Below are 106,478 nucleotides of genomic sequence, written 5' to 3' on the forward strand. Positions count from 1 at the left end.
TGAGGGCCAGAAGCAGTGTCTCCTGCACTCTCTTGGCCCTGGGCACGCAGATGGACCTGGGCAGCCAGAGCCCTTCGTGGGAGCTCAGCCCTGCCCAGCTCCTCTCTCACAGCTGCCTTGGTGCTGTCCTGACCGTGCTGTATGGGCTGCCACAGCCTGGCTGCCCTGAGAGCTCAGAGTGTGCCTGTGACCTGCCTTCCCTCCTTCCCCCTTGCTGAGGCTGGGGGCAGCCCACATGGACACCCTTCCCAAAAGTCCTTCGAGATTTGATTCATGCAGCCAGCATCTGTTTAAATCCTGTGGTAGGAATGTTACAGTTTGTATTTTGAGTTAGGTGAATCTGGGCAAAATACTACATCTTATCAATTACCAGAAGCAAAGCTGCCTTTATTGTTGCTAGCAAGACATGTTTTTGTTCTTGGCCTGTCTTTTGTTTTGTGTGGCATCTACATTTTGATGTGGAGATCTTTTACCAAATACATACAAATACTTTTATCCTCATCAGAATGGTTCATGTTGGATGCAGTATGTTTGTGCATTGGTGTTCTGGAAGAAAGCAGATTTTCTCCATGATATATAGTTGGATTCACCTTAACCCCAGCAATGGATGCCACTGTTGTTGCTTTTCTCTGCACACTCTAGAAGAAACACAGGGGAAGAGCAGACATAAACCAGATTTTTCAAACAAAGTCTTGACAGAACAATGGATGAGATGAGTCTCTTCAAGGTTTCTGTGTCATCAAATGTTACTGTTGACACTCTGAATGTAGCAATAGTTGTTACGCTAATTAGAGTGGTGTAGTTCTGGAAACAGGAACTGTGAAAAGACTGTGTCTAGAAGGTACTAATAATCTTTTGATACCTGTATTTTTGCCATTCTTTATTATTATAATGAGAGTGTTAATGTGCGAGGGAGAAATCATGTATGTCCTTAATAAGAATGAAGCTGCACAGTTGTTATCATCTTAAGTACCATATTCATTTAAAATCAAGTAGGCAACTCAAAGGTTAAGAGGTTTAATGTTCCTGAACTGTACAATTGAAGTACTATAGTCCAGGTTATTGTTAGCAATTACTCAAAGTGCTTGGGGTTTTTTAATAGAAACTTTATTTTACAGAAGAAAGTCCCCCTTAACTTTAGCCAGCATTGCAGTGTGACCATTTAACTGCACAAAGTACATCACAAGATGCTGTCATGACATAATTTGCTCCCAAATTATGTCACAGCTATTTATATGCTGTTCAATAACCTCCTCAAACATTCTTCAGTCTCTCTAAAGTTTTCATGCCCCATATATTTCCAGTGAATATGGGAAACTTGAGAAGTTCTGTACTTAGCGATTAATGTAATATTCCACATTCATTCTTCCCAACATAAGAAATATGCCATTTATTTGCAGCTTTTCTAAGCAAAGAAACAGACTTTACTAAAACAGAGAGTGTACCATAAGCCTACTACACTGTGTGAGAAGAAAACAACAAGCACAGAATAAATGTTATGGTGAAGGAAATTGCGGGAAGAGAGGAAGCTTAGAGAGGGGTTGCAGATAGTTTTAGGAATGTGTTAAATGCAAAGCTGAACTCCACATATTAAGCACAGGCAGCCATAAAAGCTAATTGATGTAGATGCAGATGATTATAACGTGGCATTTGCAGTTAACCTTTCAAATTGGGCCCCCATAGTGAACCAAGAGAGTGGCCTACTGCTGCAAAAAATGTGTATGAGCCTGAATCTGCCCAAAGAACGTGAGAAAATGTTTTCAGGAATACTGCAAAAATAAGGAATTGCACCAGCAGAAGGATGAATATTTACCAAAAGGCAAGATTCAGACTCTCTTGCTTACTTTTCACGTCTTGACTCTCTCCAGGATATTCCAGAAGCAACAAAACCGTGGTGGGTGTTTTGTATTACTTCTCTTCCACTTGATCAGTCACGGCTGTGCTGTTTTCTTTGGTCCCTTAATGGAGGCGTATTGCCAAATACATGTAATATACGATGGGTGTTCCCAGTCAGGTTCTTAAATTCACAGCCCTCTACTTCAGTAGCTAATTTACAGTCTGGTGCCTACAAATCAAGACCTTTCAATTGTAACTTTAATCTGCTAACATGATTTATGGAAGCTACAGCTTAGATTCAATTTAAGCAGCATCGGTTTGGGTCAGCCCTTGCTGAGTTTCTTTTTAAACTCTAACAAAACCCAGCTAGAGAGTGAATTCATTCCTGTTTAAGGATTCGCACAGAAAGACCACTAAGCCAAGCCATATGGGCATAGTTTCTTGCCTTTATTGATATGCACATCATTCCAGTTTTACTTTATTAGTTCAGAAGTTTGACGTTTCTTTAAACTTTGCTGTGATACGTGTTTGTGTTCAAAGCAGTCTCTTCATGTCAGTATGCAGCAGTCTTTCCAGATCCTTTCAAACCCATGCAAGAGAAGAAGCCACGAGTACTTCTTGCACATTGTGCCCTGTGGGGAGAGTCAACAGGGTTCATGACATCATTTGCTGGTCAACAAATCGTGGAGTTTACTGAACTGAGACAAAAATTTATCTCCATAATACAGTTCCCTCACTATTCAACAGAGCACCATGTCTCAAAGTCAGCAGTTGAAGCCTCTTTGCTATTACACAAGGACACTATCGGATGAGGCTGAGACACTGTTCCTTCAGGAGGGTTAAAATAAAAGGCAAAGAAGAAAATAGGGCAGAGCCAGAATATGGAATGACAGACATCACCTTTACCAGCGTTTTCACTGATTTTCAGTTGCTTCAGTAATGGAGCCATGTAAGAATCCCTTAAAATGAGGTCCTGGCCTGTCTGCTCAAGTAACCTAGGAAACCAGGGTGGCTCCCCAAGCTTTGGCTGTCTCTTGCAAAGAGATCTTTCAGATCCTTGCATTGGTCCTGCTAAAGATGAGGGTTGGAGGTGCTGGACTGCAACAGCATCACTCCAAGTAACAGGGGTCCATGATGATGAAGACTGTGCTGGGGACACTTTCTTCATTCTGTAAGTGTGACAAATCACCAGCGTTAAAATAGGAAAACCTGAAGGAGAAAAGACCTGCCTGTGCTTCTGTAAGTAGCTGGTTCCCCTGACCTCTGGCATGATCCCATCCTAGTCAGATTGAGTCATAACCAGTCCTGCTCATCCAAGCCACAGCTGCGTCAAGGCACGGTGAGAGCCAATTGATCCCACCAACTTCATCTCTGTTTCATGACAGTTTAATCACCAAAGACTGTCTCTTTGTTGAAATATTTTCCCTTGGGGTTTTGGATAGCAGAATTATGTCAAGGCAAACAGAACCAAAAAGTGAAAAAGGCATTTGCTCTCACCTAAATTCTTTGGAGTTGATACAAAAACACCTCTTCTGTAGTGTTCGCAGCAAGCATGCATACATGTCATGAGCCCTTAACCTCATGCAGTCATAGCTCACAACTCAGCTGAAATGGCTGTATTTTACATTCTTCATTTTATTGCCGTCAGTGGTGACATAAGTTAGAGGATACAGCCTAGAAAATAGTCAGTTTCATCAGACACATCAGCTGAAGTAAAGAAAAGGTAACAGTGAGTGTGAACTGATGGCAAATATATTATTCCCATATTCACTCTGGTGAAAATCAGGAATTACTACTGAGGTATTCAGAGTTAAATTGCTCTGTAACCAGGCTGAGTGGGAACAAGGTCAGAGAAACAATTTCTATTCCATTGGTGCCTTTTTCAGGTTATAATTCTGAGTGTCCACTGTCATATTTTTGTCATCATCATATTTTTGTACCATTTGATAATATATTACTGATGTGGCTCTGGGTGCTCTGTTAAGATTCACATAAAAAACCAAAATGGTGAGATAATAGAATCAAGTACAGAACACTGCTAATGTGGGACCTGAGTGTTTTCACCCTTCACTGAAGGGTGCTTTTTTCACTGAAAAAAGCATCCAGAGGTGCTTGTTTGCAATTCACAGGTTTTTTGTTAAAAATAGCTAATCAAACCAATATTATTAATATACTCCAAAAAATCTATCCTGTACACAATTAGCACTACTGTAAGGAAAGCACTTTTTTCAGTGGTGTTACAAAAATTATAGGTCGTTGTGCCCACCAAAGTTATTTTAGCAGAGCGATGTTGTTAGCACTGGAACTAAGCCATGTTTTCATAGTCAAACGATAGGCCTTTTCTAAGGTCATGCCCACGCAGTACAAAGCCCACTAAGTGCTTCTTTGTAAAGGCTAAATGGAATTCACACTTCTGCAGGCAATCATTTTATTATGATCATATGAGTATTCACAATGTAATTTTTAACATCTTGTAAATAAAGCAGGCCAATATCTAAGGGCAATCATTATGTGTCAAATTGAAAAGCTTCTGATTTCTGGCTTTCACTTACAACATATAACATACCATACAAGAAAATTAACATTTGTTACCTTACTCTGGCCTTTCAATCATATTTCTGGCTTACAGTTTTGCAGAAAAGAAAAATCCACTTAAACATAATAGAAATCAAGGTATGACCTTTTCATAGCAAGAACTACCAACTCGCACATAACATTATATATTATATAAATGGTGTGGAACCTTTAAAGAAGGGACAGCGAAATGTCAATGCCTGAATTGAGGATACTGCTCAGACTTCACTGGCTGTTTGGTTTTCAGCACCTTAGATAAATCTAGACCAAAGGATGGCCACTTTCATTATCTACCACAAGTGGATATTAACCCAAGTAATAGATGACCCATGAAAATGTATCTTTAGGTAAAGCTAGGCACAGTCTCTGCTCTACCCCTCAGCCTCTAGCCATCACCAGGATCTCTCTGCAGCAGGTGGCTTTCAAGGCATTATGAACAACCACCAACATCCTCCAAAAGTTTGTTTAAACCTCTTCCGAGTCATGAGTGCCTCAGACCTCTGTGGCAGCCTGGGTGATGCCTTCCCTGCTGCAGCCACACAGGTATGGCAAAGGGCAGAGAGCTGCCAGCAGGCTGCTCTGTTTACATGGTCTAGCAGGACTGTCCAGCTTGATCTCAGTGACTTTTTTGTCCTCTCCTTGTAAGGAGCCCTGCTATGGAGAAATACTGTTAGACAGGTGCCTAACTAGCTGGCTACCATACCAAGGGGAAACTTCAGTCCTTCAACATTAAAGTCCAAATACAAAACTCACTCCTGACAGGTTCTGTCTTATACACATTGCGGGTTTTTTTTTTTTTTCCATTTAGTGAGCTGGGTGATGAAATATAAAATATGCTTACTACAGCTACAGATTCTATGATACTGCAGAGATTGCTTTCAAATTGGAGGACAGGCTGGAATCCAGATTGATCTGGCAAGCTGAAGAAATTGGCTGAAAAAAAAGAAAAAGAGAAGATTTAATAGAGTCATATGCAAAGTATTAAATTTAGGTAACCATGATCAAGCAAAAGCACAAGATGGAATAAAATTGATTAGGGAGCAGTTCAGAAGTCAAGGCAGGCATTAAAATGGAGCACAGGCTGAGTAAGTCAACCCTGTCACATAGTGGCAAAGAAGTCTGACTTTGTGTTGGGTGTCTGAAGAATGCTCCTCTTGGGGAGCACAGCTTGCTGGGCATCTGCAGGCATCCTTCTGCTTTACAAAGCACAAGTCCTGCTTCAGGTGCAGCAATGCACTTAAGTTTGGCTACTGCACATCAGGGAAAGTGAGGACCTCTCAGAGACATCCCAGAGGTAAGCAATCCAAAGAATCCTTTGAGGAGCGACTGAAGAAATGTCAAGAGGTAGGTTAGGGACTCCAAAGGGGAAACACCATCAAATATGTAAAAGGGCTTTGCCAAGAAGCAAAACATCTGATCACTGTTTCTGTGGTGACAAAAAGCAGCAACACATTCTAATTGTAGCCAGAAAGACTCAGGCTAAGCACTTTCAGAAAAATCTTTCTAACACTGCAGGTAGTGGAGCACTGAGGTTGGTTGGCAAAGCAGTGAAGTAGCTGCTGCAATAAATCTTATGGACCAATTGGACAAGTGTGTCTCAAGGACAGCATGGAAATGTTGAGTTGGCCTTCTGGACTTCAAAGCCTTCTCTTTTAATTAAAAAAAAAAAAATAAGCCTTCCAACCTTTTCTTTTTATTAGCTTGGATGTGAATCTTGTCCATGGGGACTTACTCATATAGAGTGCCTTTGCAGGACAGCTTCTCAAACTATCCTGGGAAAGCAGATCCAACAAATAGGCAGCAGGGTTATTTCCAGTATGTCTAACAGGGATGAGAAGCATCTCTGAAGGACAGGAGCCTTGTCCTTAAATGGACCTCTGGATTGGTTCATTCTTCAGTTTTAGCGCATCACTGGAATTAAAGGCCAGCTTTTTAAAGGACTTTTGAGGTATCACAAATGAGAAAAAAACCCCTTTGCTTTCCTTTTTTTTTTTCTGAACACCATAATTCATTAATCTTGCTACCACAGTCCACTGGCTCAAACCACATTGCATATATTAGTGGCATCTTTGCATAAAAATTTTTATTATTTTGTGACACAAAATAGCGTGACACAATCATTCCTGTTTGTTACAGAGCATGCCAGGGAAAGTGGGGAGACAGAATTTGTAGTGTCTCCATTACAAATCTCATGTTTCATGGCTGGGAAATACAGAATTTATACAGATAAATGGCAATGAACCATAACTAAAAGATGAAAACATAGGTCCAGAGTCCCCAGCACCATTAAGTGTCAATAGTACATTAAGTCTGACCCAAGAAGGGAAAAGTATGGCCTGCCTTCTCAAAAGGGCTTACCATTTTAAAAGAATCTCACCATCTAAAAGAGATCTTCACAACTATATATGCCATTTTTCATTTTTGTGCACATACAGATCAAGGGAAGGCTGTGAGTCCATGGCTTATAAATACTTCTTAATCTCATTTTCTTTAGGAAGTGCTAAGATCTGGTCTCCTTTACTTCGCCTTCTATTATTTATTTTTGAATCCAAAGCCTCTGTTCTTTAGAAGATGGGAAAAGTTGCTTTGAAGTTAATTTTATATGTAGAAGCAAATCCTGACCATAAAAATGCTTTCAGAGGGTCACATCACTGTCAAGAGATTGAGCTGTGCTGCCATTTCCTAATACTGGGGATAAGGCAAACTCCTTCCACCTTGATGTGAGATGTTAAACTTACTCAGGTTTTATGGGTTAAAAATTGTAGAATGCAAATTAAAATTTGGAAGGACTTTTTCCTTTGTTATTATCAGCATTCCTGCACCCAAATTCTCCAAGGGTGCCTCTGAACTTGCATTTTCCATGAATATGGCTTTGTATTTGTGGTGTTACAGCTGACATCACACAGATGGTTTTATCACAACATCCTATATCTCTTTCCCAAAGAGATCCCTCTATATAGGACGTTGTGATAAATGGTCCCAATGGACCACCAAGTCCATTGCAATCTCAGCTCTGTTTTCTCACAAACCTCTCCCTTTTGCTGTGCTCTCCTTGCAGCAGTGACCTCCAGGAGCACTTTGGTTGTGCCAGAGCAGTGACAGCATCTCTGCCCCGACACTGCCAGCAGGAGAGCTGGATGTAACCAGGAGCTGTTTGGTTTCCTGAGGAAAAGAGAACACTTCCAGGAAAAAGAAAGCTGAAGGCAAAACCAGGCAGAGGGGAACATGTGAGCCCTAGCAACCACCACAGCAGGCATGCTTTGGCACTGCAGGAAGGGCAGGTGAGAAAAGCAAATGGGCTGCTGTCTGGATGATGTCACACAAACCATGGAGGATATACTCTTCAAAATGGACAAAAATAGCATCCAAAGTCAGGGCAATAGTAAGCGTTTTGGTACAGAAAGTTAAAAAATGCTTTGGCAATATGATCAAAATAGGCCAGTCTGTGGCTGGCATATTCTATCACAGCTAGCATATGCGTGCATATGTGGGTGGATATGTGATACTACACTCCAAAAGTGAGTTACTTGCACAAGTATTGATGTCTTTTCATTACAGGCAACAAATGCCCTTGCAGAATCAGACCCAAAATCACTCATAGCTGCTTCTATAAGGTTTGATCACTATGACTTATTCTTATATACTTTTTCTTTTATTTTAAAAATGTACACTTGTCTGCTTCGTGATGCATTTTTCACCAATTCAGTTTCCATCTTTTTTGAACATCCTCAGTGGATCAGTAGAGATGCCACCAAAATTAAACTGTGTCATATTTCTTAGCACAGTTTATAAAGAAAATGTTTAATCTTACATAGCACACCTCAGAGCCTAACTAAAGAACAGCTTCAAACATTGGTCTTTTGGTAAAGTTTTAAAAACAGCAATTTAACACAGTTACAACGCAAACACATTTCTTAAATCTCTCTAATTTTCCGCTATTTCTCTGAGTTCAGTGAATACACATAAAGTGCTTGCACCCAGATCAGTGGCATGCCAGAAATGAAGCATCTCCAGTCCTATCTGGGCCAAGTCCCCTGTCCACCTTTCCTTGGGAGTGCCAGTCTGAAAGTATTTCCCTAAAACTCTCACTTCTGCCTTCAAGTCGCCTTTTCCAACTAACCTAATGCAGTGAGGAGAAGGGGGGGTTTCTCTCCCTTATAGAGAAAGAAAACCTCTCAAAGCTCTCCAAAATAATGTTCATAGCTTCCAAAGACCGTCTTCACATTTTACTGCCAAAGAAGTGGCTATGAAAAAGCAATGTTATCCACACACTCTATTCCCCCCACAGCTCCCCACTGGCATCTCTCTGTTGGCTGGGTACCGTGCTCAGCCACAGCCACACCACAAGCTCTTTTCCAAAGCTATGGTCCAGATATTTATCCCTAAATGTGTCATTCATAGAAAGCTTTTACATTCCTTGTCTGGCTACAACAAGGTTAAAAGGATGGTACAGAAGGGATGAGGTGAAAAAGGACATCCAAGATGGCTCAGACCAGGAGACAGGGAAGATATTGGCACGTTCCCAATTTAAAGAGTCTCTTACAGGGATAAGAGACTCTCTTCCTCCTGAGACTGTCCAGGTGCTCTATCAGTGATGCAGCCAAAAAAGCATCACAATTTAAATTCAATCAGTAAGTGAGAGTAGCAGGATTGTGTCAAGGTGAGGGGATTGACACCTACTTTGGGGTGAGAAATGTCATGTGTTGTGTCTGTGTCCACATGGAGAAGGGCTGTGGTTTCTGAAGTTTCAGGTGGGCACCCAGAGGTAGTATGACTTGCATTAGAAAATACTTTGATGTGTTGTAATTTGGTTGCCTTCAGCATGGAAATCCTTGTTATGGTGGTTCTGTATTTTCATTTGAAGGTGCATTAAACCATTTTATTTTTCAGATCTATCAGATAAATGGTAGAACATACCTTTGAGCAAGCTGGTAATGCATGCTTTAGGTTACTTTATCTCTGGGAATGGGCCAAAGTGGTTTCTGTCTGTGTGCGTGTGCCTGTGTAATTAGCCCGCAAAATCAGACTCAGATAAAAATAACCAGGCAATGAATGTAAATAATCAGGGCCATGATACACATCACTCCCAAAACATGATTCCCATGCACTGACAAAACAGGGACTGTAAAAAGTTAGAGAAATCTCAACTTTCATTTCAATCCCTGGAAAACACTCTGGGGGAACATAGATACTCTCTCACTTTAGTACCTTTCTAAAAAGGGCAGCAAAGCAGAAAAGCTGGACCAATTTCCATGCACAAAGAAGTGTCTAGGATACTAAAACCAGTGGCAGAGTCTAGGCAGATGTTGAGAAGGGAGGCCATGGGTTGCAGAAGTTGCAGGTTTGGAAGCAAGTTGTTGCCATGGAGGACCCCAGAGGGCATGTGGCAGCTCACATCACCTATCCCAGGTTCATCAGCAAGGAGTTCAAGTAAAGCCAAGCTCAGGTCATCTGCTGACAAAGAAAACTTTTATATCCAACCTGTCTGGACTGCACAGCTGAGTCTGGGCACACTCAGGCATTTGGCCATCCCTCCCAAGCACTCAAGGTACATCTTTGCCCCACGGGCAGCGTCATGGCTTGCACCTCAGGTAGTGCCTACAACATGTGGACATTCCTGCCAGCAACCAGGCAGTCTTGTGCATGCAGAGTAGCCTCTAGGAACCTCCACCCAACATTTTTTTTCCTTCCCTGCAACATGGCATGGCTGTGGCCAGAGGTGCCTCCACAGAGCTGATAGAAGGCTTGTGGAAACAGATCTTCAGCCGTCCTGCTCTTTTGTCACCTCACAGGATCCAGGACATATTGTGGCAGTGCAGACTCCTGCTGCCACTGGAGTTGTATTGCCATTTGTAATGATGGAAAAATTCAAGGGCAAACTCTGGAGGGCAGTCTCCCAAGATACTTTCTACAGATACATTCCTGGGATGAGGTCAGAGAAGCTGTAAGCAGCCGCTGTTGGCACACCTGGGCAATGTCACATGCTGTAGGGAGATGCAAGGGAATGGAAATGCATGGAAACATGATGCTATCAGAAGGAACTATAGAAAGAACTATAGCTGTAAAATTTATTAGTGTGATTTGTGAAGCTGACAACACCTGCCATAAGTCGCTAAACAAAACAGAAATGTGTCGAAACTGTAAATCTTTCTGAGCACAATTAGTAAAAACCCTTGTTAAGTTTTATCATAAAGAAGGACAAACATCGCAGAAATTCCAAATATTGTTTTACTGTTCTTAGCCTTGTCTCTTCTCCAAACAGTAGTCTGGAGACCACCAGAGAAAGGACACTTTATCTTTCCCCACTGCTTCTCACTCCATTATTTTTATCCTCTTCTTATTTTTTTGCACAGGAAGGTAACCCTTCTTTTTCAATCCCAAGAGGAAAGGCACAAACACTTTCAAAACAAATAACTGTTAATACAGTAAGAGGTAGGAGACAGGGAGTTATAAAACCCAATGCCTTATCCCATGATGGGGAGCATAAGATGGTGAGATGGGCTGTGGTGAGTCTGCAGCTCTACATTTCCATGTACTTTGACACTGCCCAGCCTGTGGTACAGGTTCATTTGCTTCTCATAGGAAGAGAGGCTGAGTTCCAGACCAGCTGGGTGAATCCCTGACCAAGCTGATTTTCCACTTGTCCTGTGTTTCCACAGCAGAGTGATTGCTGACATCAGGAACATCAGAGAAGGCGCAGCAGAGCAGCCTGGTTCTGCTGACTGGAGAAAAGCCAAGCACAGAGAGGCTGACCTGGCCTTTCCAAGTCAAACCTCTCCATTACCTCCTGTGGGTCACAGCCCATGTCACACTGGCTAGCGGAGTACAGCAGATCTTGTGGGAGGATGGGACTGTGCATGACCTATGGGCTATTCAAGGGTTGCTTCAGCCCCAGAGAGTGGATGGGAACAGTGCTGACATCCTCTTGCATCATTTGGCCTGTAACAGCCCAGCTATATTTCATTTTCCTGTAGGAGAAGAATAAATAGATGGCACTACTCAAAAACTTCCCTTTTTCCTCTGGAATAGGTCAGTCCAGTAGTTCTTGAGGTTTACGCTCACCTGTAGTTTTGCTTGGAATCTGAACATCTCTAATAATAGAATGGACATCCCCAGCTAATTTTTGAAAGGGAAAAAATTGCTTGGTTTTTCCTCTAATGAATACCTCTGAGCTCCTGCACTGAAGGGGAAGGCAGGTTGTAAAAAAGAAATTAATTCTCTTCCTCCTTTTCTCCCTGCCATCTCCAACATTCTCACTCCCCAGTGCCAAAACCATGCCACAGCATTTTTATACTCAGTCACCTGCTTCAAGACAGAGACATATTTTGAAGCAGCCACTGCACGTCCCCCTGCTCAGCGCTGTACACCTTCATTAATGAGGTGTGACATGGGATGTGGATTTGTATCCCGACACAATCGTGTTGAGGGTCTCCATGTGTACTTAACACTTACCATCCACTTAGCACTCATTCAGGTGAGCAGGGTATAGAGTCATTTGATTGCCAGTATGACCAGCCCTGCCAGGCAATGCTGGAGCACTTCTGATCACTTGTTTGCACAGCCTTGTGCTCAGGACCCCGGGCAGGGCCATGGAGCAGCAGCCCCCTGTGTGCAGGGTGATGGGATGTGCTGCATGTGCAATGTTGAGTGCTCTGCAGCCAGGCCCACAGACACAGTGGGACAGAGGGACACAGGAGCTGCTGGCCAGGGAGGGTCTCTCACGAGGGGGTGCCTGAACAGCACCCCTGGACTCACACCCCAACACGCCACTGACTGCCCATGAGAAAGCAGCTTGCCACCTTCTCTCACTATCAGGTGTTCTGCTGGCATGCAATATAGTGATGCTAGCTAAGCCAAGGTTTCAGCATGGCTGTTTATGGACACAAGTTTTATCTCATGTTCTTAGGTTATTATTGGTGTCACTAGATTTGCTGACTATAGATTGTTCAAGAAGCTTTATTGATTTAATAATTGTTATTGACCATTTTAAATGCTAAATATGATCAAGGCTTAATATCAGAATTATGACAGAGATATGTTATTGTTCAATGCATTGTAATTTAAGTAACAAGATTTCATCTGCCCATCTTATGAGTACTTTTGAAGTAGAAATATTAACAGAAAGCTAAGTATTCTCAAATGCAACAGATTTACCCAAAATATTTATGTATAATTTACACTTAATTTCACAGTAAATTGCAAGCTGACTCCAAATCAATGATCTGATTTGTTTTCTACCTGTGTTTGCAGATGCCATATGAACTAGTGGCTAAAGGAGACAAGGATGTATTAATGACATTTTACAAGTCCCTGGTGAGAATTTATCTCAAATGCTGTGTATCACTTTGATGTTCCCCTTTCATGAAGGAACTTGAATTAGTGCCCACGACCAAGCAGTTAGAATCAGTGACCCTGGAATTATCTTTCCAGTCCTGTTGTCCTGTGTGCCAACTGGCATATGAGAATGAGCTGAATCGATTTATTTTTCACAACTATTCAAATAATTGCAAGAGCACAACCTCACTTCAAAGCATTCGCTAGATTTAGCTGCAACTACAGGGCATCTCATTTGGGTTGAAATTACTGGCTGGGATGTAGACAAGGACACAGCTGTGTTTCTGGCATTTCAAAATGCATTGCACTTGGGTCTTGGTGAGGTGATTTCTCAGTTCCACTGAATCATGGGTAGTTTTACCACTAGTTTTAATGTAAGGTCATCACTTCTAGAATTAGCTGAAATCAGTGCTATTATCCATATTTACAATGACATTGTTGAGATCAGAATCTGGTCCTTGTTTTCCTTTTTGGTGAACTAATATATTTAGAAGGAGAATCTTAAATTCCTCTTTGTAAAACTCACATCTCCAGGCCCTTCTACAACATCAAATTCTCTGTTTAGCATCCTAGCTCTCCCAGTGAAGATTTCACTTCCAAGCCTTCTGCTCGAGGTCTTTCCCTGAAAGGTTTATTCCCGTTCAGGATGGAGTGCATGGAATCACCCAGGGTGGAGCAATCTGCCCTGTGCTGTCTGGTCTGTGGAAATCTCCATCCCTGCATATCAAAGGTACTGGTTCCTGTCAGTGTGCTGAGGGAGGAGGCAGCTTTTGCAAAGCAGCTACTGGGAGGGAGCCTGCCAGGAGGGATGCAAGGCACAGAAGACACAGGCTCCCAAGGATGCCAGAAGCATAGGACCCAAAATAACCATCTGGAGTTGCTTATGCCTGTGTCTGGCCTTGCTGGTTTTACTCTTTCAAGGGCTCTTGGGCACGAGGCGTGTTTGTAGCATATAGCCCTAAGCATCCCACCTAGTGACCAATGTGTGGTGGCAGCTGTCATGGCCATTTTGGCAATGTGTGCCCAGAGCACCTGCAGCAGGCAGCCTTCCCTCCTGGGCATGGTGCAGCAGAGCTGCCTGCCTTGCTTCACCCCCTGCACTGCATGCCCTGGATTGCTCTGCGCGTACCCACGCACACACACACGTCCCTTCTCCCCTTTCACCTCCTCCCCTCGGCTCCAAATGGATCCATGAGTCACTGAGGGAAGTGCCCCTGATGACCTCACAGCCATAGAACCAAACATGAAGCATCAAAAAGCAACCTCATGTGGGAGCTGGGGACCAAGCGAGCTGAAGCCCAACTGGTCAGATGTTCACGTCGGGGGTTTTATCACTTTCACAGCATTTTCTAAGCAATAGTAGTTCTTCACTGGAAGAGTTTGACAGATATTCAGACTTCGATGAGATACATAAAAATTTTCATCTGGGATATTATGTGATATGTCAGACTGAACAAAATGCAAGTAACTGAATCATCATAAGAGAAATAGAAATGTTATTTAAAGCTTAAAGGTTGTTTTTAGTCTACAAACATATCTGGCATTGATTGTAATAGAGAAGTTTAATATGACCATAAAGCAGAAGTGTGAATTTTTGCTATTGGTGCTGTTTGTACATCATTAAAAGGGGTGGAGAAAGTCATTAGGGAAAAATTAAATTGTCATAAATACCAGCAATATTTCAGTGTCCATGTGAGGATGCATGTTGGTGTATTTAAATTGGTCAAGATTTTCTTCAACGTTTTCTGAGGCAGGAAAAACATTTCTTTCCATTTACATGACTTTTAAAGTAATGCTAGAAATTATTTTCAATAACACAAATACTACCCTGAATGGGAGCAGAGCTCTTGTGGTGCATTTGAGGGCAGTAAATCCTATTTTCTACCAAGATTAACAGGTTTTGCAGGCTAAACGTGCCCGAAGGCAGTTGTACTCTACACACCCAATTTTTTACAAAACACAGCAGGACAGGTTCATGTCTGGTATAATCCCTTTGCCTCCAGAACATTTCAGTCTTGGCAAATTGGTCTCAGAAGCAAGCATATACTCCAGGTTTCCAGTCAGGGCCAGTTTTTCTTCTATTCCCCCTAAACCAGCTCCACTTCCTGGGCTTGGACCTTTTCTTTACAGGGGCAGGACACTTGTGACACTTGACACAAGACAAGGTCAGCTCTGTGCAGTCCAAGCAAGAAAAATAATACTGCTCATTTTTCAGTGGAGAAATGGTGCAAAAATCAGATATTGACAGGATATCATGGTACAGACCTCATTCACAGGCCCTGTATGGAAGTGATTTGGGCTGCAATCTCACCAAACAATCCTTTTCCTTCCTTGGAAAGTCCTCAGAGATCCAACACCTTTCCACTTGTGCAGGTGATCTCTTGTGCATCACAGGATGGTGTGAGCCAGACAGGAGCTTCACACTACTTTAATGTGGTGGCCTCAGGTTTGGGTTCAGTTTGGGATTTGGAGCAATAGCTGTCAGCTATCCACATGAAAATGTGGCCAGGTTCGCTGCTGTTTCCCTGGGTTGCGGCAGCCATCGTTCGTGGCTATGCATCCACCTCACTACTGCTACACCCATGCAAACTGTGCCTCACCATGGGAAACGAGCTGATCCAGTTCAAATTCTCCTCTCTCCCTGTCAACACACAGAAATGAAGATAGAAACTGCTGCCTCCGTGTTGCTCAACACGCCGGGCATTTGAAAGGGCTTTTAGGTGAATGTGGAGCCAAAGTGTCTGTCTCCGCCCACTCTCCTTTTGCCAAAGAGGTAAGAGGGAAAAAAACCCCATAAATATAGTCTCTGTCATTGTTCTCTGATTTCAGTGGGTTGCTGGAAGTGTGTGTGTTCTGCAGAGTTTCTGCAATAAAGCACCTCCCTATTTTGGAGGGGAAGAAGTTCTTTTCTGCGCTTGCAATTGACTCAGAGACTTGTTTGTCCTGCAGGAAGAGTTGTAGGATTAACTTTGAATACTTTGATATTCAGTAATGAAAAGGACACACCAACATGAGGATTTGGGGAGGCTCAGTATGTCCTTCCTTCTTGTTTTTTACACACCTAGAAGCTGGGCATGAATGACATATTGCAGCTTCAGTCCTGGAAACTGTCTCTTGAGGCTTAATCCAAAGACCAACAATGACATCATGAAAGCTGGTCCTGCTCCACTGAAAAACCAAGCAGCTGGCTGCAGGTGTGACTGCAGTCAGACTCTAATGGCCAAATTCACAGCAGAGAGAGGCTTCAGTGAGGTCAGCTGAAGCTGCCAAAGACAGAAGCACTGTAAAGCCGTGCCCTTCTCCAAGGCAGCAGCTCACCCTCCTGTACCAGTGCATGATTCAGAAATGAGGCAGTGACTTGGACAGTGCACATGTCTCTTTTTGGTGACAAGGAAGGAAGAGGAAATGCTGACAGCATCAGCCTAGCATTCTCTCAGGAAAGACCTAAACACTGGAGTTTCCTCACCTTGAGAAGATTTATAGCTCAAACCCAGCGTAAGCTCTCCAGAGCATCTAAAGCATCTCAGGACAATATCACCTGAACACTAATTAAGCTCCATAGTGTGCTAACTTGGATATTATCCCTAACCTCCATTTTGTGACCTATAAGTACTTATTCATTCATTCTGCACACATTCAGAAATCACAGATCAAAGCCATGTTTCTCAGACTGCTCAGCAGCAAACCAAATCTTTTTGGGAGGGATGATAAGAGATGGAGTTGTAATGGGACAAAGGATCCAGTGGTACAGGGTGTATTTCTTTCACTCAAGAAGCTGATAAAAACATTTGTCTCTAAGTCTTATTCACAATGGCATTTCTGATACAAATAAGTTAGAGTAATAGCAAGAGAAAATATTTCACAGTGGAACCAGAGAAAGAAACAAATCTGAAAGGCAGCTGTTGCTCTGCAAGATCAGTGTGATTGCTACAGAATTTCTCCTCTAAACCTTCCAGTAGAACATCCACACCTACACATATGCTTGGCATGAAACACTCCTGTGAAAGCATTACCTCTGTAGAGGAGAAGAGGTAGGTATGACTTTCTCTTTCAGAGTCTCAAACAAAGAGCAATATATACTAATCACAGAACTCTTCGTTAATTCTGTCAGCTTGGCTTTTGAAGTCAAGTATCTTACACCCCATCCTTAGGAAGCGTCTTTCTGTTCTTCAAGTCATTGGAAGAAAATCATTTTCCACCAGCTACCAAATCTGTGGAAAATATAGAACTCATCATATCTCAAAATGAGTTTCATTTCGAGGAAAGTAATCAGTGCAATTGCAAAAAAATTAAAAAGCAAATCCTGAAGTTTTTTATAAGTTGCATTAGACGTAGTTAAGAGTAATGGTATAATTACGTGCAATGAAGTAGGTATGCTGCAGCGCCTTGCATTTCTTGAGCAGACTGGGGTTCCTAACCTTCTGCAAGGTCCCCACAGCTGTCACATGTGAAGGACTGTGTCACAAATCTATGGCTGCAGTGCTGTCCTTCCAAGGTCCTGTGGCACCAGCAGGTCTTTATGGGCAATGGGAAACCAAATGTCTTGAGCAAAACTTGGGTGACATCAGCAGGGTTTACCTGTCTCACTTTAGAATATGAAACATTTTCAATGACCTTGCACTGACAGAAAACTGCCACATGACTTTAGACTCTAGTGTGAGTTGCATCATTCCCACAGCATCAATGCAATGTCAGTAGCTCACGGTGCAGGATGGCTCATCTTGGGTTTGGACTTATTTAGAGGCCTCTTCTGCTGAGGGCTGTGTTCCTCCTAAGGAGAGCTTTGCATTTGCCTTCAAAATATAAATTCCATTGGGAAAAGAAAGGAATGGCATCTGATTTATGAAATTGTGGACCACTTAGAATGGGCAATATTTTTTCACCAGGACTCTGCTAGATGAAAAATGCATATTTGTCAACACCAAAACTTTCCAGGAATGTCCCACTTCACCAACTTATTTTCACATATAAAACTGGGAAGAAATTCCCTCAAAATTAAAATCTTTTGTTCTAATATTTTCAAAAATAAAAACTTGATGTTTCTTCACAAAAACAACTTTTTGTTTTGAGATTCATTTCAGCATACTTTGAAATAAAATTGAAAACATTTTTTAAAATCTCAGTTTCAAAATAAAACAGTTCATTTGGGGATCAAACAGAATATTTCATTTAAGTGGTCAGAAAGGCTTTTTATTCTTTGGAGCTGATGATGAATCAGAAAAATTCTTTCTTTCCATGACTCCGGTATATGCTGTTTTGAAGCTGCTTTGATATCTGATATTTATTACCTTAATCTCATTTGTGCCTTAGCATTACTGGCTATAATGGCTCCATGCTTGCCTGATGTTAGATGTTTAAATGCTGTGGCCCTAAATAGTGCTGGAATGGAAGACCACTTAGGGATCATGAGTACTGTTGACATAAACCAAGCAATTATGATGGGGCTGTTGACCTGGTAATCCTATTGATCACTGAGAGACAAATAAATAACATGTCCAAGTCACATAAGTTTATGTCCAAATAACATGGACATAAATAGAGGATATAAAACCAGTGAATTTTAATTATAAAATAATTTGAATGTATGAGAAAAATCAACTCAAAAGAAATTGAGATCTCATGGCATTCAGATTTACTTTGAATCTTTTTTTAAGTTGGATCTGAGAGCTGATGAAGAAGTTGCCATATTTTCAATCACTAATAAAAGTAATCTTGAGACAAAACTGATCTGAATATAGGTATTTACTTTTACAAAATAACATATGTTAGTGCTTGAATGCACTGACTTGTGACTACAGGAAAGCTGCCCGTCATCTGCATTTTATGAGTACATCTCTTTTTTTTATGCAAACTCTAGGGAATGTTGTTTTTTGTGTGGCTGGTTTTCAATATGTTAAGAAAAATACCTTTTTTTGGAAAAGAAAAGGGACTTTTTACCACCAGAAACCCAGAATTATCCCATTAGGACCACCCTGGCTGGTTTCTCTGTGGAGTTCTAACTTCAAGGAAGTAGTATGGACACAGAAAGTTGTTTAAACTGAGAAGACTATATAGGTTTGTACTGGAGGTTTTGTTTCTCTATTTGGTTTTAATAGAGCAGTCATTATAAATTAATGAAGTATCATACAGACTTTATTCCTACTGTTTAGAGAACTATTATCTCCCATTTTCAGAGACAAAAATGAGAGTATCCTGAGGATAAAGCAACTTCCCAAAGTTCAAATATTAGGAAAGGTAACCAAGGTCTTTGAGCCACAAGCCTGCTCTTTCTGGCAAGGCCTGGAACAGGCATCAGAGCTGGAAATTTGCCTTTTTATTCTAATTTTTTTTCTGTGAGCAGGGCAACCCACAGGAGTGACCAGCTATGAAATTCCTAGGCAGTTCTAGGTTTGGATCCTGAAACTACCCTCAACTAAGTTTCACAATTTTGATTCAAGCATTTATTATAATGTTATTTACACTTAGACAATGAAATCTGAGCATGTACCAGCTGAGCCTTTGAACTGTATCCCTTCTTCTTAGTGGTCTAGTCATCTTTCCACAGTAAATATGTTAGGTACAGTGATCACTGATAGAATGGGTTCAGCCAATTCCACATGGAAAATACTTTATGTTGAGACATCGAGAAGTGTAGCACTTTTAACTGCAGCAGACACATGTTTGGAAACAGGCTTTAATCCTAGCTATGATGACAAGATGAGTCTGTGTTTCAAGTGGTACAAAGAGTGGTTTCAGGTCCTCAGGCCAAATTTTCAAGGTCAGATGTGTATACAGGCAGCTGAACAAATGGTCTCAGAGAAAACATGACAGAGATGACATGTAAGAAGAAAAATTTTCTTCAGTTTACTCCTACTTGTGTTTGTTTTCCCTACTCAGATGGCTCTAGCAACCTCCCCTCCATCTCTCCATCTTGTGAGGATATAAGTTTATGCTCTGAAAGTCTGCCAAAATGCTTTGGTGTGCCAATGGGGTCCTACAAGATGGTCAGCTTATTCTGGAAAAGAAGTCATATTTTGGATCCATCTTCATCCCACATCTCCAAACTGCTCCATCCAAATGCAGACCCCACATTGCTCTGCCTGTGCTTTTAGCAGTGCTGCAGCATGCCCAGGTGTGTGCTTCAGAGTGACCAAACACACAAGGGAAGAAGACTGGAGGGTCATCCACTGACAACACTGGAGTTTTCCCTGATACCTTGTCCCTGTAGGTTAGGCAGCACCGATCAGATGCTGTGGGAAACCAGGAGGTCAGACAAAATACTCACAATTTGGAAATCGTAATGGATACCTCTGCACTGCTGTGAATACTGCCTGTTTCAAGGTATCTGGTAAATGTTTTTGTCATTGTAAGTAACAACCTGCGAGAAGAAAAGGAAATAGACAAACAAAAGGGAACCTCATCCAGAACTAGGTGGCCATGTCCTGCCCCTCCTGTCCTTCACAGGCAAATTGTGATGGCTCTCCTTTGTGAAGAGATTCTTTGAAACTTCAATCCAAAATCTGATGGTTTCCTTACACTACTGCTCATACCATGATCAACTGGAAATGCTCTGAAATTTTAGTTGTGCTCCCCCAAAAAACACCAACCAGGATTTATTCTCAAATGTATCTTTTGATTAAGAAAGCAACCGTTACCACTGGCAGAAAAGCAATTCAGTTAGATGGTAGCTATTTGAAAAAACAAATCAGTTTTTCCCAGACAAAATCAGATCATACAAACAGGAATCTCTACACCTGGCACAGCTTTCCCACATAGAGAATTCAAAGTCTTTACAGAGGATACAGCTACTGGACTTGTCCATGCTGAAAATGAATCCCAGCCCTTCTGTGAGCCAGACCACCAAGCAATTTGCTGTCCTTCATCTGCAAGAGGGAGGAAGGTGGGGAAATAGTAATTTTCCCTCTCTCACATTCAAGAGTTAAGTTCTGCTCTCTCTGATCACTGGACTCACTCATATCTATGTAGAGTCACTGCTTATCTTGCAGGGCTTCATGGCTTGGTTGTCCCTTTGGAACAGTCCACCTGCGCTATGCTTTTGACTCTTATTTTTTTAAACTTTCTTCTTTTTTCCTCTTAGATTTAGCAGCAATAATTGAGCCCCTTTGGTTTGTCTCTGAGGAGAGGAAACTCAATGACTCATAATTACCTTGCATGCCATTTAATGAAATTGAAGGAGCACAGTAACATCCATAATCTAACTCTTTGAGCTTGTTAAGCCCTAGTTCTGCATATTTCCAAGTGCTAATATTCAGACATAAATGGAAAAAGGTTAAAAGGATTCAGTGAATTTGTAACAAATGTGCCCTTTGTGTATATGAATTTTGAGTTGTCTCTACTGGACATGGTGTGTTGGTTAATCTTGCTATGAATACCAAAATTACCTCCTTGTTAGCAGGGCTCATTGCTGTTATTACTGTAGCCCAGTGAAAAGGGCATTGACTTAGGTGCTAAGAGACTCAGTTTCTCATCACATCACTGCTACTGTCCTGCCATTTGTCATAGGACAAATTCCTGCATCCATTTATTTCTGTTCCCGTTCCCAGCTGGTGCTGTCTTGTGTACCTAGAGTTGAAGCTCTTTGGGACAGAGACCTCCTTACATACTCAGTGTCAGATCTCAGTTAATTTCTTAATGAAGTAGTAACAAATGACAAGCAGGTAAATGTTAAATGAAGAGAAGTTCCATCTAAAATTAATGAACAACTTAAAAATTGAGCATACTTGGTATGAAATTTACACCAGCTTTATCAACTACAGTTTCAGCAGCCTTAGATTATCTGGTGCAGGAGGTGATGCGTTCTGCAGAAGCTTCTTCTACGTTTTAAATACAAGGCCTTTTAATAAATAAGCACTGAACAAAAGCAAGATAGCTGATCCCATGCCTTTTCAGCTTTACCTTGCTTCCAGTTGGCCTGCTTTTGTCGTGTCACTTTCCACATAGATTTTTGCACTGAAAATGAAGAACTCAAAGGGAGAAGTTATTACAGAGGAAGATTGAGAGGTGATCAGAGATTACCTGGAGTGAAGGTGTATGAGTTCTGCAGCTGAACTGAGAGCAAATGATCAACAAGAAAAGAAAAAATAAAGAAGCAGGGACCAGAAGAGAAGAGAGGCAGCACTTTATTTATTAAGTGCCATCAATGTTTAAGGCATAAGGTAGAAATTCCCAAACAAAGTAATTCACAGTTTAAGAGTAAAATTGTACCTTTAAGAGGGGTAAAAAAGCCCACACTGAGGCCAAGAAACCACTTAGATTTCTCAGAATGTTTTCCAGCAACACTGGGGTCTGCTTTCCTCCCACCACTCTGGCAGGAAAGGAGGTTGTCTCCATAAATCACACCTCCCTTAGAGACCCCCGTCACCCTCATGGATATCCTATGTTTCCCCTGTGGCTGCTGTTCAACCACCAGAGCTGTGCCTCTGCAGCACTACATGCTCAGGAAAGAATAAACAGAAAGAAAAATGTAAAGAACAAAACTGCCAACTTAGTGAAGGAGTGAGTTGTGGTTTAAAAGCAGCTAAACTCCACACAGCTTCTCACTCTCTCCCCCTCACTTCATCCCTCAATGGGATGGGAAATAGGATGAGAAGGGTAAAAGTGAGAAATCTCCTGGGCTGAGATGGAAATAGTTTGATGAGTAAAGCATAAAGCTGCACATGCAAGCAGAACAAAACAAAACAAGGAATTCATTCACTGCTTCCTATGGGCAGGCAGGGGTTCAGCTATTCCCAGGAAAGCAGGACTCCAGCACGTGTAATGATGACTTGGGAAGACAAACACCATCACTCCAAACATTCCCTTCTTCTTCCCCCCAGCTTTATATGCTGAGCATGACACCATATGTTAGGGTTTCCCTTGGGTCAGCTGTTCTGGCCATGTCTCCTCCCAGTTCCTGATGCTTGCTGGTGCAGTGGGGTGAGAAGCAGAAAAGGCCTCAACTCTGTGCAAGCCCTGCTCAGCAATAGTTAAAATATCCTTGAATTATCAACACTGTTTTCCAGCACAAATCCAAAACACAGCCCTATACTAGCTACTATGTAGAAAATTAACTCTATCCCAGCCAAAAGCAGCACATTCTCCATCCCTTATTCCATACCATTTACATCATGATCCCACACCTTCAAATTCACCCTCACTGACCACCACCCCCTTCCCATCCTTTGGTGGAATACACAGATATCATTCCCTTAGTCTATGGACAATCCCTGTATTATATGTTCATAAAACACCCATAAAATATCCACAAAATGTCCATTGAGTTAATTTCATCCATAACTTTGAGTTCCACCTGTCAGGGGAGTCATTTAGGACAGAAGAGGCTGTGTTTAGTTAACATGTGTCATTGGGCACCAAAACCAGCTCGGGTCAGCTCACTGTTGCACTTGCTTCTCCCAAGACTTGTCCTCCACTTCTTTATGTGATTCTTCCTATAGTAATTCCTATAAAGCATAATTCAAATCATGGGTGACAGAGATTTAGAGTATTTCCATTACAGCTTTCATCCCTGATTCCCTGGTGCCTGTTTGTAGGTTTTAACATGATGAACTCTTCCCCTTTCTTTCAGCCTGGCTAGTAACCTTAAAAGCTTCCTCAAGAAGAGGACCAAGGCTAGTAAGTAGCAGGGTGTGCAAGCATAAGGACTATTGAAGAATCCCCATCATCTCTAGCTAAGCAGTCAGGCCTCTCTCCAATTGGGTCTGTCATGTTTTCATCAGAAATATCTACTGTTTTATCCAGTGTTACTTTTGGTTGTCTTGGATTTTTTTTTTCATGTTTATGTGTCTATAGCTGATGAAGTATGGTCATTGATGAGCTCCCCTCAAGTATCTATGGCAAATTACAACGGGCTGATTTGGCTGTTGCCTTTACATCATTTGAATGGCCTTTACATCATTTGAACACTTCATGATCCCATCTTAGCATGGCTCAATACCTAAGGGTTTTTCTGAAGTACAACAATTTATGTGATGGGACAAAGTATAAGACAGACATTGTATTCCAGCAAGCTGCTCTGTACTAATACCTTGACATCTACAACCAGAAACAACAACAACAAACAGGGTAGCCCTCTTTTTTGGATGTAGGGTGGAAATAAAAAGAAGTAAAAACTGTCTGAATTCCCAGTGTCATTCTTGAGCATGGACCTCATGTAAGGCACAGGATCCTAGCCTCTCCTTCACTCCCAGCATGTGCTGGTGGTGAGGAACTGATTTTTGTTGTCATCTAAAAGCACTATCATGTGTTGGAAACAGGAGGAGGAAATAATAGAAAACCACAGCTCCATAAGTGAGAAAGCTGCAGAAAGGTAGTGAGCCCTCCAGACAGAGTTCTTGGAAGCCTGTTCTCCTACCACTGAAAGGAGATAAAATCTAGCTGAGGACAATCATGTTTGGCCTAACATGACCCCTGCTTTTAAAGTAAGAATCAGAAAGAAGTATGTGGCCTTGCAAGCACAGAAAGGTATTAAAGTCATCCACCTTGGAAAGAGCCATTAGGTTAAAAGGCCACTGATTAGAGGTGTTTGTTTCCTGTACCCATAATTTTCATACCAGGAAATGTAATACTTTTTGTTGCCTTTTCAGAAAATACCAAGGCTCTAATATCTACCATGCCAGAGTATGAAACAAAAAAGAAAATAAGAATTCACTTCTGGTTTACAGCTGTTGTCCCAATAGTTATATATGCTCCAATAAAATATTACAATGGTCCAGGGAGACTTATTTGCCAAGCCACAAGCACATCAGGCTGCAGAAATAAACAAGGGCCAAGAGAAAAAAGTCAGTCCTGTTGGAAACCAAGTATGCTATTGCCAATCTTGTGATACTGTAAAATGCTGCTCTCCCACCTCCAAACCATGAAACTAAACATATATATATACTAGATATTTTTATTTGCCTTCTACAATCCCCAAAGATTCAAACGTACAATCTTCTCCCCACCATCGCGAGGGCTTAGCACATTTCTTTTCAAACAAAAGCTGAGATTATCATGCAATTAAGTAGCTCTAGGCACTGAGCCTTAAAAAAATACCCTTTAGAGGTTCTCTTTCAAACAACGAAAGATGGTGAGCCTGCAGTGAGAGAGCTGGCAGAGGAAAGGAGACCATGGCAAAGGCTAAGGTGAGAGTGGCCAAGCAGGGTTAGTGACAGTCTCAGCTAACCCACGAGTGGGGTCTGACCCAGGAGTCCATGGAAGAAAGCAGCAAACACACGAACCTCCAGCCTTGGTGTTTGGCTGCAGCTCTGCTGCGCTTGATCTGCAATTCCTCCGGGAAATCCCACTGAGATTTTTGGCTGGGACTTTGGAACAACTGGAGAGGAAACTTCATCGAGCCCTCTGCCTGTTTGGAGAGCACTTTATAAGTTTGTGCTGTGCTGACTGAACACTTCTGCAGTGCAAACACCAGCCTTGAGACTCATAGCTCATGCACATGGCAGTGAAGGTTCACAGGGGCTGCCAGAAGAGGACAGTCCAGTGAGCAGGGGCACAAGGCAGCTCCTCCTGGCACAAGCTCCAGCAGATCTTATTCTTTCACTCCGCAGCTGCAAGTTGTCGTAGTTTCCCGATGGGTAAATGGAATCTGTTGTTTTCTCTCAGGAGAGTTACTAATCTTTTCAGCTACATAAATACACTTCTATTATTGTCTGAGTAAATTGCCTTAGAAAAATGTTTCTTCAGGAAAAAAGTTGAAATTTCTTAAAAGGAAAATGTCAGTATATTTTTCAGAATTATTCCACTACTTTTTTCTACCATTGTTTATGGTAAAAAACTTCATAGTTAGGAATTAGCATATCCACTCACCTTATCATATCTGCTTAAGAATCTGAGTTTACTCAATCCCAAATAAAAAGTGTGACTCATGCATCCCAGTCTCCCTTGCTCCTGTTCAAATCTCACCTAGATTTCTTCCCAAATCATTGCCTGCCTGCATTTGTTTGTTATTACAACAATTTCAATTCTTGGATGACGAAGAGCTCTGAAAAGAAAAAGATTATACAACCCCAGCATCAGCCTCGCACTTTGGTTCTCACATCCAGCCCTTCCCAGAAAGATTCCAGTTCAGCAGGACATTTTTCCAAATGCTTTATTCTGCACTCAGCAGTCTGCACTCACTCTGCCTGCTCCAGCATTAAGATGAAGGGGGTGCTATGGGAGTCAGGGCAGCGAGGCAATGTGTAGCAGATTCAGATTTCAGGTGGTCTGAGTCCCCTGAAAATGAGGGCAATGACAGAGGAGGGATCTGCTCTATTTTATACACAGTGTTAGTTGTTTGTAATGATACTACTGAAATGAAGAACTATTTCAGTACGTAAAACTAGACAGCCTTTTGAATAATTTCTTTTGTAAAAACAAAAGAAACTATGCAACAGACACTATCTAGGTGTAATTTCCAAATAAATCTGCTCTGTGGTTTTACCAGGATGTCTGTAAGTGGAATGCAGGCAAGTCCACAGCAGATTCGTTGAGATGCGTATGAATGCTTGTCAAATCTAACTTTATATTTTAATAAAAGATTCTGTTAGAAAAGAAGCCATGCCTAAGCAGAGTGCACTGGAGAAACTGTAGGCAAATCTGTACCTTATTCATGTAATTCATTTCAGTGTCTGATCCTACAGCTGAGGAGCACTTAATGAATACAGTGAGCAGATGCAGTTTGGCTGTGTCTTCAGCAGGTGTGTTTATTTGTTATCAGAAGGCTAACAATATCCCAATAGCAACTTGCATGGAATGTGCAGTTATTAAAACCAGAACAGTGGAAGAGATTGTAATAATTTTTGAGTCTGGCCCTGAAATTACCTGCTTAACCAGCAATTTTACTGTTGCAGCTACATGTGAATGTTTTGACTGGTCTGGGCCTTCTTATGCTGTAGCTCTGGAGATTTTGTCACAAGTCTTGGACTATTTTGCCCTGCAGAAACCCCAGCTCCTGGCAGAAGCAATCTGGCAGAATATCATCTTTCCTTTGTTTACTTTTTGAAGCCTCAAATCTTCTTGGTTACACAGCAAAGCTCAGCCATGTAATCTTCTAGAGGCTTAAAAATCAAAACTCTGTTTCTAGACCTAAAATTCTCCTGATTTTTAAACTGAGCTTATTACCCCAGGGTTCTCAGCACTGCTTTTTTACAAAACTGGGACTGCAATACTGATTGAGGGGCTCCCAACATCATCAGCAGCACATCTCTCCTGGCTTTCAGTGGCAGCAGATCTGACCTGATGTGATTTATTAATCACAGAGTTTGTCAAAAATACGTTTCACCTGGCAGTGTTAGGGAAGAGGTGAGGAGAGGACAAGCAGGTGCTATGTTTTAACAGAAAGGACTGTGCCTGTTTACCTCATAATCTAATTTTTTTACTTTATGGTTTTAAATTTCACAAAAAGCTGTGGCAAAGCCACTTAGTAAACAAGGGAGGGAGCAGTGGCTCTGAGGGAGGTGGCAGCTGCTATCAAAACTGCAGCTTCTGACAGAGGCCACTGTGCCCAGCTGCACGTTCAGCTTCAGAGCCACAGCCTAGGGAAACCACTGCTGTCCTGATGAACTAATGAATAGAAAAGGTTACAAAATAAAAGCAATGTTTACATTCCCCACTCAGCATTTCATTGCAGTAAAAGCTGTCCTGGAGGGCCAGGGGTGTCTGAGCTTTGCTGATCCCATGCATCCCAGTTTTCTCTCCAGGCTATACTAGGCACCCCAGGAGCAGCTGGAGGGGCCTGACACCTTTTCATTACAAATTCTGCACCCTAGCACTTGGCAGCCTACAGCAGTTGCTGACCCACCATGCCTTGGGAGCTGTGACCCCTCAGAAACATGGGTTTTGCAGAGGGGACCCAGTTTAGCAGGAAGTGCAAGCCCCAAATAAACATTGTCACAGAAGAATTGCAGGGGGATAGGGACCCTTCCATGGGTATGGTCTCAGCACTTTCTGTGTGCTTCCTCCTGATCCCAAAATGAATATATAACTTTTGCCATGATCACGAGGATTTTTACCTCCTGGGCCAATTATTGCACCTTTTTAGTCAGGGTTTAAGACAACTGAGTGACACCAAGGTGCACCGTGAGAGGAGGGGGCCCCAGTTCCCTCCATGGGAAGGGCACGGGAGGCAGGACCAGCAAAAGCAGCACAAGATTGAGTCCTTCTGACTTTCTTCCAAAAAAAATACTTGCAGAGAAACCTGGAATTATATATAAGTAAAGTTGCCTTTTGATATTACCACGTAATTTCCACTTCTGGCAAAGAGATTTTTGCCCAGGCTAATTTGGAGACATTTCCCTTCACCACATTGGCACTGCCGTGTCATTTTTGATAGAAGCCTCATTCATGGGGAGAGCCAAGGCAACCCGTTCCCCTCTCACTTCTGCAAACAGGCCTGGTTGTTGAGTCTCTTGAAAGGCTGTGTGAGCAGATAAACATGCTACACATGAACTACCTTAGGTGGAGGTGAAATACAGATGATTATATTTAAGGGCTTACAATAGTCGTTAAGAGCTTCTAACCACAGGCCCTGGCAGAGCTGGTCCTCAGCTTGCAGTGCATGTCTTGGCTACATCCTCAATGACTTGCTGTTTGTACCCCTTGAAACAGGGCCAATCTTGTCAGTCTGGTGGCAATGGGAACAAAAAAAAAAAAACAAAAAAAAAACAAAAAAAAAACCAAAAAGAATTAAATAAAAGAAGAAGAAAAAAGAAAAAAAATTCCAACTCTGTTAATAGGATTATAAGATTTGGGGAATATAATGTTGCTGCAGATCGTTTATTTTGAAAGCTGATTTCATTTTAGTGAAAACAAGCTCAGCCCTGCACACTGGGGGTTTGCAGCCATGATGCCAAACACAATCATTGCTGGTTTGAAAGATGTGATTGCTTTTTAATGTGGAAATTTCACAAGGTTACAAAAGAGGAAAAAATTAAACTCCTTTCTTATAACAAAGTCACCCTGGGATATGAGCTACAATGCCCTGACAATGTCCAGATACTCTGACTGCATTGCACATCAGAAAGGTGGATGAGTGTGATTTACACCATTTCGCAATTGGGATTTTTTTCACAGAGCTGAAAAAGATGAAAAGTTTTGAGCAAAAATAAAAACAGCACTTTGTAAAATGCATTTGGAATTGCACAAACACAACCTGAGGGTCAAGGAAGTAGAGGGGGGATGAGTAATGTGTCCAAAGGGATAATTGTGGGGATAATATGATCTCCCCTTAATTTCTGACAGCTCTGGACCCACAGTGGCAGCCCACTCGAGGTATTGAAACCTAAGTTCTTCCTCAGGCTAGCAGACAACTTTTATATTTTGTTAGACATCCAAAAATTAAAAAAAAAGATAGTCAGCATCCCTGGCCTTTTCAATAGCAACCTCCCAAAGGGCTTAAATATATTCTAGAAATAATGGCTAAGCCCCATTTTCCTGGGTGTTAGATGATGTTCTGTCACCATCTCAGAAGAACCATTGTTGTGACAAAAGCCTCATGGCACAGCCCGGACAGGGCTGAACAGGGAAACAGGCACTAGCAGGAATGTCCCAGTCAGAGGAATTCATCAGGAGGGACCAAAAGGAAAGAATTTTTCCAATATGCTCTTAAAAGAGTGATGAAGAGGGTAACAAAGCTGCCACTTTCTGAGGGGGGTGGGGGAGGCGGGCCAGTGGAGACTCGTGGCTCTCTCCTTCTCTGTAGTGAAGATGCTGCTTTTGATCTCCCCAAAGGCAGGGGTGAGGAGGGGCGTAGATCTGGAGGGAGACACAAAGGATGGAGCTGAAGCGCTGCCTCCGAGCTGGGGATGGAAATGACATGTGCGCTGCGCAACCTTTTTCTTTCCAAAGCAATTTGCTATCATTATATTGCCCGTGCATTTCCAATACATGTCAGCCTGCTCTCTTTTAACTTGGCGGGAGGGGAAGGTGCTTTCATTGCAGGGCTCCTTGCAGAAGCTCACCAGACATTGCTATTATTGCATCTGCCGGGCACAGCACAGAACGACGCTCATTCATTAAAGGAATGGGCTTAGAGCACAGCAAATTTATTCAGTCCCTGTTAGAGAATTCTTGGGTGGGTTTAGATGTTTTCATATGCAGAAATACTCCACATTTTCAAAGCAGAACAATTTTTCCCTGTAACTTCAATTCGGCCTCTATCTGGCATTATCAAAATAATTTAGCTTTGTTTGCCTGGATCCTGTCAGTGGTGAAAATCCAGAAAACTGCTAGAACAGTATTTATTAAGGATTTCATAAAGCTGTAAATTACAAGATGCCCATTAACTATTTCAGTTAGGATTCCTACTTAACTGTTTCAGTTGGGATTTCTGTTCTGGTCTGACTCTCATCCTTCTCTAAGTATTGGGGCACAGTGCATGGTTACATATCTTCATGTGTGAAAGGAGAGGTGGGGCAAGATTTTAAACAAAAATTCAAATTGCTCTTCTTCAACCAGATGCTTTCTCATTCACACGCCAAGGGATGGAGCTGAAAATCGTTCCATATGGCATTGTGCCTGGGCTGATACATTCAACTGAGGCTTAACATCCATAGGCAACACACAAAATTAATTTTGTCTCCATTTCTGCATTTTCAGTGATTAGTACAAGGAAAGCAATGCAGAGCAGAACAATGTCATTTTGGTTCCCTCATCTATTTTACCCTGGTGTTTGGGTCAACCTCAAACAGCCTGAGTGTGAGGCAAGCCCTTCCACCAAACTTTTTTCCTCTGTTCTTGCATGGGAGGTGGGTAGCTGGGAAGGGCCGTTTTGGTGGGAGGGCAGCCAAACCCAGCCATGTCTCGCTGTTTAGCTTTGGAGTCAGGGTTCCTTATGGCTACCGAGAGGCTCTGCAAATTCTTGGTTTCTCCTGCAGAATTTGGAAGATGACATCAGTCAGTTCCGCCAAAGACATAGAGGAGAGCAGAAGTTCTGACCCCTTAGACCCATGGCCAGCAACCATCACCTATTGATAATGTAAATACCATCCTACAGCACATGGTGAAGGAGTTTCAGGAAGGAGCACCAGCAATAGCTTGCCATTGATTTATGCCTGCCCTTTCCTCTCCTGGAGCCATTGATGGGGCATTTGAAAAGGAAGGTGATGCTGATGGGTGGTGGCAATGCCTGCAATGCCTCTCTCCAAAATGACAGAGTAAGAAAGTGCTTTCAGAGGCCTTGTGCAGCCAGGCCAAGAGATGGGCTTGGGAGACAAGATGCCTAAAATTTGCCCTGTGGTTCTCCTATAGGAGTGCTGAACTCTAGGGATGCTCTCTCCTGCTGCCTCTCTCTTCTTGTGCAGAAGGCTGAGTAACAAAATCAAAAGCACAGCTTGAAGCAAACCAAGTGCACACAGGTTTCCTCGTGGCATGACAGGCTATCGCAGCCTAATGCTAGGCTGCTAGACTAGAAGCAGTCTTTCATTGAGTTTGTCTTACTGAGAGGAAAAACTGCTTTGTGTAATAACTTTATGGTAAATGTTGGCAAAAGATTTGCACTGCATACTGAAAGAGAGACATTTCTGACCACAGCTCATGAACCACATTTATTTACTCTGGCATTTGTCCATTATTTGTTCATAGGCTTTCTGTCTCTGCTAAATATGTTCCAATTTTGGGAGCTAAATCATTGCCAGTAGTTTCCAGGACATTCCGCTAGGCTAAGCAAAATTGCCCTAAGCAGTTGTCAGAAACCACTGGAGTAGTATTTTAAATACAGAGAATTTGAAGAAAAGAAAAGATACCAAGTGTCCTATCTGTCTGAATCCCAGATCCTGTGTGTTGTAAAAAGTTAGGGAACAGAAGCAGAGGGCTTAAAGAGCTGCCTGACATTCCTGAACCATTTTCCAGAAGCAGTGGGCTTAAAACACTGTCTTTCCTGAGCCATTTTCCATCACTTAATGAACCAGTCTGATTTTAAAATGAGGATAGCAATTAAAAATATGCATATGTATTTGTCAGCAGCTCATCAGAGAGAAACCATGCTTGAAATTCCATCTGGAAAACCCTATTTATTTCCTTCTTTACAAAAATGAATTACAAAGTACAGGAGGAAAGCCATTGCAGCAAAAACTGATAATTGCTATCAGATGGCCCAACAAAAATGCATATTTATAGTTTAGACAGGACAATAATATGGCTTTTCTAGACCAACCTGATGCATCTACTCACTATCCCATATCTGACAGAGCTCAGAATAACATGATGTATTACCTGCCCTGACAACAGTCCAATGAAGATTGCAAAATAATCCCTAAAATAATGAGTGCTGGCTTCAACTATGAGTTCCTATATTTTCTCTAATGTTATTTTTCTTGGCATTAATTATTGTAACTACAGATAGCATCATTGCTGAAAAAGAAGCTCGGCGTTTCTTCAGACTTTGCTGAGTTCCTGCTGCTGAATTCTGGCATCCTCTGGCAAAGCCTGAATCCATGTGAGCCCTCAGGAAGCAGGAAACTTGCCTGCTGGTGATCTGGACTCAGCTGCCTTTTCTTTTTATCAAGTGTCCACTTTTTGCTATGTGTTACTGGGAACACTGATTATTTTCTCTACTTTTATCATGTCCCTTTCTTTTTCTCTCCATTTCAAAATCCCAGCCTTCCAATTTCTCCGCCAATGAGTCAGAGTAATTTCTGAGTTCATTTCCAAATGCTTTTTCTTTCTGCAGACAGAACAGCCAGTCCCACCTATGCAGTGCTGGAGGAAGTGGTGGTAGTGATTTATGTAAGAGCACTCTGCTGCCCTGTTCCTCATCCATACCATTAAATCCCATCAAGGGTTTTAACCCACAGCTTCATATTAAAAGAGTATCTCAATGAACTGCCAACTAGGATTCCCCTCTAAATCAGTGCTTGAGAATTCTTTGAAAAAATGTGGGTGGTTTTTTTCCTTTTTGGCTATATAAATATTTTATCAACACTGAATTTTAGCTGCCATTTTATTACTGTCTATTCAATTTGTTAAATTACTGATACATTTGCAACTACATGAACCTCTTCAAAATGCTCTTTCACACAGCAAAAATACCCAAACAAACTAAGCTATGTCCTAATATTTTTCATCACAATGCCCAGCTGTATCGTAAACACAGTAGTAATAGAAATATAGTAATAACAGTACAGTAAGTAATGACATTGATCCTAATAAATGGAGCATCTCAATGGTAAACCTCTTACTTTGGTAAAAGCTGGCCATTTAATATTTATGGGAGTAATTTTTTTTCACTAGCTATAAAGAGTACTTTGCTTCCTACTTTCCAGATGGTTTTGATTGATAGAAATATTCATCTTAACTTGCATGATGCTGTGGGGTTTTTTTCCCTTAGATTCATGTGTGTATTTTTTAGAGGTTAGTGGAAGTCTAGAGAAATGGATTTCTGGTTCACCTCTGTCCACCCTTCTGTGGACAATAGCAAAGATTCAGAGATTAGGGAGGCAAAGTGAGATTTGGCAAAATCTGCACCAAACTCACATATTCCTGCTCACTTACTCTTGTTACTATTTTATTTTTACTTGCCATTTGATGAATTTAATGGGTGCAGATAAGATTCCCACTGGCTCACAAATCCCAAATTATCCCTGTATTTTAAAATATTGGTAGTCTAAGCACAATCCTAATGCTTTAAATATTATGTCTTCTATCTCATATAATTTTTCTTATTCCCACCAGTAATAAGGAAATGCAAATCTACTTGGCAGTGGTAGATTTATACTCTATGGTAGTCATTTGCTTTTAATTTATTGCCTTGCTTCAGTGACACCTTTGTTTCACATTCTGTACCATTACTACTGCTGCAAAAGAGGACAGGAAGAATATATAACTTTCTAAAACCTTATGCAATAAATATCTTTCTTAGCTCCCCCTTCAATTCCTGTGAGCCCAAGCAATGCTGTGATTCCCTTGAAGCCTCCAAGTTTGTGATATATTCAAATATAGCATTCTTATTCTGTTTGAGATATGCAGCTACTTGGAACTGTAAAAAGCTGTCTTGACTTCTTAATTTTCCTCTTGCTTTTCTTTGCCAAAAGGCAGCACCGTTATCACTCACTCATGCATTAAAGTACATTTTTTAACCAAAAAAAGAAATAATAGAAGGACTACAGTGGGAAAGCGGCAGCATCTGGAAAAATCAAACAATGTGAATTAATACATTCTTTGTGGGATAGAGGAAGCAATGGAGTCAAGGAAGGCCTTTGGATGTTATGTTTTACAATACCTCTGGAGGCCCAAGCCCCACTATAGGCTGTTTTCTTCCTGCCTCTGGACAAGCTGAAATTAACTGGTAATAACACACAATTAAAAGCGCATGTGTGTGTCTGTGAGGGGTGTGTTACTTTGCTCTAATTCCACTCCTTCTGTGCATTTTAACTTTCAAACTTAGACAGCGGTGAAGAGGAGACAGACAGGTATACATAGCAGCCACATCAAAATCTTGGTGGGGCAGGGGGAACATTTGACACCTCCTTGTTTCAATGCCCCCTGTCTGTTTTTAATTTCACTAAATCGCTCCCGTCTGGGGATTGTATATTTTCAGTGGCCTCTCCCAGCAATGCAGAGGTGGAGTGTAAGTGTGCCAAACCCCAGCTATGCTCAGGCACAGGGCTGCACATTTACAGGAGGCAAGAAGGGAGTCAGCTCATGGGACCAGCCATTCACCCAACTTAGGTCTAAAAGTGGTGCTGAAAATTTTATTTGCCCTTTTGCCTTTATGGTCACCTTATGGGGGAAGAGGTGGACAACTTGAGTTACAAACTGGCTAAGAGTCTTCTGACACTGCAGCTTTGAAAGTATCACAAAACTTTCAAATTTTGTGCGTGTGTGAAAAGTCCCCTGTTCTGAGAGGATACTGTACTGCAGTTGCTGCTCCAGATAACAAGGTGATGTTGGCTTGGGTAGGGGGTTTGCTTGGTCTTTAAGAGGCAAGCAGGATCTGATTCTGAGCACTTCCAGGGAAAGGAATGGCCTGTAAGGGCAATTTGAGGAGTATTTCACTGGACAGCTGTAGGCACAGTGAAACCTGGGCTCCAGGTTGCCAGGGAGGCAAGTGGAGGTTTTTTTCCTAGTTTTGTTGAGAGAAAAGTTCTGGCCCCACACAGAAAGCTTGTGCAATCTTGTACAATCTGCCTCATAGCAGCAACAAGGCAACACTGAATAGGGAAAAAAATAACTCCTTAGTCAGCTGCTGCAAGGCTGGATATCACTGTCATAGGGTACATGGGGTACTCCTCTACATCCCTCCTCCTGTGAGCATCTCACCAGAGCCAGCCCCTCACAGGCACTGAATAATGCACATCGCAAATGCTTATGCTTGAGCAGAAGCCCTTCGTGTATGAATACGTCAGAATGTAAAGCGAAGAGATCCCCTCTAGTATTAGTTTGCACAACTCCGTGCCTTCTTCTGCTTGTCTACAGACAGGGGCATGGAACAAGGTTAGTGTGAAGCTCTGGTCAGACTCCAGGCCAGTGCTGCTGCTGGGAGGGCTGCAGAACTCTGCCTCTAGGAGCCAGGGGGCTAAAATAACCCTCAGGAGAAAGCCAGCCAAGGCACACCATGAATTACTTTGGCCCACTGTAGACCATCCTGAAAGGAGCAGGATTTGGCTTCAATACAATGAGGAAACCGAGGTGGTAACAGGGTGCTTTGAGAAATCCCCTTGTGCCATTGGGTGGCCCTGAGGATGCAATGAATGAGTTACACAATAAACTGGTGAGAGCATGAAAAGACAAGATACCTGAGCCACTCCACCAGAGCTTCATTACATTAAAGAACACTTCTTTGAGATCGGAAGGATTTTTTTCCTCCCCTTCACTCTCTGAGTTCTCTGAGAATTGAGCATTACAGTGGCTTTGACTGTAACCATTATAATAATTTTCCAGTGCTAATGTTGTGGTTTTAATGAAAGGAAACAGCAAATGGTGTATCGACTCATATACACAAATCTGCACTTCATTTGCACAAAATAGCTTCTGGATGGCTTTCCTCCATGTTTTTGGTCAAAGCCACTCTTTTTGAGAAATGATCAATGTCTACACTGTTTGCTCTTCCACAGATAAAGCAGATGCTATTCATTACTGCCTTTGCCATACATATATTGCTACTTTCCCCAAAGCAGCCGCAGTGGGTCATGTGTTTATTTTTCTTTAAATCCTTTTGTTCTTAAATCACTCCGCTTTTGCTTTCAGGATATGATGAATGATTAATGCTGTAGTAGCAGCATTATTGAATTAGGAAAGTCACTGGCAGCTTCCAAAATCATTGAGACAACCAACAAATAAATACAAGCCACTTCTTTAGAGTTAGATGTAGTGAAGCAGTGTGATGGTGTCAAGATAAGAAGAGTCAAGGTTGGCATGAGTACTTTTAAAGCTGCAGGATACTGTTATTGTTGCTTCCATGTAAATCATAGCAGCTCTGATAACAGTGCAGATGTTCTGAACAATTTGCATTGGAGTAATATAACTGAAATAAAGAAAAATGCTAAGGAACACTCAGAACTGGTGTGGGTGCTTGGAGGGAATTCTGTTGTACAAGAAGTTACATGATCACGAAGAAAGGAACTATTCGTGGATATATGGTTTAGTCAAAGACTAGAGATTTGGAGTCAGATGCTGAAAGGTAGGTGTTCAGCACCTCACAGGGATTACAGCCAACAGCACCAGCAATTACTCACCAGTAAAGGAGAGAGATTATAGATTTCTGGACTAACCCTTGGCAATCACCACTGGAATAGACAAGCAGAGTTAACCTACTGTTTGTAGTGATCCAAGACCATGTAGTGGGGTAATATTCCAGTTAAATGTGAGTTTGTGTGAAACAGGAAAGCAGGATTAAATTCATTTTCTCACATGCATACACAGATGGTTCTCTACTGGCTTCCTAACAAGGCTCATCAGGTTTTGATGTGACCCTGTCTCTCATGTATTTCATCACAGCACCATGGTGGACAGAACAGCCAGTGAGGTCAGGCAAAGGTTCTAAAGGCCACCGAGCCTTTAGAACTCCTCTACATAGAGGTGAAGGACTGAAGAGACTATGGAATGGTGACAAATAAGCCCTGGCACCTCCAACTGCCTCAGTTTGCAATCTGAAGGGAAGAACCTCAGTGGGTATGGCACTGCATGTTGTTTGACAGCAGTAATTATCATGACTTTCCTCCCCAGGGGCAGTCCCTGAGCACACTACAGGCCTGCCTAATTCTTCTCCCTGCACCTCTGATTAGGATTTCTGTAGACATCAAGAGACTCATGCTAGTTACTCCTGTGTACTCCTGAAAACAAAGGGCCCCTTTAATGAGTGCTACAGTGCTATATACTTTCCTGGCCTTAAAATCCTTTTTTTTATTTTTCATTGAACTGTCCCTTCTTAGAACTAGGTAGGAAAAATGTCTCCCTGCAGAGTGAAAGATCTCACAATTTCAAGTGGTCTCACTGCTGTTCTACTTCAGGATGCCACTAAGTCCTTTCAAATAGGGCCTGCTCTGAGCAATCAACAGCCAGGGATTAAAACTCTCACTGCAGCTATTGAAGAACTGGGTAAAAAATATTTCTATAAAGAAAAACCAGAATAAAATCCGTGTTAGTCCAGGATGAGCTCAGTGTGCTGGAAGAGGGCGGGATGCTTTTGCTCATTTGCCTGGCTGCAGCAGTTTCACTACACAAGCAATGACATGTCAGCCATGAGAAGAGACCTGGACTTCCATCTGCTCCTCTCAGCATGGTAATGTAATTCCTGGACTGCCAACTCAGGCTTTTTCACTCTCTTGCCTAATGAAAGCCTTGGCATCTATGCAAATTGGAGCATCTCCAACAGGAGAAGCTCTCATTTTGAAGCAGACTGCAGCCCAGAACCCACCCAGACTGTGGGGTGCTGACTTCCATGTCCCTGGGCCATCTTTAAGAGATTATAGTCGTACATGTGGTCTGCTCTTTTGAATCTGAATATCCAATCCAGAGAGTTCTGGCTGCCCCGAGAGAGCAAATCAAAGTCTTTTACTTGGGCCACAAACTCATTGAACTTATAACCACCTTCCCTTTGAAAGTTCTGATTTTGACAAATCAGTGTTTTCTGATTTGAGGATTGTATTTCAAAGACCTTCCAGACATCTGTGTTCCCTGTCACCTTTATCTTCAGCAGGTTCCTCTACCTGTAAGTCTTAGTTTTTCTAAGAAAGTTTTGTTAAGCTTATTCAAGGAAAATTATTTCTAGACTATTTCATCAGCCTTTCCATAGGGCAAGCTCTGCCTTTGCTTTCACCATGCTTTTGGTCAGCTTGTATTTATGCCCACCCAGGTGCAACCCTAGAGAGTTCTCTAGCTTCATCCCTCAACACTGGTAGGAAACAAATTGCTAAAATCCTTGACAGGAGTTATACATATCTTACATCTCACCATCTGAGCAGTTGTACCTGAGGTATTAAGGAATTAAACTGGAGGTCCTTTCCCATCTGATTATCTGCATGCAGAGGGTAGGGACTGTCATGGGCAGGTGAACAGTGGCGCTGCCTCCCTGAAAACCACAAAACCCAGAAGAGAATCAATCAAAATTTTACCCTACAACAAACCCATCCACCTTTCCTTTATTTCTTCCCCTCACGTGGCAACACTGGTATTTGAAAGTCTCCACTCTTCCTGTGCTTGTGTCAAAAAGAGAGAGGTCAGGAGCCCTGCTGGAGCTGGCAGAGCTCAGCCCCATTCACCCCCTTGCTGCCCAGGCTCACTGTTGTTTTGATGCTCCAGCTAAGGAAAATCTCTGCAGATTTTTTTTGTCCTCAGAATGAAGCTTCCCACTGCTAGCCTTGGGAGACACAGAACATCCCGGCTGGGCAAGAGCTCTTTATGGATATTTCTAGTGCTCTGAGGGAGAAGGGGAAAAAAAACAAACTACAGCAAGTTTATGGTAATTGCTTTAATGAGGCAAAGCCCTTTAGAATGCAAACATGCTCAACAATACACAAAGAAACAATCAAAAAAAAGTGGTTTATACAGGCTGTTTTATAAGAAGGTAATAAAAGCAATTGTATGGCATACTCAGTTGCATAAACAGGCTCACCATGGAAGGTGTTTGTGTGAGAGCATGACTATGAATACTTAATTGCTTTCTTATTCTTATTTTCAGTACAAAATACTGCAATCAAAACTTAATCTGTGGCTTGATTTTTAAATAAAAATGTTATATTCCAGTTTCCATTGTTGTAAATATAATGAAGCATGGTCTTTCTGTTAAACAGTATTTTATTTCTTACTCTTTGCAGAGGTATAACTGTGATTATGTCCCTGGCAATATCAAAATGTTTTTCAAATGCAGGATCATTATTCCTCTTCATATGAAAGACAGAAGACCAAAATGTTTAAAAGGTCTTCATTCATGACCCAGCTGGAAGTCATGGAAACCTTTGGTGAGACCCTTCTATGGCTGCTAATCCTGTTTGAACCAAGCCCCAAAAGCAATGCAAATTTCAGGTCCATTTTCATTCACACGTGTCTTCTGACAAAGACAGTCAGTACAAAAGAAGAGTGTAAGGAAATATGAATTTGGGGACCTCAGTAAGTTGCAAAATACAAAACTGAAAAATTGTCACCCAATTTCCCTTAACTCTCAGGAGAGTAAATTACTCAAACAAAAGGCTTGTATGAATTGGAATACAATCTGGTGATCTGGAATGTTGTATTCTGCATCTGGAGATTTCTTTTTAATATGTAGTATGACATTTGTGCCTTAGTAACATCTAGACCAGAGTAATTTTCAAATACTTAGGTATAAGAATTCATTTTTATTCCCTCTTGACTTTCGGCTTTAGTGAGAAATACAGAACTGTCAAAGACCTGTTGGGCATATAAACTGAGTGATAGGTCTAAAAGATTTTGGGAATAAGACTGTCTTATACAAGAAAATGAATATCTGGATGAAAAAAATATATTCATTAATGGTTTCTACTGTAGAGGCTGAGCACATTGCTGAGAAATAACACAACAGTAATACCAGAAAGGCCAGAGTCACTCCCAATGAAAATGGATGTCTCTAGGAAAGAAGTGACAATTTCTGGTTTCAAACTAACAGCAAAACATGAGTTTAAATTTGATATATTAATTTACTTTAAAAAAAAAAAAATAATCTCCTCCTATAATATACAGAAAGAAGTAGCACTTTTTCAGTTCACTAGGCATATAAGAATCTCTATCCTTGAAATCGATGGACTCCCTGTTAATGCTACAGGCCATCTGCCAAATTGGAAATGTCATTTTTATTTTTACCTTTCTCATCATTACAGACAGCATAATGCTGTCAGGAATCAAGCAGGTACCATTAAGTGTTTCCTGCTCACAATTTCATGATCATATTTTAATATGTTACATCAGTGATGCCCAGAAACTGTTCACATGAAGAAAATAAAAAAAAAATTAAAAAAAATACATGGCAGAAGTTCACAATATGTCCTATCCTAGGGAAAGTAATATTAACACTTTCCATCTCACTACAGTAGAACTACTGCCTAGGACAACAAAGGAATCTTAACTAAATTGGTGAATACTTTAAACCACCTAAGAACTGCAAGAAGAATGCAGACTTTCCTATAACCAAACCCTGATGAACTTGCATCCCATATGGCAAAATCAGCCTTTCCAGGCACTTATTGGCAGGGTGTCCAAGGGGCCAAAACTCCCAAATACTGACTGTTGACTTTTCAGCAATGTATCTTATCATCTGGTTAGACATCAAAATTAAATTGTTTGCTGGTATCTATCCATCTTTGACAATTAAAGGCAAACAGCTTAATGATGGTACTCATTAGACCAAAGACCAAACCTTTGCTCAGAAAGTAAAGGGTATCTAGATTTGGCTTACACATTACACAGAAAGATCTAGCACACTAATCTGAAATTTTTGGAAGGAATAGAGAACATGCTTTCCTTTTAGTAGCTAATTCTTCAAGGATAAGAAAGCAAGTCTACAACCAGAAATCTAAACAAACCAAGAGAATCTGTAATGCACTAGAGAAGTGCAATTGAAAAGACAAGTCCTTCAGTCTGATGAGATAAATGAGTGTCTGGAATCATGCTAAATGTTGTCAGCTTCAAGGTCAAGGAGTCAAGCAAGGGCAGACAGAAAGTTAGTCACAAGGAAACATCTGCTTACAAGGACATGTGAAGAACAGCCAGGTATTAGCCATGAGGAACTTTATAAAAAGATGTGTGGTATTAACCAGCCCTCAAAACTAATCAGAGAGGCTTGGTGAGATGCCACCATATTATTATCTGACTGATCCTAAATGTATTGGCTCTAGGATCTGAAAGTAGACTTTATCAATGTATGTATTTTGTCATAGAGGAGTTGTCAAAATTTTCCTCCTCAATCCCTTGACAGAGATGTCTCATTACAGAAATCAGGCTACAGTGAAGATAGTCATAGATAAACCATGTACTGCTATTTTGACACTCTCCTGCTTTGGTTTCCCCTTTTCTAATAGGAAGCTCTCTGCACTGGGAGCTCAGGTGTGTTCATCCTCCATCAGGATATCTGTCTAAGCCACCCAATAATGATCCATTGTTACCTTGGAGAGGCCTCCATCTCTGCACCACCCTCATGGCAATGCCTCCCAGTGGCACCTCTGCCACCACAGCAGCCTTCCTGTGTGCTGTGGGGGCTGAGGAGAGAGAAATGCAAGTGCCTGCCACGTGTGAGCACCCTGAGCAGGGAACTGACTGCAGGCAGCAGACCACTGTGGTGCTCCATGTTCAGTAAGAATCAAAACAGAGATGCCAGCAGACACAGCTTGGCTTGTTTTGCATTGCTGGTTGGTATGTTAGATAGTAGATGAGATATCACTCTCTGGATGTGAGCCTGCAGTCAAACCAGGCTGCCTGGTTTGGCTCTGTGTGATGTAACACATTCATGACCATATCTCAGTCACATGTAAGCTCTCTCAACCTCACTAACAGAGTCTGCACAGTGACCAAACCCATAACAAGGGCTTTATAACTTTATAAAGCATTGTAATTCAAGTCTTTGGGAGGTGTAAATGGGTGTGCAGTAGCTATGGCCAAACCCCATTTCCAACAGCTCTTCCTCTTTACCTCTGTTTTTATCACACTTGCATTGGTAAAGTTGCTTAGTGAAGGAAAAAAAAAAAAAAAAAAAAAAAAAAAAAGCTAGTTTCCTTGTTTCCTTAGAAGAAATGTTGCCCAAGAGCAGTTTACATCATATGTTATCTGGAAGCTGTTCTGTGAAACATCATAATAATTGCTTTTCCTGGACTGAGACACTTATTAGTAGCAGCTAAAGTTAACAGATTGGAAGATTGCCTGAAGATGATGGATGGGTTTTCTCAGATAGTAGATTTCTGGTCATTTTCCATGGCAGCTGTAAATTAAAAAATAATATAAAGTTAAGCAGTGTTAGGATAGAAGTCACAAATACTACACGGCTACTGACTTGATCATTAATCATCCTAAATTAATGTTAAAGTGTTACTATGATGAGCCAAACTTTGCCCTGGGCTGTATGCAGAAGTTACTCATTGATTGCAAACGGGAAACAGCACATGTAGGTGAACACTGAATTCAGCCAACTGCTTGTTTGGTTTGCTGGGGTTTTTTAATTACTGCTTGAGGGAGGTGTTTCTGTTTTAGGAATCTCCTTTCATAACAGTGATCTGGAAGAAAATTATCAAGAGCCATCCTCTGATGTGCAGTCAATACTCCAGGTTATTGCAATGATATCTCTATGTATTTTTAAAGCTGAGGACCATTAATTCCCTCTAGAATTCAGTAGTCATTTGATCTGTCTGATGTTCACTTTTAAGGTTGCTGCAGTCAAAAAATAATTTATTTTTAAGCAGAATGAAGAGTTTTGTCTACAACTGAAATTCCTTCTAAGCTAAAAACAATTCTCTGTAGACTTGTCCTAATTTACCCTGGCATTTTTGATGAAGTCAAGTGTCTTCTTGAGATAATTAACTAGAGAGGAGGTGCCAGAGACACACATGTTGAAAAAAACTCAAACAAGAATCAAATCCGATGCAAATGAAGAAGTCTTGCACTCAGAGCCACCATAATGATTCCTTACCTCTGCAGAATCTGGAGGTCAGAAAACCTGTAATGGCCATGGCAAGGTCATGGAGATACGCAGACCTCTGCCTTGTGAGCATCTAACTCCTCTCAGCACCTTTGGCACTGTTATACTAATTGCTTAGGCATGTTTATGTTATACATGCTGTTAGTATTAATGTATATAAGCTATAGGACATTACTTAGTCTCATATTTGATGTCTTTCAGACCTTAGGTACAAATGCTCCACAGTAGTTGCATTGAAAACAATTTAACTTGAATGCCAACCACAGAATACTGTTAGCAGCAGGTTTTCTCAGGGCGATTTACTTCTGTTTATGCACAGGGTTTGGTAATAAATACATATATTTTGGGGCCCTAGGTACATTAAACATACTCAATAGTCAGAGCTTGTAGAAGCTAATTTCTCTGTCATTGCATTATAGCTAAATTGGTTGCGCACGTCTCATTCAATTATGCAACTTGAAGAATACCAACAACACAGATTCCTGATTTCAATAGTGCATATGCTTGTTTTAGTGCTCACAATGGATCAGCTTTTAGCACAAGACACTAAAATCATCATGCTTTGAATTTCAGAGTCACAATTTCAAATGTAATACTGTCTTTGTGTGTGTGTCATTAATGGCTTTTTCTGCTTTCTGGATATATACTATAATATTCAGCACAAATCAAAGTGAAGACTGGAAGGTAACTCACAATGGATATTTGCAGTTAAGCTTTCACACCATCAAATTCTTTACTGGTATCAGCTTAGTTAAGTAGTTATTCAACTAGTAAAAAAAGGTGCTCAATAGCCAAATAAAGTATTTGCTGTTAAATCGTGATGGAGAGAAAGTGCCAGGTCAAGTCTATCAAGACTCTTCAATGGGACTCCTTTACTGCTGGTTATTCTACATGGAAGGCACTCTGCTAGTACAGTAGTACAGAAGGACCAACAAGAAAGGACAGGTTAAATTCATACCTACAGGAATTGACATACTATTATGATTCTAGTATTTTATAATAGCAATAAAACATATCAAATGCATTAAAAACTGTCTGACAGATCTCAAAAACATAGGCATTAGTTGGAATTTTCAGTTGAATGGATGTTCCCAATGTTCCTTTGAGTTCTGTGCAAGGCTTCATGTTCTTTAATAACTTCACCAATGGCCTTGTAAACATATCCCCAAATACAATCTCTGAATGACAAGAGTTTGGCAGGTGATGAAAACTGGGCAGTCAACAGAAACCAGCAATGGTAAAAGAAAGAACCACAAAGTTATTCAAACAAGAATTCCTTGCAGTAAACAAAAATCAAACTAAAAAATAAGTAATTCCATGTTGATTTTATCAGGAGGAAGATGGGAAGACGTTAGTTGTTCACAGGAAAGATTCACAGCAGGGAAATACCAAGTTAAAAAGGACTGTCCTACCTAGCAGAAGCACCAAGGGTTGGAAACTTAAGCCAGACTGAAAGTAAGGTACCTTTCTAAGAATAAAGGTGATTATGAGTTGGAGAAAAAATTACTAGATACATTTTATGAGCTCTTAAGGCCACGAGGAATATTGCTTTAGCCAAAACTAGATTTTTTTTTTAATTTAACATAAGAAGAGATAATGGAGATAGATAGTGGAGATATAATCAAATTAATCATATTTTTTGAGTATAAATACATGCAAATTTAACCAGAGCCAATGTTTTCTCATCTGCCTGTGATGTGTCTCATTAAGAAAACTGCCTTTTAACAACTGTCTTCCAAATACATGGGTTATCATTGTTTAATCTTAAGAGATATTATGAAATAAAAAGTTTATCAAACATTTTAGTACAGTTTAGAAAGTATAGCACAGTGTAAGATACAACTTATCTTGCAACATTGCAAATTTCTGGAGAGAGTAGCCTTTATTTTTAAGATACAAACTTGAAGTAAAAGAGAGTGAAGAAATGGAACTCATCTCAGTTTCACAAATCTTATTAGATTAATCAGGAAAATACTGCCACCATATACGCTTCAAAATACATGTGTGCCCCAGTGCTATTTTTAAAATAATTAGAATGATAATATATATTCAGATACTTTATGCTTCTATCAAATAACAATTAATAGCTGTTAGCATCCTTCCTTCTTCCATTTTGTAACATGTTATATCTTCCAGAAACTTGCTAGGTCAGTGACATTACTGAAAACAGAGAGTAAATCCATTCAAAACAATGTGAGTAAAAGCAGAATCTGTCTGTTTGCTTTTGCATGGTTAGAACAAAAAGCTCCATTGCTGTTTTTACAGCTACAGAGCATTTTGTAATGAGCTCTTAAATTTTTGGGAAATTCAGATTACAATGTTGGTTTAACATCAGACAGTCCATTGTTTAGATGTAGGATCACTGTGATGTCCGGTCTCTGAAAAGTTTAGTTTTCCTTTTGATATTAAAAAGACCACTGAAATAATCCACAAAGAGCTCAGGCCTCAGGAAAGAAGTCTGAAAAACAAACACTGTTAAAGATCCGTAAGACCCGATTATGTGGCTGACAATTACATGTGATAACAATTAAAATTATCTGATTCCAACCACATGGCATCTTAATACAGCAGATCTCCAAGTAAATAACATGTCACATAATAGGTTTTGATTGATGTTGTCAGCAGCTTTTGAATGTTACAGATACCTTCCCATCAATGCCTTAGAAACCAGTGGAGACTGCTGACCTCAGCCTAACCTGAAATTATTTGCATGTACCTAAATACTCTAGTTCTAACTGCTTGGTAACCTAAAATTCTTCTTTTACTATAGAGATACTTGTACATGGTGTCCATCTCCTTCCTCCCAGTTGTAAATAACTTTGCTAATATACGCATTTGTGGTTTTAATGAAAACCCTAGATGCTTTCTGAGAGGCCTTTCTGTTACCTGCCAGTACGGATCTGGGAACATACATCTGATTGCAAGCCAGCTGAAGCACTCCAAACAATTTCTGAAGTCCATGGCTTGGCTGGCATATGGGACCTAACCAGGGAGAACACGGAGCTGCCAAGGAGCTGCCTCTGAGCAGCATGAGGTTACTTTGCTGCCAACTTTAATTTGCGTTAAAAAAAATAGGGATGAGTTAATGATTGCTAAACCAACAAATCATCCTCCTATTGGAGGAGCCCCAGAGGACATCCTGTCTCCAGCAGTGATGTACCCAGTAAGAAAACACATTGTCACATTGCCTAGAATGGGCATACAAAAAGCAGAGGGGATGGAAGCAGGAATTTGGAGTATTTTCATGGTGCCAAGTCTCCACACATGTTCTTGGCTTAGCCTCATGCTCCTTATTTTCCTCTAGACTAGCCCAAGAGCTACTCTTCAGATCTGTGATGCAAGTTTTATTGTTTCCTTCTGTATACTGTTAAGTGGGAAGTGAAACAAAATGTCTTAAAAATGAATTGAGGAATAATACCATACATTTGTTAGAAGGACAGTTTTTGCTACCATTGTTGTTTTTAAAAAACAACTTTTTCTACTTTGGCATCTAAATCAGGATTTCAACATCACAGCTGGAAAAGCAGCTGTCTTTTCTAACCAGGGCTGCCACAAACACAGCTCTCCCACTGTAGGATATGGAGTCATCAGCTTGTCGAGAATTAAGCTTTAGTTGAGATATTGCAACTGTTTAGAAGGTGTTGCTGAAGGTGAGCAAAAACCCTATGAGTTATTTGTATCAGTTTCACTGGTCTGACAAAGCATGTTATCCAGCCACAATGCAAGGTCCTGCCTGTGATATAATTATATTGGGTTTTTAACCAATATGTTGTATTTTTCCCCATTCTTTATACCAGCTCACACTGATGAGAAAGAAAAATATGAAGAAACAAAACTCATGAGAAGACAATGCAACTCAGCAGTCATACTTGACACCTCAGTCATAAACGTGTTTCTGTCCTGAGGAACAGTCCTACAGGTCAGTCATTTGACTGCCCCATGGATGTCATCTTAATGTAGAGGAAATATATCTGGTTTCCAATGATAAAAAGAGAAGAATTATCTACATGGTCCATGCTAAATTAGAATCATGTATTTCTTCCTGCAAGGAAAGTTACATTTGCTGTAGGTATGCACCAGAACTGTCAGCACCGTGGGAGAGCAGGTTCCCAGAAGCACCTGCTCATTGAAGTACACCAAACTTATGGATGAAAACTCTCCACATTCACACAGCCCTAAACCTTCAACACTAATCAGACAACCACATTCCGTGTCCTGAACTCCAGAGGATGCCAAAAAACTCAAGTCACGTGATACTTAGACTTTACAGAGAAAAGATCTCCATGTTGTGCAAGAATACATCAGACAAAACGGCCAAATCATTAAAGAGCCATTGATAGAGCGATGAGCAGAGTACATAAACAAGCCAAACTCTACAAAACCAGATGTAGCCGTGCATCTGTAAAGATGTAGCCATAGTCATTTCCTCTGAAGAACAGCATGACAGAGGTAGTTCATCTGGTATGTGTTTTCCACCCCTGATGTTCAAGACTATACACTCAGAAGCTACTTTACAAATATAACATTTGTGCAGCTGAAGCATGAGCAGAGGTGATTAGCATGGGAGCAGGGCCTCTCATTTTCTTCATGCAGAGCATAATACAAAGGGACTTTGATCTTTAGGGGGATCTCTACCACAGTGCAAACTAATAATGATGTTAACACAACAGTAATAATAGGTACAGATAGCAATGCTGAACTTTAAACATGTATCCATTATAAACACATAAATATTCAGTTGTCTACTGTAAGAGCACAGGTCATATACTCTTTAGCTTCATTTCCCTCCTACACATCCAAAAGTAGGCAGAAAAATATTGAAATATACTTATTTGTCGGAAAACAGTATATTTTCAAATTGGCATGGCAGAAATTTGGAGAATCAGGCTGATAATGTGAAACTGAGAATGTATATAATATTAGAAGCAAACAGAATATTTTAGCCATAGAAGAATCTCCAGAAATAACCAAAACAGCAGAGATATTAGTTTAAAGTTGTACAGGACAGGTTGTGAAAAATCTAATTTCCCTGCAATGTTTTTAAAAAGTTAGCATCTACCTACAAATCAGCTGGGGGGCTCAGATTATTATTCTATTGATTCTATATATGACTTTCTGGGGTTTTTTATGAGGTTTTTTATTTGTTTGAGGGTTTTTTGTGTTTGGAGAGTTTGAGTTGTCTGGTTGGTATTTGTTTTCTTGTTGATTTTTTGGAATAAAGGAGAAATGACCAACCCATAGCCTCCAGGCCAGCCAGAATAGCTTATCCAACCAATAGCTACATTTTGCTGCCCTGTCCTTTACTGAGACCTTCAGTCAGAAGCAAATTATTATCTGCAAGCTGTTAGATTGACAAAAAAAGTGGTCAGAAGTTTGGTCTTAGCCTTGCTTTTGCCCAAGGCTCTCTACACCATTACAAACCAGGAATTACATCCATCCTAATGGGGGCACATCCCCACCACATGATGGACAGGTGATGTGAAAAGCCAGTGTGTGTGAACCTCAGCCTTGTTACAGGCACTACTTGAACTCCTCATCCCTTACCAAAATAAGCATTTCTGAAGAAAGGACTTGCATTTTCATTTTCTAATGGATATGCCTCTCATTGAGTTAGAGGTTAGAGCACATATTTCTTCCTTAAAAATGACACAATCTCCCAAACCAAAAGGCTGAGATTGACACAAGGAATGTGGACTACATATTTATGGAGTAAACTATTATTTGTTGCCAGATCTAACATACCAGAACAAGGCTTTGGATGTACATATCAGCAGTCTAGCATTTTCTTGAAGTTGTGTGTAGTGCTTTTCTGTCACAATGTTTCACCCACAACATCCATAATTCGGATGCATGCACAAAAAGAGCATCCCTGCCTTGGGAAATAACATGCCAAGAACAGAAGGGCTAAAAAAGGCCCAAGAAGTAGAACATTCAGAAGGTCATCAACAGCGCCATTTTCTGCAGACATCATAGCAAGAGACTAGGCAGATTGAATGTGGAGAAGGTAGTGGCCTGGTGAAAGAATTCAAGGACACTAAATAATACCAGTGGGGCTGCATAGAAGAAGCCAAGTATCTCTGTTATTTTCTGCTAAAAGGGAATCAGTTGAACTCCAAAGTGACTGAAAAGTGATGAGCTAGTGCTTCAGAGAGGGGTTGAAAACAGGGAGGTGGGGCTGTTTGCATAGTTTTGTTTGGCATGGTTTCATTGTTCACAAAAATAAGGGGAAAAAACAATATTCCAAAACTCTTTCTGGACAGTTAATAATTATTTTTCTCCCTTGGATTACAACACACATAAATATCAACAACCCTTTTGGCTATGTTGGCCAGGAGCCCTGCTCAGGCTTTGCATGTGGAGTTCCTAAGGAGCTGTCCCACTTGATGCATGTTGAAAGCCTCTCCCCTTAGAAATGCATTTGGGCTGGTGCCTTGAAGGGACATATGAAACCTGCCTATGCTGCTTTGCTTTTTTTTCCTGTTCTTGTTGTCAGGCTCATCATGCTGAGTCATATCTGCATCTAGATCATAATGATTATCCTGAAATGTCAGCAGCTGCTCTTTTCACCCCCATATGGTGCCAGATTTAGGATGAGGTTTCCCTAATGCATAAACAATGGCTATAATTGTGGTTTTTGACAACCAAGGTATCTCAGAGATGTTATTCTGTTGTAAAAAACCTGCATTTCCACAGTGGTAATGAAGGGGTGGGTCACAATGACCCATATGTTTCTTTGTATTTCTCTCCAAAGAAAGCCTATGACATAAGTGAATCCCTGTCAGCATGGCTTTCGGCCATCAGATGTTGTTTGACACGGGAAACATCTAAAAGCTTTAACAGCAAATAGCTTTCTAACTGTAAGAGCATTATTTTCCTAATTCCAGAGATGGTTGTTTGATAGACAAAAAACTGGCTTTAACCTCTATTCTCTTAATTCAGATGTAATTTCCTTGCAGTCTGCAGATAGTCTTATCCCTTAGTGTTGCTTAAAGTTACGAGCTCCCTTTAAAAGCCTGCCAAAAAAAAAGCTGAGGTGTCAGACAAATCAAAAAGAGAACAAACAAACAAACAAACAAAAACCCTAGTAGGACTTGACAAAAGAAATGAAGAAAACAAAGCTCTATCTCTTCTTTCATTTATGGATGTACATCAAAAGTATTTCCACTATCTATTATCTGTGGAGACAGAAGATAGTAGAACTGTCAGTGAGAGGAGAATTTAGTCCCAGCACGTCCATTCTGTATTTTAGTGCCAAATAAAGCAATACAGAGATAAATGAAAGATAAGCAAGTAGAAAATCTTGTGAGGGCAAAGAGAGGGTGAACATCATGTACTATTGTTCAAGACTGGGAGAAAAGGCATTGAGGCTGATGGAAGTAACCACCACCCTTCATCTGAGATAACAGAGCCAAGTAGTTCTTTGATGAGGTAATACAGGTTTCTGAGACAAGGCAAAAGTACACCCTAAATCTTGAATAATGTAGGCAGATGGTACTGATGGTTATTGCTTTGGGTAAGGGTGTATTTGTGTGTATGCATGTACAAGAAAACAAGGTAGCTGAAACAGAAAGAGAAATAAGCTCTAAACAGAGCAGCTAAAAGGAAACTATCCGGGCATAAAGCCTAAAGGGAGAACTTACTGGGAATACTGAACACAAAAAAAAAAAAGTGATGCTGTAAGCAAAGATACCGTCTTTGGTGTTTTTGATTGCATCTGCAGGCTGAGAAAGGGAAGTTGGCATGTTCTTTGTAAATAGGTAGAACTGAAGCCAAGAAAGGGCCTGACTCCATCAATGGTTTAGCTTCCTAACCAGAACAAGCTCTGATATGTGACCATCTGTGTCAAAGGAAGAAATATAGATAACAAAGCAGACTAAAGGAAAGACTGCAGACAAACCTACGGTATCCTGAGAAAGCTAAGGATGTTGTAATGAATTAAAACTTCTTGTAGTGAATCAAAAGCCATATGTACAGAAATTATTGCAAATACAAAATGCTTTACCAGATAGAAACACTGCCACTCCATTTTTAACTAAAAGAAGCTCCCCCAAAGCTTAAATGAGCCCTCAAAAACTAGACTGAGAAGGTTCTATTGTTCTGCAGGCTGAGAGGTTCAGGTTCAGCGAGACAAAAGTGGGAGGCAAGATCCAGGGCAGTGTTCCTCTGTGAGAACAAAGTCCCTCCAGGCTCGCTGTATAGGTGCTTCAGCCTCATACCCAAAGCTGCCTTATACAGCTAAGCCCTAATTAGGTGCTTAAGGTCCCATCCACTCCTTCCCCTGAAATAATCTATGAGACCACATGTCATGTACCAAATGGTACATAAAATGCCGGAGAGGGGTCTACCATTTTGCTGTTTTCAACCCTGCAGCAGCCTTCCTGCTGAAGCTGAGGAGATGAAAATCAGTTGGAGAGATGAGCACAGAAATTACCTCTGCAGTAACCTGAAGTGTACCTGCTCTGTTCTTCCATGCCACTAAGAAGTACACATCACCCTCCTAAAGAGCAGTTATAATTTGGATCTCTAGCACTAAAACCACTAAAACTGCACTTCCACGGCTGTAACTGAGAAACAAAATTGGTCTGATTGGAAGCTATTCTGATCTTTCACAAACTAGGCAGAGAAGAAAATTTTTAGGATGGCAAACATCCAGTCACAGTTGAAACTTTTATACATTTTTACTTTCCCTCTGGGCATTGTTTCATCCACTTGGATTATACCTATCTACTTAGATTTAGCTAAGAATTTGGCATCTAGAATAAAGCAGTGGTCTCTGCCTTCTTTTTAGTTATGGAGGTAGATGTTCACTTCCATAAACATATCACCATACTCTCACAGAGAATTTCAAGTTGGACATCTCTGAAAAATAGTTCAGGATGTCTTTTTGCATTGACTGAAGTGGGAACCTAGACAGCTAGTCCGTCTGGACACATACTTTGGGACAGTAGGAGACAAGGCCTACACAAGTTTTTGTGTGCTGGGCCATGATATACTTCAAAATCTTTCTCAAGGGCATCTGTGGTTACTTGTATAACCTTTCTTGGGTGTGTCAAAAAAGACGCTGTCAAATGCAGTAAACTCATGAAAATAGGAGATCCAAGAAGAGCTCCCAGAGAAAAGAGCCATTAGACAGGCTGCTTGGGTGGGTATGAGGAACAAACCTCACATGGCTTCTGTGCTTGAAAGAGCACTACTTGTCATTCAGTATTCCTCTCTCATAAAAAGTTGTGTGTGGTGGGAAGAAACAAGAGCGCTGGTGTTGTCTCAAAAAGGTGTGGCTTGTTCAGGTTAGACTTCAGAGCCACAGTTGTCTGAATGAGGACTAGTAAGAGATGAGAGCGTTTTGATCTGTCTGCCACTCTGTAAGGGATAATAGGCAGTTGTTTTATTATTCCTTCAGTGTAATGTACAAGGATGATTTGTAATGAGGCAGAATCTAGGATAAATAGCTCTTGCTATAATACTTTGCCTTCAGATATCTCAAGAGCTGATCTGCGGTGGGTATGCTTGCTGTAAATCAGAGGCTATGTCTTTGCATTTGGAAGTCACTATTATTATGTTAAAGGGTGTATCCTTTCATAGTTCAAGTATGGCATTTGGAAAGAAGTAATTTCACCTCAGAGTGGAAGCTTCCCTGGGGCACAGATCTTCAACAGTGAAATTTTGTGTGTGTACTTTGACAAACGCATGCCCAGTGGGCATGTGCCAAATTATGCCTTTGAAGCCATGGAAGCCTTGCTGTGGGAACCTAGAACTTTGAAGAATTTCTCAAGGGAGAGGAAGCAAAGCCAGCTGGACTCATTTTCTATAGACAGAAATTTAATTGCTAGCTAGCAGCTACTACATTAGAAGAGAAATCATCTCAGAGACCTGGAACATGTTGGTGTGAACCCTTGTTAGAGGAACTGGGAGACAGCTTGACTGTGACCCATCCAGATCCCTCTTTTTGCACATTCTTTTAAACTTTAGTATTTACTGTCATACTAAAATGTGATCATAATTATAAGAACCAACACATCATCGTTATTACTCAGCACCTAAGAACAAACTGTAAATACTCTGCTTTTGACTGCAGATCAGCTGAACAAAGAACAATTTCTTTGAAACTAGTACATATCAATTCAGCAGACTTACAGACATGAAAATAACTTGATACAATAAAAATTATGTACAGCTTTTTCTGCAAGAAGTGGTTTATTTTCACAACCCACTGAGTTCATCTTTCCTATTCTCTGAGACATAACCTTGCAGCTCCTGAGGAGCAGGTTCCTCTTTGTGGTAGCAGATACCTGTCCTCCTTTGTGAGCTCTTTTTTGACTTCATCCTTCTCCAGTGCTCTCAAGTAGGTCCTATGTCATCCTTAACCCACACAAATGCACATCATTTTGCCTGACAAGCAAAAACCAAAACTGCTGTAAATACTGACCCAAGAATGGGAAGTATATGTGTGTGTGTGTGTGTGTGTGTGGTGTAAAATGGTAATTCACATGTTACTGTACTATTAAGATAATGTTTCTCTACCAAAATGATTATAAATAAAGCACTTCAGATAATAATTAAAAATCTTACTGAGGGAAATTGCCTAGTGAAAGGAGGCTCAGGATATACCTTTATCACTACTCTGAGGTTAGTGCTAATTGGCAGACAACAAAGCCTATGAATTCAGAGGTTGATTATTGCCTTTCTCCACTGACAGGTGAGCACACCTCCCCGTCTGTTAGTCTTGTGATTTATCTGTACTTGCATGCAGACCTCTGATAAGAACAGTCCATCACTGCGTTGGACTCTGCACCAACATGGAGTGTGAACATTTCCATTATGCAATTTACAATCTGGACAGAGAAACAAGAGGGAGGTGAAACCTCCTCCCTTTTTACATGAGGAACAAATACTATGACTCATAGAGACATTTAGGTGCTTTGCTGATTTGGATCTGATTGGTCAGGCTCACAACAAATTTGAAATATCTTCAACCAGCTGATCTGCTTGCTCCATGCACATCCTCTTACTCCACAGTAATGTCAAAGTAACCAGACCTGTTTCACTACAGGTTAAATCAGCACTGCCACTCTATGCCCAACATTTCTACCAAAAGACCTACATTCCTCCAGTGACATGCACTGGGGAACTGGTGAAGATTAAAAACAACTCAGGAAAAAAAAAAAAAAGCAAAGCAAAACAAAACAAAAACCTCACAAATTTTAAACCAGATTAGTTGCCTTCTCAGGGATATGATCTCATGGCAGCAGAGCTGGTTGCACTGATTTAATTATTTGTTCATATAACTACACTTTGGGTCACATCAGCCCGTTTGCTCTGGGTGAAAGTGCATACAAGGACAGTCACTGCTGTTAAACTGAGACACAATAGCTTGTTAAATTGTTATAAACTGATCATAAGTCTGAGTCCCAAATGTCTTACCCGAGGTCACCCAGCAGTTTGAGACACACCCAGCAACAGAACATCCCCAGAGTCCAGCCTAGTGTCAAATACAATGGCACTTTTCCTCTCTAATTGCAACCAATTGTCACTGTCTTTTGGTGGGTGTAACCAGGAGAAAATGGACATGGGAATGAACTAGCACTGTCCAGTGAGCCCTTCCAGTTTCATCTGAAGCATGTTGGCAAGACTTCGTCAGGAGAACTCCGTGGTTTCACCAGGTTTTGTTTCTCTATAGGCAGCAAGTGATTAGATAGAGTTACTCAGAGAAAAATGCTTGTGATATGTGTAGGTGTTGTGCTGGACAATATGTTTCAGGGAGACTGGGCATCATCTGCGGAAACAAAAAGCATTTTTAACCCTAGAGAAGCTTGTCCAATTCAATGCCTTCCTTTCCTGTGCACCAGAGCGGTGGAGTGCTATGGTTAGTGCTACTCAGTGCATAATACACGAGCACTATATCGATCTGAAGCGCAACTAGCACAGAAGATGTAAAAATGAAATAGTGGGGCAGAGGGACCTAGTGCTGGAGGAACGTTGCTTTCCACAAGGCATGTAAACCCTAATTAATAGACAAAGAGCTCTATTCTTCACCTCTGTTTAACTCCTCCCCTCTTGCTTCTCTTCCCTTTAAGAATACTCCTTTCCCTCTCCAGTTCACAGCAGCATATACAGGGCCTGATGGAGGCCCACACAAACAAACGGCAACGCTCCCATTGACTTCAATGGGCTCTGTAACAACCAGAGACATAAAAAAAATGGGTGATTACTTTTTTCCATTCTGAATGTCAAGAATCTCCCCTTCCCCCCAGATAAACAATCCATGTAATAATCATAAATGCTTTATATTGTGCAGTGCAATGGGCAGAATTAATCCAACACTCTAAACCACTAGTAGCAGTTAGTCTCTGTAATGCTTGGAAAATTATTTTAAATAGACTTCATAGCTACAGAATAGGATTTTTTTCGATTGTAAGTACCTAGAGTCCAATATCAGCAGTTGTTAGCTGCGTGTCTGTGCTGACTTTAAAAAGGACAGTCAATTCATATAGAAGAATGGGGCCCAAATCAGCATTTGTTGAACAGTCAAAATCATTTTGATATGAGCTGTTCTCTCAAAGCTGTAAAGGTAGGATCAACCCTGCTGTTGCTCTTTGGCCAATTATCCAGACATGATCTTGATTAATTACTCACCTGGCTCTTTGGATTCAAGCAGACAAATCCCCATCTATTTTCTCTACTCTACAACCAAACACAAAAAAAGTTCCTCCCCCCCGTTCCTCTTGATTCACTGAACTGAGGACTTTACTGCTAAGAGCAAAAATCCCAGGTATATTTTAAAAGTTCTTTGTTTTTGCTGCCTGCAAGTTCATCTGCTTAACAAAGGGTTATGATACTGGGCGGTGGGGAGGGGAGGGAATGCATTGTTAATTTAGTGTCCTAGCATGCTCTGGATATCTGCAATATCTTTGTTCTGAAAAGCTGCACATTTTTTGGCAACACTTGGACAAAAATGTTCCAACTGTATTGAAGTTTAGGTCATATGCAAATGCTCATATTCAAAATGGTGTGCACAACACCGTCTTTCTAATCCTACCACTAAAATATGATTTGTGGCTGTTCTTCAGAACGTCTGCCTGATTAAACATCCTTGGAAAAAAATGCATGGGATTGTAATAAAGAATCATAAAAACGTTTCTTTTAATCAGTAATTAAGTAGCAATTAAGCATAATTATTACAATTTGTATCTAATTTATAATATCGGTAGAATGAACAGATGTAATTTATCCTCCAGTAGTCAACAGTGCTTGGCTTGAGCAAAGCCAGCTCGCATTTCCCTTCACATTTGCAACACAAAAAGGACACCATGGATGGTGAGCAAATGTGTCTTCCCCAAGGGTGGGAATATTCAGCAGCGGGGTAGGAACTGCTCAGTCATCTGAAAGCCTGTGAAAATACCCATACAGACAACATAAGGTTTTCCTACTGCCTTCAGTAGATGACAAAAATCTTCAGGTTTTTAACCTCATAAGGAGCCCTGGCTTCTGCGTAGCTGGTACAGTAACTGTTCAGTGCCACAACCAACCATTGCAAAACATAACCATAGGTGTTCTTCTTTTTTATATGAAATATTATTAAAATTGGTGATTTTTTTTCATGTGGTGGCTGGGAGAAGTTCTTCACTAGCAGCCTTCAAAAACTTACACAGTTTACTGAGTAACTCAAAGAGGAAAAAAAGAAGTTTTCATTACAAACTCTAGGTTAATTTTCCTTAACTCCACAGTTTTTATATGCTTAAGAAACATGGGTGTGATCTTCAACTGTCTGGAAGCAGCCAATATGATGACTTTCTGCCATGGATGCTTTCAAATAAAACTACTATGAATTTTTGTTTGTTGTCTGACCTTGCTTGAGGTTCATCTGAGACATACATGACTTGATGGCAAAGCATCAGGCTTCATATGTAGCTGATTACCACGGAGCTGTGTTTGGAAAGTTACTTGATGGGGGACCATTAAAGCACCTTAGAGGGTTCACTCAGTATAGAACACAGAAACATTTATAGCCCAGAAGCTTTACCATTTGTTTAACAGTACCAGATTCCTACAACAGGCCTCTGCCAAGGTAACTTTCTGAATCTGCTTCAACAGAAATTGTTAAAAAGTTAAAAACTGTATACTTGATGGATCTGGAATGTTCTTCAACCTCAGAAGTCTGCATGTGTATGCCCTGTCCTTACCCTGATGCCATACCTGGCTGAGTTGATCCCCTAAGCATGTCTGCTGCTTGGAGAAGAGCATTCCCCAAGGAAGGTGCAAAGAAGCCCCAAAGAAGCTGAAATAAACTAGTATACTGGTATTGAATCTGACCAGCCTGAATGCAGAACTATTTGGCATTTGAAAATGCAAAAGAACTTGTTGAGAAATTAAAATCTGGTTTGCTCAAGCCAGTGTTACTTTGGACAACCAAATCGGGTCTGTGGTTTTCTCAGTGACAGAAGTCTCACAAAGTTTGTGGATCTGTAAACTGAAGATTTCATGCATTCCTAAGCCCTTAATTAACAATGTAAGTCTGTTTAAAAGATTCTTATATAGCAAAAACTTTATGGTTTTAAACTGAAGTTAATGGTTTACTAATGGAATGTACCATTTGAAAGTGGTAATAAGGAGACAGATGCATATTCAAACGTTTATCTCTTTAATGTTCCCAAACCTAATCTCTTAAATGAGTGTAATCAGAAAAGTGGCATTCTAATTCTCTTTTGGGGAAGAGAAGGCGCCAGAGATGGAGTGATAACTGGGCTGTGAGTTAAAGCCATTCTCATGAAACTGTGGCTGTGTTTGAACCCAAATTGGAGAGGTTTTTTTAGGTACTGTGTCTGCTAGAACTCAAAGAGAAGACAAACTTCTGCTTTCAGGGCATAAAACCAAACTATAGGCAGCCTTCATTAAAAAAAATAAAAAAGCCAAACAAAACAACAAAAAGCCAACTTTATAAAAATGGCAGGCTTGCTGGTTTTGCTTTGGTTTACGCTAAGATCTTTCTCACACACCTATACCTCTAAGCCAAAAGAACAATAAGGTTGTGAAGTTAGTCACTCAAAAGGTAGAAAGTGCCAGACATGGGGTTGGTTACATATGCAACCCAAATTCAGTTCCTTAGGTGAACTCATGATTAGACATGCTTTAATCACATGGCCACACACATTTTTTTTTCCACAAGACAAAGACAGTGCAAGCCTGATGACTTAGAGGAGCAAAGCGTGGTATTATGCACTGTGTTGGAGGGTTGTGACAAAAGAGAATGACCAGGTCTGTATGGCAAGTAATGGGCTGAGAGAGCCAGCCCTGCCCAGGGACAGGAGGTAGGAGGCTGTGAAATGCCCTGCTGCCATATCAGCATGTCCCTTCCACCTGCCTAGGCCCCTGCAGACACAAGGGAGGAGAAATGGAGATAGCAGGCTGGGCTGCAGCACCATGGCCTGCTGCACACCACCAAGGAAATGACTGTGAACAGGGGCAGGCTGCAGCCAAGGTTCACTAGTCTATGACCCATTTTGATTTCTGAGACAATCTGGTTCACATTATGAGTACATTACTGACAAAGTTGTGGCGGGTTTTGGTGGGATTTTGGTGCTTTGTTTTGGTTTTTTGGCGTTTTTGGGGGGTTTTGTTTGTGGTGTTGTTTTTTGTTGCTGGTTTTAGGATTTTTTTGGAGGTTCTAGCATTTCCTGGCAGTTCCATGGCTTTTGTCATCTCTTGTCTACATATTTCTTTGTTCAGCCTTGTGCCTTTGAAACTTTACACCCAGCTCCAGTTATCTTTGCTTTTTTAGTACTCAAAAGCGGTCACTAAGCAAGAACGGACTCATGGAGGTCTGAAGTTTTCCTAAACAAAAGATCTACAAATAATTGTTACAACTAATCACCCGCTGCCTGAAAATGCACTGTCACCCTCTGAACCGCAGGGGGTATTAGAGATATTTGGGTTGACACCCACAATCACTTCAACGTGCAGGCACTGACTTCCTTGAGCCCGAGTCCCCACATTAAGGATGGCAGGAGGAAGCCCAGACAGAGGCTCTCATCTCCCAGATAATAGCAGGTGACTAGGCCAGGCCGGCTTTAATCTCGGCCCTCGAATTAAAATTTATCCCTTTCTACTGACAGTGAGGCACCTGGCAGGGGGAGCCGGGCCCCCGCCGATGGATTTCTCCTGCAAAGCGCTCGTTCTGCTGCAGGAGCAGCCCGGGACCTGCCGGGATGGCCCGCCCGGCATGAGGGCGGGACTGGTGCCCCTGCCCGCCGCCTGTGCCCGCATGACAGAGCGCGGGGGGCCGCGGTAGCTGCAGGCTGCCGACACCGGAGCAGCTGCAGCCACAGGCGCCGGGCCGGGCCGGGCCGGGGCCGCGGGTGGGGCCGCGGCGCGTTCCCGGCGTGGCGGGTTCCGCCGCCTGCCCGGCGCCAGCCCCGCGGGGCCCGGGAAGTCCCCCCAGGTGCGCCGCGCCCGGGGCCCCGCGGCCGCTCCCGCCCGGCCCTGACAGCTCGGCCGCCCCCGGCTCCCGCAGAGGGACGCGGGGAAGGGAGGCCGTGGATCCCCGAGGGCCGCGCGCTCCGCTCCCTGCGCCCTCCCTGAGGTGCCGCACTCGGGGCCCCGCGGTGCCCTCGCCCCCGGATCGGGCTTCGGCAGGAGCGGAGCGGGGATGGGGCCCCCGGGTCCCGCCGCAGAGCCCCGCCGCACGGGGGGCACGGGGGGCACGGCGCTGCCCCGGGCCGGGGGAAGAGCTGGGCACGGCCGGTCCCGCGGATCCCCATGTTTAGCCTAATCTAATAGCAGCAGTGATTAGAGTTTATTATTATTTGCGCGCTGAACTTTTCAGCTGAAGGGAGATTTAAAAATCAATAGTAAAGTCACATGCCTGACTGCTTGGACACTTATGGAAAAGCTGTTGGCCAAGGCCAATAAATCAATCCTCCTTTTTCAGTCCTGTTTGTTTCTTTTCTACTTCCAGAATTTTCTTCCTTGCAGAAGGGAACCCACATCTAACAAGATGCCACTTTAAAATACATCATGTTTGAAGCCAACATGCTCATTATAGATTAACAGGAGGTGAAACTCTGTTGAAGTGACATAGTGAAAAAAACCCAAGGTGATCAAATATAGTATGTCATCAAACATATTATGCTCGTTTAAAATCCTATGTTTAAGGGAAGACTGCATAATCCTCTCAACCCCATGACTCACTGGCACCGGCTTTTACTCAGAGAAGTGAAGTTAGAATTCATTTAAAGTTATTTTGTGGTAAGCAGGCTCTCAGACCTCTGAGAGTTTTTACAGCCCCAGTCAAGGTATGTCCAATATTTCCAGCCTGACACATCAGCAGCCTACAGACTGAACAAGTAAATGAAATGGAAGTGTTTAACAGGCTTCACACGTTTCATTTATTTGGATTTGAACTGAGGAGCTGAGCTGAGCTGAGCCTTGAATCACCAGTGAAGGAAGAGCATAATTACTTGTCATTATATTCATTCCAATTTATAAATAATGTTTCTGGCTTTATTTTATTCGATGCTTAATTTAAAAATAATGATTAAATATTAGCCCTTGGGCTGCGTGCTGGATTATAGCCAGATGCGTTATTACTTCTCCTTGGGACTCCGGAAATATCTAAATGGACTAGGAGGGAAAATGAAGATTTCCCACACAATTAGCTATGATGGAAGGACAGTGCTATAAGTTAAGCATAGATTTTAATTGTTTTACACCGACGAGGTATTTCACCAGAATCAACAAATAAATGCTGAGAGAAATCACATTTACTGTAAGGTGGTGGTGCATTGCTTTGGTATCCACGCACAGCACTGCATTTCTGGGTCTGGCTGTATATACACACGTGTAAGGAAATCGTAGGTGCCTGCATATCTACACACACACGTAAATTTCTCTAATATGTTTATATGTTCAGCGGTGGGAACAGCAGCAAAATAAGTGTTCCCTGATTTGGAGCACTTTCCAGGTGCTGCAAACACTGATGAACTAAAATCCTTATGTAGAAAATGAATAGGTCCCTCACACGTACACACATACACACCTCAAAAAAAAAAAAAAAAAAAAAAAAAAAAAAAAAAAAAAGGAAGAAAAAGAGAAAGAAAATAGAGGAAAGGGGAACTCGATTTATTCTCATTTGTTTATCTCTAGATTTTTCCCCCTTTCTGCAAATTCATTTGAATAGCTTTCAAGCTGCAAAATGGAAATGTGGCTCCTGCCCTCTATTTCAGCAGCAGCGTCCTGGCAACAGAGCAATTTTCTATCATCAAGGATAAATGGCATCGAACAGAACATTCTGATAAAAAAGAAAAAAAGCTTTAGCCCAAGAAGCCCATGATTGCTGCCCTTCCTGTCTATCATCCCTTTACAAAATCCTCTCCTCCAAACCTGAGCTGCATGCTGTCAGAGCTAATAATGTCTTCTAAAGAAAAGGGGAAGAAACAGCATTCATGCACAATGTTCCCATTTATTACATAGAGTGCTTATTTAAAAATTGCAAATATCTTTGTTTGGTTCACTGCAAATTAAAACCAAGATGTAGGAAGTTACACGATGCAACAATTATTCATGTCACAGCAGAGCATCAAACCCTCATATCTGGCTTTTCTATTGGTTAATATGCGCGTGTGTGTGTGTGTGCGCGCGTGTGCATGCGTTGTGTGTGTGTGTGCAATGCAGGGAATATCCCTTGTTGTGAAAATAAAAACCACTTCAGGTAAGTTTGTGTTTTGTTGTTTTAGAACAAGTAGGGGGGAAAGTCATTACCGATGCGGAGTAGGCAAAGGCTGTGCGTGTGCTGTCTTTGCTTTCCGCGGGGGTTCGGCCCCAGGAGCCGTCAGGAAGGCTGCGGTGGGAGCGGAGTGCTGGGCTGGGGGGCTAACCCGGCCGCACAGCCCCGGCCCTCGCCCCCAGCAGCTCCCGCAAACGCCGGCGCCTTCCCGCGGGGTGCCAGCGGCGAGAGCCGGCCCTGCCCGGCCGCCACAGGAGCCCCGGTAACAAACACGGCTGCGGCAACAGCCCGTGCGAGCGGACCGGAGGCGCTCGGAGACTGTTGCGGGCAGGAGCGTGGGGGGCGTCCACCGTGCTCGGAGCTGTGGCGGGAACCCCGCGGCCCTGCCCAGGGAGCAGAGCAGGGCGGTGCGGACAGCACAGGACACACCGTGAGGTGCCACAGGCCGGGGAGAGGAAGGGCCCGGCGGAACACAACCGGCACGGCCCGAGCGCCGCAGACACCGAGAGGAGGGCAGGGGTTGGACAGCCCCATCGGGAGGACTTAAAACAAGCCGTCGGGCGGGACGGCTTCAGCGGCTGCTTCGCCGCCTCGGAGCTTTCCTCGGCGTGAGGACGCGAGGCCTCGGCGGGCAGGCTGCGGGCCGGGGCCGGGGGTCCCGGCGGAACGGGGGGCTCGGGGCCGCCCTCGGGCTCGGGGCCGTCCTCGGGCGCGGCCGTCGGGGCCGGCGCCGCGCGCATGCTCCGCGCCGCGTCACGTGCGGCGGGAGCGGCGGAGCGGGGAGGCCGCTGGGCCCCGCCGGGCGCCCCAGGGAGCCCGGCCCGGAGCGCCGGCTCTCGGGCACGCTGCCCCGAGCAAGGGAGGCGACCGGGCCCCGCGTCTCCAGGAGGCAGCAGGGGCAGCCGGGTTTCTCTCTGGGGAGGCCCCAGCCGAAGCCCCGGGCATCGCCTTCGAAGGGCGGCTCTGGGCTCGCCCGACGCGCACACGGTCAAGGGGAGCTGCTCCCCCGCCACACCCGCAGCTCTCTCCCCTCAAGGAGGTTTGCTCGGTCCCGCCACCCGCGGCTGTGTGGACCAAAACCACAAAGGAGCCAACCTACAACCCCCCAAGACATCCACTTGAAAAGCTGGGCTCGGGTCTCATGCCGGGGCCTGGATTCACTCCTTTCCTAGGAGTTTCACACACCTAGGCTGCAATGCCACTGACTCCTACTTTGCCTAATGGACAAAGCAGCTAGTCAGAGCCTTTGAAGTTTAGATTGCTGTGCGGAGAACTCGTGTAAAACTTATTTTATTCACGGGCCACAGGTCACTTGACAAAAAAAAAAAAATCTGAAGACAGGAAGAATGAATAATTGTCTCCACTTTTAACCGTATATATATGCACCAAAAATTAACGTTAAAATATCTTAAACGGGTCGAAGTCCGTGAGAGACTTTCTGCCCTGCTCTAGCTGAGGGCTGCAGGCAGGCCATTTGATTTATTTTCATTTTTCAAAGGAATGGAGAAAGTAGTCCGATTAGCAGTAGTATTATTATAATCTCCATTCTTAAACCTTGAAAGACCCTCGTAAACAATCGGCTCCTTCTCCCAGTCCCGTTCCCATCGCCGCTTGGTAATGACTGGAAGATTAATGGCGCTTTTTTAGCAACACCTGTCTTTTTAAGCTGTCGACACAACCAATTAATACTTTTAATTACCACTACAAGGAAACTAACCAGAACCTTTCTGATTTGATTTCGCTGCTGAATTTTATCCCCCCTGAAACGAAGCAGCCCCGACTCGAGGCTGGACAGCCGCGAGGGGCGACTCGTTTTGCTGCGGGTTTATTTTGCTTCGGGCTGGACAGGGAGATGATTTATTTAGGGGGGGAAATTGTTGTGGGTTTATTTCGCTTCGCTTTTCCCCGCTTCATTGGAAGCATTTTGCCATCCCTTTCGAGAAGAAAACAAAAGTGCTTGCTGACACGACCCCGGAGCACACAAGTCCCTTGGCTCCCCGAGACCTAGCCTTTCGCACCAGCGGCCCCGGGAATGGCAAGGGAGAGGCGGGAGGCAGCAAGCACCCGCTTCGGCAAAAGTTACCATAGAGAAACTGTGCAAGGGCGATTCCCCTCTCGCCGAATTCAGGGCAGTTTTACCAGTGATTTCAACGAAAGAGCTAGTGTCCCATGGACGGAGCCGGGAAGGACAGGGACAGCGGCACCTGAGCCCCGGGATGTCCGGCTGAACCCCGCTCTCACCTCGGGCCTGGGCTATTCCCTTCCTTCACCCCCATTTCTTCGGGGGCCCCTGATCTCCATCTGAGTAATCCAACAGTCGAGCAGGAGATTGGGCGCAAACTTGAACAGAAAGTGTGTTTGTCCTTCAGACGGTGTGAGCGCGATAAAAAGTTCACAGATGTCTGTGAGCAGTGCCGGCGGGGCGCCATCCCCTCTCTCTCCAGAGACCCCTCTTTGGCCGTAGGATGTGTGAGTCTGCATGACCGCTTCCCGACCAGCCCGAAATGCAGGGAAATGGGGCTGCCACAAGATCCCCGGCCTTAGTCTGAGGAGGTGGCAAAGTGTGTGAGCAAACCTTGTCCCACACGCGTATTTCCCATGGCGACATGAAGTGGGCAGCAGCGTGTGGAAACCAAGTGGGAGCACCCAACTCGGGATGCTTAACCCCGGCTCATCCTCGGGGGACTTCTCCCTCTCCTCCCAGCCCCCAGCTAGTGCATGTGAATTGCTGGGAGTTTCTCCGACCCAATGTGGAGAGCTGAGAAGCAGAAAGCGGTGGTGTTTGGGTTAAACAGACACCTCTGTGCCTGGTAAAGCGCGCCCGTGCTGTTCCGACCCTGCCCTCCTTTGTGTTATCTCTCATGCTGCCCAGGCCTTGCACAGTTATGCCGTAGGGGCGATGTCCCACGTTAGAACAATATGAATTCGCGCACGGATCCTGAATATGAATGAGGTATGCGGTCGTCTGACTGCTTTGAAGCCGTACTTCTCCGAATATGGCTTTAATTAAATGTCTTCCGGCTGTAAAAGATTACATGTTGTGGAAAATATATCCTAGCATGAAATTTACTTCCACGATACGAAATTAGGTTACTTATAAATGTCTTCATTTAAAAAGGAAAATCGCTTCTCCTCATTCTGTTTTCTGTTTTGTTGAACAGAGATCTCCAACGAGGAAAGAGGGCTGGGATAATATATTTATAGAGGCACGTGTAACAAAACCTGCCAGAAGCAGAGTGGGTGAGGGCTGCTTGCTCAAATGCAGACAATTCACAAAACAGGCAAGTTAATCCAGATCTGATTTGTTTCAGATCCAGCTGTCAGAAACCCGGAATACCTCCCGCGCCTCACGCCGCAGATCCCTAACGCGCTCCTACCGCCCACGTCCCCTCGCGTCCCTTCCTCCTGCCTTTATTCCGTGACAGAGATGGCCGGGGAGAGAGGGGTCAAGGCACGCAGGTGGAGAAAGGTGACGGTCTCAACTCGCGAAATATAATAATAATTCTTGCGGTATGGAGGATAACGCCGTGGTCACACTGGGACCAGTCAGTCCGGCAAAGCAGTTTCACTCTGCCAGTGAAACCGCGCTCTCAGTGTCAGGAGCTTTCCCGCTCCGGACGGTGCATGCCGGCGGAATCCCGGTTGCTGGAGGCGATGCTCTGTTTGTATGTATCTCTTTACGCTTTCAGATACGGGACCTTACCTAGCTAAGTTTCTATGGAGAGATCAGATAATGCATCCCTCCGGATTATCCTTCTAAATTAACTTTTAGATTTGTTTTTATAGTCCGCTGAGACCCTGACAAAAGTGGCTGTAGCTAGATACAGATACGAGATAAACGTATAAAGCAGGCTCATTACACGAGAATAAGTGAACTCTCCTTGCAATCTACTCTAGATAACGTGTCTGCCCGAAGAAACAAGTAAAGCCGAGATATTTACTTCTTTTCCTAATAAATAAACCTCAATAACTGCATTGACTTTGCGCAGTGTTTACTACATTTCCATTCATTGCTTGGGTAAATGCATCCCTAAAGGCAGAGTAAATAATTGCAGTGATCTCAACAAGGGAAATGTGTAGACATTTGAAGTGTACTAAAAATAAACGAAGGCAAAGAGACTGAAGAGAGGGGACACCGCGCTCGTTTGCCGTAATTAAAGCCTCTGCTTTCTCTCGCCGGAATCCGAGACTTGCAGAGCGCAGCCGGGGTGACACATTCCCCGCTGGTGTCACCGGCTCAGCACACGAGTGGCCGTGGGAGCCGAGGCTGAATCCGGCGTGTCTGGGCTCGGGAGGGCTCGGCGCGGCGCTTGGCTCGGGGCTGAGACTGGCCGCTACCGCAGGAGGAATTGCAGCCTCTCTGATGACTTAAAAGAGCCGCGAGTTTCCATTCTCCTCTGAGCCCTTCCAAGATGGGCACTTAAGAGCGGTGGTGGCTTGGGTTTTTTGTCTTGTTTTGTTTTTATTTTTTAATTGCATTTCATCTTGTTCTGCCACATAAAAGTTTTTTTATTTAATTGTTGTTGGGTTTTTTTTTTTTTTTCATTTGAAAAGAAAACAAAACAACATAAGTCCCCGCTAAAACAAACATCTGCTTCAGCAGCACCCGGGCAGGCGGGGACGCCTGCCAAGTGAAAGCCTCGCAGGCGGCGGTCTGCAAACCTGCGGCTGCGTTCGGGGAGGTCCCCTGGCCCTCGCAGGGGAAGATCCCCCACGCCGCTGCCACGTAAGGGTCCCGGCGGAGGGGCGAAGGAGGCACGGCCCCCGCTCGGTCTCTCGACGGGGATCACGTATGCCCAGAGCAGGATTGCCGTGTGGGCAGAGGGGAGAGAGCTGTCCGCGGCTTTCACTGAAGGCGGTGTGGCTGCACACCTGACCAGGTGCGGGAGAGGCGGGCGGCCGGGGCCTCCGCGGGGGTTCCCTCCTCCAGCTGAGCAGCCACTCGCTCGAAACCTAATTGCATTTTAAAGCAGGTATACACCCCCCCACATACACATACCCCCCATCAGGGACAACAACCAACGACGACAACACAACAAAACATTAACCAAACAAAAAGCCCCCGTCTGCGACTCTCTACGGAGCCACACATTGAATGAATCTATCTGTAAGGTTTTAATCACAGCTAAGGCTTCGCTACAAATCTGTACAAGAGACAGTGGCTGGTTCCCTCTGGATCTTTCCCCTTCTGACTCCTATTATTTTGACCCAGGCTACAATATAGAAAGCGGCGTGTGTGATCCATCTGCAAGGCTGGGCTGGGGTTTACCCCCCCTCCGCTTCCCTGCCACTTCCTTCACACTCGCGGTATGGAAAGCCATTGACGCCTGCCTGTCTGTTATAATGTTAGCGGGTTGAAATCCAGAGGAGCCTCCGCTCCTCTCTTGCTCTCGCGCTGGCAGCGCTCAAAATCCGCAGTCTCTCCTTAAAATGAATCTCTTCCAGCGTGAGGAGGTGAACTCCTCTTGCTGGAGCCTTTCCTCACCGTTCAGCTGCTATCAGGACGATGGCAATATGACATACTAGCAGAAGGAGAGGAGGACGTGTGTTTTGGGGTAAACAGGCTTGAGAGACCGGGAGAAAAAAATACCATCGGCAGATGCAAGGAGAGCTATTTTGCGGAGCTTCTGGGAGCTGTAAATACAGCGGGCGAAGCTGCGCTGCCAGGGCAGGACAGCGGCTGCCGAGCCGTGCCGGGCAGCTGCTCTCACATCAGCGTGCTGCGGACACCCGCGGGGCGCTCCGGCCGCGAAAGTCCCGTGCGTCCGCGGAGGGAGCCTCTCCACAAAAGCGCATCTGGAGCGGATCGCTGCCAGCCGGAATATTTTCTGGCTTTCCGCTTCCCTCGAGATTTTCCACATACTGCTCTGCCGGAGACCTCCGCTCTCCCCCGAGCACCTTTCGAATGCTTTGTGGATTCCGTACTGTTGCTAAAAAAACAGGGGATCCCTCACTAATCTAATCTTTGCCTTTTCCCCTCCCTCCCGTCCCCCCCGCCCCACCCGGCATTTCTCTGCCACTTAAAAAAAATCCTGTTGCAAGATCTGCTTCACGCGGGTACATGGGCTTCTCGCGCAAAAAACACACGAACCTACGTAATTCCTGAAATAAGTTTATCTGGGACCTTCCCAGCTACTCTGACCGGTGTGAGACAGAAAGCCCTCTCCCGGACTCTGGTGTGAATTGGGAAGAGGGGATGTATAATCCCAGAGCACACTGCTTCTGGAGGAACCTCGCCTGGGGAACGCCGTCAGCTATCGCACCCCTTCCCACGAACCACAAAACAAGATAAACCACCCGAAAGAGGGACTCCACTTGCAGAGCCCACCCTTGCAAACGCCTCAGCAGGACTTTCCGGCAAGGATGGGATGAGAAACGGAACGGGAATGTTTGTTTTCCCCTGTTGTTGTTGTTGAACGCATGAATGAATGAATGGATGAATGAATGAATGGAACAGAAGGTGCTCGGAGGCATATAGGAAGCTTCTGACCGCTTACATTAACTTCCTATTACACCCTAAAAATAGAACCCCGTTTCCTGTTGTTTGTCAGCTCCTTCTAGCTGTTGTGTCTGTTGTGTGACATCTTTCGACTCACAAATGTGACCTCAAACCACGCAAACACGCTTTGGCCCTTTGAAAGTATTACCCACAAACATCATTAAAGCGGCGCGGTTTAAGGTGACACCGAAGACCTGTCGCACGAAGTCACCCCGTCCTGGGGCACAGGGAGCCCGTGCGTGGTGCCACGCTCTCCGCCCGACAGCGGAGCAGGGGAGGACGGCGGGGAGAAGGAAAGGGAGCGTAGCATTGACCCCGAGGCTCTCAGCCAGCCCGGGAGCGCAGAGATACCGGCCCTAATCCCGCTCGGGATGCAAAGGCCTCCTTGCTCTCCAGACGAGCGAGGGTGACTTGCGGAGAGCATTCTCCGGGAATATTACACCGCGGGGTGGGGAAAGGAGAAGGCCGGCCAGGGATGCGCGGGCAGGGCCCGAGGGCATGGAGGGAATAGAGCACAGAACAGTGCACAGGGCATATCCCCATCGCCCCCGAGCAGGGCTGCAACCCAGACCTCCGGGAGCTCGGCTTGGCCGCGGAAAGAGCGGGGAAGCCGGGAAGGGGGGTGGCATGCGGGTAATTCCTGCTGCCTTTGCCCAGGGACGGACGCGTGCTCACGGAGGCCGTGCAGGGGCTCCCGGCCCGGGACAGTGCCCAGCCTCCCCCTAACTGGCACCTTGCCCCATCCGGGCAGGCTCCCGGCCCGCCCGGCCCCTCGCGGCTCCCGGGAAGCTCAGCTGAGGCAAGGCAGCTCCCCTCGTGGGCTCCCGCCCCTCACTCGTGACTTCTGCCCGCTCACTTTCGGAGACACTTCAGGGCAAGGGGACTAGGAGGTGTGGGGTGCCCGTCCCCACCCCTTTTTCACGAGTCACCCACCCTGGGAAATGGACACTGCACTGTTCTGATGCGTCCAGAGCTATTGATTCAGGTCTAATTTCTCCAGAAAGAGGCCGATGACGGAGCTCGGCTGCGCGCAAATGGGAGCCAGGGAGGAGCGGTGCCCGGCAGCGCAGTGTGCCCAGCGGGAGGGACCTCCCTGTGCCCTGGCATCCCCCTCCAGAGCGCGGGCTCAGCACCTGAACCTGGGAAAAGAAATACCCCTGCCGCTGCCGCTTCTACCGGGGCACGGCTCGGGTCCCTATTGCTCCCCACTCCACCCCCACGCCCCCCGCGACCCCCGGTGGGCCTAATTAAATTGAGCAAAATTATCGGTGTGAGGTTGGACGGAGTCAACTGTCTTGACGACAGACGGGGATGCGTGAGCACCGCGGGGGAAGAGCAGCGCCGGGTTTGCAGCTCTTCCCTCCGGCCGGCGCCCACCGAGGGCTCGGCGGGGGCTCCGCATCCCCCCGGGCCACATCCGGAGCCGCTGCTCGTCCCGCTCGCCCCGCCGCATCTCGCCCGTCAGCTGGGCTGAACGAGAGATGGATGCACAAGCAACTCCGTTTGCTGCCTATGGCAGGAAGCGGTTCCCGCAGATTCTCCCTGTCTTTTCTTCTTGTCCTTTTTGTCTGACTCAGACGCCTTATTCCCTCCGCCAAGACGGCATATAGGTATTATTTCAAAGCGATTTCCTCTCCTGCCCAACTTTCCCCCATTCCGGGGTTATCATCCATTACGAGGCAGGAATTATTTCGAAACAAGAAAACAACGTGTTGCAAACACTCCCCAGCCTATTTTCTGACATCTTTTGTTGTGCATGCTCTTGCTGCTGGAGAAAATGCTAGTATGTGCACCTGCGAAAAAACGCCTTCATGATGTTAACAGCAAGCTGGAGGGTATAAAGCAATAAAACTGCCAAATGTACCTGTTCCTGTTGAGTACATTACCTACACCTATGAATAAAGACTCTCAGTAGGAATTCTTTCCTTTCTCTTCCCCTTTTCTCTATATTTTTATTCATTGTAGATTTGTAAACGCCTGGATCGGGTTACCCTTTCGCGTGTTAAAGTGGAACCCTTGTTAAAAGCCGGAGAACAAGGCAAGACACTTACAACTGCATTCAGAGTTACTGAACCGACTCCAAGGGCTCAAGAAGTGAAACAACGATGAGAGGGTGGCTAAGGGGGCTCAGAACATCCCAGCCACAAGGGAAAAAAAGACATGCCTCCCCCATGCCCCCCTGAAAGAAGCCATATGAACTACAAGTGCAGAGACACTACGGGTTATGCCCTTCCACCGACAGAGCATCGCTTGGCATCCTCCTTCCCCCTCTTCCCCCCCTCCCCAACGGTATGCGAAGAGGGGGCTCGCATCCTTCGGCTTCCCAGAGCTAATGATCGGGCTGTGGGGAAGCACAACTCCAAGATAAAGGAAAAAATGAAAAAGAGAAAAAAATCCCAGAAAGAAAAAATGAACCCCTCTAAGTATTTCCACAAGCGACGCGTAAAAAAAAAATTATATATATATATATATAAACATCTGCAGAATCTGAAAACCAATCCTCAGGGAATGTCGCATTGAGAGCCAGTGTCAAGACCCGGCATCGGTCTGGGGACGTCTCTGGGCTGCGCGAGGTTTTGGAAGCAGCGGCTGCTGGTGCCGGTGTTGGCTTTCAAAGCCCGAAGCCTCCAGCCCCTTTCCCCGTCTAGAGCAACTTTCGGATTTCTTTAGGCTTAGCGAGTTCCGCAGGGTCCTTCCTACCTCAGTCCTCTCCGGTGGGGTCTGTCTCTGGAGTTCATGCTTAGCTGGACGCGAGGAGATTTAAGCGAGGGAAAGGGGGGAAAAAAGAGAGAGAGGGGGTGAGAGAGAGGGGGGAGAGAGAGGAGAGAGGAGAGAGAGAGATCCTCCGCCGTGCCGGATCAAACTTAATGTCTTTCCCTAGTCCATCTTTGAAAGAGAAGTGGTAATACCACCTGGATGTTCGGATATAAATCCCCTTGCAAATAATAAATGGATTAATAATAACAAGGTATGAAGTTCTTTTTATAGAAAAAAGGAGAGAATTGAAACTAAATGCGGCAGTTAGACAACCATTTTGATAAGAGGATAATTGAGGCGACACTGGTGTATAATTAGAGGATAATTTATGCTATATCCACTTTTATTCCACCTCCCAAAATAAACCCAGTCCATAATCATTACAGGCAAATTGTTCTGAATTTTATAGCAGCAATTTGAACAAAGTACTGCAGTTAATCATGGGAGATTTTTGTGTATTCCTGATTAGAAGTCTAATTGCCTCCTTCCAGAAAGTAAAAATAACTGTAAAACGACTCTATTTTTATCATTAACAATGTTGACAATAAAATAAAATCAACTGGAATTGTAATCTAAAGACAAATTTAGGGCGCAGGCACTTTTTTTTTCCTTGGGTCGTTTATATCCTAATCAAGCTTTTTGCCAAAACCGCCAACCGCACGTAGCCATTTGCATATATTTGAAAGCCATTACGGGAGCTGCTGCCGCTGCTGCTGCGTTCAGCGGGGGAAAATGCGCTGCGCGTCGCTTCGCCGCGGCGAAAATACCGCGCAAGGAGGCGGCGGGGGGAGGTGTGGGATGGCGGGGTTGGTGTGCGGGGGGATGCGGGGTTGGTGTGCGGGGGGATGCGGGGTTGGTGTGCGGGGGGATGCGGGGTTGGTGTGCGGGGGGATGCGGGGTTTGGGGTTCGGGGTTTGGGGGATGGGCACGGGCTCTCCCCCCCCCCCCCCTCCGTGCGGGGCGCGCAAGGCGCGCGGCTCTTCTGGGGGGGGGGGGGGGGGGCGCGCGAGGGGGGCGGGCGCGGGCTCCGCGCGCGCTGCCGGCTATGACGTCAGGGGGCCGAGTGACCAATGAGGGAGGCGCTGCCCTCCGGAGCCGAACCATTCGACTCGTGCGCGTCCCTGCCCTTGGAGTCGGAGCGCCGGAGCCCCAACTTTCCCGGCTCCCACCTCAAACTGCCCCCACCCTCCACGCCCCCCCCCCCCAGGAAAGAAAAAAAAACCTTAAAAAAAAAAAAAGAAACAACACCCACCCCACGCGCCGGGGGGATGAGGGAAAAGAGCGGCGCAAAAAAGCGGCGGGAGTAGCCCGCCCTCCCCCTTCACACACCCCGCACACCGCCCTCCCCTTCCTCCCCTCCCTCAGTGAACGAGGCCCCTCGCACAACGGCTCCTTGGAGAGGAGGGGGGGAAGGAAAAAAAAAAAGGCGGAAAAGAAAAAAAAAAAAAAAGAAAAGAAATTAAATTAAATCACCGCCGCCTCTCCAGCGGTGCCGCGGCGGGTAAGGGGAGCGGCGGTGGCTGGGCAGAGAGGAGGCAGAGCGCGGGGGGCGAGCCGGGGAGCACCGCGCTCTCCCTCCCAAACTTTGATGATGACCATGACTACGATGGCTGACGGGCTGGACGCGCAAGACTCCTCCAAATCCGCCTTCATGGAGTTCGGGCAGCAGCAGCCGCCGCCGCCGCAGCCGCCGCCGCCGCCCCACTCCCAGCAGAGCTCGCCGGCGATGGCCGGAGCCCACTACCCGCTGCACTGCCTGCACTCCGCCGCCGGCTCGCACCCGCACCACCAGCATCACCACCACAGCTCGCCCTACTCCGGCAGCGCCGGCTCCTACAACCACCGCTCGCTGGCCGCCTACCCCTACGTGAGCCACTCGCAGCACAGCCCTTACCTCCAGTCCTACCACAACAGCAGCTCGGCCAGCCAGACGCGGGCGGACGATGCAGGTGAGCCGGCACCGCTTCCCGAACCCGCTGCCAGCTTCTCCCCCCGCTCCCTCCATCCCCGGGCGTCTTCCCGGCCCCCGCTCCGGGCACCTGCAGAACGACCCCCGCCGTGCCCCCGCTCCCGCCGAGGCAGGCGCCAGCCCCGGGTGCGCGGACGGCGGGAGGAGAGGCGGGGGGTGCCCGTTCCCGCGGCCCCTCCCGGGCCTGTGCCGCGGTACCGGCGGCGGGGCCGCCGCGCTCCCTCCGCGCCTCCGGCGGCTGCCGGCGCTACCGCGGCGCTGCCACCGGCGCCTTCCCCGCGGCCGGCGGCGAGGGGCTGCGCTCGGCGCTCCTTTGTTACGGCGGGACCGGCTTTAGGCAAAATTCCTGCTAACACCTGAGGAGTGAAAGTTTCCAGGCGAGCGGGTCGCATTCCGCTCGGGGGCCGTCTGATTTATGTATTTCTTTTTTTTGCAGGGAGACGTACGTATCCATCCAGAGGGGTGCGGGGGGGGAAAAACATTGTTAAAAGTCTCGGACTGGTGATTCGCTGACCACCAAACTGGCGACGCGAAGTCAATTAGCCGAGTAAAACCTGGATGGCCCTGGAACGAGGCATACCTTCGCAAAGCCAGCGCTGCACTTTAAATTTTAAAAAATGTTTTCTATATTTTTTTTGTTTTTCTTCCCGGGAAGAAGGAGAGCGTGCCCACCATGCCCGGACAGCTGATTTTTCTCCCGGTAGCTCCCGAGCGGCAGCCTGTGCCTGCGCCGTGGGGTTAAACAGGCGTCGGGACGGGCTTTGGCGTTTTCAGGAGCCGTGGCAGCCAAAATACCCGCGTTTAATAGCTAAGGAGGGTGATGTTTCAGCTGTGTTGTTTTGCTTGCAGATCAGCAAAAAACCACAGTGATTGAAAACGGTGAAATCAGATTTAATGGAAAAGGGAAAAAGATTCGGAAGCCTCGAACCATTTACTCTAGTCTACAACTCCAGGCTTTAAATCATCGCTTTCAGCAGACTCAGTACCTGGCACTTCCAGAGAGAGCTGAACTGGCAGCTTCATTAGGACTTACCCAGACACAGGTAATTACTGGGAATTCCAAATCACCGAAACCCTGCTCGAGCAACAAAGGCCAAGCAAAGTATGATGCTCCCTAAACATTTTGGCCTCTGTCGGGAACGGTAGAAAAGGTAAAGCACACGGTTCCCATCTCTGCACGCTGGGACTCACCTAACGCGCGGCAGAGATCGGGCAGAGAGAGCTGAAAGCGCCCTTCCCTCAGCCGGCTGCGAGCAAGCGCTCCCTTTTGATGCCACACATGATATTTTAAAATTGCCTATATTTTCAGATAATTCCGGCACTGAGATGCAATTGCCCAGCTGTGAAAAGGAGAACAAAACAAAGGCAAGGAATCGCTGGGCCTGAGGTAGAGCTGAAAGCAAAGCTGCCTCCTCGCAACGTTTATAGGTAGAGGGGAAGCAGGAACGCGTTAGGAAATACCTGTTAAATCAATAGTTAATTCACCCTGGATGACTAACGCAAATGCAGTGGTTAGCCTTGGGCAAAATGTACGGAAGGTGATAATAGATCTGAAGATCAAAGACAGCCGTGTACAAAATTATGGCAGGTTAAGCCATAGTTAAGTGTGGTTGGAGTAGCTGTGCCATTCTGCTAATTTAAGCTTGAAAGACATACGAGGCATTACAGGCTTACCAGGCTGGGGTTTGTGGAGAAGAGCATGGATAGATGGGATCAATCCGGGCAAAATGTTATCATGTGAATCTATGAGCCTAGCAAATAACTTCAGGGTTTTATCAATGTCATTGGTAACAGTCTTTTCCAGACAGCGATTTTAAACACTCAGCAAACATTAATAATGGGAAATGGGCCTGATGGTTTTGCAAATGGGATTTTAGTATCCTCAGCATGCACACTCTGTCTCACTGTTGTCTCTCTTTCTCGTTCGTATGCATAGATTTTTTTTAGGGGCCCGATCCTGATCTTGCAGCTAGAGAAGAACCCCTGCTTATCCCCAAACATTATGATTGCAAAGTTTGAGAGGTCAAATACGCATGGGGAAATTGTTTTCTGTTTGATTGATTAAAAAAAATTACATTCTGTATACATGTCTTACTTATATATAATCGCTATGATAATTCTGACCTGCCGGTGGGCCTGATCCTTGCACACCTTATCGAGTGCAGGCTCCCTCCTCGGGAGTTCTGCTGGGTTAGGAGCAGGATGAGACCCAAAGCAATGTTGATATACTATTACTCACAGAGAAAATAAAAATATTCTTTCTTTACTAATCCATTTTAATATAAAGCCACAATCCTCGTTCTATTATGCCTCCTTCCCCTGCCACATCAGCACGATCTGATCGTGAGGATTTCAGAAGCACAATTTCTTTGTAAGATGCCCTTTGTCTATTGGCTCTTGTCTCCTGGCACAAAATCATATGATTGCCCATGTTTGACAACAGTTTGCCCGAACGATCAAATGACCTCCAAAATTCTGAATGAGGTGCTAAAACAGGACACCTCAGAGCATGTGGTCTGCTCAGGGAAACAACAACGTGGCCTGCTCGGGAAAACAACGTCCCAGGTTAAAACCTGCATCCCTCTCGCTTTCCAGCTCTGCTCTGCCTCCCTTGTTCTCTCTAGCTGCATCCAAAGCCCGGGAGCAGCAGTAGCTACCCCTCCTTCCCCTCTCCCATCGCCAGCTCCACGCCCGAGTGGCGTGTGCCCTCAAGACTTTCTCCCGATTAGACCCCCGGCCCCCAGGGTCTTCCCTGCCGTGCCCTGGGCGCTGACGGCAGCCTAATATCTAATATCTAATATCTAATATCTAATATCTAATATCTAATATCTAATATCTAATATCTAATATCTAATATCTAATATCTAATATCTAATATCTAATATCTAATATCTAATATCTAATATCTAATATCTAATATCTAATATCTCTAATGCGTTTCGGTTTACAGGTGAAGATCTGGTTTCAGAACAAGCGCTCCAAATTCAAGAAGCTGCTGAAGCAGGGCAGTAACCCCCACGAGAGCGACCCTCTGCCCGGCTCCGCTGCCCTCTCCCCTCGCTCTCCCGCTCTGCCTCCAGTCTGGGACGTTTCAGCCTCTGCCAAGGGAGTCAATATGCCTCCAAACAGCTACATGCCTGGCTATTCTCACTGGTATTCTTCTCCACATCAAGACACAATGCAGAGACCACAAATGATGTGAATTGTCCAAGAGAAATAATCTCCCAAGAACGCCTCGTCTCGACATGGCAAGAAGTTCCCCTGCTTTGCCAAGCCGTGCCAGCTAACAGGCTCTGTGTGAACTTGTAGATGCGGCAAAGAGACAGAGTGGCTTTATTTTTTTTTTTTTTTAAGTAACCTCAGCGATTGATCTTGAACAGAAAGACACAATTTTCATTCTGGCGCACAGAAGACACTTCTCTTTAGGATATTTTCCTTTGGACTCCAAGGCACCAGCCTCTTTCTCTGTGGAGTATACGTCAAAACAAACTTTTTGCAGACTTTGCCCACAAGAACCTGAATCTACCATGGCAGCCGTTTTTACTTGTTTAATGAGCTAAAGACGTTACATGATGAAAGAGAGACTAGTCAAAGCTCCTTCATTTTTATTCACCAAATCCGAACTGGGGAAAGGATTAAAAGACAGAAGAAGTGATTTTTTTAAAAATTAAGATTGGGGGGATGGAAAAGGAGAACTGGTTGAAAAAAAATGCAAATATACTGTAAGATTGGAACACTACCACGAAGCAAAATCTGCATGCTTTCTCAAAATGTAATGGGCTGCGGCTCAGAAGAAACCACCGTCTCTCACCCGAAGAGCCTCCTCACCCGCACAGCCCCGCACCGCACACAGCCGGACGGACTCCCGGAGACGAGCAGGAAAGACAGAGCGAGGGATTCGCGGCGGGACCCGGAGCCAGGCGCGCCGCCGCGGGCTGGGGAAGGGCGGTTCAGCGCTGCCCGGCGGCAGCCTCAACCACTGAGCGAGAGGGACCTTTCCCCGAGCAACCTTTCTGTATATATTGTTGAATTTTAGTTGTACATATACTTTGTATGTTTTTGTCTTCTTTCATATATAGAGTAAAAGCCACAAAACGCCCGCCTGGCTCCTATTTCTCTTCACCTTAGCCGATCCCCACCTGCCCCGACTTGCCCCCCAGATCAGCCCGGGCAGAGGGATCCTTGTGCCCAGCTTGCCTGAGTGCACAGACACCCCTACCAAAGCATATATCTGCAAGCAAAGAAAGAAAAGATGAAGTGGGGTGGGGTAGCTGGTGGTTTAATTGGTTTTAAGGCTACGGCTTAAAGACAGGAGGTACCGAGTCCACAAAGATACGCCTAGACGAAGTTGCTAATCACCCGGCCATTTCTGCTGCGATTTCACTGCTCCGCTGCTCAGCTGAGCTTCCTCGCCGAGGCAAAGCTCAGAGCCCTGTCTTTCTTCCCAAAGGTTGGAGACTCCAAATTATTAAGAAAGGAGGCGCCCTCCTTTGTTTCAAAGAGCAGACAATGCAAGCTGAGGAATGTTTTGCAAAGCCCTGAGAGGTGCCCAGGCACACAACACGCTGTCCAGCCAGCTTCAGCCGCACCGGCTTGTGGAAAGCACAGCAACAACTGACAATGAAAAGCCTTTTCCTCATCCAAGCTGGGTGCCCCATACTGCGAGAATTAATGGCTAGAGACCTGGGCATCCTTCAAATTATGAACCTTGAAACCACTGAGCCATTTATCAGAAGTCAATAGAGATCCTCAGAGTGCTCCATATAATGACAGCTACATACAGTCGTGCAAAAGGACAGTCACTATAATTAGACACAAAGCAAAGACTACTTACCAATATACCAGTTTTTTGGGGGGTGTTTTTTGGTTTGGTTTTTTTTTTTTTGAGCAACTTCCACGCTCAGTCAGTCTTCAGAGTGCTTTAAAACCGATCAGTCTTGTCATTTTCTACCATTCGTATTGTTACATTAGGAAAAATGTTTTCTTTTCTTTTTTTCCCCTTCCCACTGTGAAACTTTGGGTTCAGAGCTCCCCAGGATCAATTCTGAACAAAGCCTCCAGCTGCAGTGCCATCCAATTTGAAGCAGACATTGGGGACAATTTAAGGTTTTTATCCACAAGAAGGTTTTTTTTCCATTCTCTTAAATGCAGCCATAATTAGAGTAATTTTTCATGTAGCCCGCTGATTACAGCGTTTTTACCGTCAAAGATAATTACCTGTAATTTTCTTCCACTTTTAATACTAAAAAGCCATCTTTATTTAGATTCAGGAACAGGAAAGGCGAAACAAAAGAGGAAAATTATTCTGTTATTCATACACAAATTGCAGAGACGTAGGGCCTAAAATTGAAAATTAACCAAAATTATAATGCTGAAAAGAATGGAAGAGGCTTCAGAAGTACAGCTGGTAGTGGGGCTCACTGAATTATTCAAATGACACTGGAGAGAAAGCTACCATACATTTAAACCAACAGCATTGTGTGCATCTTTCAGAAAACCCCGCTTTCCCCCCCCTCTCCCCCACGCCGGCCCCTGCGCGGGCTCCCCTCTCCTCGCACAAGGGCCAAGGATGCCCGGGGAGCCTGGCCCGGCTCGGCCCGGCCCGGCCGGCCCCCGCAGGCGCTTTAACCCTTTCGCGGCGTGCGCCCCGCGGGGTGGCGGCGGGCAGTCCGTCCGTCCGTCCGTCCGTCCGTCCGTCCCCGCGCTGGGGGCGGGGAGCGGGGGGCTCGCTGCCCCTCCTGGGGTCTCGTCCTCCCCCGCACGCCGCGCGTGGGTGCCGGCGCGGAAAGCCTCTGGCTGCGCCGTGCCCTCCTCCCCCGAGCGATTCCTCAAACAGGCTCAGAAAAAGCCCGGACAACAAGCGAGCGAGCGAGCAAGTAAACGCTAACAACAATAATAAAAGCCCCATTAGCTTAGCGGCGTGGGAGAAGGTGGGAAAGGTAGGCCTGCCCGGGAGCCGGGTGGGAGTGAGTGGCAGCGGCGGCTCCCACTCGCGCGGCGGCCGCCCCGGGAGACTCTCGTGAAACAGCGTCATCTATGGATGGAGCCCGGCAGCTCCCACGGCAGCGCCAACCCTGCCGCCGCCGGGCTGCCTGCGCCGGCCCCCACACCGCCCGCCCGCCGCCGCCGGGCTCCGCCGCCCCGGGAGCCGCGGAAAGGCGCTGCCGCCGCCCCGGGAGCTGTGGAAAGGCGCTGCCGCCGCCCCGCCGGGGGCACGGGCGGACCGGGCTGCCCCGGGGTTCGCACGGCTCCTCCGCCGAGTCCCGCGCCGCCCCTCCGGCAGCCCGTCCCGTCGGGGCTCCCGCCGCATGCCCGGCAGCATCGGGAACGGGGGCGCTTATCCGTGGGGGTCCGGCCGGGGAGGGAAACCACCTGCGCGGGAATGACCGCCGGTGCGGGGAGGGAGCACAGACGGAGCGTGCCTCGACGGGCGAGGCGCGGAGCAGCCACAAACCAGCCCCAAACCCGAGCGAGCCCCAAAACTTACCCCTCTGAAAATCTGCTAAGCAAGGATCGGGGTCTAGAAATCTGTACTGAACAGAAGCAGTGGAGAATATTTTTCTGAGTCTCAGGGCAGAAGCTCTTTCTCTATATTCTTGGTTGAGTGAGCACATCCAGGTGTGAAATTGTTTGCACACCCCAGCACCTCTTATATTGCCAGCAAAATTAGCTGTTATTACTGTCACTGTTTAGTGATGGTTAGCTTGATAAAAAAAACCTGCTGTAATCAAGACCTGGCGCATCTTTGCAAATTACAGATAATTGTAAACGTCCAGATTATGATAATAGCATCCTAATCCAGCCTGCAATATAATTATTACAGAGTGTTACATCTGAAACTGTCCAGTAGGGCTAATTCAGCCATTATTTAGACCCTATTTTTGCACTGCAAATGGGTTGCTGAGTTGAAAATGTACGATTGTAATTTCACGGGGCACTCAATGAGTAATGGTATAGGGAGGGAAAAATACAAAAGTGAAATGTGAACAGTAGCGATCAAATCAAACTCTGAAGGACAAAAGACTGTTTGATTCATAGGGAATGAGAAGAGCGGGAATTAAGAAAATAGCAAATCAGTGGTCTGCAGCGTTACGTGTCCAAATCTCAACGTCTGCGAGCCTGATGTGCAGTCAGGGACTGCAGCTTCGGCTCCCGCCTCGCATCAGTCCGCCTCTCGGCTCGGCTCTCCCCGGCACCCGGAGCATCCCCGAGCTCCCCACCCATCCCCAAAAGAGGGCTCGCCATTGTCTTGTGCCTCCTCTCAGGTGACTGAACGTCACTTTCGGGCAAGCAGCCTCGGGAGCTCCGGCACCGGGCGGAGGAGGGCGCGGGGTGCGGGATGCGGCGCCGGGCGCTCTCCGCGGCGGGATGCGGAGCCCTTTGCGCCCCCGCGCCCCCGCTGGACCGTCCTCAGGGGTCCTTAGGGAAATTACCACAGAACCGACTCAATTGTAATTAATTAATCAAAAGAGCCTGGCTAACAGGACTACCTGCAGCTAGCGAGGTTAACTCACCGGGCTAGCTGGCTTTCGACTCCTGATTAACTTTTATTAACCCTGGACACGAAATACACAAACCCGCTTCATTTTTAATGACCTAGATCATCAAAGCGCGCTTGCCGCCGGACCGGTTGGTCCCCGCTTGGTCTCCGCAGGGTCCAGATGAGAAGAAGCAGCGCCCGGGGCCGGCCCCATGGGCGGGAGAGCTGCGATCCCGGCCCTCGCTGGCCTCTCCCGACCGCAGCCGCTCCTGGGAGCCCGCAGTCCAGCCCCGCGCCCTTTTCTCCATGCGCGTTAGTAAACACCAGGAGAATAAAAGAAAGCTCAGTGGATAGCGCGAGGCGAAAACCCTACAAAACGCGTTGTACGGCGCGTATCGATGAGAGCGTGAAGCTCTCCTGGAACGGAGGGCCAGCTCCGCAGCCAGGCAGATGATGCCGCTGCAGAGCACGAAGCCGGGTCAGCATCCGGCCCGGAGAGGCTGCCGGAGCCATCCTGCAGAGCCCAGGCGGAGGCTGACACAGCCTCTCCGGCAGCGCCGAGGGGCAGGCGGCTGCGGGAGAGGAGCGAGAAGCCGCCCCCAAGCTCTTCCTCGCCAAATGCCCCATCTGTCGCCGGTTCTGGCCGGGGCCGGCACTCTGGGCCCTCACCTGAAGGGGATGAAGGAGGTGAGAGAGCCGTGAGTTTTACCCGCGGCTTTGAGGGTCGTGTCAGTGCTCTCACAGACAGCCGGGGCATGTGTCGTGGCGGGATTTATCAGGTCTGTATTCCAGGCAGATAAACTATTGTTTATCATCCTCCCTGAATCGCATATAAATAGACACACCACGGAACAAAGAGAACTATTTAACTGATGCAACACAGATTCTCCCTAAAAAGAGAAAGAGAGGCTTAATGTAAACTTCGCGTTTCCTATTTTCACAGCTCTTATCTGACCTATAAAACAGGTTATTGAGTTACTGCAAGCAATCGCTTAAATGACTGAAAGCAAGAAGACGGGGTTCCCACACCCCACTCCCCCCGCCCCGATTTTCCCGAAGCAATAGATCTCCTTTCCTTAATCCACAACCGAAACACCTAAAGTCTGTCAGTCGCAAAATTGCGTGGCAGAAATCTTTAATTGATGCCACATGTGGGATGCACTCTGGGGACACAGCGCTGCCGGCGGTGGAGCGGGCAGAGCGCGGAGGCCCGCGCAGGCAGCGCGGCCGCGGGCAGCGAACGCCCGGGGCACACCCAGGGGAGTAAGAGGGCGACAGGAACGCCTGACAAGCGGGCTGCCCTGCCGCCGTGACAGGTTGGAGGGGTGTTTTTCCTTTCCCCGGGAAGGCGCGGGAGGGGAACCGAGGCGCTCGGCGACGAGACGGCAGTGCCCGGCAGGATGGAGGCTGTGCCCGGCAGTGCCCGGCAGGATGGAGGCTGTGCCCGGCAGGATGGAGGCTGTGCCCGGCAGTGCCCGGCAGGATGGAGGCTGTGCCCGGCTGTGCCCGGCAGGATGGAGGCTGTGCCCGGCAGTGCCCGGCAGGATGGAGGCTGTGCCCGGCAGTGCCCGGCAGGATGGAGGCTGTGCCCCGGGCGGTGCGGGAGATGCCCGGGCAGGAGCGGGGGCTCCGGCGAGTGCGGGAAGGCGCTGCTCCCGCCGCCGTGCGAGGGGTGGCGGGCACTGCGTGTGTCTGGCTGGGGGCGATGTAGGGGTGCGTCCCGGCCGGGGGTGGATATGTGGATGTGCTGCGGGTGTGAGAGCCCCAAGGGGGGCAGGCGGTGTCAGGAGCTCTCGATCTGGGGAAGCGGGGGCTGCAGGCTGCTCTCTGTGTGTGTGTGTGTGTGTGTGTGTGTGTGTGTCAGGCCCTGTGGCTCAGCCCTGGAGCCGCTCGGCACCCACAGGAATGTGGCTCCTCTCGGCTCCCCGAACTGCCCCGGCTCCACATGGAAGTGGCCGCCAGGAAAACAGAAGGGAGGGGAAGAGGGGGAGGGGCGGGGAAAGCCCCGAGCCAGCAATCCGCCGAGCCCAAACCCGGCATCAGACAAAGGACAGTTCATGCCATCCTTTCCCGGGGAAGCAGGGGGGGAGGCCTGGCCAAGCCGGGCTCCCTGCGGCCGCCGCCGGAGCCCAGGGGTGCGCCCAGGCGGGGAGAGGCGCCGGGCTGTGCCTGCCTGTGTGCGGGGACAGAGCGGACGGGAGCATCCGTCCCCTCGGCCCGGGGCTCTCCGGAGGGGCGGGCGGCCCTGAGCGCTCATCGAGGTCGGGGCCACGGGACGGGGAGCCCCGGCGAGGGCATTTCTTTCTTATCCTCTCCAGGGGAGGGATGCCAGGCTTTTCCCGACCTGCCCAACACCAACCCGCTCTGGGCGGAGGAGAAATTAAGCAGGGTGGGGGACTGGCATGGAAACCAAGCCGAGCTGACTCGGCTGGCTTGGAGAGGCGAGCGATGCCTGGTCCAGCGGCCACGGTGTGAGTTCCCATTTCTGCCGGGCGTGCTGTTTGCCGGCACTTCGCCTTCCCGGAGCTGTTCCTGCGCTGTCCGTCCGGGCCGTCCCGGCCCCGGCAGGTTACCGTAACCCAACAGCCCCCGGCAGCTCCTCAGAGAAAGGGGTGGGTGGACCCACCTGGGAAATTGACTTCCACCTCCTGTGTCCAAACCTTTCTGCAAAGGGAAGTGACCTCCGGGAGGGGAGAATTTCTCACTGCAGGTTGAATACTTGTCTAGAGGGAAATGAGGAAAAGAGCGGAAGAAAATGAAAGGGTCAAGTTTTAAATTTTTTTTTTTTTTTCGCACAGGATGGAAGTGAGCAGAAGAGATGAAGCCGAGCTCTTCGCCAGCCCCAAGAGTCACAGGAAGTCCCTGAAACCTTGCGAGTTAAAAGAGCAGGAGACAGTACGCAGAAGGGCGGAAGGGATGGGGAGCGGCGGCCGCAGGGGTGGGCAGGGGTGGGCAGCAGCGCCCGCGGCACCCCCGCAGCCTCCCCGGCGTGCAGGGAGCGCAACCCAACAAACTGCTCTATTGTACTGCAAGACAATTACCAGCCCCCAAACCTGCTACACAACAGCAAACCGGGCTTCTTTCTCTGGGGAGAAAACTGCTCAAACCACACTCACACGCACAAAACATGGCAGGCAGGAGAGGAAGGAGAAAAAAGGAGGGGGAGGGCAGCGGGGAGGAAGAGTGGAGATAGGTAAGGGCGCCCCAGGGCAGGAGCGTGCCTTTTCGGGCCTCGCCTCCCTCCGTTCCAGCGCTCTCCCCGCCAGCCTCAGCTGCCAGAGGGGCATCTTTCATCTCGGGGATCCTTCCAGCGGCGCCTTTGGCGCGTTCACTGCTGCCGCCGTACCCGCACGGCCGTGAGTTACCGCTGCCCCCGGGATGGGGGTCCCCGTGGGAACTGCATGGCCGCGGGGCCCCGGCCAGGATTTCGGCTGGGAGAGAGAGAGCCCGTGCTCCGTGCGAGGGGTCCGCGCCTCGGGCAGCACTCCGGCCACGCCGTGCCCCAGCACTGGGCAGCCCTTTGACGCACGGGTTTTTCCCTAAATCGTGTAGAAATAAAACAAAAACAATAAAAGTACCTCCGAAACGTTCCTCCTTCAGTCGAAGCCGCCGCAGGCTTTTAGCAGGAGCGAAGAGAGCGGGGCCCTCATTTTATTCTTTTCTCATATTTAGTGGCTCACTTTGACGGAAACGTAATTTGTATAATTAGCCGAGCGCACACGGGCGACTGATGGGCTGTGGAGTGTGCAGCTCTCGACGCTAATTGCTCTCAGGAAAGGATTCAGGGCGGCTTAAGGCGAGAGATTCGCTTTCTCGCATGAGGATGGGCAGCTTTCCCTCCAGCCTACAGCGCTGTGCATGGGATGGACGCGGTCTTGCCAGAGCCCCTTTCCCAGCGGGGAGAGAGCGCCGCGGGTACCTGCAGGGGCCAGACCCCGCCGGACTGCGGGGGCACCCCACGGCACTGGAGCAGAACACGAACTCCCAGCTCCCGGCCTCTTTCCTCACTTTCTTTCTGAAAGCAAATCAGTATTATATATTTTTTTTCCCTCTTATTAATAGAAGAAGGGGTAATTTGGAAACATTTCTCTTGGTCGAAATAATTTTATTTTATTCAGAATATACAGTTTAATTCCTCTATCTACAATTATTTACAGGGTTAAAATAACATTGAAAAAAGTCTCTGGAAAAGTTGAGGTCATAGATTTCAAGGCACCAATGATAGTGTCCACAGCTGAGCCAAAAAACGTCCGTATTGTATAAAAAAAGGTTTCCTTTGAAATGCAATAAGTTACATGCACAAGCTTTACACATTTTAATCTTTTTGTTTGTTTCTTTTCCCTTTTAAAAATTCCCCATATGCATTCCTTTCGTTATTATTCCTTAACAGTAAAACACAGGAGTCCAAGGAGCAACAAAAAAATAATAAAATAATAATGGTCAGGCTCTAATAAATCGTCCCAGAGGCCAGCGCTAACGGGTGCTGTAGGGAGCCGTGGGGTTGGAGATGAGAGTTGATGGAGTTGGCAGCGGGGTACCAGGAAGTGGAGCTCTCCAGGTAGCTGGATGCAGGGGACGGGTTGGAGTTTGGAGGGTGAGCGTGTGCGTGGGCATGGTGGCTGAGGGAGCGGGACGAGCCCTGAGGTTCCCAAACCGCAGGTGACTGTGGAGAGTTGCAGGCCATGGGGTCGCTGGAGCTGGGGCTGTGCTCCGGAGGCATCTCCCCGTTTTTCATGATCTTCTTGATCTTGGATCTTTTATTCTGAAACCAGATTTTCACCTGGGAGCGGGGCGGGAGGAGAGGAGAGGAGAAGGGAGGAAAGGGGGAGTGGGGAGGGAAAGCGACACCATTAATGCCCGCCTGGCAAGCCGGTGCTCCGCGGCTGCGGCGCCCCGCCGCCCTCCCGCCCTCCGGGGCCCGATCCGGCCCTTCCCGCCGCGCCGGGGTGAGCCCGGGCTCTGGACCCGCCGGGCCGGGCCGGGCCGGGCCGAGCCGCTCCCGGTACCTGTGTTTGCGTGAGTCCCAGGGAGGCTGCCAGCTCGGCCCGCTCGGGCAGGGCGAGGTACTGGGTCTTCTGAAACCTCCTCTGCAACGCTGCCAGCTGAAAGCTGGAATAAATAGTCCGGGGTTTGCGCACTTTCTTTGGTTTGCCGTTCACCATCCGCACCTCGGGTTCCGCCACCTCCTTCTCTGCACGGGCGCAAGAGCGGGAGAGAGACGCACACTTGTTAAGTTCGGGACAGGCTCCGCTCCGCTCCGCGCCGCCGGGGCGGCATCCCGCCCGCGGGCCGGGCCGGGCCGGGCCGGGCTGGGCAGCGGCGCCGGCCCGACGGGCCCCTGCGGCTCCCCCCGGGGCTCCGCCAGCCGGGCGCGGCCCCGCGCAGCCTCCCCGCGGTGAGACGGGGGGAACCCGCTCCCTCCACACCGGCCTCGGCCACCCCCGGCCCTCCTCCTCCTCCTCCGCCTCCCGCGCCCGCCCCGGGCATCCTGCCGGGCGCGCAGCGCGGCGCGGGCGGGAGCGCAGGGCATGCGCGGCGCTGCGAGGATGGGGGGCCCTGCTGGGAACAGCTCTGTCCGGAGCGAGGTCGGACCCAAGCACCGACCGCTTCCTCCGCACAGCCGCGCCAGCCCCTGCCGCCGCCGGCGTGTCCCCAAGCGCCGCCGCGACCGCACTCGTCCCAGCCAAGCCCCAGCCGCTTGGCTTTACCACGGACTTGTTTATTTTTTTTTCCTCCCTGACCCCTTCTTCTTCTTCTTCTTTTTTTTTTTTTTTTTTTTTCCTTTTCTTTCTTTCTAGTTTTTTTTTTCTTTTCTTTCTTTTTCTTTCTTTCTTTTTTTTTTTCCCTCCTACAGCAAGTTACAAAGAAGTAAAGCACTAAAACCGCGACGCTTTCTGGCGAAAAACGCTCCCGGCTTCGCAGCCCCGCCACTGCTGGTCTCCCCCTCCCAGTCTCCTCCCCCGCCCCTCCAGCACAGAGGGAAGGAAACTTTCTTCAACACCGCGAACCTGAGTTTGAGACACGCAACAAGGCTCGGCTATTTTCTCCCTCTTCCTGCGAGGGGAAGGAGGAGGGAGGCAGCCGTGGGGGCCCGGGGGCAGCTGACAGAAGCGCTAAAGCGCTAGTCCTACAATTTGTAGTTTAGCTCATGCGAGCTGGTCAAAAAAAGTAGACGAGTAAACCAGTTCTCCACTTTTTTTTCCATTCCCAATTCTCTCTCCCCCCCCCCCCCCATTTATTTATTTATTTTCAGTTTCCCTTCTGGCTCAGGGAAAGCCGCATCCCCGCGCTCCGCGGGTCAGGGATCCGCCGGGGCGCGCTCCCCCAGCCTCCGCAAAGCCGCGGGATGGTCCCGCACACCCCGGGCCCCCGGCCCTCACCTGGCTGGCTGGCGGAGCTCTGGACGCGGTTGTAAGCGCCGCTGTACTGGTGGTAGGGGCTGGCGTAGCTGTAGTCTGCATAGGCTTTAGCAGGATAGTTCCCGGCAGACCCGTTCATGCCGTGGTACTGGTACTGGTAGGGGTTGAGCGCTTTGCCGTAGGAAGCCGAGGTAGGCGAGCAGTAGCCGTGCGGGGCTCCCCCCGCCGGGCTGTAGTAGTCGGAATCCGTGGCGGAGGACTCGGGTAAAGTGGGAGATTCCTGGGACGGGTGGTGCATGGCTGCAGCCGTCTGGAAAGGAGCTTGGAAGTCGCCGGATCTGATGTTGGGGACCCTTCTGTCAAACACTCCTGTCATAGCTCGGGGCCGGCGGCGGGCAGGGGCTGGCGGCGGGGCTGCTCGGCTCTAAGCAGACATGTCTGGGGGAGGAGGCTGCGGCGCGGTGTCTGTCTCCGGCAGACTGCTGGCTGGGGCGCAGCATAGGCTTGGTTAAATCCTTAATTGCGCTCTTACGCACAGCAGGGTGGATCGGGTTCCATTGGCCAGAGCAATCGGGAGCAGCGACACCCTAACTCGTCCAACTAGTTTAGCACAACAAAGCTTCGGCTTAAAAAAAAAAAAAAAAAAAAAAAAAAAAAAAAAAAGAGAGAGAGAGAGAGGGGAAAAAAGGAGGAAAAAAAGTCCCATTCAACCTCTTTTTAAAGTGAATACCAACAGCAATCTCCGAGTCGGAGCGCCGTGATTGGGAGGTTTCCGGCTCCCCCCATCCCTGTAGCCGGCGAGGGGGCTCGGCCAGCCCGCAGCCCGGTGCCCCCGCACTCCGCCCGCAGCGCCCCGGGGGAGGCTGCAGCCACGCCGCTCGGATTTGCCGTCCGGTCCCCCTTGGCTACGCTGATGGCTTGGGAACACCGCACCGGGCGCTCCTGGCTCCAACTCGATTTCTGATCTGGTGACAATAACCATGAGCGTCTGGCCGCGCTGCTTCCCTCGGACCGTCCTTCTTTCCCGGGGAAACGTCCGGGACCTCCGCGCTAAACACAGCAAACCCCATTACCCCCGAGTACCTTGAATTTTAGTTACATCATTTCCTGCATTTCCAAGACCCCGGCACGGCCCGGAGCCAGCGGGAGGCTCCCGGTATAATGCCCCGCGTGGGGTGTGGGGGAGCTGCCAGGGGCACCATCCGGCCTAGGGACACCCACCTACCCGGGGATTTCGCGAAACACAGCCTGCCCGTGGCACGATGCCCGTGGCTGGAGAGCCCCCGACCCTCTCGCCAGCTCTGGAGCCCCTCAAGGCTGGCTTGTGAGCGCTCGGCCCCAAGGACGTGCGCTCCTGCAGCCCCCGGGGCGATGCTCACCGTCTGGTCCGCCTCCGGCCCAGGGTGGTCAGAGCCCCTCACGAAGGGAGCTCAAATCCCCCTCACGCGTGGGCAGGATCGCTGTGAGGCCGTCGTGGGGCTTCTCCATCGGAGGCTGTGCAAGAGCCCGCTTTCCTGGTGACAGCCCCACAGCTGCGGCCGGCGCTGTGCGGGGGAATCGTCCCCACAGCCCCCGGGCCCGCAGCTCCCTCCTTCACCTGCACCCGTCCTCCCGCACCCATTTACAGGGGGATCGTCCCCACAGCCCCTGGGCCTCAGCTCCCTCCTTCACCTGCACCCATCCTCCCGCACCCATCCGTGCTCCCAGGTGCCCGCAGAGCGCTTCATGTCCGGGCCGGGCAGGGCCACGGGCTGCTGATGCCCGTCCCTGCTGATTTTACAGCAGTGTTGCAAAAAAAAAAAAAAGGATCAAATTTTACTAGACACTAAGGAAAACAAATAAAAGGCTGTTTTCAGTGACCTGGAGTTGTAGATTTTTCTGAAGTTGTTTACTCTCCAGATTTAGCCTGTTTGCTCACCGAAGATCTCCCAGCCAGCTGAGTAACACTTGTAACACAACCGTGCATGTTGTACTTGAACTTATTGTTTGCTTTGGAAATGTCCACAGCTCATATAAAATCACATTAAACAAATCCCTAAGCATTTCATTACATGATTCACTTACTTAAATCCATTGGAAATATCTCTCTCCCCTCTATTTCTTCCCTTTCCCCCTCCCATTTTTTTTTTTTATTGTAAAGAGAGGACTCAGAGAGGGATATATGTTTATGACTGGGGAAGGGGAGAGTAAGTTTATTAAAGCTCCCAGTTTGCATCCAGCTGGAAGGGACGGTAGAGGTTTTAAGCAGACGAAGAGGGGGAGAGGGGGAGGAAAGCCCATTTGTGTCATAAATTCCAGGGCACTGCACTTCAACACGTTCGGGCAGGAAGGTGCCGTTTTAGGGGAGAGGAGCTGGGCGCCGGTCTCGCACCCAGCCCCGGCAGCGCTGGAGCCGCGGCGGGTCCCCGCCAAGTCGTCCCGACGGCTCACCGGGGAAATCTGCATCTCTGCAGCAGAGAAAGTTTCCTCTTGTTTTATTCAGTAGCAGGGCAGGGGACAACAAACAAACAAACAAGCAAACAGCTTCGATATTAATAGGGAAAAAAAGGCAGGAGCCCTACAGAGCCAACCGCAAACCCCCCAAGCTGATTTTTTTTCTGAAGGCATCCGCCGCCGTTGCAGTCCGTGCGAGGATTACCGGGCTGAGGGCGCACAAATCCGCCTGTTTGCGGGTTTCCTGCCCCCCGTCCTTCCCAGCCCGAACCCGATTTTCTTGCCTTTCTGCTGTTTTCCCCCAGCGGTTTTTATTTAACACATCCGGTGGGAGCGGGCGGTTCGGAGGGAGCCGGAGTCTGTTTTCCATTTCACAATATGGTCATTGTTTACCGGCACATGCCCGCCGCGCCGCCGGAGCGGCTGCCCGGGGCCCCGCGGCCCGTTCGGGCCCGAGCCCCGCTGACCCCCGGCGGAGGTGGGCGCTGTGTCCGTGTGTCCCGCGGCCGCCCTGTCCGTGTGTCCCGCCGCCGCCGTGTCCGTGTGTCCCACCGCCGCCGTGTCCGTGTGTCCCACCGCCGCCGTGTCCGTGTGTCCCGCGGCCGCTGTGCGGAGGCGCGCGGGCCGTGCCCGTGGCAAGAGCGCCGCTCGGTGGCCGCGGGGCCGCAGCGCAGCCGCGCTACCTGCGCGCCCCCGCCCCCGCCGCCGCGCCGCCGCCGCCGCCCCCGCCGGGGCCAGACTGAGCGGCGGCGGCGGGCGCGGAGCCGGGCGGCCCCGCCAGCGCTGCACCCTCAGGGCACGGGGACCGGGGCGCGGGAGCCGCCGGGCCGGCGGCCGCGGCAGGACAACGCGGCGATTGTTCCCGCCCGCGCCTGGGAGCTGCCGCGGGGGCGGCGCTGGGGCCCCGGCCGAGCCCCGCGGCCGAGCGGGCGCTGAGCCCCGGCCGGTGCCCCGCGGCCGCCCCGCCCTGCCCCGCTCCTGCGCGGGACTGTCCCCACCGGCTGAACCCTCCGCGCCGACCCTCCGCCCTCCGTCCCCTCTCGCTCCGCAGCGCTTTGTTTCCAGCCAACGAGAGAAATATTTCGGATGAGCCTCTCAGACTTTTGGATAAAATCTTGCAATTGTTCACAGAAAATCTTTCACTTTCTGGATAAAATATTCTCTTTTGGGCACCGAGTTTTTTGCTGGGAAACTTTATTTGCATGGAAATTGCTGGCAAAGAATGAAAGGAAATTTTTTCCCTTCCTTAAAAAAAAAAAAGCCCCAAACAGCCCTCCGCAGTGGAAACACAGATTAACTCTTGTTTTACAGCATCAGAAAATGGTGATTGCCATTCTACAACTTCTACAACTGAGGACCTTCCCCATCTTAGGCTTAGGACTTTACCTACGGGAGTGTTTTCAGAATGAAGAGGCAAAGGGACTGAAAGTCCTTGTATTCTCACCTAAGGCAAAAAAAGAAATTGCACTACAAAAGTATTGAATTTTTCAGTATGGGCAAAAGTTAGCAGGGATCCAGTGGTGACAGCTAGTGAACTGCCCAGAAAAATGTTCATGAGACAGTGAGAAAGGGAGAAATGCAGGAAAGGATTTTGGAAAGCAGCAATTGCAAGCAGAGAAGGATAATAAACTTGACAGAAAACTCAAGGGAGGTTTGACTTGCATCTAAGACTTTTTGCTCACATTTCAGTAGCTTTCTGAAGAGCCTCTGGCTTTGGGTACAGCTGGTTCAGGGAGAGGAAAATGGGCATGTCTCCACGTAGGCACAACATGCTCTGCTTTGGGAACTGGAGTCACTCCTAAAGGAAAGGATGCTTGTGCTCCTGTGAAGGTCACCATTTGTCTTGATGGAAGGATGCACATGTGAACTTGGGATCAAAGCCTGTGTGGTCCCTCAAACGCTGGTGCAGGCATTGTTTTAGTCCTCCATCCAAGAGGGTCATCCATCCAAAAGGGTCATTTCCCATCCCTGGAACAGCCTCTTCTCTTCCAGTTTCTTATGGGTGCCCAAGAATCACTGGGCCTCAGGTTAATGAAGTGAACCTGTTACTTTGGCATTTCCATGGCTGATGGATTCCCTGCCAGGCTTGGCCACAGACTGGGCTCTGCTGGCCTCGCTTGTCCAGCCTGTAAATTGCACAGCACATAAAAACCATGACATGCAATGTTAGGAATTAGAATTTGCTTTTTAGGGCAGCCTGTGACTGTCTCTTTCAGTTGCCAAGGAGCTGACAGAAGAGGACACTTGCACCCTTTTCCCCCAGATTGCACCAGATGAGTGAAGAGTGGAGCTTGGGCTTCCTGTTAATGTCAGCTGTAGCAGGCTGAGACAGATGCGGGGGACAAGATGATGTTAAGAGATTCCTGCCTGCATCCCCCCTTCCCTCCTTTCTCAGGGCATGCCTTCCAGGGTTGCTGAGGGGTTGCTTCGCTGTTTCTTGATGCATCACAACCTTCCCAAGGCAGGGCATTGCCTCGCAGTCCCAGCTGAGTCATGGCCTGCTCCTCCAGAAAGAGAAATATTCAGTGAATTCGACCATTCCTCTACCTTTTGGAGCTCTGTCCACATAAGCTCAAGGAGCAGATGGGGAACTCACCTTGTTCTTCCATTCATGGGCTCCACATGGGCGTGACCCATCTCAATAAATATGGAGATGTGCCCTGGGCAGGATGTTTCAGGAAAAGTCTGTCCTAGTCTTTTTTTCCCCCATATGCTTCCATTGCAATGTAGCACTGGCATCTTTCTAAGGTCATGGAGGCCTGCAGAGACCCATCATCAGAAAACCCAACTTCTCCCAGTGGAGTTGTTCTTCTACCTGCCTGCTCCTCAGGCAGCTGCATGTTGTTATTCCAAGGACTGTAGGTGCTTCAACTGATGTGAGGCCCAGTGGTTTCAAGGAAAGCCAAGACACAAACCAGGCAGAGCCCTCTCCAGATCTGCAGTTTGGGTCAGCAGTGAGAGCTGCAGAATCAAGGCTCCCTACACAGCTGCCCAAGGTTTCCATAACAGATGTTTGAGCATGGATCTGGAGCTACGTGGGCCAAGCTGCTGCTCTGATGCAGAGCGTGAGCCAGCACCTCTGGAGAGAGCTGAATGTAAAATCTCTCTTTGCCAGGAACACTAAAGGGAAAATATTTGCTCTAGCTGCTCTTGCTGCCCAGAGGTGGTGCCACAGGGAGGGCACTGCAGACATCTGGCACGGCAGGCAGCGATGGCAGTGACATCCTGGGAAGGGCCTCCAAGCAAGAGCAGAGGAGGAAAGGACCTCAGCTGTGGCAGCAGGAGGGGCAGGCATGAACGACTTCAGGAAATTCAGCATCCTGGATGAGTGGGCAGCTGGGCTGGATGACTGTAATGATCTTTTCAGGCCTTAAAATTTATTACTGTAGCTTTTAGCTCTGGGTAGCCAAAGGCAGTTGCTCCTTGAGGAAAAGGGTTGATTCATCTCCAGCACAGACATTCTCTCTGCTTATTCTCTCCCTGCTGTCACATCTCCTTCAGCTGTAACTCACTTGTCGGCCTCTCAGATAGGAGCAGGATTGCTGCCTCTCTGCAGGACTTCAGATGTGAGATAAATCCCTTTGCATCCCAATGCCACAGGAATGCTTTCCTAGACCTCTGACATCCCTGTTAAAAGATGACCGCTCAAGGAATTCGAGGCACAGCTCTTCAGGCCCTTTGGAGTGCTTTCAGCAGAGCAGGGCAGGGCAGGGCTGCTGGCTCAGGGGCTCAGGGAAGCCTGCCTCCGGGCCCTTGTGGATTTTAGCTTACAAATCTCAGGAATTAAGCTTGCAATTTTCCTTTTGCTCTTTTTATAATGATCTAATACGTTGTTTTCCTACAGAGGTCAGCCAAACTTTTATAATTTAGACCTTGAAGGATTTGCAGATGATGGCAGCATTAGGAAAAAAATCTCGAAAACTCCTGCTTAGCTAATGTGTGTGCAATCAGCTCAAGTCAGGCAGTGTTAGACCATACACAAATCCACGAAGAAATTAACAACAGCAATTAAACAGTGGGAGCAGTGAATATGAGAAGGGACACTGAACAAGGGACAAGGACAACATGCAGGTTAAAGATTAAAATGGCAAATGCACGTGTCTTGTCTTATGGTTCTGTCCCTATTACTTATTCCTTATGGTCTGCCTGGCCTTACCTATTAGGTTTATCAATATGTACTCACCATAAAGTTGAGTAAATACTCTAGCTAGCAGTAGAATATATCTAGAAAATTACTTCATAACATGCATCTGACATAAAACCCATGTTGTGTTCAGTGCTATAGCTTTGCCTTTTTAATAAAACTTCTAAAGTAAGTACATGCTTGGCTTTCCCCATGCAATTCCAGGGCTGCATTATTTCATTTCATATCATTCCATCTCCTGCCTTAGGTTTCATGTTCTTCACTGACACGTACACTACCATAATTCAGACTTGGTCTCCTAAAAGTTCCCTATGCAGTACTGGAGGACCTTCTTCTCTTTCATCTTTCACAATCCAGTCTGCAGCTGCCAGCAGCCTGCAGGGAAGTTGGATGTCACTGGCTGTGTTGTCAGTGCTGTCTCTTCAAGGGGCTCTGTAAGGTCACCACCATATTTATAAGCATAGAGGAAAAGACTTTTCCTGGTATTCATTTTTTCATCTTTGAATTACATCTTTGTCCTTGAAAGAGGGCCTGCTGCAAGAAACGTCAAGATGTTCTGCTTTAAGATTCATTTTACATTCCTGTGAAGATATTAATTTATTGGGAAAATGGAGGTTATTTTCTTCTTCAGCTAAGATTTCTTTATCACAATGTTCTCTAGTGACTGAAAAATACCTCTTGGGGCTGTATAATTTGGGCTTCTGCAAGCCTGCTCATTCTTGTATTTTTAAGAAAATGCCTTGGTTTGGGAATGAGAAATAAGGTGGTTTTCTTCAGAGACAGATTTTGAATATGCACGCACATATTTTGAGGAAAAGTATCCCCTGGGTGGATACCTACAGAAGGAAAAGAATTTTCATTAAAGATATTTAAGTGAAAATACATTTGGATTAGAAATAAGACATGTTTTACAATTTTTCTTTCCTTCTTTCAAAAAGCATAAATTAATTTTTGAAAAGAAGTTCAAAAGGTTATGGTTGCTTCTGCATGACTCATTGTTTTTCATGAAGATGCCTCCTCTTCCAAGTGAGATCTTTGGATCAAGCAGAAGAAGAAAGAATGATGGAGACATGACCAAACAAGGTTGTATGGTTATGCTGTACAGGAAACCAGAGCAAATGATTGTTGTGTTCCCTTCTGGCCTTCACATCTTTTTGTCAGTTTCATAAAAAGTTCCACTTTTTCCTCCCATGCTGCCAAACAACATCGCATCACCCTGATTTCAGAATTATTCTGTATTAGAAATGGTGTGTGTGTGATGATGCCTGGCTTTGGGACTTTTCATCCCGTGGAAGAGCAGCAGTTAACCCTACAGCTCTGTACAACACGGGGTGCATGGCCACACCTTCCTTTCTTCCTTCTTTGATCTCCATGGGGAACCCACCTGACACAAACCACCACCATGATCCACGTCCTGCTAAACCAACACAAAGGGTCTCCATTGGCTTCAGTGGGAGCAGATGGAAGTTTTGTGTGTGCCCACCTTCCCTCGCCTTGTTCAATACCTGGAGCCACAGAGCTGTAGATTCTGCCTTACCCTACTCATTGCAGCACCTGTTCTTGGCTCTCAGCTGTCCTCTCTCCATCCCATTTCGCTGCAGGACTCCACTGTGATGGGTTGGACAAAATCTTTTCTTCCTCTGGCACTGTTACTGAATTTAGGCAGCTGAGAAAACCTCGTCATGCTTGCTGTTGCTCTCGGCCTCAGTGAACTTGCAGTCTGGAGAAGGTACAGATTGAGAAAGCCATTGCCCTTACGCCTGTCCTCAGCCTTTCTGCTGTGCTATACAAAAGATGACAATTATCCTCTCTGGCTTTGGAAAAGAAGCTAGATAAAATGCAGAGATTATGAAGGGAAGCAGTCATATTACAACAATTCTGGGCAACAAAATAATAGTTGTGGGTGGAGTGAAAGGATGGTACAGTGAGATCCAAATGTGCACTGGTGCCAGTGTGAGTCTTTCCAGCCGCAGTCAAAGGAACTGTGTGCAGCCCTTTGTTTGCTTTTACACTGTGATATAAAAGGGGAAATCTTCCATGGACTGAAGTGACCAGGATGTCATTAGTGTTATTTTACATAGGATTTCAGGGGAGATGGCTTCAGGTGTTCATGACCAGGATTTGGACTGAGGTTCTCTATCAAACCTAGTTCTTTTTTTGATGAAGTAATTGATGGTGTTGCAGCTTGAATGGAGCAGAGCTCTTTGCTGAGGGCTTCACATTTAATCTTTTCTCACTAGGACTTCAGGAACTAATAGAGTGTTAACAAAAGAGTGAGAATCACATTTTTCTGCACATTTTGTTTTTATAATTGTAATATTATAGTGCTGTTTACTCAACCAATATAAACCCAGTGCTCTTGGCAAATACTTACAATGTGTGTGCTCTGAATTTATTCTTTGCAAAGCAGACTTTACACACCACAGATGAAAACGCTTCTGCCTTTATTTAAATAGGAAATAAAAAGGATTGCATTACTCTACTTCTTTGCAAGCTGAAAAAAAAGGCATTGTCCTCTTTCAGAGTTCAGATTTCATTTTCTTCAAATGAAGTTGCAGTGGTTAGATTTACAAAACCTCTATTCTTTTTTTTTTCCACAGATCTGCAAATTTCCTATCTTTAAAGTATTTGCACAGAGTCAAAAAGGAAACAATAGAAACACAAATCTTCAAGCTGGCATGAAAAATGGCAAGAACAAGATTTGAACACTTCTTAATACCAGCACAGCTATGAGATTACTTTTAAAATATTTTTTTTCTGAAAATTCTGTACTTTACTTATGAGGGCAAATCAATGTGTAAAGTAGGGAAGACATTTCTAAAGATTTTCTTGGACTGTTTAAAGCTACATCTGAAGACATATAGACAAATAATAGAAACACATAGACCAACCAACTATTGTGTTTTACACTTTGGCATTTTTGCAAACTTCTGTAATTATGTCTTTTTAGTACAGTAAAACAAACAGCAAGGAAATAGAAAATATTTCTTCCACAGCTGTGTTTACAACCTTAAATGTGTTTTTTTTTCCTCAACCAGGCAACCAGTCTGAGATAAGAGGTTTCCCTGCTGTGTAACACAGCATAATCAGAAGCATACACAGCACCTACCTGGAGTATTCCAACACACAAGAGTAGTGGAAAATTAAAGAAATAGAATGGAAAAGTCAATAGGTTTTTCCAGTGAGATACATTTGACATATCAATAGACATACTTTTAAAATATATGAATGTACATAAGATGTTGGAGAATTTCTTTGAGTGAAAATTCTGCTCATATGGGGGGGGTTAAAAAATATTCAAACATTCTTGAATAAATAAAAATTTTAATGGAAAAATTTTAAAAGAGATTGCCATTTTACCATAATGTGAATAATGATCTTCCACTTTCTTTACTACTTTGGGGAGCATATTTGACATAAATGATAGCCTAATGAGCTATTCCTAGTAAAATGAAAATATTTTGTCAAAATTGAAAATATCTGATTTTTAGTTGAAATCAGCAGAGATTTCCTGGAGAGTTTTAAGCTGCTTGAATATCTGTTGAGAAATTAAATTTTTTTTTTACTGCCATTTCTGTAGAAGAAATAAGTTGCAAATTCACTGCAGAAAAGTATCCTTCCCTTGAAATGGTCAATATTGCTTTCTGATTTTCACCCATTGCTAGTATGATATAACCACTTTTCAAAAAGTTCAGACATTTTTAGGATTTTATTTCACTGGAAAGTTTTATGGATCTTTTAAAAACTTACTTTGAATCATCACTCAATAATTATTCCAAATGCTGTAGGAATCAGAAATTCTGACAAAATTTTTAGGTCATGTAAAACATACATTTTTCCTGACTGAAATGAAATATTTTATTTCAGCTTCAAGTGTTACTTTCAGTTCTTTTGTTTTGTATAAAGAAAATGAAAGAAATTTTGTAATCACAGAATGAAAATGTGTTGTAAAACATCAACACGGACTTTTCAGTCTTCCATACTATTTTGTCTTTTTTTTTTCCTTAGTATGGACAGCTGAAGATAAAAACCTCAAAAATCCAGTGATGGACTATTTCTGACTAATCAAATTTACAGTTTTTGTTAAAAAAGCCGCCTTGGCTGAAAACAAGTGATTGGAACCTACTTTGTTGTTTAAATCAAGCACTGGCCAATGAAGTGTAAGCCCTGAGAGCAGACAGGCACTTAGGAAAGGAGGGTCGTGATGCTGATAAGGGGACTGGAGCACCTCCCCATGAAGACAGGCTAAGAAAGTTGGGGATGCTCAGCCTGGAAAAGAGAAGGTTGTGCAGAGAGCTCACAGCAACCTTCCAGCACCTGAGGGGCCCCACAGGGAAGCCAGAGAGGGACTCTGTGAGGAACTGCAGTGACAGGACAAGGAGCAATGGTTCACACTGAGAGAAGGGACACTTAGGCTGGATATGTGGCAGGAATTCTTTACTGAGAGGGTGGTGACACCCTGGAACAGGTTGCCCAGAGAAGCTGTGGCTGCCCCATCCATGGAAGTGTTCAAGGCTGGAGGCAGCTTTGAGCAACCTGGTCTAGTGAAAGGTGTCCCTGCTCATGGCAGGGGGGCTGGAACTAAATTATCTTTAAGGTACTTCCAACCCAATTCATTCTATGATTCTGTGATTCTGTAAGTTCTCAGCAGCTGAAATGTTAGGCAATCTCCTTTGTCTTGTTTGAAGGTTCTGCCCATGGACTTTGGGCATAATTTGGTCAGTAATCTTCATTAACATGGTCTTTGCAGCTTGTCTTACTTTAGCCACATAAAATCCAGGTTTCAAGTTGAGGCCAGTACTTTCAGCTTCCATTGTTGACATGAAGAAGGACTGGATGTGTCTCAAGGTGGGATCACTCTCTACTAGGAGCAACATTATGGGACAGCAGTGGGGATGAAACCCTGAACTTCTACCAAGAATATGGTCACACTCAAGTTTTTAGGATACAGGTGGATGCTAATGTAAGCTGATATAACCTGTCAGGAACACTTTCCCCATCACCAGTCTGAATATTTAGTGCAGTATGGGCATATAATCCAGGACAATCACCAAGAACCAGCAAATAAGGGTGGTTTTGTTCTGCGTGCACATATTCCATGAGTTTATTTTTTGACTCTTCAAACTCTTAGCTAAACCCATCCTCTAGCATGAGTGCCACTCCAGGAACTATGGACAGGTAGTCAATCACAGGGACAAGTGTAGTTTGGTTTCAGGAGAATCTAAAGTCAGAATACTCCAAACAGCATTGACACAACTCTTAATAATGAAGATAATTAAACCTCAGACACCATAGTCTGAACAAATGTCATGGTAAATTCATTACCATCAGCAAATCATGTCAACAGTGTTTTGGAGCCAGGCTGCTCCCACTGGTGCCAGGGGAACCTTCTCCAGAAGCCAAGCCAGGTCAGCACCAGCTTCTGCAAATACTCAGCTTCTTGTCATGGACTCTAGTTTAGTCACTGAATAAGGCAAGATGAGAGTGACCAGATGAAATTTTGTGTCTCTGCTGCAGCAGATGAAGCTGGCTGCTTGCTCTTACAGGACGTTATTTCACCCTTTACTACATTCTCCACAGCACCTGGCTTTAAATAGGACTTTGAGATATGTTTAGAAATAGTTTTGGTTATGAGACAGCTTAGCTCTTAGAGTCTGTGTCACAAACTTAATAAGGTAAATGCAAGCAATTCCCTAAAGTTGGGAGGTGTGTGTTTAACTCATTCAGTTCACATCCCTGGTGGGCTGGCCTTGCCCAGCATCTCAGTACCCACACTGCTGCTCACTCACTTTCCCACCCAGAAGAAACAGGAAGAGCAAAGAGAGCAAGAGAACTCTCAAAGTGATAGAAAGGCAGTTTCATTGGTGAGGAAAAGAGGAAAAAACAGCAAGCAAAGCAAAGGCAAACACTCACCACCTCCCATGGGCAGACCAATGCCCAGGCAGTTGCTGAACTTGACCAACTTGGAAACTGGCTCTGCATCCCTCCTTCTTGTGCCTCAGGTTTTATTGCTGAACGTGATGTTACAAGGTAAGGAGGTGAACAGCTGTAAAACACTGATCCTTCCTGAAAGGATGTGTGAATTTCTAAGAACTTGTAACCATTAAAATATAGATATAGGGACAGATTTGTCCTGCAATGCCTAGAGTCGCTTCTTTAGGATGGTATTTGAGTTACGGGATGCGAGTTTCCTTAAGGAGGATAACTGGATAAGTATTTTGGTTTTCTTTTTATTTCAAAAGAAAAATGACTGTTTACTTATACAAAAAATGCAATGAATCTTTCTATTCCCTTTCAGAAGAAACCTGGAATTATAACTAGTTAAAAACCACTTTCTCCAACACAAAGCACTCTTCTGCTCACTGAGATATTTATAGAGAAAATTAGCACAACTTCTTAATAAATCTGCTGGATTTAAAAGTGATGTGGCTGGTAAACATAGGTTCCCCTTTTAGCTTCTTGAGCATTTCTGTCATAACAAATATTGTCCCCCAGTTGTGGGACCTTTTCCTCTCACAAATTTTTGTGTGGTGCTGGAACACATTCTGATATGATTCCCTTTCATTTCTGACACCGTTATGTCATTTTATGGATTTGCACTGACAGCGTTTCAACATCATTATAGCATCTCAACTTTCCACACTGAGCACACCAAGAGGCTTTTGTGATGATGCTGTACTAAGAACAGTTAGAATAAATAGGTTATTAACATGATTACAAATAACCTCACTAAAGATTAATTATTATGCATGAGCATGAACGGGTTTTCTTGCTTAAATTTTCAGCTGCTGCAAAATTTTGTATTTTCTATATTTTACAACTGGTCAAGAGATTCAAGTTATAGGTAAATCTACCTTGCAACTGAAGGATGCAAGCCTGGTGGGTTCATAGACTGCTGTTACAGCTAGCAAAAGTGGGCACTGCACTCACTACGAGTCAGTTCATCATTTTGGTTCCTTGGAAGTCAGGTGCCTGAGCTGGGCAGCAAGGTGCCCAGGAGTCTCAGTTCCCACCACAGACAGCAGGAGGAACCAAAGGGGGTTTGACCTGAAAGTGCTAGACCTGCTTCTTAAGGTGTGATGGGATTTTGTTGGGACCATGGTGGTACCAACTTGCAGAGGGAGGCTGGAGAATTGAAAGGTGTCTCTGCCCATGGCAGGGCAGCTGGACCTAGGTGATCTTAAAGGTCCCTTCCAACCTAAACCATTCTATGTTTCTATGAATTAGAATCACTGATTTAATTAAAAAAAATTAAATTTAGGAGAGTCTAGTTCTATCTAAAGAGGTGAAAAAAAAGGAAACTGGAGAAAAATGCCATGACAGAAAACAAACAAAAAAGGAAGAACCCCTAACCTCCAACACATCTCTTCTTATGTCTCTTAGTGCTGTGTCTTAGAGATTCATGCCTGCACTAGGGAGTGCAAAGGAATCCCAAGTGACAAGTCTAAGACAGATGCCTTTCTGAGGCCTCTGTGGTTAGAGGGAATCCATGGTGGCAGAGGTGCTCTTGAGGTGACAAACATGTAGGCTGGCAGTGCAGTCACCCTAGGATCAGGCATCTCTGTGGGTGCCATGGCTGGTGTCCCTGGCTCCCTGAGTCAAGAAACACCTCTCATCCAGGTAGCTGAGCTTGCAAGATGCAGATTGAGATGCAGATTGAGCTCTGAGACAAAAGGACTCCAAACCTTTGGGATAACAAAGGCCACGAAGAGTCAAGGTGAAGGGACACTAAGAGACACTTCAGGAGACAGGAACTGTTGACCCTTTGGATAGCAAAGGAAATGAAGACAGGTGAAGATTCCTTTGTTGAGGGTCTTTCTTTGACACACCAGCTCTGGCAGTTTCTATGTTACTGTGCTATGAATAAATGGAACTAGACATCTGAGACTCTGCTATGGGAACAAGAGCCAAACTGGTAAGGGAACATGGCCTGAGTGTGTGAGTGCAGTGTGGAGCGAGTCAAGTGGGGCTCCCATTGGCACACTGGAGCTGCCTTCTCTGAAGGCCCTCTGGTCCCAGCAGTCCCAGTCTCTGCTCTCGGGAATGTGACTGGCAGAAGCCTCAGAATGGGTGCTCAGACTGGGATCTGGCTATCTGGGATCTAAGGGTCGTTCCCTTAAAACCTGAACCCTGCTGCAAAACCTCCACCTGCACCTGAGCGTTCCCAGACCTGGATTAGCTCTAAGCAAGAAAAGATATGCAAACTCATGCACAATTACATTGAAAGTTAGAGAATATTTAAATAGCAGCAGAATCAAATACAGCAAAACTTAGATTTATCAAAATGTACAGATATTCAGAAAGTCTTCATTCATCCTCCTTCTGGAAGTGTGTTCTAACACAGGCTGTAATTACACCATAAATTACTATTTTTTTAATAATAAATTGGAACATTTGTGTTGGTGAGGATATCCAAGGCATACTTAGGAAGTGAGATAGGTCAGTATTTTTACTGTCATTTTTAAATTAGTGATCTTCTTCACTAGTGCATTTGGTACAACAAGTAGAATCAGTCATTTCTTCATGGTCTTTTGCAGGAGTGGGAATTTTCTAGTTTCTGTAGTATGTTAATGCCTTAACAACCTTGATAATGTTTTTCCTGAGGTGAAATGAGACAGTGAATAGCATTACTTCCACTGGTTTAGATGGAAAATGAGACAGAGGGCATTTACTGGAGTCCAGATTAAAGTCAGCCATTTGGATTCCCACATCCATCTCACCACTGTCTCTACCTCTGTGAGGATATCCTCAGGCAGATAGAAAAACAGAGATATATTTTCTTTTCCTTTACATTTTATTCTTTACTTTTCCCTTCTCCTTTACACCTTACATGCAATGATATGGTTAGTTGCATGGGAAAAAATGTGCACCTGAATGAAGAAAAATTTATGGTGTGTTTTTAGTCAGCTAAATCCTCAGATAAATGTTCCAGCAAGCCCTGGCTGCATGGGATAGGGAACAGGACTGAGAGGAATCCAATGAGGAAGTAGTGAACTGGGAATACAACTATTTAAGACAGGGCTGCATATTTTTTATTTGATATTTATGGATCAGCTGATGTAGATCAAAAAAATTACCAGGGGCAGTTCTAAATGATCTTATTCGAATGAGAAATCCCAGGTAAATGTGAAAGTCTGGAGGCACAGCACTGGGAACTCAGCAGGCCGACACTGCTCTCAGTTGAGGAGTACAAAGTTTCCTCCATGTGCTTTGGAAAGTGAGCAGCCATAGCACGTATGTCATAAATGTGGAGTGGTGTGTAGGAAATGGGTAAGCCACCTGTAGCCTGACCCATGAATTATTAAGCTGATGTTTTGCACAACAGTTTTGGGGTTTTTGTGTAAGAAACTACTTTGGAATATTAATAAAGACTAGTTCTGCACCCTGGATAGCTCAAATTGCAGGTGAATTTATCTGTAAGACAGCAGGTGAAGCTGCTGTGATCCTTAAACATACAGCCCAGAGGACACTGCTGTAGTACCTGTGGACTTCTGGCTGTTCATCCAAGCTCAAGAGTTTGGTGGTCTAGATTGTCCAAGGGGTCGTCATTTACAGGACCTCTGTATGTATGCCAAACACCTCCTATCCAAGCTTGGAAACAGCCACAGTTCCCATCCATAATTGTGAGTGACCCACAGAATCACAGAATGAACTAGGTTGGAAAAGACCTTTGAGATCATCAAGTCCAGCCTATGACCTAACACCATCTCATCAACTAAACCATGGCACTGAGTGCCTTGTCCAGCCTTTTTATAAACATGTCCAGGGATGGTGACTCCACCACCTCCCTCGGCAGATGATTCTAGAGCCCAATCACTCTTTCAGTGAAGAATTTTTTCTTGATGTCTAACCTAAACTTCCCTGGTGCAGCTTAAGGCTGTGTCTTCTCGTTCTGTCAGTGGTTGCCTGGGAGAAGAGACCGACCCCCAGCTAACTATGACCATCTTTCAGGGAGCTGTAGAAAGTGAGAAGGTCACCCTGAGCCTCCTTTATTCCAGCTCCCTCAGCTGTTCTTCACAAAGCTTGTGTTCCAAGCCCCCCACCAGCCTTGTTGTCCTCCTCTGGATGAATTCAAGCATCTCAGTGTTCTTCCCAAACTGAGGAGCTCAGAACTGGACACAGCACTCAAGGTGTGGCCTGACCAGTGCTGAGTACAGGGGCAGAATGACCTCCCTGCTCCTGCTGGCCACACTATTCCTGACACAGGCCAGAATGCCACTGGCCTTCTGGGCCACCGGGGCACACTGCTGGCTCATGTTCAGTCAGCTGTCGACCAGTATCCAGAAAGGCCAGGTCCCTTTCTGCCTGGCCACTGTCCAGCCACTCTGTCCACCACTGGAAGTGTTGAAGGTCAAGTTGGATGGGGCATTGAGCAACCTGATTGAGTGAAAGATGTCCCTGCCTATGGCTGGGGTTGGATGTGATGATCTTTAAAGGACCCTCTCAACCCAAACCAGCCACCTACCTGTTCAGAAGTCTCCAAGTCCAGGAAGAGTTTTAGATGTTTCCATGATCAACCAAGAGAATGAGCCACTCTAAGAGAGGAACAGAGTTTCTCTTGTGCCATCTCAGGGTATTCCTGACTTGTGAAATGGAGTTTGTCCTTTCAAATCCAAGCCTATGCCTTTCAGCTGCCTCACCCCAAGACAGATGTGCTGCGCCAGCCTGCAGAAAACCTGATTCATGGCTTCATCCACAGCCCATTGCCAAAAAGCAAAACATTTCCGTTGACTTCACTCAGTTTCACACTGGCCCCTGGGACTCAAAACACACTGCAAAACACCAGTTCTCTGCTGAATCTGTCAAGGGTCTCCTGTGTTGTTAGAGCCAACAGGGCCTCACTGGTTGCTGCTAGCAGGGAATTTGGCCCTCCATGCCATTTCCAGCATGGATGTTGCAAGATGATGGTTAAATGATTTCTCTTGAGTTTTTACTGATAAAAAAATATGTCAGACTTTTTGGAAAACCCTACCTCTTGTACCACTGCCAAGTGTTTCCTTCTCTATTGCTACCAAGTTTTGACTTCAAATGGAACTTTCTAATTACATCACAAATATTATATCATGCAAATTTGGAACATGTTAACATAGTCCAGAATAAAATAACTGAAAATTAACAGACTACAGCCTCTTTTCATTACACTCTGAAGGTCTAAAAAGTTCTGAAGTATAAATTCTCAATCCTGTCTGAGTATTGAAGGACAGATGACCTCACAGCAGAATGAGCTGGTGGTCTAAAGAAGCTGGCTAATCCACGAGACATTATTTCTATCCTCTTCTGTTGGCATCTTTTGTAATAGTTTATTAACAATGATTTGTGTCCTGTTGAGTAAGCTGTGTTTGTATAACACCATTGGCACTACATTAGCTGAAGCCAAGGGTATTCTGGCTAGTTAGTCATAGCTATCAAATGCTTGGAACTTAATTTTCACTCTTTTCTTGCTAAGAATTTTTAAGAAATATTTTGCTGCAGGGTAGAGAAAATCCTAAATGCTCAACAGTATTGTTTGCAGGACCAGACAGGCATTTGCAGCCAGATGAATATGTTTGATGTACTTCTGTGGTGGAAACACAATGACATCTACTGGCCAATGAAGATGGCTGTCAGAGTGTCTGCCGGAGCACAACAGCCCAGAGTGACTCTGCAAGGAAAGGGCATGGCATTCTTCTGAGGCAGGATGACAAATCAGTACAACACCCATAGATATCCCAAGAAATACAATAGAGATTGAAAACCAGAAAATTTAAGGTATTTTATTTAGGTACCACTTGTTTATTGTTAGTTGAAAAACAAACAAACAAACAACACAAATCTTCTGATGGTGCAAATTTTCTCTATTGTCCTCAGTAAAGGCTGTCAGAGCTAAAAAAGTTAAAGCAATTTACAGTGGGTGTAGCCAGCTAAAATTCACAAACAAGATCCAGAATGCACAAGTGCCTCCTCTCCTCTTAAAAAAGGGATGTATGCAGGCAGGACTTTCTGATACCCTGAAATGACACAGTTCTGCACAGCACTGATATCAGTGCATTTTTTCTCTGATGCATGCAATCTCTGTAAGTCTTGTGCAGAAGACTATACCTAATCAACCCCAAAGGCATGGTGCTCCAGCAGTATGGTATTTCTCTTGCAAATAGTGCTATTAAAAATAAATAAAGCAGGCAATCAAAACTTGTCTGTTTCTGAAACTGTGAATGCTAACAATAGCAGTTAATTGAGAATGAATTTTCTACCAGCTCACACTTCTTATGTTCAAAATGTGTATGATTTGAAATCCCTTGTCTTCTATCAACTCTGTTCCTATAATTTTTAGTTGTGTTGCCTCAACAAGATGATGCAGTTCAGCAGAACCAGCACCTCTGAAAATCATCATGCTGGCTTTCTAAAATGGATAGGTTGTGCAATTTACTCAGTAAGTGGCACTGGGTTGGAAATGTTATACAGCCAGTATATCAGCGCAGCATCCAGAAGAGGAGCTGAGTGGAAAAGAAGGCTTTGGCTTCCATTCATGGAAGCAAATCAATCCAGAACTAAGGAATGCAGCATTGACTAGATCCTGTCCATGGTTTAGAGGCTTCTAGGTGGTGACAAGAAAATTGAGGCTGTCTAAAATGAATTAATATTGTGCATGGAAGTAAGAGTAGCAAATATGAGCAATGCATTAAATGTGGTCACAGTAATCCATGGAGACTTTAGTACCATTTCATGTTGGGTTTAGCAGGAGTCAAGAATGTGCTTGAACTGGAGCAGCATCTTGTATAATGTAAGTGAATGCTCCAAAGATTTGTACAGTTTTGCATGTCACTCCCTCACTTAGATTTCATCCCTTACAGAGGAGATGAGGGAATGTGAGCAAAAGGATTTGACCCTAATGTCACAACCCTACTGCTCAACAATGGGCCTTTCACAGTGCTGTTGCAAGGAAGAAAAGAGAAGGGGAGAAGGGAGATGGCATAACACAAACAAGCAAAAAATGGTTCAGTCTGTGATTATAAAGGTCTAAAAGGGTCCTCCTCAGAGCAATAATAGAGAAATCTGTGATAAAAGTGGTCTGACCATCAAAATATTGCAGGAAGTTCTTACCAGACTATATACAGCACATGATTCCTTCTGTACATTGTATAGCAATGGGACAACTTTGGGCAGGCTTTCCCTCCGCAAATAATTTCAGAGCATCAGAATTGGCATTTGATTCCTGACTGGCAGCATTCAGGATGCGAGACAAAACAGGAATGTGTATATCTGTGAGGCTGCTTGTTTCCATATGTCATCCTGAAGTTGGGTTCTGAAAGGCTACATTCTATTGAGACAAGAAAACATAACCAAGAACAA

At 45.6% G+C, this 106,478-nt stretch overlaps 2 protein-coding genes and 1 long non-coding RNA gene across 4 annotated transcripts; 1 reads left to right on the top strand and 2 right to left on the bottom strand.

Annotated features, from left to right (window-relative positions):
- Positions 1-1,136: 1,136 nt before the first annotated feature.
- On the bottom strand, positions 1,137-70,882 carry LOC134415872 (uncharacterized). 2 transcript variants are annotated; one of them, XR_010027127.1, is made up of 3 exons: positions 70,708-70,882; positions 5,252-5,343; positions 1,137-3,005 (listed from the first exon to the last, which is right to left on the bottom strand). It is a non-coding gene; the product is annotated as an uncharacterized LOC134415872 (long non-coding RNA). The 2 variants fall into 2 exon arrangements; XR_010027128.1 differs by having other exon boundaries at positions 1,137-3,510.
- A 1,305-nt stretch (positions 70,883-72,187) lies between these two features.
- Positions 72,188-76,826, top strand: DLX6 (distal-less homeobox 6). The gene is made up of 3 exons (XM_063176618.1): positions 72,188-72,713; positions 73,583-73,776; positions 75,684-76,826. Exons 1-3 carry the CDS (start codon positions 72,353-72,355, stop codon positions 75,933-75,935), a joined length of 807 nt encoding a protein of 268 aa, XP_063032688.1. The 5' UTR covers positions 72,188-72,352; the 3' UTR covers positions 75,936-76,826.
- Positions 76,827-84,307: 7,481 nt separating this feature from the next.
- Positions 84,308-87,040, bottom strand: DLX5 (distal-less homeobox 5). Its single transcript, XM_063176631.1, has 3 exons — positions 86,594-87,040; positions 85,220-85,404; positions 84,308-84,993 (listed from the first exon to the last, which is right to left on the bottom strand). Exons 1-3 carry the CDS (start codon positions 86,946-86,948, stop codon positions 84,661-84,663), a joined length of 873 nt encoding a protein of 290 aa, XP_063032701.1. The 5' UTR covers positions 86,949-87,040; the 3' UTR covers positions 84,308-84,660.
- Between the last annotated feature and the right edge of the window lie 19,438 nt (positions 87,041-106,478).

Source organism: Melospiza melodia, chromosome 1 (genome assembly GCF_035770615.1).
Source record: "Melospiza melodia melodia isolate bMelMel2 chromosome 1, bMelMel2.pri, whole genome shotgun sequence".
Classification (NCBI taxonomy): domain Eukaryota; kingdom Metazoa; phylum Chordata; class Aves; order Passeriformes; family Passerellidae; genus Melospiza; species Melospiza melodia.

Coding starts and splice junctions, on each gene's coding strand:
- DLX5 (XM_063176631.1), bottom strand. CDS start 86,948: ATGACAGGAGTGTTTGACAGAAGGGTCCCCAACATCAGATCCGGCGAC. Junction 85,405..86,593: donor GAGCTCCGCCAGCCAGCCAG/GTGAGGGCCGGG, acceptor GCGCCCGTGCAG/AGAAGGAGGTGGCGGAACCC. Junction 84,994..85,219: donor TGGGACTCACGCAAACACAG/GTACCGGGAGCG, acceptor CCCCGCTCCCAG/GTGAAAATCTGGTTTCAGAA.
- DLX6 (XM_063176618.1), top strand. CDS start 72,353: ATGATGACCATGACTACGATGGCTGACGGGCTGGACGCGCAAGACTCC. Junction 72,714..73,582: donor GACGCGGGCGGACGATGCAG/GTGAGCCGGCAC, acceptor TTTTGCTTGCAG/ATCAGCAAAAAACCACAGTG. Junction 73,777..75,683: donor TAGGACTTACCCAGACACAG/GTAATTACTGGG, acceptor TTCGGTTTACAG/GTGAAGATCTGGTTTCAGAA.